This window comes from Amblyomma maculatum, chromosome 6 (genome assembly GCF_055883805.1).
Source record: "Amblyomma maculatum isolate TAMU_Amacu chromosome 6, ASM5588380v1, whole genome shotgun sequence".
NCBI classification, from domain to species: domain Eukaryota; kingdom Metazoa; phylum Arthropoda; class Arachnida; order Ixodida; family Ixodidae; genus Amblyomma; species Amblyomma maculatum.
The window spans coordinates 96049677-96186556 of NC_139349.1; the positions used below are offsets into that span (position 1 = coordinate 96049677).

The 136880-nt window shown below is 45.4% G+C and overlaps 4 protein-coding genes across 4 annotated transcripts in view; all 4 read right to left on the reverse strand.

Moving 5' to 3' along the window:
• Positions 1–5247: 5247 nt before the first annotated feature.
• On the reverse strand, positions 5248–10045 carry LOC146186348 (disintegrin and metalloproteinase domain-containing protein 10-like). Its single transcript, XM_084608034.1, has 4 exons — positions 9898–10045; positions 7470–7681; positions 7046–7207; positions 5248–5253 (listed from the first exon to the last, which is right to left on the reverse strand). Exons 1-4 carry the CDS (start codon positions 10043–10045, stop codon positions 5248–5250), a joined length of 528 nt encoding a protein of 175 aa, XP_084464160.1.
• A 25035-nt stretch (positions 10046–35080) lies between these two features.
• Positions 35081–40366, reverse strand: LOC146186349 (disintegrin and metalloproteinase domain-containing protein 10-like). Its single transcript, XM_084608035.1, has 4 exons — positions 40312–40366; positions 37958–38102; positions 36748–36869; positions 35081–35352 (listed from the first exon to the last, which is right to left on the reverse strand). Exons 1-4 carry the CDS (start codon positions 40364–40366, stop codon positions 35081–35083), a joined length of 594 nt encoding a protein of 197 aa, XP_084464161.1.
• Positions 40367–49318: 8952 nt separating this feature from the next.
• Positions 49319–118826, reverse strand: LOC146186350 (neprilysin-1-like). The gene is made up of 9 exons (XM_084608036.1): positions 118770–118826; positions 113707–113865; positions 108370–108507; positions 101914–101991; positions 100000–100135; positions 94719–95006; positions 90034–90213; positions 87133–87365; positions 49319–49663 (listed from the first exon to the last, which is right to left on the reverse strand). Exons 1-9 carry the CDS (start codon positions 118824–118826, stop codon positions 49319–49321), a joined length of 1614 nt encoding a protein of 537 aa, XP_084464162.1.
• A 6604-nt stretch (positions 118827–125430) lies between these two features.
• LOC146186351 (uncharacterized) overlaps positions 125431–136880 on the reverse strand; it is a 34762-nt gene continuing 23312 nt past the window's right edge. Inside the window, exons 7-15 of the mRNA XM_084608037.1 lie at positions 136182–136343; positions 134062–134159; positions 132853–132986; positions 131937–132022; positions 130280–130355; positions 127607–127735; positions 126182–126261; positions 125867–125961; positions 125431–125482 (exon numbers count right to left, since the gene is read on the reverse strand). Of these exons, the coding sequence (XP_084464163.1) occupies positions 125431–125482; positions 125867–125961; positions 126182–126261; positions 127607–127735; positions 130280–130355; positions 131937–132022; positions 132853–132986; positions 134062–134159; positions 136182–136343 (912 nt within the window). The remainder of the gene's footprint in view (positions 125483–125866; positions 125962–126181; positions 126262–127606; positions 127736–130279; positions 130356–131936; positions 132023–132852; positions 132987–134061; positions 134160–136181; positions 136344–136880) is intronic.

Below are 136880 nucleotides of genomic sequence, written 5' to 3' on the forward strand. Positions count from 1 at the left end.
GATTAGGTGGACGGCATAAATTAGAAGGTCTTCTGAGAAAAATTCAAGCAAATAATCAGTGTGTCAGCGAAGAAAATACAACAGTTCGAGGGCATGCGGTCACAACGATATCGCGCATGTCGTTGCGCAATGCGCCTAAAATCACTCATATAAAGTTACAGTTCTATTCTGCCTGAAATACATATTGTTTGAAATATATAAGAAAAACTTCCTTTGGTCTTACGCAGTCCTATATTGTTTGTCTCACTTTATTAACAGGGCGACTACTTGAAACATCTCGGCTTAAAAAATTCAGTGCCATCACAGAATGAGAGGAAAAAGTCTGGCTTTCGTTTTAGGATTGTGCCTTCTATTCTTATTTTTTTTTTCTTCTTTCGTCCCAAATAGCAGATAAAAGCTCACGATTAATGTCTATCTGGAGCAGCGTCCGTCATTTAGAATAGGGTAAGCCAGAAGGAGAACTTACGGAGCGAGGAATTATCCAAAACTGTCGTGAAGCGCTAGCACAATTTTAGAAAACGCAGGCGATCAATAAAGTTACTTAACAGTAACGTCAGACTTATGAGTACCGACCACGAATGTTTTGTATATAGTCTTTCCCCAGCGTCACAGTATACGCGCTTAGCGCTAGAGAAAGAATGGCTCATGCGAACGAGATTTGCGTACATATATTTCGTAAACCAACTAGGTTCGCTGCTTGCCTGCTTGTTCATCTTCTTTCCTTTTTTCCGTTCCTTTTGTTGTCTTCTCTACATTTGTTTTCTGTTCATTAAAATGTTTTTCTTCCTCCTCCTTGTTCTGCGCTCGCTTCGAAAATCACTGGTCTGAAAACTCGAAGAGCAGGAAGAGGCTCTAAATGCGTTCCATATACAGGAATTGGCACACTCCAACACAGGCAGAAGGCTATGGAGGAAAAATTGGCTTTGAGCCCAGCGCCGCACGCTGCGAGAATTGAGGCGTAATAATTCCTCCACGTTGCGTCTCATTACAGGGACCTGCGAGTCCACTTTAGGCGCGGAACGCAAGTGCACTGCGGGATAAAAGCAGCGATGACAAGCGGCTGCCGCAAAAGAAATAAATCAAAAATAAAAAAATTTGAACTCATTCTGCGACATAGGCTATTTCCGAATTTCGCTCCATTTTCCTTGACGAGCGGGAGTTAATCAAAAGCGCGCTTTTACGATGTAGGCACAAGGACAGAAAGGAAAAGGAAATGAATTCCGCAGCTTAGTTCTCGGTGCTCAGTGGTGTCGGGAGTGTCACGTATTATCGAATTTTCCAACCAAGGTGCCCGCGCGATAAAGCTGTGACGAACTGGCTGCCCAGGCAAACTTTATTTGGTCACAACTGCGATGCAGCCTTCGTCTTTTACCCCGCATTGCCTATCTCGCTGTTGTATCTGTCCTGTTCGCGCGCACATTTTGTTCTGCCGCACGTCTAAGCGCAAGGCCTGCGACTCGAGTTGGTGGCATGGTCCACGAAGCCCGCAAGACGAACAGCAAAGGACGAGTGTCCTGAACGGAGGAAATTCCTCGATCCCTGTCTGCGCATTCGATGTAGTTAGAGCACGTATATATTCAATACTACATACTTTCGCCATCGGTGGCAAAGAATATCTTAGTTTTCAAGCACGGGGACAGTGCCTCCCCGAAAATAGTTCGCACGTGTCTGATACAGGGAAGGCGAAGGAGTCTTACACTGTACGCAGGATGCATGTTAGATGCCCTATATCGGAACACCAGCACCCCGAGGAGACGTGCTTGGAGTGTCTCCTTTCTACATAAACGGTTACTCGTTATCCTCGACCCTAAGAACAGCGCTTCATACATAGTTTCACTGCAAGTGCCACGGTAACCTTTCTTAATTTTTTCGAGCGGACTGCAAGCGAGACTTGAGGTTGGTCGTTTATGTTGAAATACTTCGTGCAAGGTATTTGTGTAAGTGTCCTCAAATATGTACACTCAGAACCAGTAGATCTTTATTTCGTAGCAGCATATGACATTTTTGACTATACGAAGGACAGTCGCGGAGCCCTTACCGTCATGGTTAACCGTTTTTAACGTTTGGCACTTTCGCGAGTAAAAAAGAAATGCCGACCAGCCAAAAATATTTAATTTAAACTTAACGCATTGCGCAAAGCTAAGGGTATTACAAAAAAGCTAACTGAGCTATGAATAAATGTGCAGAGTGTTGTTGTAGCGTACAGAAGTCTTGTCGCCAAGAGTATTTTAGTTGACAAACTCCAGCTTAGTCTTGGTGTCGTGTTCAGCCGATTTCGATTACATACTGTAAGTGCAAGCGGCTACCCTCGGTTACAAACTAAAAGCAGTACCAATTCGGCCACGCGCATAGAACACCTGGAAGCTAGTCAAATCTACGCCAATCATGCAAAAGTGTACCAGTCAAAAGAAGCAAGTTGGGAAAAGAATTAATCACTAGTATTATGTGTGTGAGGAAACCTGAACGCGTAGCCATGTACAGCACAAAGTGTGGGGTCTCTTGTTTCTGGCCAATGGCTGACCACTCCACATGTGCAAGCAATATGTAATTAATCAAGTTCACGTCTACACTAGTAATCTCGGTTATAGTAAAACTAATGACTTAGTGCGCTTGTGACATTTATCAAGCGTGGCACTTTTAAGCACTATTTCCTTTCCTTTGCCAGTGAAAAACTGACAGCAATAGCCACTGATGTCATATCCTGCAAACAATCTCTCTCTCCGCCAGCAAAAAAAGCAACATAAAACACGGGCCCAACTGTGTGAGAGTGCAGCCTTAATTTATTCCTTGGGCTCCTCGGTGTCTGGCTGCGTACCCAAGTACCTTTTCTTGACTGCCTATTTCTAGCAGTGGCAAGTATTGCATTGCAACCACGGTGCAATTGCCGTATAGAAACCTGCGTTGTGGTCGTCATCAGCGTGGTGGCACTGCCAATAATCGGCAACTTGACTCCAATTTCTCATTGGCAGTTTCTCTACTGAGTTATTTAATCATTTAAATACTCTTGGTACAAGCTGTGGGGGCTAATTACCCTAATTTAATAAATCCTGCGTATGACCTTCTTAGCTACCAACGAACAAAATTGTCGGCTTCGAATTAGACACGTGTGCCAGACTGCGGCTATTCAGTAATATCGAAAAAAATATTGGTCCTGGCTATTTGCTGAAAGCAATAAACCTTGAGCATAACGGTAGCTGAACCTGCGTTTTAATTATAGCAGCCAGGTTTTTCAAGTAGGTGTGAAAGAGATTGCATGTCGGTGGCCATATTTGACATGTCAAGAAAATCTGGAAAAATCTGGACACACTCACCTACCCGCACCCACTCGCTTACCGGAAGCAAGGGCTTTTTTTTTTTTTTTTAGCCTACCTTGATTTAACTCTAATTGCTGGTTTTTACAAGATACTTACCTGATGCAAACTTTTCAGCTGCGCATGTGGCGCCATCTGGAAGCCGCCACGTCAAACGGCGAATAGTTAAACCGTGACTTCTGTGAACAGCTGCAGTTCAATGACGCGCCTAATCTCGAAGGCCACGGTTTTAACTCTACTTGTGGCGCCATCTGCGGGACGCCCTGTGAAATTGCGGATATTTACCCTTACACAAACCTCATTACAATAAGCGTAAATACCCTGCTGTGGATCGGTGGTTAAGGTGCTCGGTTGCAGAACCAGAGTACCCGGGTTCAAACCACACCTGTTGCAATCTGCTGCAATAGGTTTTATTTTAAGACGAAAACCTTTCTAGGCTCATGGAACGAAATCCCGTGCGCAAGAACTGTGCGCAAGATGTGCGCGGGATTTGTACCTCGGACCTGTGAGTTGATGTGTCACTTGTAAATAATCCTGATTGCTTTATCACCAGAAAAATAAAAATCCCGCCTCCACCGGACATTAAACATCAACCCATCGGATGCCCAGCCGAGCACTTTAACCAACTGCGCCTCGCCCGGGATCGCGTGAAACGTACATTATATTTTTCCTTGTCTACCGTAAGGATGGTAGCAGCGATGACAATGACGCTGTAATTAGTGATAATGACAATGATGACAGTAGCAATGATGATGACGGTGCATTTAGTTGATAATGATAATTAAAGCAAACGTGATGCTCCGCGGACAGCAGCAACTCTCCGGCTTTCGTGTTTCTGCAGTGTAGATTCCACAGCGCTCTCGGAATTTTTTAGTGTGAAAGAACTACAAGAGGTGATGGTTAGTCACTGTTCAGTAACAGGCTCCATCAAATTTAAAGATAAATTTATTGCCGTTGATGTAAAGGCCCCTCCGCTCCCTCAGGAAGACCCTAGGGGGCCTCCAAGGGAGAGGGAGCCCCGCAGAGGGACATCTTTCGCAAAGCACCTCGTGCTATACAGATTACTCGACCTTGCTGCTCCGGTGCCCGGCTCCGGAGGAGGGCATCCCAGGTTTCTTTCTCTCTGATTTCATCAATATGCCCGGGAGAATTTGGGCATTCCCAAAAGAGATGATCCTGATTGGCTATTATACCGCATTTGGTGCAGAACTTTGGAAGTTCCTCTCCCTCCCCGTATAGATAAGGTGGAAAGAATCGGTTTGTAATTTTCGTCAATCTCTCCACTCCTTAGGTATGAGAGACCGATCTGGAGGTGGGTGGTCCAGTCTTTCATTCCTGTGTGCAGCCGTGATTTCCGTGTACGTGGTAAGCGGATCCTTCGACCTGGGTAAGGGTGATTTCATGGCCGCCCGGGTTTAGATATCTTGGGCGACACTGTTAGCAGCCCCATTGCCTGGAAGCTCCTCGTGAGTCGGTGCCTACATGATGGAGATCTCTCTATCACTCTGTGCTGGCTGGCGAATTTGAAAAACCCCTAGGGAAAAACCGTACATTGGAGCCAGTATATGTGACTTAGTTTGAATAACCCGAAAGATCCCACGTGGCTATGACCTTATGAAACCGCTTAGCCAATCCCAGAGAAGGCGCTAACAAGATTGGACAAGTTTCTTGGCAGGCGGTGGTAAGCGTATGAGTGTTTTTGCGCTAAAAAGGCAGTAAACAGACGAGCGACACAATTATTCGCAGAATATAACGAAATTATTACTTTATAGCGCCCTAAAAGAACAGAAGAACAAGGCTACGCCCCTGTGGAATATTATCCTAATAACAATATATACAAAAACAAATATTTGCTGATCGAATAGCCAAGGAGCCTGCGCCGCGGTGAGCGTATTCCGCACGAGGCTCGTCTTCAGTCACGGCCCCTCCAATCTCATCAGTTCTGCGAATTGAAAGAAAAGGGGATATCTAATCACCTCTAATACTAAGCGTCAAATTAACGCATGGGCGATAAGATAACGGAGAAGGCTAACTGCGCAAGACTGCGTGTTTTCTTACATACAGGTGCTTTATGATTAGGTAACGCCTCTACACAACCTATAACCAATCAACATTAGTCCAGGAAGACTTCACATGAGGTTCAAATTGTTAGTGGGCCGCCAAGCCTCGCATTACTCTGACGAACAAGAATAATGCTCATGAAGTTTTGTTTCCGTTAGGGCAAACTGGCACGTGCTGCTGTCAACTTTACCCATGGATAAAAACCGGTCGCAGTACGCAGTACAATCGATACAACTTGCGCCTGCAGTAACTGACACAAACAAGTTTTCTGCGACAGAAAGTAGTTCATTGTTAGGGGTTTCCTGTTTACTCAAACAAAAAGCCAACCGTTAGAGCAAACTAAAATTGCAAGAATTTCGATGCCTCTGGCTTGATTTATGTCGTGAAATATTAAAAACTGGTTCTATGTACTGATCAACGGAGTAATACATACACCGCGTACCACTGCATATATTTAGCAGCTACTGTTTCTCTGTCTTTAAGATCTATTCTACTATAGCAGAGCTTTACGAAAACATTTTCGATCTCGAAACACTTGAGCTCGAAAATTCGCAAATCTGTACCGTTTTTAGAGGCGACGACTGTCATTGCCTACGCAATGGCTATCGTAGTATATGTCTACAAATTTGTTAGCATACTTTCTCGACGAATGCAGAAGAAAGACCAGCACAGGCTCGTCGGAAATTTAGCCTGCCTGCTCGTACCATTTTGCTGGACGCCGCATGCTGCTAACTTAGCGCGTTGATATCTGGCCCCTTCTGACTGCACGTACCTGCCACTATACTCAGATGCGCCCTAGTAACTCCACATGTAAAATATATTTCAACAGCACTTGTAGCAGCGGCTGAAATCCGGGAGCGAGGGTGCGCAAGCCAAAGAAGCGGTAGAAAACAAAAACAGGCTGGAGTTATTTTTGAAGACACACTCTGAAGGAAGATATATTTCTCCGCGGAAGCTTGTCGTATCCTAATTTTTTTAGTCATCTTTTGCTCGTGAGAAAAGACGTAAACTTCTTTTTCACCACAGCTTTAATTTCTAGCAACTGCGCTTATTTATTTTCGCATTTAAGTCGACGTACTATTGCCAACACGCTTGCAGGCTACCATGATCGAGATACATAAAAATTGGCGCGTCCACTGAATTTAGTCAACAAAAAACATCTACAGCGTTTACAACAAAACCGTTACATAATTGACCACTTTAAGGAACAGGGTTTTTTTAAGCCAAGAAAAAGCGCCTAAAATTATATTGTCGGTCCATTTGCGTACGACGCTTATTCGACAAACTTGCACCATGATCGTCGATATATCTATCTATAAGAATACAAGTAAGATATTTTTTGCAGCATATGCAAACAGCTGATGTGGGAAGCATGTTGAATGTATTCAAAAAACATCTTTAAAAATGCATCCTATGTTAAGAATACAGGATAGCTAAACGGCCTCCACCTCAGCGGCAGCGTTTCGATAGAGGCGGAACTCGAGGAGGAGCCGACTGTGTCAGGGGATGTTGAATGACCCACCAGAGACCGAATTTAACCACAGTCCTCCACTATACGGCGTCCCTGATTGTCTGAGTCGTTTCGGAACGTACTCAAAACCAAACCCCCTCCCCTCTCTCCCCCCCTGCACGCTACCGCTACGCGACACCACATGGTCGTCGCTTGCACTCACGGAGACGAGGGTGTTGATGGGATGGCGCAGAGTGTCTTTGAGCTTGAAGGGTGGCTTCTTGAGCGGGTTGTGGCTGGGCGTGTGCAGCGCGAAGCAGCGGAAAACCAGCACCATAAACCACGACGACCCCAAGACCACCAGACATGCTGCAATTGGGTGGTGCTGCAAGGGAGTGGCCGACAACGCATCGCGTAAAATTGGCGTCATTCAGCTTTTACTCCATAGGATGCACTTCTCGGGCTTCTGTTCTCAAATATAATATGTGTTACATCAGTAAACGGAGAAAGAATTGGAAGCCTACAGCGTTCATAAATGCTGAATCAGACATTCTTTCGCGGTCGACAAAATACTAATTTGACATGCACTATCTACCACGTGTGGAACATTTCCGATGGCCGCAGCGCGAAAGAAGGGACAGGCTCACCGCCACGAACTCGTAGAGGGTGTCCATCGACTCGCCACCGAAGAAGAACCCCTGCAGCCGTGTGAGGAATCCGCGAGGCTCTACAAGGCGACACTTGTGGAAGACGTCGCAATACCCGCGCATGGCATTACAGGGGGAGCCGGGTTGCAACCTGGCGCCACAGTGGCTTGCCATCTCCGGGAAGTCGCAGGCCACCTTGCATTCGGGCGAGCCTGCGGTGGATATACCCGAGTATGTGGCCACTGCATGAGACCGAGGGCTCGTGCGTCCAATGCTTTCAGCCACTCTCCAGAGCCTTTAGAGCCTTTACGCACACCACTTGAAAGGAGGCTGACCCAGTGTTGTCAGATTGGAAAGTGGCTGTGACACCAGCACATGACCTAAGATTTCCTAGATACAAGAACTGGAGCAAAATGTGTACAAACAATCAAGAATCATTTGACACCAAACCCACATTTTCAAAATAAAACCATGTCAATGACCCTCTGATCGTCACTTTGTGCATCGTAAATGTCTGAACGAAACCTGCGTAGCATATCGCCGGTGATAATAAATTTCAGGCTGCCCATCTCCCTGCAGGGCAATGTTATGCGAATTCTTGCAATGAGATCCAGATTTTTCAGTGGTATCTTATTTTTGTATTTCATCAGACACGCGACTTGAGTAAGGGTGCCCTCTCCAGCTTTGCATTTGACACTAGGCACGAAAAAGAGGACATTTTCACATTTGAAAACTCTGACCCAGAATGTTGCAAAAATATCTGGAAGTTTTCCGTCGAAGACGGCCTCAATCTTAAAGCATAACATTTATCCGGTTTTGCACTTAATAGCGTCCACGTGTTCTTTTCGTTCAAGTTAGTGGTGAAGTGCAAGTTGCAAAACCACCTTGCTGTTTTGAGACAATTGCTGCTTTTATGTTTTGAAGTCCCCTCATGCCTGGAAAAACCGCTTCTTTGGCAGGAATGCGCTTTTCTGCTTCGTTTAACAAGTCACTGAAAAGAAAAAAAAGCATCAGCAGCGTAGCTTCATCCATGACATGATAGCTTCAGTGAGGTTGGACAATTAGCATAAAGTGCTTGTCCAAGTTCCCTACCTTCGGTAGTAGGCGGAAGACACACACCAGCTAATGGGGCTATTCTTAAAGCGATGTTATTATTCCAACGAACGGTAGTTATCGCAACCCAAAAGAGTAACTGAAGTACCTTTGAAGACGTTAAATGAAAGAATGTCAGCACCGCCTTTACACATATGCAGTCTTAGTGAAAGAGAGAGGCATTTTAATGAGAGCAGGAGATGTCTGCCTGGTGGTGAGCCTGGCGTGCTACTCCTGAGGAGTATGAAAAAGAAGTCAAGAAAAAAAAAAGGACGCAAAAAATCAGTAACACACTCTGGTCACTGCAGATTGCATTGAGATGCTGAGTAGGGTATCTTTTTTTATTTCAGTGCCGCTTAGCATACGAAGAAATGACAAATGCGATTCTATCGCGACATTTTGCTAGATGCGCTGTGCTTCTGTTGTCATGTAGCTGACTTGCTTGCTGCACACGTGCTTACTGGCAATAGCTGCTATTCTTTCTTTTTTTTTTAATTTTAATGCTTAATGTTGCCTCAAAGAGAATGTTAATTCAGACTTCTAGAATTTTAATAGCCGGAACTATAGCAGATTCCTAAAATTGGAGAAGTTTTCATTCTGCTGAGGTGAAAGGGCTCGAAGCAGGATCATTCAGTCTGGTTTAAGGGATTACCTGCTACGCAATGGGACATCCCTGTCTCAATTTCAAAAAACGCCAACAGAAGCAGAGATGTGCCAGTGAGTAGCTGAATGCTGAAAAGCGATTTATTATGTACTTGTCATTGATGACATCGCCAAAGCTCACTTGCCAACGTCTGCGCCCGACGATGACTGAGTCATACTGAACACAACGATCTAAATTTTCTCTTCGACGTGCAAACCACAGACCATTCTATGCTCCCAGAACCCGGGCCAGGCTGTCCGGTCTTGAACCCCACACATATTTGTTTATATATTCGTATCCACGGACTGCCAATAACGTCCCTGAGGGCAATGCACAGAGGGCGTCCAGTAGGTTGCATTACTATACCACAAAAGTGCTGCCGAAGTTTGAAGTTTTTTATCTTAATTCAGCCATGACACCTGGTATAGTGATATCACACAGCCGAGAGAGGCACAGGCATTGCTGCAAGACGAGCCTAGAATGTTCACACATCAATCGGCATCGTGCAGATAACAGTGAAAGGCATACACGCTGTGCGATATCACTGAATATCAGGAAAACACAGACAGTCGTATTTTTTCCGGAGCTCGCTGTCATGCCTCTCTTTTCTCTCTCTGTATTGACTGTTCCCCTCCTCTTCTGCCTCACTGTACTCATAGTTGTGAGCGGATTTCACAAAGTGACGTCACTCACCGGGTGCCTGGCAAGTGAGGAGGCACTGTTCCTCAATGCTTAGGCCGCCAGCTTTGCGGAAGCACTCCATGAGGCCGTACTTCTTGCAGATGGAACCCAGACACTGTCCGGACAGACACACCTGCGTGTTCTTGTTGCAGGCGGTCATGTTGGGCTTGGCCGCCGCTTTGGGGCACTTGGCTCTCTTCGAGGTGAGGCACCGGCGATAGGCCAAAGTCAAGGAAAATATTTGGGGGTTTATTACGTGCCTCCAAAATTAGTTCGAAATATGGTAATGTCGCCGGGGAACGTCTAGATCGTCTAGACCTATAAACCGGCCCTCTACTTCACAGCGTAAAACATTTAGGCATGCGAAGCCCTTCAGAATAGCTCAAGGCGCCATTAATGACCATTAAACGAAGATAACCGCAAAATGTCAGAAGGAGGCTAGCAGAAGTTTGCCCATTTTTCGCCCAATCAATGCACGATACGCGGAAGGTGAGACATGTGTGCTAAGACAAGAGAAGTTTGCTTAAGGGGCCGCTGCCGACTTCAATGGCATCCTAAATCTAGCACAGAAAGCTTAGGACCGGATAGCCAGCATATAAGAGGCATTGCATTTTTTCAGCATTGTCATCAGTCACTGTAAGGAAAAAAAACTAAGCTTAGCGAGCGTTTGCCTTACCCATTCTCACTATCTCTCTCACTCAAAAAACCTGCTCCGTGCCACTTTCGTTACATTATCTCTAATAATAATAATAATAACAATAATAATAATAATAATAATAATAATAATAATAATAATAATAATAATAATAATAATAATAATAATAATAATAATAATAATAATAATAATAATAATAATAATAATAATAATATTAATAATAACAATAACAGTTTCACAGGAAGGGAAAGGCGCAGTATCTGTCACACTTGCTCTGTGGACACCTGAACCGCGAGGTAAGGAAAGGGAGGAAGGTGGGAGTGAATGTGAAAAGAGAGAAACGGGTGCCGTAGTGGGGGCTACGGAGTAATTTCGACCCCCAGCCGAGTGTCAATTAATAGAATAAGTGCTTAAAGATTTCGATAAACGCCGCTATTGAAAAAGGAATCCCGGTCCAGCCAAAGCCTAAGGCTGAAGGAGTGCTAGAAACAATATCAAAGTTTAGAGCATTTAGGATAAATGCATAGACGACATAAGCGAAATACTTGTGCTTACTCTTAGCGCATATCTTTACAAATATCCCATTGGTTTGAACCATTTCACATTCTTAGTAAATGGAAGAGCAGCATTAAAAAAAAAATGGTACTGCGAGCACTTAACGTCAATCACACACATCATTCATCATTTATCACGAATGCGCATTAAAGAAAATCTGTTTTTAAGTGTTGCACCTCGCGTACAAAGCTTCAATCCGTTCTCGTGCCGGCATCGCAACGTTTTTCTGACAGCTAAATCGAAGCCGCTTGTAATTCATTATAGTACGGCTGCCTACTGCGGGCAGTAATTGCAGTACTTCACGGCAACCGTTCTAAGGCACCTTGCTATTTTGTAGCTCCCGAATTGCCGCAACAAAGGAATGTTTATCACGTACTAAACCCAGACTCCAAGGAACTTATACGTATCTTGAGTTGTTAAAACAGCATTTTATTCTCCGGTTTCTCTTGGGAGTAGTACAAAAGTTTTATTGTGAAAGCATTCATCCAGCCACGCCTCTCCTCAAGGTCACCTTGTGTGTTAATGGCGATCAGTCAACGGGGCCGCTGCCATAGCAGTTGTGACGCCAGTCGTAACGAGTCTTCGAAGCGGCCGTTTCTCTTCTCTAGCGCCATTTTTCCGTACCGCATCACTAGCGGACCACCATTATGAGCCAGATTTTCACTCTTTCGTGTCACAATTGTGACGTAACGACGTATGTAGTACCTCCAATTTCACGCCGTGAAATAAAGACGTTTACAACTTTGCCAAACTTCTGTGCCAGTTTTTCAAAGCCGTGAAGCAGAGTCTGTCGACCTTGAAGGTGTGGTCACGCGAGAAAACGTGAGAAGCAGAAGGTAGCACAAGTTGCTATAACACCACAAAAACTAACTGCTAAAGTGTTTTAACCTCTTCGAGACAATTGTTTTTTTAATAGAAGAGTCCCAAAACAGTATCAGGTGATGAAAAAGCTCCTAAATTAGTTTTTGTCGCTGCATCCATCAAAGGGATAAACGCGCTTGTTCAGCTAGAACGTCGTACTACTTTTGCATCATTAGTTTAACCATGGTTAAATCTGCCTAACATTTTTTAGTGTAACTTGTATTGCAGCGCGAACCAGAAGAAAAGACGACGACAGACAGAGTGAAAAGTCTGTGAAAGAGTCTATCTGTCGTCGTCCCTTCTTGTAGTTCGCGCTGCAATACAAGTTAGGTATGAACCAACTAACCCGCCAAGCAACCGTTCTGGAATAGATTTTTTATTGCTTAATGGAAGGGTCAAGTATGACCGCTTCGATCTGCTAATGTCTGTCGGTTGGATGTCCTGTATCGTGTGCTTAGGAACCATTTCCCTGATACTATTTGAGTTGCTGTCGTAATACAAGTCTCGGCGAAAATGAACGTAATTTGCCTATATTTTTCGGCCGCTGTGGTTTCAAGACACCTCGAACGTTTTCTCTATTTGACTTTTCACTAATGAAGCAAGAGCGATGTTCCTTCGCAACATGACACGTCATGCAAAATACAGATGCGCAGGTGACACTAGCATTCACTGCAATCAATGAAGCCACCTCTGCATAATACTGCAGACTGCTCGGTCAGTTAGGGTACAGATGGCGCTTTTTTCTTGTGCGCATGCGCTAACGCTATCACTAAATGTGAATGCCATCAAAGGATATTCGCAGTACGACCTCTCGGTGCAGTCGGTCTTTTCGCTGCACAGTTTCCCTCTCGGCACGAATTCGCAGTCCGTGGTGCAGCAGGCGCCGGCCGTGGGGCTGTTCGAAAGAGAAACAAAAAAAAACGCAACATTATTAAGCTCTGTACGAGCTCCAATTGCTGATAGCCGATTAGGGTTCGCTGCTGTATTTTTTTTTTTTTTAGGGTTCGCTGCTGTTTATAGGGTTTGCTGCTGTTTGCTTATTAGGGTTTGCTGCTGTTTATAGACAATCCGTCTATAATCAACACATATGGTTCATTTAATCCTCCTAAACCTTCCTAGAAGCAGTAGATGTTGAGAGTCTAACGTCGCGCTGAGATAGTCCCGCAGTTTTGGCCAGCGGCTAACCTTGCTGTGGCATTATCAAGGCTCGCAGGCTAATAGAGGTGGTTCAGTGGTTTTCATTAGCCTGTGTATGATAGGTCCTTTCAAAGCGTGAATAGATTTTTTTTTTTTTTAAGAGTGCTGATTATAGCTGTGAGGGCCGCCCTAAACGCTATGTTTATGACTTGAAAAAAAAAACTAAAAATTGAACATTCGCTCTGTCTGACTGGCCTGGTATAACTGTGGCACTGCATCTGATCCCTTTACAACGAAGACCAAAAAGTTTCCTGGAAACCTTTTTTTCTTCCGTCGGCCTTATCGTTCCATGCGCAGCCGCCCTGTCGTCGTGCATACCTGACTCTCGGTTAATTCATTGATCAATAATCCCCAAAGACAAACTGATTTGACAAGGACAAGGCATGCGATATCTGTTCCGATCACTCTGCAGTTCGGCTTGGGCCGTGTGCTGTAAGTGTAAGTTACAGGCTGGCTGTAAGTTTTCATGTCATGGCCTGTAATAAATACGTAGCACGACTCCGGTTGCAATAGTTTTGTATTGTTTTTGAACTGTTCATTGTTGTGTAGTTGTCCGCACAAAAGCGCACCAAATGTTTCTGTCGACCTTTTAGATCTATAGTAAGCGTGCGTTTAATAGAATACGCCTTTATTTTTCGCTTTTTTTGTGTGTGTGGGCTCATGCGTATGCTACTACAAGTAGACTTTTTAAGGTGAAAAATAGCTTCTGCGACACGGTAATACAATTGCTGGCGAACACCAGAGGGCGGTAATTATACCAGAATGACTGAATATCTCTGTTAATTATAACGATCGCATTTGGAAGACTAGTTGCAAATATAAATTTGTAGCTATCCCACAGCAATACCCTTCTCGGTTTGTAGAGTTCCCAAAACAAATTTACAGAAGGCGTACTATCTCAAACAATTTCATCTCGAGTCAAAAAAAGACGCGCTTTTAAAAAGCCCGCGTGCAAAGCAATCACCCTTCGTTCAAATCCATTCACGGCTCAGGTGCCACGGGACATTTCCTTCTCACGAGAAGCGAGTAATGGAGAACCGCAGTGAAGGAGGGCACAGAGGTGACCACGTGAAAATGAGTGCCATGAGATGATGGCGTTGCTATGAGCGATCACTTTTCGAAATCTCGCTTCTTGTGGCACAAGATGCGAAATTTTTGATCAACAGCACAAACGTCAAATGACATTTTGAAATTCACAACATTTTCGGTTATCCCTGATGTCCGGCTATGAGTCTTTACTCTCAAAAAAGTGCCGAACTGTTAGACTGTGCAAATTATTTACCGTAAGTGTGAGTCGCCTCGAAACCAATAAAGTGTTTCTTGACATCCACCAAAACCAGTATTTCTATGTGCGAAGCCTGTCTTTCAACCTCAAAAATCCATTTAAGAAATTGGCGGGGAACTTGTTGGATACATCCGATATGTGCGAACGTTGTGTGCTAGCAAGCAGCTGTGCAAGAACCCTCGAGGCTCGCCTGCACTTGGCGGAGCCCTTTAGGCGGCAGCCGGGCTTGTTGTCGGACGTGTGCCGAGGATAGCAGCACTTGTCCGTACACTCGGCCTCGTTGGTGCCGCAGTCGCACTCCTCGTCGCCCTCAACGATCTGGTTGCCGCATACTGGCCCGCTGTGTCCTGCGACAGAAGTGGCGGCAATATAGGGATGATAGTGCGTATGCCAACCAAGTGTCATCCACCCGCAGGACGGGTATTAAATTTAGCGCTGGTGTTGACTGCTCTTGGAGAAGAGCACACACCTTATATGCGCTGTGACAGAACGCAAATCACAACCTAATCATGTTAACCATGAATCTGTCATAACTATTACAAAGACAATAGCTAAACTACATGTACATTCGGCTATCACATTTCGTATAGTGCATATAGCCCATATATAGCCCGTTATAGCTCATAGTTGCCGATGTCACTGGAGCAAGCGCCTGCGATTTAAGCCTACCTATGTTCGATACTTAAGTCTTAAATTGCGACCATACGAGATGGGCGAACAAGAGAAAACAAAATTGCCACTCAGAACGGTGCAATTAGAGATAGCGTATCATGAAGTCAGAAAAGCCGAACACGAAACAGCATTAAAGTGTGAAGAAAAATACCAAGGAAGATATAGTCAGCATTGATGCGTTGTATGAAGGTGAAAACGTCAACTATGTAGCCATATCGAATAATAAAAAACAAACTTTAACAATAGAATGAAAACCTGTACTGGTGTTTTGAATTGTTTGGATATTTAGACAAAAAAGCATTATCGACGCCACGACGTAAAAGCCTCATCAGATAAAAACCGGCGGCGTACGTAAGCCTCCGTCTCGGATATAAAATTTGCTTATTGGCCGAAGAGTGTGTGTCATCGTGAGACCACGTGACATGATAGAGTCGGCAGCTGCAGTGGTAGCTTGATACGGCTGATCCTGGTGGTGGGCTCGGAGTTAATTTCCATACAGGTGCGTACGGTTGGGCGCGGTCGTGCCAAGACAGCCCCGCGCAGCAGGTTGCAATGGAGCGTGATTGAACGCTGCAGTGTGTCTACCGCAGTGGAGCATCTCGGCAAGCGGAGAGGGCGACGAGTGAAGTGTGTCGTTGAAGATGGAGCATCGCCGTCCGCACCAGAGCTCTTTAATTATATCAGTTGTAAAACTTCCCATACGATCCATGTATCCAAAAACAGCGGTGTTAAATGGTCAAAATTCAGTTGTATACAAATTGTGGCGCCGCCCGCGGTCATTAAAATAAACTGTGTCTAGGCTGTAAATTTTCACGTTCTTGATAAATGCCCAACCACTTGAAAAATAAAATCAGCTGAAAAGGTTCCTTAATAGGAATTCTTGGGAGTAAGAGTCGTAGAGGTATATATGAGGGAAAAGAAAAAGTAAACGAAGCGATTTTTAGAAAGCAATGACTGCAACAGTAGGCAGCTTTTATTGGCCGCTTCTTGATGGCGCCACACTTCGTAAGCACCCGAAAAATGCAGGCCGAAGGTAGTCACTTTTCAAACCGAAGTTTCCCAGCTGGTATGATCAAAAAGTTCTGTTCCGCACCCTCTCAGCATTCGGTCAGGAGCAATGACCGAGGAGAAGGAGAAGCAGGCGAGCGGACTTCTGACAATAATGCTATCGCATTGTCCACACACAATACAATTTAAGGTTTAAAGGAGCTGACAGTCTACGTGTCCAAAGCAATTTTTGGGGATTTATATATATATATATATTAAATGAAAAGCGGAACGAAAAACAACGGTCACTTATAATTTAGATTTATTAATATGAATTCTGTGCGCAAAGAGTGTCGAGATAATGGTCCAAAAATAACAATGATTTCGAGATGATTTAATTCTCTGTTCACGAGGGGCTGAATAAGAGTACATGGACGTAGAATTATGACATGAGCATCCTGTTATAGCTTGGTTTGGTTTGGTTTTTGTGGTTTAATATCTCAAAGTGATTCAGGCAATAAGGGACGCCCTATTGGAGGGCTCCATTTGCATGCTTATGCGTCTGTGATCGTAACGCCAAAAAATACTTAGTTTAATGGATATATGTTAGTGTAATTGTTAATCTACTGCAATAAATATTTCAGTCGTGTTTATTTCGCTCTTGATTGCAGTGTCGCTAGAACGCAACAGATGCATGGTCATATAGTAGGGGAATCAGTACTCTTATGTGTTATGGATGAGACTAAGTGCTTCCCACTCCTACCTTCATAGTATTGGTCTCATGAGCGAGAAAACCGAACGGTATTCGCGTAGTCAAATATTGGCTTGACTAAAGTAGTATATTCGCCATAAACTTGGTTGACGTGTGAAGGAAACACAGATATCTCCAAAGAAAACATATGTGGACACTTAAGCTTCGCTTTTAAAAGTATGATGCAAAGCGCACATGGCTCTCATTGAACGTGTGAAAGAAACACAGATATCTCAAAAGAAAACTTATGTGGACACTTAAGGTTCGCCTTTAAAATATGATGCAAAGCGCACATGGCTCTCATTTCACTCGAGAGTCCAATTTCGCGTATACATGGGCTCTCCTACCCGCTTAAACAATGATCCCTTATTTTGTACCGCTACTATCTAACCCTTACTCATTATGCGGTTTAGAGATATCATATGTGAAAGGTTATCCGACAGATAGTAAGTCCGGCTCTTACCAAGCCGTGAGAACGTACTTGACAGTCGTGAGCAAAAGGGGTACACAACGCGTAGCCGGTGGCGGAGCTCGGGAAAACGCATATCACTCTACTGCCTGAAAAGAGCTGCCCTAGTTGGCATCACCCTGGCCATACCATGAGAATTCGCGGCATCACACAACCCGCTGACCAATCAATGCCATGCCATTTGCCAAGTATACATACCTACCAAAAATATGCTGTGGTGATTTCTCATCCAATGCTGACCATGCCCGATTTTCGGACAAACGGGCGTTTAGCGCTCTCACTACATGTATCACTTGCGGAAGGCTGAGGTTATCTTGACAATGAAGGCGCCCACTCTAAGATCAGATTTGTCTATGACGCCCGAATGTTTTTAGCGGTTGTCTTGGGCGAGTTGATTCGTAGTGATTTTGCAAGACGTTATAGTGTGTCTGTACGCGCGAGCGAGTAGTGTGTACATCCATCCATCCATCCATCCATCCATCCATCCGTGTGTGTGTGTGTGTGTGTGTGTGTGTGTGTGTGTGTGTGTGTGTGTGCGTGTGTGTGTGTGTGTGTGTGTGTGTGTGTGTGTGTGTGTGTGTGTGTGTGTGTGTGTGTGTGTGTGTGTGTGTGTGTGTGTGTGTGTGTGTGTGTGTGTGTGTGTGTGTGTGTGTGTGTGTGTGTGTGTGTGTGTGTGTGTGTGTGTGTGTGTGTGTGTGTGTGTGTGTGTGTTTTCTTACTTGCTTGCTCCATTTTCTTTTGCGCTACAACGTTTTTAAAAACATCGGCTAGTACTTGCGATGATGAAATTTCCTCTCTATTGTGCGATTAGTAAAGCACTTCAACCGTACCGCAGGTTATTGATTGTAATCATCATGGATACTAAGTGGCGATTATTCCTATTAAGCACGTTCGAGCATGTCCGTCAGCTTTTTTTCAGTGAATTCCGCTTCATTTTTCTGAATAGAATGCAATTATTGACGAAAAATCTAATGTTAGAAATTATATTGGTGGCGTCTTTAGTGAAATAAGATCTACCATCGTCAGCGTGGACCATTGAACGACGGCTGATGGACGAGAACTATTGCGTCAATTCCCTTTCCAGATGAGATATAATTTTGTAATTTTGCCATGACTGCAGTTAGTGATGGTATATGGTAGATTATGTCCAACTTCTGTAAGATGTACGGTGACTGACTCTCCTCGGAGGTATCCGTGCCGGTTTGGCAAAACCTAAGTGCAGAAAACGTTAGTGCGAAAAGTAAAACGCTCGCCCAATATGAACCTTAACTCTGCCAGCACAACAATGACATGGAGCATTCTCCTTAAGCTACAGCAGTGTAAGCTCATTCAAGGAGGCGTATATACTGGCTTCCTGATTCCTTAATAAGCAAGTGCGCTGTCGAGTGTATAACCTGCAGACAAGTCTATATTGAAATGCTACGGCGCATCATATTCTTTTGAGAAACAAAGGTATTCTGCTAAAGACTTCGTTTTTCCATGTCACAACTCACTACACGAGTTTCTGTACCGCTGCAGTTTCAACCTTTTTCAAACAATTTTCGCGCTCACTTAAAGAAGCACTCAGTTACAGAAAGGTTTTTCCCCGATATAAAATGGACAGCTGTGGCTGTGTCTCGCTTGCACAAAGGAGCGGGTACGGTTATGCTTCCTCCGTCCCTAGCGACCGCTGAGAGAAACAGGCGCGCAGAAATTCCAGCTCCCAACGTCGCGTACCACGCCCTGCGCCCGCATCAGGCGCCCATGAGGAAAGTAATTTGTGGCCCACACAGCAAACGGCGTTGCGGTGGGAGGAATTCGTATGGACCTCACATCGTGTTGTTGCAGGGTGGGGCTTTAGTGTGATACAGATCACTTCGTATTTCCTGCATGCTTTTTCAGGACGAACAGAACACGCGAGAACTTCAGTTTGTAATGGCTACCAATTTGGACAATGGAGGAGATTGATATCCGCATGCTCATTGCATTACGTGTCGAACTGCTTCATCTAGTAAATGAAATTAATTTCACGATTGTAGCTGCTTAACATCGAGCACAAAGTCACGAGGGAGGTCTCGCGTTCAAGGCCCCTGCCTCAGGGCAACAAAAGGAAAAATTTGTAGCTGGCTCTACTTATTTTGCACCAAGTCGTTCTTTAAGTAAATGGCATAATGGAATCTTTACTTGCTACGAATGAGTATTATTGCGTCTAAAGGAATGCAAACCCAGAACAAACGAGGTCTTCAAGCAAAACCGAACCCAGCTGCAAATAACCACAGGAACAAAATTGCAGAAGAGTGATCACAGTTTTACAGAATCAAGAGTGTTTAGCGTGCATCAATCATTACCATGAAACTATATGGACAAATATGACGCTGATGTTAACAAGGAACCGCCGATATTTTGTGTGTTTCTAAAGCACAGGACTTAGTCGCTGGCAGATGACGTCTGAAACCCTCTAATCACGCCTCGAAAACTAAGCATCGTCGTTTAATCTATGTCTAGGGCCCTAACGTAATTTTTTCTTTATCATAAAATTGGGCACAAGTAAGCTTGAGCACAAAGAGATCTTACAGCAAAAGTCAGATTTTTTGCTGTTCATATTTTACATCAGAATAGTTTAGTAGAAACGTTTTGGGGAGAAATCAGTAAATTAGAGTGGATTTGTAATAAAGCACTAATTATAAACCCCATTGTTACTTATAATATATTATTATTATTATTATTATTATTATTATTATTATTATTATTATTATTATTATAACATTACTATTTCTCGCCCTACCATTTTCTAGCTGTCTTTACGACTTAGAGATTTTCATGGACAGGACATGGTTCTGGTTTCGAACCCCGGTCCTGGGCAAATTCTTCTCAATCTACAAAGTCAAGATAAAGGCTTTATAGCTTTCCTCTGTATGGATGAGCATAGATAGAAGTTGATGAGTAATTACTCACTTAACAGAATGCAATCAGCTACATTTTTTTTAATCACATGCATCATAATAATGGTCATTATTTCATAAATATGACGGTCACAACCAATAAAAACTGTTTACCGAATCAGATATTTCATTTTTTTCTATTTCTTACCATTATTTCCCTGCGTAATTTTCTGTGTCCTGGGCGGCATTGGCATGTCTCCGTACAAAATTTGCCTTGCTTTTGTTTGTACAAGGGAAAAATATTTATGCTCTACGGCGATCATTTTAAGCGCATTTGCACGTAGGAGTGGGACACCTTTGGCGTGGGTAGGGGAGGATGCCAATAAGGCGTCATGGAATAAGCCATTATTGTCTGCATACTTTCACGGGATGTCTACACCTTCCCCCCCCCTCCCCCCCCCCCCCCCCAAAAAAAAAAAAAAAAACACGCTTGCTCTTCAAGACACTTTTCAGATAGAAATCTGGTTTATCCCAGCCTCGAGATAATCCGTTTGGCGGGGAAAATCACGAAAATTGGGTTTTATCTAAAACCGAAGGGCCTTAGCATATCAAAAAACATCTGCAGAGCCATTAGATAACGCAACGTTTCCTTAACTACATTGCGTGAATATTCTTGCCAGAAGCCCCGCCACGTTGCATCATATCTGAAATACGTTGGTTCAATCTCGTGCGTGCCGGTCGTGTTTCGGTGTTTCATATATAGCATAAACGCAACATGCCATATATGAGATGTCAGTACACTTTAAAGAACCCTAGGTGATTGAAATTACCATAGACTTCTAATACGGCATCCTTCATCGTCGATATCGCTTTGGGATACTCGTATAAACAAAACAATGTTTCAAAACATATTTTTGAAGTATCCGATTTCTGGTTCCACAAGCAGGGATTTCACTTCTAGAAGAATGAGAAGCGCATTACCCTTCGTTCTTCATAAATTGCGCCCTGTCATTACAGCTGCGTCCACTCCAAAAATTGTGGCTGTGAACAACTTTAAGCATTTTTTCACATTACAAATGTCGTGTGCAAAAAGAAGTCGCATAGGTAAATTCGTTTTGTCTTACACATAAATAGATTAGCATAGCTCCTTTTAAATTGCTGTATGCGAATTTTATTCGTTCCTTTGACTAAGGTCTTGAAAAAAGGGCGCAAGGCCGAAGTTCCGGCCCATACGCATGAATTGATAGCGAACTTCGAGGTTCAGTGCAGAAAAAAGAGCGCCGGTAGCCTTCTAATAAAATAATATACCATTTTGTAGCCACTAATGGTTGACAGGACTTACAGCGTAAGATCTTATTTAAGGGAAATACGATTTTAAAAACCTACGCTAAAATGTACGCATAGCATCCAGTATAGTATCCTACCTTTTAAGTGCCTCTAAATGTGCGTATGCTTAAATGACGCATTCTCTGGAGGAAATGTTCGTCCTTTTTCATTACAACACCTGTCAGTGTCCATTATGTCCATTTTTACAATGTCGCTCTTATTTTTTTCTTTTTGCGCCGCTCCGTGGTATATACATTCCTAATAATCTAATTTCGTATTGAACTGCACTGCAGAATGGTAGGCGGCTTCTTTCAGACGAGTGAGAGATTCAACGAGGAATCCATGTGACTGAACTCACTCTGGAAGCACATCTCGCGCGGAAGCTCTCCTTTGAAGAAAGCCGCCAGGATTCGGCTGATGTTTCCGATGCTGCAGGAGGAAAAACGGTCGTTGTTCGGCTTGTCCCCCTTAGTCGCCGACTCGTACATCAGGTACTTTCCTTCGGGACCTGAAGGGTCGCACAGGCTTCCGCTGTCGTGCTGTGTCACGGCAAGATATATCCTCTGTTAAGGTGACGTAACCATGCAGGTTGCAGCTTGTATCTTATTCACTACCACGCAGTTCTTGCGCAATCTCTCTCAGGAAAAGAAAGCCAGCTGTCATCTCTGAGCTAAAGGAATGTAAAGTAATGTAGCAGAATGATTGATCCTGGAATCGATCTGTGAAATCGTTTCAACGCCAGGCTTTACAAAAACAGCTAGTGCTGTACAGTTCATATGCACAACGCATGTTATATAACAAAAACTAAGTTGCGGGAGCAATGACACTGAACATAGGGCTTTAAGAAAACTCCATGCGTTTAGGAAACTCCAAAACAAAACTCTCAGTGCAGGCGCCAGTAATATTTTGTGACATCCGAAAACTGCAGAAATGAAAACGAACGTATTTCACCTGGAAAGAAGTTTCAGCTGTCGCGCTATTTTGTAATGTGTCACTGCGAGTTAACTACTAACTAACTACTTAGCCTAAATAACTACTCAGCCTGTGGTAGCACATTATTATTGTTCAGTAAAAGTGATTTGCTTCATGAGTAGACTGAAGCAGCATGAGCTAAGCAGCGTAAGTTCGAACATGAAACATTCGGCGCACCGGTATGCCGAATGGTTCAGGTCCAACGCGAGAAGTCTGTCGTAATGGCAACCTAAACCACACTACTCTAAATACAAATGAACAAGACCCAAATAGAACACCTCCTGAGTTAAACTGGTTACCTAGTTAGAACCTAAGGGTAGGCCCGTACACTTTTTCTATCTTCGTTCAGTCACAGCAAAGGATTATGCGGATTGAGTGGACTCAGGATCGAATCATTATAGTTACTGCTTACTTTCACTTACCTCGCGGTGCGGTCCTGGTTTCTACCCAAAAGTGAAAGCTACTGCTTCCTCTCTTTCTGCGCTTTGTCTTTGCCAGCCCTTGTGTCACCATTTTACACTGCACTCTCTTCGAATATAGAAGGTTGTTTCCTGTTTTTGCGCCGCTTCGTGGCATAGGATAGGAAAGGGCAGTACCTGTCTCTGTCTAAAAGCACGGACGCCTCAACCACTCCTCTGTAAAGGTTGGAGGGAGCGAAAAAAGAAAGAGGTACCTTAGTGAAGGGCTCGCAGATTTATTTTCGACCGCCAAGGGTTTAACACATGCACTGAAACCCATGAGGCATGGTTGCAAAGGGTGCAAAGGGTACAAAGGGTGACCAAAGCGGATAGCGTTCCTGCATAATAGAAATGTTTGTAACATTGACATCAGATGCTTAAATAGCGAAATCGAGTGACAGCTGGCATAAACGTCTTTTTTTATTATCTCACATTGTTCAGTTGTTAGTGCGCTCGACTACAGAGCCGAAGGACTCGAGTTCAATCGCAACCTCAGCGGCCACATTTCGAAAGATGCGAAACGGTAACGACTCTCAGCTAGTTGACTTTATAGCCTTCCACTAAAGTGGGACTCTAGGGTAGAGCTCTTCGGACATCGAAGACTAAAATCAAACCAAAGCCTTCCGCGGCCGTCCAGATGTTCTCATTCAGTTGATTTGCGGGCAGCTTCCAAGCACCTGCGTCTAGTGTTTAACCTGCCGCACTTGTGCTAGCTAATACCGCTGCCTGCGTCCAGTAGAGGTGTCCCGAAATGTTAGTGTCTTATTTCCAGTGTCAGCAACTCTTCCGCAGCATGTAGCGGTTATTGTCTAGACTTATCTGAACAGCAGTTTACATTAGGTAGCCAAGTAATGGAAGTAGTAGGTGATTATGTCTACTTAGGACAGGTAGTAACCGCAGATCCGGACCATGAAAAGGAAATAACAAGAAGAATAAGATTGGGATGGAGCGCATTTGGCAAGCACTCGCAGATTATGACTAGCAGCTTACCGGTATCGCTCAAGAGGAAATTATACAACAGTTGGACCTTACCTGTACTCACCTATGGGGCTGAAACGTGGAGGCTAACCAAGAGAGTTCTACTTAAGTTGAGGACAACCCAGAGGGCTATGGAACGAAAAATGGCAGGGGTAACAATAAGAGATAGGAAGCGTGCAGAGTGGGTCAGAGAAATAACTCAAGTTACCGACATTCTAGTGGAAATTAAGAAGAAGAAATGGGCATGGGCAGGACATGTAGTGCGAAGAGAGGATAACCGATGGTCGCTTAGGGTAACAAACTGGATTCCAAGAGAAGGAAAGCGTAGCAGGGGGCGGCAGAAAGTTAGGTGGGCGGATGAGATTAAGAAGTTCGCGGGGGTCAAGTGGATGCAGCTAGCACAGAACCGGGTTAAGTGGAGAAATATGGGAGAGGCCTTCGCCCTGCAGTGGGTATAGTCAGGCTGATGATGATGATGGTGATGATGATCTGAATTGCGCTGTCATCATTTAGGAGAGAACCTATGGAGTTTCGAGTTACATACTGATGGCCACACCAACTTTGTTCACCCAGGAGAAGCCCCTACTAGGCTACGGCCGTAAAACGCCCGTAAAGTATTTCGCGTCGTGCGAATGCTTCGATGTGTTCACCATAATAAAAATAATGTGAGGATCTCTTAATGTCTCTTAAGAAGAGAACGGCGAAAGCCTTCCCTTCCTCTCCTATCATTTGCCTCTCACCGCCAAGTATTTTTACTCCTTTCCAGTCAGTTTCGGTCATTTAAGTCATCTTTTGACATATTGGTCGTTTCATAGTGATGAGTCCTTCCTAGTCATTGCAGTCATTACCACTCATCGCTAAGCAGTGCTACTCATTTTCAATCAGTTGCAGTCATTACAAGTCGTAGTTTGACATATTGGTGATTACAAGTCATTTAAGTCATTGCTAATCGTCATTAATTCATCGTCATCATCATCATCAGCCTGACTATACCCACTGCAGGGCGAAGGCCTCTCCCATATTTCTCCACTTAACCCGGTTCTGTGCTAGCTGCATCCACTTGACCCCTGCGAACTTCTTAATCTCATCCGCCCACCTAATTTTCTGCCGCCCCCTGCTGCGCTTTCCTTCCCTTGGAATCCAGTTTGTTACCCTAAGCGACCATCGGTTATCCTCTCTTCGCACTATATGTCCTGCCCATGTCCATTTCTTCTTCTTAATATCCACTAGAATGTCGGTAACTTGAGTTATTTCTCTGACCCACTCTGCACGCTTCCTATCTCTTAATGTTACCCCTACCATTTTTCGTTCCATAGCCCTCTGGGTTGTCCTCAACTTAAGTAGAACTCTCTTGGTTAGCCTCCACGTTTCAGTGCCATAGGTGAGTACAGGTAAGATGCAACTGTTATATACTTTCCTCTTTAGCGATACCGGTAAGCTGCTAGACATAATCTGCGAGTGCCTGCCAAATGCGCTCCATCCCACTCTTATTCTTATTATTTCCTTTTCATGGTCCGGATCTGCGGTTACTACCTGTCCTAAGTAGACATATTCGCTTACTACTTCCAGTACTTCGCTACCTAATGTAAACTGCTGTTCCTTCCCTAGGCTGTTGAACATTACCTTAGTCTTCTGCATATTGATTTTCAAGCCTACCTTTCTACTTTTCCTGTCTAGGTCATCAATCATTATTTGTAGTTCATCTCCCGACTTGCTTAGCAAGGCAATGTCATCAGCAAATCGCAGATTACTGAGGTATTCTCCATCTACCCTAATCCCTAACTGCTCCCATCCCAAGTCTCTGAATACTTCCTCTAAGCAAGCTGTGAATAGTACTGGGGAGATTGTGTCTCCTTGCCTAACACCTTTCTTTATGGGAATTTTGTTACTTTCTTTATGCAGAACTATGGTTGCTGTGCAGCCACTCTATATATCTTCCAGCACTTTCACGTACGGCTCGTCTACCCCCTGATTTCGCAATGCCTGCATCACCGCCGAGATTTCAACTGAGTCAAATGCTTTTTCGTAATCAATGAATGCTATGTATAAGGGCTGGTTATATTCCGAGCATTTTTCTATCACCTGATTGATGGTATGGATATGATCGATAGTAGAGTACCGTTTCCGAAACCCTGCTTGATCCTTTGCTTGATTGAAGTCTAAGGTTGTCCTGATTCTATTAGCGATTGCTTTAGTAAATACCTTATACGTAAAAGACAGTAAGCTGATTGGTCTGTAATTTTTAAGGTCCTTAGAGTCCCCTTTCTTATGAATGAGGATAATGTTTGCATTCTTTCATGTTTCCGGTACCGTCGATGACACCAGGCACTGCGTATACAAGGTGGCCAGTTTTTCTAACACGATATCCCCCCCGTCCTTCAGCAAATCCGTAGTTATCTGATCCTTAGCATTAGTCAATAACTCTACCGATGCTATAGCTTTTCACCATCAATCATTTTCGTTCTTAATCTCCCTCCTCACGCGTCCGCTATTCGCGAGTGACACAGCGCGCAGATGAGACGTCCAGATCAAGCGCACAGATCAAGCGCAGAGCACCCGCGCACAGATGTTTTCGCTCCATGAGACTTTTAGAAAGGCTTTCGCCTTAACATTAGGAGGCTTCAAAATTAGAGGGTTCCAACTCTACTGAACCAAATGTGAAGCGAAAGCTTCGGCTGCAGGCGACCGAGCGTTGCATGGAACACAACCAGCGTTCCATAGAACGCATCGAATTTCATCGGTGTTCTATGCACAAACCACTTTAGTTCTCTGCGCGTGGGAGGGCTCGCATCATCCCTGATGGGGCTGAGATAGGTAGGTCACCGCCGCTTGCGGCGGGGGCTAGCCTGCCACCGAATTTTTATCTGTTGTAGGCCGTCATTGCACCCGCCACCGCTACGGTGGTGGACGACGACTGTTGTTGCGGCGCGCGTCTTTCTATCCCTCTTTCATTTCTTTCTTCTCTATTTTCTCTTCTGTCTGCACGAGGCAGCGGAGGTAGCTCAGCTACAGAGCCAGTAGCAGGCCCATGCATTTTCTTTTCCTTCTTCCTACAGCCACAACAACAACACAACTGCGCGTGGGATACAGGCAGACGCTTTCCCGTTTCACTGGTATTGGTGGATTAATTTCGTGAGTCGGTCTCGCTGTGTGCATTTTGTCTGTGTGGGGTCGAGCAAGTGTCGGAGGAAGAACCATGTCTTTTTGTTTCCAAGCTGCCCGTTCATATTATCACAGATTTGGCCCCATTGTTTTTCCTGCAGCTCTACAGTGTACGTTTCGATACGGCGCTCGAGTTGCGCTATACGCTTGCGTAGATTTCTATTGTGTAGATTTCTATTGGACGCCGACATAGCAGATGCCGAGGTCTGGTTTGCTCTCAGCCAGCTGCGTACCACCACCGCGGCGGGACCTGACGGGGTGTCAAACAAAACGCTCCGAAACCTAGACCACACGTCTGTCGCGGCCCTGACGGAACTAATGAACACCTACTGGAGGGAAGGCGAGATCCCTCAGGAATGGAGGCACGCGCGGGTCACCTTCATCCCAAAACCAGGCAATAAACTCTCGATCGAAAATTTGCGCCCCATCTCTCTCACGTCTTGCATCGGAAAGCTAATGGAACATGTCATCCTTAACCGACTGCAAAATTACGCGGAAGACCGCGACTTACTTCCTCCAACAATGATTGGCTTTAGGGCAAACTTGTCCACGCAGGACGTGATGCTACAGCTTAAGAAGGATGTGCTGGACCCTCCATGTGGAACTGGGACGAAGGCGGTACTCGGGCTAGACCTGAGCAGAGCCTTCGACAACGTCTCGCATGAGACAATCCTCACGAATCTCTCTCAATTGGACCCTGGTGAACGGATATTTAATTATGTCCGATCATTCCTATCAGAGCGGACAGTAGAGCTCACTCTAGGTAGCCTTAAATCAGATCCCATTCCTCTGGGAAGCCGGGGCACGCCACAAGGCTCGGTGCTCTCGCCTTTCCTATTTAATCTTGCACTCATTACACTTCCCCCCAAGCTCGCTGCCCTGCCGGGGCTGCAGCACACCTTCTACGCGGACGACATCACCCTGTGGGTAACCACGGGGAATGACGGCCAAATAGAGGATACGCTGCAGCAGGCAGTCGACATAATCGAAACCTACGCGTCGGGAGCGGGCCTTGAATGCTCGCACGCAAAATCAGAACTGCTGGTTTTCAGGGCCAAGCCGCGAGGAAGAAATGCAAACCAGGCCCCCCCGATCGCCCTGAACGTATGTTTGAGAGGCCAACCGGTCAGGGAGGTTCAAACCATGCGCATACTGGGCATGTACATACAAAACAATCGCAAAAACACCGAAACAATCAACAGACTCACTGCCACGGTGAATCAGACTGTACGACTTATCAGACGAATCGCCAACAAAAGAAAAGGAATGAAAGAAAAAGATCTCTGTCGATTAGTCCAGGCTTTCGTACTGAGCAAAATTGTCTACTCTCTCCCGTACCTGAAACTGCAATTCGCCGAAAGAATGAAGGTCGAGAGCCTAATCCGACAGGCCTACAAGGCTGCCCTTGGACTCCCGCACAGCACGTCTACGGAAAGGTTAGTGGCCCTTGGGGTTCACAACACACTTTCGGAGCTGTGCGAGGCACACCTTGTCTCCCAGCTCGGACGACTCACTCGCACGAACGCGGGAAGGTCCATCCTGTGCAGACTACACATGTGCGAACAACTTCCAGAGAAGGACGCGAAAACACACTTACCTACACACATTAGGACAGCTCTATTCATTAAACCCTTGCCCAAGAATATGCACCCCGCGCACCACGAAGGCCGACGCATGGCGAGGGCTCGCGCCCTACATGCCAAGTACGGCCGACACGTCAATGCAGCATACGTGGACGCGGCGGAATATCGGCACACCCAGATACAAGCGTTCGCACTGGCCGCTGTGAATGGGAACGGTTCTCCGTTGGCGGCCGCATCAATCGCATCCACCTCCTCCGAGACGGCGGAGGAAGCGGCCATAGCCTTAGCTATTGCAAACACGTCCGCCGATATTATATTCAGTGATTCTAAAACAGCCATTCGCAATTTCGCGAGGGGTCGCATCACGTCTACCTCCCTCCGCATCCTCCAAAGCACCCCTACTCCGGTTAGGGAAATTGAACTAATCTGGGTCCCGGCCCACTCGTCTAATCCGGGGAACGAGGCGGCTCACGCGCAAGCCCGAGGTTTCGTCGACCGGGCAGTGAGCGCGCCCTCCGACCCGAATTTCACGAAGGACGGGTTAATTTCTTTTCATGACATTACCCATCGCTTCAGGCTGGAAAGGCGCACATATCCGCCCCCCCCCTTCCCCACAAATCTTTAACAAAGGCACAGGAAGTTACCTGGCGCCGACTACAAACACGCTCTCTCCTAAATCCAGCGGTGCTTGCACTGATGTACCCAGGCCAGTACAATCCAACCTGCAGTAAATGCGGCGAAAGAGCTACATATGATCATATTCTCTGGAACTGCGCAAATGATCCACCTGCGGTGGAATTAATACAGCTCCCTTCTCCCGAGCAGTGGGAAGCCGTGCTGGTCAGCTCGGACCCGCAGATTCAACTACGGGCCATCGAGCGGGCTAATAAGGTCGCCGCCAGCCATGGACTAGCGGCCATCTAGTACGTCTCTCCATCGACCTGCTTGAGCGACGAAATAAATGTTTTCCAATCCAATTCCCGTTTCACTTGGTCTGCTCACAGCAGCGGCGCGCGCATGCGCAGTGCAGAAACTTCTCTGCCTCCTCTCCGCACCGGCACGCACATCTGCTCGGACTGCTGGCGTGGGCCTTGCTTGTCTAAGTGGTGTTGTCCCAGCAGATGCGCACGAGAAGGGTAGCTTCCGCACTGCGCATGTGCGCGCTGTTTGTCATAGGTGTTAGCTGGGAAGCCTGATTTTACCTTAAAATGACCTCTAACGAATGGTTTATAAGAAGGAAAAGTGCAGTATCTGTCACGTACCTTCTTCGTGCACACCTGATCCGCGCCGTAGAGGTCATTTCCAAGCATTTTGATTTTCCAACGTGTCCGTCCGTGCGTGGCGAGAAGTGTTCCACTACTTCGCGAGATTCCTCGGGATACCGTGGGATTCCACATGTCAATCATCTTGATAATGTCATCAGAGAAATAAAACTCCTGTCTCCACCCGGAAATCGAATTTCCATCCCTCGGATCCCCAGCCGAGCGCTTTAACCAAGTGCGCCACACCCGGGATGGTGAAACGAGCATCATAATTCTTCTTGCCTACCGTGAGGATGATAGCCGCATTCCGCGCCTTTTCATTCTTGTAAACCAATTAAATAACGCCGGTGAATTTTGATTCGTTCAACGGAACGCTGGCTATGTTCGATAAGGGGCGCGCAATGTACCGTGTGCAGCAGAACGCGCAGACCTCGGCATTTCTCCACTGCAGATTCTGCACTGCTTTTGGAATTTTTTGACCTTCAGCTATGCATGCGACAAGTGGAGCCTCTCCAGCTAGCATTCTTGTGCATGCCACTGTTTTTACCGTGCAACACATTGTGCTTGACTCACCGGCGCCCCAAAGCTGTGCCCGATCTCGTGAGCGAGCGTCAGCGCGGCCACCGGCAGCCCCACGTACTGCCTGTGGTTGATCAGTGTGGTGATGCCGGTGTTAAGGCTCATCTTGGCCTGCTTGTACAGTCCGGTGCCCGGATGAAGCTCCACTGCCATGCGGTAGCGCTCGCAGATGCCGCCCGACCCGGCTGCACACGTTCGAGACGACGACTAATGTTATGCATAAACCATAAAGGGGCGCAGTTCTCTCAATAGCATTCCAATATAAGTCACTTTTCTTCAAGCGTTCTCTCACTCTGCAATCACGACACATGTTCAGATAGATGAAATTATTTACGGCAACCCCTGGACAACTCAAAATAAAATAATGCTGTTCTACACGCCGCAAAAGTGACCGAGGCACCATAACGATTTTCTAAGAATTAATATTTTCTATATGTACACACCAAGTCGGAAAAAACTACAGAAAATTTTTTGACGTTACGACAGACCTTCTGTGCGGTTTTTGACGGGAAACCTGTTGTGACAACAGAACATTCTGTAACATCCGAAATTTCTGTAGTTACAACACAAATGTGCTACAGAACTACAGACAACAGAAGTATACTACAGAAAAACTACAGAACTACAGAAAAATCTGATGGTTACGACAAAACTACAGAATATTTTGTCGTATTTTTGACACAGTTGTGTAGTTTTTTTCGACTGGGCAGTTTTGGGGCATTTAACAACCCTTTCGCGCTTTCTCTGTTAGCGCTGTGTTTGCCGTGCTTCCCAGCTCTGAAGTTGTGCGGTTTAGTACTTCGGTGGTGCCGTTCCGTCCTATACCTTCGACGCTGGCGATCCAGGCGAGTCCCAGCGTGCCGTCTGCAAAATCGCGATAGTTGAACCTAAATGAGAGGCAGTAGTCGTCGTGGCGTGACAAAGACGCCAGGTACAGTGTGTACGGGGCATCCAGCGACGTGCTGCACAGCGGGTCGTGCTTAGCCTTGTATCCGACGCAGTCGCCTGGCTCGCCCATCTGCGAGCGAAATGGCAGAACCTTTCAGCTGTGTCAATGTGCCTGTCGAATTGCACAAAAAGTGACAATTTCTGTGGTACAGAAGGGAACCATAACAGATCATGATTATGGCGGTTAGACCGCATTGCGTGAAAAAAAAAGTGTGCGCCATGCGCCATGCCAACGAAAATATAATTGGAGGGCGTACAAGTTATAACCAAGGTTCATGTCTCGTAAGAAAGGTTTTCTCTTCGCACGTAAGAGTATGCACTGCAGCACTGTGGTAACTATCTTGGTCCTGCGTAATATTCACTGAGGTATTGCTTTTTTTTTTTTAACGTACAAGTGGGAATATCCTAGAATATCTTGCCTTCTTAGCAGCGTTATGTCACATATGCCAAGTGATTTTTTTTCTTTTTATAGTTTACAGGTTTTTATTTTTAAATCCACATGAGATACGTCCAAGCTTCTCTGTAGGTGGATTGTACAGTAAAGCGGGTAATATCTTCATGACAGAATAATTACTAAACAATTTTTTTAGTAAAATCTACTGATCAGCTTTGTTGCTTATGGTTTATTGAAGCGATGCTATCGCACAGCGAAATCGAAGGCCCTCAACGTCATTATTGGCAGCCGTTTTGAATTACGTTGTCGATAAAGTGGTTTGAGATATCGAACTCCAAAAATGGGCGCCTAAAGCTCGTTGGTAAGATTTCTCACATTGCATGTTCGCAAAATGGTCGCTGCGCGTAATATTGTCGTTAAAATCAGATTAACTACTTCTAAACCCTCAAATACAGAAACAACGTGTCATTTTGGTGCGTAACAATTAAGAGCTGAATATAGTGCCGCGAAACCTATCGACCCCTTCATTTGTGTCGTCGACCTCGTCACCACTACGTGACAATAGTATGCAGTATGGAAAGCTAATTGAACGCGCTTTCTAATATGTACATTTGGCGTTCTATATTTCGACCTACATGTTCTGAACTCTGGGTTCACCATGCCTTCAATTTCGGATCTTAAAATCAAAAGTAAATTTTTAATTAGCTCATTCTATTTGTTAAATCGAGAAATATCAAGGTCTTACTACTTATATGATGCCCTCTTTGCTGTACACCACCCACCTAACAAACCACAGAAACGTTCATATATTAAATGCATTAATATTCAAATCTGGCCACGTTGAAAGAAATGTTCACGTATACTCACAACGATGTGCTGGACGACGAAATTCACGTCCTCAATGCCGTCGAAGTCTGTCGAACCGTATATGCTGTTGACCTTGTCGACCGTCTGAGCGATGATGGAGGTGATCAGTTCTCGCGCCTTAGGGACGGAAGGAACATGCTGCAAGACGCTGTCGAAAAGCGTGTTATCCACGATTATCTCCAAGTTGCACACTCGGCGGGAGATGGACGCCGCACGCCGCCGGGTCTGCTTCTTCGGCACGTCGCTGTCATCGTCGGCTTCGTCCAGTTGAATGTCTTCTTCAGCCTCAGTTGTGCGGTCGTCATCTTCGCCGTCTATATTCTGCGCCTCCTCGTTGTACTGCTCGCCTTGTTGCGCCCTGGCACTGTCTTCAACCTCTTTGCCGTCGGCGACCCGTGTCACATGCGTAATCTCGTCGCTGCTGCCGACAGCGCTTCTAGAGGTCACTGCCTGCAGTCTTCGGCCAGCCCAGCCTCGCCTTATACGGCGATTCTGCAGAATGTATGTGAAACTGAGAATTTTTCAGGACTGATCAACACGTTAAGTATTTTTCTCTGCTCATGAGACGTACTATGATCCTTGCTACACCAAACGCGATACCATTATGACGAACAAGTATGCCACCTGCACCAATGTATTTTCATACAATGAGCTCATAAATCTACACGTGCCCCCCCCCCCCCCCCCCCTCCTGTACCGGAGAATAACAGCCAGGAGGCACCGCGCCTCTTGATTTTGATGTTATATTGCTGCAGTAAGTTAAAAACATTTTCGGGGATAAATGGACATGATGTCTCCGTTAAGCAGTGAGACAAGTCTACTAATCCCTACTCCCGAAGATAAATCCTCCCATACCCCTGGCCGTCCATTCTAGGGAGGTTTATGATTCCAAGCAGTACGACAAAATTTTTCAGGCAATACTTTCCATTATACGGCCTGCATAGCGCAGACAATATTTATTCGTCGACGAGACAATGGCCGACGCTTATTGAATGAACACCGTTATCGGCAAACAGACCCACTTCGTAAAGTAATGCTCAGTGAACAGGCACTTGAGCGTGTCTTATATGATTTTAGTTACGAGATGTCTGCGTCAAATTCAGCGGAATGAGACTGTAGCCATACCAAAACATCTTATAATTTCGGTATAACAAACATAATTAAGTGTCATTTAAGCTTGGTAGTTGCTGCTGGCTATATAAATGAGAAGCCAGATCATCGATTAATGAGGTCGGGACAATCGTATCACCTGCGAAATAAAATAAATTTTGTATTTTATTTTTCAAGTTTTAGATTTTGTGGATCTCAGCAAAAGGAACTCCTTATTTTAGCTTTGCATTACATCCATGCATGCTGTTTAATACGGGACTATAATTCGTTTGAATTTTCTTTTTAGCGGCAAACGAGGCGTTACAGGCATGATGACATGGAATCGCGTCAAATAAAGCTCCAAAAAGATGACAAAGGTGAAAACAAAACAGAGGTAGGAGTTGGTAATGACCAAAATACAGATGGAATCATTGAACTTTCCACACAGTGGTCTTCGCACCAACAAAATGATGACAAAGTTTCCTGATATTCAGATTCTTTGGCAAAACGGTTTCCAACTTCCTATTCCTGTTTCAATTTCCTTGTTGGCATTTCAGCTGTTGCTTAGGGTGTACACCGTACCAACAGATTACACGCACAATGTGGCTCCTGTGCTGGGCTAAACTGCCACAGAATAAAAAGGCTGTTCTCATAGCGGTCAGCGTTAGATGCGAGAACTGTTGTTTATGGCATTTCGGTAGCCAGTCCATAGACGTGAAAAATGGTTTACGTTTTCAGCTTTGCGCGAACTTCCCCCACTTCACTATTTTGGGTCAGATGTGTTTCTATTTCTAAGGCCCCGCAGCGATGGCTCGAATACCGAACCCGAAGACCCGGTATCCATCTCGGCTACGTTTGGCAGAGGCGAAATGCAAAGGGCCGCGTATTGTACGATGTCAGGGCTTGTTCAAAATATAAACACCCAGGTGTCAAGATTGTCCGGATTTCTTCATTACAAGTAAATCATTGCCTTTTTTTACTTTGGGGCGTTCAACCTGCACAACTCAACACCCTAACTAACATGTTTCGTCATAGCACAGCAGTATACATATGCACATATATGTATAAAGCTAAATCGGGCGCCCCGCGTTCGTTTCCTTTCTAGTGGTGCCCTTATCATTGATACCGTGTTGAAGAGAACATCTTCCGCATCTACGAGCTTATATTCCAGGAACGAAATTAAGGCAAAGGCATGTTACCTTCTTTTTGCGCTGTTAAATTTTCGTTAACTTGTATAAACAGTTGTCCAGCGCTTATCATCGACTCATAACAACTAACACTAAGTCACCGGTCCCTCACCGATGAGGGTGACTTCAGACGATACCGGCGCAGAATATCCATCATCCACTCCTCGGTGCGTCCATGCAGTCCACACCAGCGGCCCCCGGTGGGGAAGTCCAGGTCGGCGCTCGAGTAGAGCACCGAGTGGAAAGCCCTAGTGTCGTTGAAAAACTTCTCTGCCCGCTCCACATACAGGCTGTGGCCAGAACCGGTGTCGATGCTGCCCTCGAATATGCCTCCGTGCAGTGAGCCGAACACGCGGCTACGGGGATTGCCTGCATGCAGTTAGCGGTCGAAAACGCAGTCGGAGCTTTCATGTAACATTGTTTAAACACAAAGGAATTGACATCGGCGAAGTGAGGTCTCATTCTGTATAAATAGAAAGCATCCTGGTCAACTACCACCACTAATTTCAGCTACGTTATTTCAGCTCTATTCTAGAAGGTGAATTATTTTTCTCTTTTTTTTGCGTTCGTGAATATGAACCCATCATAAATTCTCACAAACGAGGTATAAGTTATTCCTTCGCCATGATTCAACACTCACCTCATCCTTTATTATCAGCGGTACCAACCGCAGGTTTCTTGATGTCGCTACTCCTTTTCAACCGGTTATCGATTCTGCCCAGCAGGTGTAAAAAGGTATCCTGTTGTAATCTTACGCGAGAGCGCATGAGTCTTATGTGGCAGAAAAACTGGCTTCATCGCCGCCGGCATCGGCGTAATTGGCATTGAGAGAATAATCCCGACAAGTCATCAGGGTGATGAAGTCAAAGCCACATATCCTCGTGGAGGAATTTTAAACGTCTCATAAATCTCACGTCTCAGAGATAAAGACTTTCTAGATTTCTAGAACAAATTACGATTGTTTGATACAAGATTAAATGCTTTTTCTGTGCATGATCCGGGCTAACGCGCTTAAATACGCTGAATGTTATTTTAATCACGGTTATGTGTAGTAACAGCACAGATAAAGCAATTTTCTATAGTCCTTGGAGGAATTAACAAGTAAAAGAGAAGTAAAACTCCTCAGTCTTCTTCTTCTGCTAAATTCTTATCGAAGGGAATGAGGCAAATATGTTACTAATTCGAAAGCCTATGGAACAAAATTTCGTGCGCTAGAGTTGTGCGCGAGATCTGTCATATTCCGCGAGATGTGTTCTTGTTAGCATTTCTGCCAGCTGCAATCCCACACTTGAACGCGCGCCAAGGAAGGCCACGCGACAGGAGCGCTGGTGTACCGTCCAAACTCAACACTTGCCGGAGAACGTGTAACAGATAGTGCGCCTTTCCTTTCCTGTAAACTAAATATAATTATATCTAGCGCTGCAACGAACGCCAGTAAGAGGCAATTGATAGGAGAGCAAGGGTAGGCTTTCGCCATTCTCCTCTTAAGAAACATCTAAGAGGCTCTCTATTTTTCTTCCCTAGCTCTTTTCGTGGCTCGATACTGCGGATGACTCAGTACTTTATGCGTACTATACTCTGACACTTTCCTTGTAAATAAAGTATCCCTTCCGCACAGAAAATAATTGCGAGATTCTTTGGAGTCTCATTGTCGAGGCTAGCATGCTCATCTCCGAAAATAAGCGCCAAAAATGTGCATACACACTATTTCGGACAAACCGAAAGGACTGGATGACATGAAATTTCACGACAAATCCCTCTCACCTACAATATATCCTTTGTAAATGTGGCTTGTGTCAACCTTCACGACTCCTTCTCGGGACGATTCCACAACCAGGTCCTTGTGGAACACGGAGGCGTCCGCGGACAGGCGGAGGTTGATTGACCTGTTTGAAGCAAACCAGACAAAGTTCATACCCAGTTGTTGTCCTCATATATAATATGTCATACTTCCGCTTGTCTTGTCGCCACCCTTTATGTCACTTTCTTCCTTACACGTATAGGAGTATGGCAGACTCCACGTGAGCAGTGCGGGTGTGTTTGAACGATTGCGCACATACTTTGTGACTGCCCACAGTTAGAGCGGGGTGCTGGTGGTGGTGACAAACATTTATTTATTTCTTTGTATAAGGAGATGTTTGGACCGAGGCCCTATAGGCCAAGGCCCTCACAAATCTATGTGAAGCTCCTATTCCGGAGCCCCAATGGCGTCTAACGCCGCTCGCGCCCTAGTGACCAAGGTCCGCTGGGACTCTAGGCCATGGCAGCTGAGCAGCGCCTCCTCCCAGGCCTCCCTAGAAGGGTGGGGATAACGGTGGGGATTGGATGGAAAGGCCGAGACCATGTGGAAAACGTCCGAGAAGGTCGCTCCACACAGGCTGCAGCCCCCATCAAAGTCTGCATTGAAATGCTTCAAGACTGCCGGGCAGAGCATTGTGTTTGTAAAATTTTTGAGAAGGAGCCTTTCGTCCGCTCTCCAGAGACCTTTACGAGGTTCCGGAAAGTGGCGGTGGCTGTCCTTATAGTATGTAGTAAGCGTGCCTTCTTGGCTTCTACACTCCGCCGCTTCGACTCTCGCCCTCTTATACAAGCTAAGATTCTGAGCTCTTGGACGATACCTTCATAAGAAAGAAAAGCATTGAAAGCGCTGCTCAAGTTTTTAAAGGACTCGAGGTTGATTTTAGACTTTAAGTGTACGCTCTCTACCTCCTTTTACTACAGATCTCAAGACATGTGAAAGATTCATTTCCTTGGCACTCTTTCCTTTTTCCTCCTTTTTCCCCCTCCCCACGTGTAGGATAGCCTACTGGACATCGCCTAGTTAACCTCCCTGCCTTTCTATTCCACTTCTCTCTAGAAATGACTTTCATCTACTAGACGAAACATTGATATCATATTGGCTCTACATGCGCATATATGCCAGTGCAAGTGATATTTCATTAAAAGACTATTTTCTGCGAGATCAGTCGCATACCTCTTGGTGCTACGCAGCTGAAAGTGGACGGGGCTGTTTCCACCGTCCTCGGTGGAACGTTTTGCCCGCCTGTGGCTTCGGTGAACGGGTTCCGGATCGTAGTAAAGGGGCTCGTAGCGGCGCACGAACATGTTCAGCCGCTCATCTGCGAATGTCCAAATGGCCAAAATAGTTGAGACATGCTCTAGTAAAGAGTGAGTAGTCGGAAACCGAATGAACATTATATGCATTTTTAGTGCACATATACAGAACGAATAATAATAATAAGAATATATATTACTGTACTAAGGTGAGACAAGCTCTCAAAGCACGCTTTTACTTATTTTGCTGTTTATGTAGAAGCCTCAGAATCGGAAGGCACAGACAAATAAAGACTCCATTTGTGCCATTCTCAGCCATTCATGTCATGTTATGTGTTTTTAATGCTTCTTAGGATTGTTCAATCTAGTCTCTGCACATAATATATCGTTTGTACTACTGCATTGCTGCTTCTGTACCTTGCGCGATCAGGACCTAGTCAGGTGACTTTTTTCTCTCTTTTAGTCCTGCTTCGCAGACAATATATATTTATCGCCAAATAAACAAAAAATACAAAAGTATGATTGGACCCGAAAACAATAAGCCTATCTGCCAACCCATGAGCGTTTCCCTAAATGTGCGAATTTGAACTGCCATATTATTTGGTGGACCTTGCTTCAGATTTTGTGAGAATAGTTTTATATGCTAAACGAATGGGGATTTCCAATAATTCCAAGCATTTCTGGCGGCGGTTTGTACTGCCTGCATAGTCTAATATGTACTATCCATGAGACCACCATCAGCACCTTTAACATTGTATTGACTGCTATCACCTATCGTAAAGGTCATGAATCTATACATCCAGAACTCGGTGACGGCGTAGGCGAACCTGCCGCAGTAATGGGGCTACCTTTTGGTTGTCGCTACGCTTCTTTCCTTAGCAAAATCTTTGTTGACGATTTTCGCCTTTTAGTTGCCCTCGCTTTCCATATTTTCTGACCACCTTCACTTCCGACGCAGTATGGCTTCGGTGTTTAAGAGCAGTAGCGGCTTCACAGCGTGGTGGCGTGCTCGTAGCCTCCACACGTCTTTATGAAGTGTTTTTGAAATCTACACGCCATAATTTGCATGTTTCGTGCTGTCGAAGAAAGTGGATATGCACGGCTTTTGCATTATTAATTTACTTTCAACTCTCGCTCTCGAAAGCGTGACATCTCTGCTGACAACCTTCTGTCGACAAGGATGAGACATTATGGCTTTCGCCTTAAAAAGAAATCACATGACCTTTTCCGCGGACATCCCTTTATTCCCGAAGTTGGGAAGGTATCAAATTTTGAAATCTTAACGGTTGGCAGGTATGCATGAGGAACCTCTATTAAGTATGGCTGCAGTATAATTAAGACGAATAGACTTTGTTTTTTTTTATGTATAAATTCAGCCATTTTAGTTTGAAATTGTGCTCCGATGGGCAGGTTATACCCCTGAATACTTTTGATCATGAGGTAAGATATATATAGGCGATCTTAAGGAATCAAAAGTAACTTGCGAAAGAAAGGGAAACAGTCGTTTCAACTGAAGTTTGAGGTGAGTCGATGCCTGCGGCTCATTACTGCAACTATTAGTTATTTGACTGACTAAATGTCTAGCAAATGGGACGCGTATGTGTTCCATCTCCATTAAAAATTTCGGCTGCGGCAACAGAAACCGACCGCACGAAAAGCATGTTTGATGTCACGCCGCCATCAGCACGGAGTTACGAAGGCAGGTGCTCTAACTGCATAAAACCTGGTAAACTCTAACACTTTGCTCACGATCACATCGTCGTCTTTCGTTAACCTCAAAGGGTTCTAGTTCTGCTCTACAAGTGCGTGTGCGCCCCGCCGCTGTGGCTCAGGGGTTGCGCATTAGGCTACTGAGGTAAGGGATCTGGATTCGACCCAGCTCCGACGGCGCAGTATCAACGGAGTAATACACAAGGCACCCGTACATACTGCGCGACGTCAGTGAGCATTAAGGAACCTTAGGTGGCTGAAATTACGCACAACCCTCCACGGCCAGCGCTATCCGTAACAGTGTGACTTTGAGACGCAAAGACCCATAAAATTAAAATAGATGCGTGTGCCGTGCTGCAGGTGCTGTGATGCCACGTTTCTACATGTCGCCGCGTCAGAAATGGAGCCAGCATTCATCGCTATGGCTGCCGCTAAGCCTAATCCTATCTGGGACAGCGCACTCTGGCGTAAATGAGCACGCAAGGTTTATGATAGGCATGGCGGCGTCACATCGTTCAACTGAAGAGGTCATTTCGTGTGTCCCGTAAGTTATCAAAAGCTTACCTCCGTCCTCTGCCACGACTGAAGCCACAAGAAGCGTGACGGCAAGCAGCAGCATGTTGCGAGCGATGACCTTCTTCTACTGCACCCTCGCTCGCGAAATTCACGTGCGAGGCAAATCACGAGGCGAGATTCACTTCCTTTTCTGATTTTCCTGGCGATCTAATGTGTCCTTTTTCTATCGTAGCGTTACAGGCTTTGCTATGCGAGCGTCACAAGACAATACGGGTTATGTAGGCAAGACCTCTGCTACCGTAAGCTCTGGTCGGAAGCTGGAACTGGAAATATACTCTTTCAACAATGTGAACAAATCACGTGGACAAAAATCTTTTACCTTAACTATATGTGTCCTCTACATTTTGCTTCTTTAATTCTTACTCATTAGAAAAATAAGCTGTAAATAAATTATTGATTCGTTTCATTTTGCATTACAAGTTTTATTTTTGCCTCAAGATAGTCTTTTTGAATGCTACAGCGTCAACTGCCCCGTTCACCAGAAAATTCGACGTCGGCGTTGTCGGCGTTGGCGTTGGAAGCAAAAAATCACGAGCGTGGCGCTGGTAGGTGGTAACTGGCAGTTGACATGACCGCGCATTGGATTGGATTGGTACTGAGCCTTCCAGGGTTGCCAGACGTTACGCTTGGCAGGAGCTTCCATCTCACGCCTCCCTTTTCCTGGGGGAAGATATCAGAATCAACTTGCCAGGACGCTTGCATTTTGAGTAAGACACTTTATTCCTATGCCACGCAGGTACGTTGATACGGATTGGTTAAAACTAGGATTTTATGTGTGCTGGTAGTCTATATTCGCTACCGCGTCATGCCCTTAAAGGCTAAGTGCCCCCATTACGTTCTATTTTCACTTTGATGCAAATAAATGAGGTTACTTCTCTTAACTTCTGTGTCTTTCCTTCTTTATCATAGCGTCTATCATTTTCTTGCTGTTTCTCATTTAGGTGGAACAAATTTCTACACACATTTATGACCCATAGGTGAAAGCCAGTAAGGTGCAGCTTTTCGTGTTTTTCTCGTGAGTCATACCGCGAATAGGCATTAAATGTTTAACAGTATCTGAAAAATGATCTCCACCCGATTTTTGCTCTTCTGGATACGCAATGGAATGACTCACGTCACTAGACTTATGGCACAAACAGTCACTTGAACAATAGCTTCCAGCAGAGGTACGTCCTTCAAGACAAACAATGCCCACAGGACATGAAGCAGATATACGCAATGCTTGAGGGAACATTCAGAAATAATAGTGGCATTTTTTACATTTGTGCATAAAGTGTACACCCATTAAACATTTCTGTGCATAATACAGGGTAACAAATTATTCATAAGCAAAAGGACATACTACAAGCCTGTGCAAGTATACTGCATATGTTTGCGGCTCGCACACATGCCCTTGCTGCACCTTTTATATGACCGTAATTTCATGCTAGATGGCGCATTCATATGAGGGACGCTGTACACGGTAGCGCAGTTAAAGCGCAGCGGCATCGCTCGCAATACGAGCGTCTTGCGTTTCGAAACGCGGCGACCGAATTGAGCTCATGTGTGCGGAGTCAGCAAGGGACCGCCCTAACCACTGACCCGCCGAGGCGATGCGCAGTGGAGTTTTACTTCACTGTAATACATTTAGTCTCATTATTAGCAGAGAAGGCTAGCTTTTATGACACCTGCAGCCTGAAAATGAGTATACGCAATAAGGAAGCGTGTAAGAGTGTCACGTAAGGCTTTCTGCTAGTGTCACAGAGTCTAATGAAATCATATTTATTTTACTGTTACTCGTATACCGTTAGCAGCAAAGTACTACGGTCAGTCGTGTGCCACGTCTTCCCCCCTTACAAACTTAAGCCGCGTTCAGACTACGTGCGCATCCGTCGTAAGTATCGTATTTATCGCAGTGCGCATAGTGGCTGGAACTCCCGTTTACGTAGCTTGCGACCGCGCATGTTCACACTGGGCCGTTCGGTAAGATGCGTTCTTTACGACCGGCCAATCAGCGCTCTCAACATGGCGCCGGTTAGCAAGCAGCTGATAGCAGAGGTCTGGGCTCTTCAAGCTCAAAATGAGATGTGAAAGAAAAGACTGGACACACAAATAAAATACGAAAAAGAACAATGGGTATATTAACAATTGACAATTCGATTATAAATACACTTCGTTTCACACACGCACGTTCGCACACAGTTTTCAAACGTCCGCTCACCGTGCTGACGCACCGCTCACTCCTTCGCACATTTCTTCATGCGCCCGTTCTCATTGTCGACGTATCGCGCACTCCTGCTCGGTGTCCTGTGATCGCACTCTCTCGCACCAAACCAGGCGTACGGTCCGCCTGCATCCCTGCTTGCGATTTTACCAGTGCCCCGGAGCGATCTTGGAGACGGGCCGGGGCGGTGACTCAAAGGCCGTACTACTGACTCCAAACAATGAGCCGGGGCGCGCGGCAGACTCGGAAACGTCAGCGGAACCTCGTCCCCCCTCAGAAAATGCTGTTTTCTTTTTTTTCTTTTACGGTGAGCTTCTTTCAAACTTCGACGAGTCCGCACCAGCTCCGTTCTGCGGCCCGACCGCAACGTCTCCCCGCACCGGCCTTTCGCTGCAGGCCAACTGTTTCCTCACTTGTCAACGGAGCCGATGGGCTGCGAGAATGCACGGGGATGAAGCGGGCATATCCCCCGCCTCCATAACCTCACTTTTCTAAACTAGAGGAAACATTTGCTTGTTGAGAGCTTGTTCGCGCATGAAAAAACGGATTGATAAACCACTTACTACTTTGACTCAGCGCACTGGCAATTTGCAGCCAGGCATCGTTTTGCACTTCTCTCTGTGCGATTTCAGCTACTCGTAGTAGAGACAGTAGAGAGCCAGCCTCTGCCGAACTTTTTTTATGAGAGGCTGATAATTCCACAGCGAAGATTCCGCACTGCACATGATCAAGCTGCGGACAGACACAATCACCGACACAGACACAATCACCGACAAAACACCAATAACACCGGCGAGCTGAGACACTGCAGCAGAGTAGGAGCGTTGGATGATGCCGCCTCCTAGTGGTTTGCGCGCGAAATCTGAAAGGACCGGAAGCCCCGTGACCGGAAAGGGAAAACCGAAACGGCTGTGCGCATTGGTCGCGCGTAACAGACGTATCTGTAATAGTCGTAAAAGTCGCGGGTCCTCCGACATTTACGCCCACGCTTGCTGCGTACGTTGCGCATTTTACGCTCAATACGACAGCAGTCTGAACAGACACGTTACGTTTTTTGCGCTTACGCTTACGATCCTTACGAACGATACGTGCGTTGCGCACGTAGTCTGAACGCGGCTTTAGTTATCAGTTTGAATTGCTAGTGGCCATGCATGAATCCTCGTACACGAAGTATGTTTAATGCGAGAGATAGGAGGCCTAGCACATGGGTGCCGAAAATTAACCAATGGTGACCAGAAACATACGTTTCGCTTGAACAACTTCACTCAGCAGCTCTCCGATTCGGCTGCTTAATATTACTACGCCATCGATCCAAGTCGATACATGCACACTCTCAAAGCCATCAGCACATGAAAAGAGAGAGGTGCTATCACGCCTGAAAGTCGGCGTACAAACCTGCTTATAAATGCTGACTTCCACTTTTAAGACTCCCATTAAATACCGCGCCAACGAGAAAAAAAAATGCGTGTATAATAACTGTAGCACATGTTCAGATTCGGGCAAGAATCTGCCAACAAAATGACCAGAAGAAGGAAGACGAGGATTGGAAGCGGGAGTGCGCGGAAGAGACTGGCCGCCATGTTGGCACATCGATAGGCAGGGTCAGTCGGGTACTAAAGGTAGTCGGAGGCGGCCTTGCTGTCTGCCCTCCTTCTTCTATAGCACCCTCTGTTACTAAGAAAATGCGATTTATGATGCACAGCACACACCAGCGTATATAACTGTAGAGCGTATTAACGACAATACTGGAAAACACTTCCACAGAAATAAGCGTTCTACGCGTGGCGCCCGTTCGGCCCGCAGTCCAAAGAGTCACGTGCGCTGACAGATGTCACCTGTCACCTGGTGTCGAGATTACGAGCGCGCCAACAGCCCGCGTTCGAAGGTAAATGGATCTGCTTTAGAAACATACACGCGCAAGCATGCACGCACGCGCACACACACACACACACACACACACACACACACACACACACACACACACACACACGCACGCACGCACGCACGCACGCACGCACGCACGCACGCACGCACGCACGCACACACACACACACACACACACACACACACACACACACACACACACACACACACACACACACACACACACACACACACACACACACACACACACACACACACACACACACACACACACACACACACACACACACACACACACACACACACACACACACACACACACACACACACACACACACACACACACACACACACACACACACACACACACACACACACACACACACACACACACACACACACACACACACACACACACACACACACACACACACACACACACACACACACACACACACACACACACACACACACACACACACACACACACACACACACACACACACACACACACACACACACACACACACACACACACACACACACACACACACACACACACACACACACACACACACACACACACACACACACACACACACACACACACACACACACACACACACACACACACACACACACACACACACACACACACACACACACACACACACACACACACACACACACACACACACACACACACACACACACACACAGAGACACACACACACACAATGAATAAGATTAACAAATTATGGTTCGAAAAGGTGATGTAATAATAACTATGAAAATTGATATGGCGAACTATGCAGCAATATATTAACAAAGAAAAATGGAGCGCGGCAGAATGAACTATTGTAAGCAAAAGTGGAAAAAGATAGATGAAGAAACACAGTGAAAAAGGTAATGATGCAGCAGTTCAAGAAATCCAGATTGCTGAGAGAGGAGCGTAAGGAAAACTATTTCAGATTCAAACAGTCAGTTGGTAGCTGCCTAAATTTTGAGAGATTAGGCTCTGTAACAAGGGTTTTGGGATGATTGCAGCATTCTGCTATGGCCATTGGGAGGAGGAGTTTGTTAAAAGCGTTCGAAGAATTATGCAAAACACTGAAGGTTAAGGGAGTTAATTTCCGACCTGAGCGAAAAGGAGCACGTGAGTTTTCACGCAGTGCAAGAACGTTAATTATCATTTATGCAAAAGACAAGACATTCTAAGTTTCTAACGGAGCGGTAAGGGTTCAAGGCCTAGAGATGATTTCATGATGGCGACGCCGTACCGAGCTGTATAAGTGGAGGATTTTAAGCGCGCCGAGTAGTTTTAGATGACTCCGAGCGAATTAAGTAGTCCTGGTGAGGGTTGCATATTGACAAGAAATATTCTATTTTAACGCCGATATATGTTTCGTAAGCAAGTTGTCTAATTAATGGAGGGGAACATAGTCAGTGATATTCGGATGAAGCTAAGCGTTCTGTCAGTGCGAGCAGAACGTTTCGTGATATTGTCTACGCAAGGTAATTAAGTCTTCGTTATTTCGACAGCGATAAATCTGTATACGTTTGCTTGGGACAGCGTCCTGCATTTGAAGAAATAAGAGAGTTGAATAACGGAGCGTTGATGTGAAATTTGTACACGGGTGCATTTAGAAACAAATGACTGCATGAGCAAGTCGGAGCACCAATCCTGGATTCTGCTGAGGTCGACTTGTAATTATTCCCGGTTGGCATTATTGAAAATGCGGCGATAAATGAAGCATACGTCCCCAAAGAAATTGATGGATGGCGAGATCCCAGATGGCTGGTCTTTGATAAAATTAGATTGAGAAGCTGATTAAGAACAGACCTCTGGAGGTACTCCAGATAGAACTTCGCTAGTTTCAGATTCAGGACTGGCACAGACAGTGAACTGTGAGCATTTGGAAAAGGTTCAAGGTAAGAGCCAGTTCTAGGAAACCTTTAGACGATGCGGTCACAGCTTTTCGCGAAGTTGAGATGAAAAGTATAAGACCGTATAAGAGGTTCGTAATAGAAAAATGAACCGTGTCATGTGCCCGATAATATGCAATCAGTACAGTGGCACAGAAGGGAAGACAAATTTTAAGACAAACTTTTTCGAGTTTGCTATTTATTTCTACTAGAGCAGATGAAGAGCAGTTGACATGAGCCAGAGTGCCACCTCTTCGGCGAATCTCGCTTACAGAAATGGAAAAAAAAAAAAAAAAAAACTGGTTGTCATGCAGCAATTATTATTCTTGAATATCGAGTGTCAGTCATGATTCAGCAGGTAATGCGACATTAGTGCTGTGGTCTTCAAAGACAGTTTCAGCTATTTCTTCTTTCGGCCGGTACTCTGATATATTTGTGAGGAAAAAATTTCTGATTGGTTGTTGCTCGCCGAGGGCGTTTTGACGGCTGAACCTGCGGCAAAGACGGAACACACAGCGCCTCCGCTAATCATCATATATTTAGTTCTACAATGGAGTCCGTTTCGATGTTTCAAAGGAATGCCTTTTTGCCGATGACTAACTTGTCAAAGCGAATCTTAAATAAGGCGTTTTTCTGTTAGCAATAAAATAGAAGCCTTTTCCTTGCTGTTTGAATTTTAGCTGAACACTGCTGACCGACTGCGAACGCAATTGAGAACGCGGTTTCTTTAAGTTTTATGTCCTGCAACAAAATATGTTGAATTTGCTTTTTGCCACGTGCAGTGCATATTTATACAGCTGCTCTGTTATGCACTTCTTTCACAATTTTATCAAGGAACAGGAAGAAAAGCCTGCCACGCCGTGCGTCGGATATATTGGGAGCAGCATCAAAGAAGCTGAAGAGCATTTCCCCTTCATTCAGCAGCGGAAGCTTCTTTGAGTCATCGACTCTACTTAGGGTATTGTTCCAATAATGGGTCTATTTTGGCTGTTCAATCTGACATATGACAAGGGGTCCGACAATTTGTGCTGCTTTATAGAGCACCTCTTTTTGGGCGTCTGCGTGTCGAAGCCAAGATGCGCTGCACGACGCTTTATTTCATCGCTTAAGGCCGAATTTTATGCAGGCGCACGCGTTGACACTGACACTGACAAAGCATAGTATTAATATTTTGTACTGCGATTATTGTTGCATACGACTAAAAGTTTTGTTGTTGTTTTTTAAGAAATGTCACCATGCAGTTGTGTTCATTGTTCGGTTCTGTTTTTGAAAAAAATGTATACTTTGTTGTCTGCATTTGTTGGAACTGTTTTGCTTCTTTCATTTTTTTAGGTATTTACGTACATACCATGTATGTTTTTGCCCGTCTGCTAGGCTCTCGGTGGAGAGTGGCAGTATTGTTAAATAAATGAGGTTCCATAGCGCGCATCAATGAAGAAACAGAACACAAGTGCCCTCCTGCCCTCCCCCCCCCCCCCCTCCAACAGCACCCGAGCACCCACTAGCTCGAACCCTGACCCTTCTATGCCGAATAAAAGACTTCCAGTTTCCTTCTGTGTGACATTTTTTGTAACATGCTCTGTGAATTTGAAAAAAACAATCATACTGGCATGGGCCATTCGAGATGTCAAAATAATGGCATGCAGCATCTCTTTACATGCTCATTTGGCATTACAGGTGGTTAAAAGGAATACCATTAAGCTTGATTGCAAATGTGCACATAGGAAAAGCATTAAGGAACGTGTAGTGGCAAAAGTAATTCCCGATTAGGGAATGCAATATATGGACGTAATCCGCACTGATTTTTATCAAGGGGTGTAAGGGTGTAATGTCACTGCTTTCACCCTGCAATAGGGTGTAAAGGTGATGAAAACACCCCAGTGCATTGGCCCCATAGAAGGGTGTTATGACCAACCGAAGCACCATCTTTGAGGGTGTACTGGCACTCTGAAGCCACGTTTTTTCAAGGGTGCATGGGTGTTAGTTATAGACATGCGAAAACACCTAATAAGGTGTTTTTGTTTTTACAGTGTATAGGTTTCGCTAAGTTGATCCTGGAGTCAGAGAAACAAGAAGGTTTAGCGGTTCAGGTTCAGCGTCATCGCACCTGTTCGTCAGTGCTTTAACGTCTGAAGAGAGCTCGGCCGAGTCGATATTGATACTGGATGCAGTTTCCGTTGCTTATTTAGATTTTTTTTGTTTTTTTTGCAGTATTTCGACGCGCAGTAAAAGACGGTACGCTGAGTCCTCAATATTTGTTTGGGCGGACATGGTTTTGCCGTGCCGTAAAGCTCCATTCCGAACATCATGGGGCATATTCCAGTAATGTAGCAAGAGATTTGGTGTGGAGGAAGCCAAGAAATGCTAATGAAAATGGATATGGGGTGAACACGTGCATTGCACGCCACGCCCTATTTTTTAATCCGGCTCTGCATATGCGGCCTAATTTTCGCCGAAGACTGGCCGCATAATGGTTACTTATCACCCGACGTGCTTTTATTGCGCCGTGTACAGAATATACCTTGGTCTAGCCAAATATAAAATTTTTATAATGAGTCTGATTACAAAAAAGTTCATTGTTGTGAACTGTACAGCACGTACCTTTTATATAATGCACGATACATGTTCTGGAGTTTGCAACATACACATGTCAGCGCATTGTTTCTCTATAGCAATAATACTACGGTAAAGGCGGGAAGTTCGCACTGAGTCCGAGCACGTATAATAAAAATAAATAACATCAATTGGTGTTAGGCTGGCAATAAATCCGAAATTAAGTAAGATTACGTAAGGTGTAATGGTGCCGAACGGTGCCGACGCGTGACTTTAACGGTCACCTGGCCTCGCGGAACGTACGTCACTTTTAAACACGTAAGCAAAAGGCCTGCGAATTCTATCACTTGCTTTCGTGGAAACGAACCAAGCTGAGTGCAAAATAATATATCCGGCCACAAAAAAGGACATGTGGCCACTGTCCGGTCGCTACCAGAAATCACACTTCTTCGGGGGATTCATGGACGATTCCCGGCTGCAGGAGTACGCGTTCGCGAACTGTGGCATGTTGCGCAGCGGTACGACGCAGCGGGAGCGGCTGTTCCAGTAGCGGAGGGTGCGCTTCACCGTGGCGTACACGTCGCACCACTTGAGGCAGTGTGCGACGAAGAAGGTCTGCTCGGCGCTCATTCCGACGCCCGGAAGCACGGCGTACCGCTCCTGGGGCGAGACGCTCCGGTAGGCAGCGTACGCCAGCAGGAGACCCGCGTAGTCGGCGAAGCCCTCCGAGTCGACCATGTCGTCCACAAGGGCCAGGTTGCGCTCCTTTGCCGCCTGTGCAAAAAAAAGGAAGGGGACGGAATGGTATAAAGACATAAAAAAAAAAACCGGAAGAGGTTAAACATGGCTATTTTCCCTGAAGCTGTAGTCCCAGAACGCATAGAGGTAAGACGATACAAGTTAAATTAAATTACAAAGTTAATAAGAAAGCAAAAGCCCAGTGCTTCGATCCGGTTTCGCAGATAGTATCTGTTGAATACTGCAGAGATCCGCGAACAAGAAACCAGCAAAATACAAATCAAATCGTTCTCATTCCCCTTTTTGGAAAGCCAACCTCCTCGTTTTCTACGCTGGCTCGTCCGTAACATATCAGCCTGGACGGCATCCATAGGTCTGTCTCTCTGACTGGTTGGTAAATGGGGAGGGCCGACCACTAATCGTGTCAGCCGCTCGCTGCGCACTTTCCGTCACACCTTTTGATTTCTCACGAGCATACAACCACACAGAAAGAAGAATTTTAGTTTCTTTTTCTAGTACATGCACGCTTCCGAGTGTTGTGTTGCTATGCCGCTCATACACTCGCTTAACTGCGAACACTGATGTATACAAACGCGCAGAGACGCGCATGCGTGCACCGGCCTGCTAGAAACGCCGGGGAGAGCACCTCGTCTTCGCTTCGGACGATCAAAGGAGTGCGTGCGTCGTCTGTGCGTGTGTGTGCGTATGTGCGCGTGCGTGCGTGCGTGTGTGTGTGTGTGTGTGTGTGTGTGTGTGCTTGTGCGTGTGCGTGTGTGTGTGTGTGTGTGTGTGTGTGTGTGTGTGTGTGTGTGTGTGTGTGTGTGTGTGTGTGTGTGTGTGTGTGTGTGTGTGTGTGTGTGTGTGTGTGTGTGTGTGTGTGTGTGTGTGTGTGTGTGTGTGTCAGAGGTGGGCAACCTCATGAGGTTTCGACCTCATGAGGTCGACCTCAACCTCAAAATGACCTCAACCTCACGGAGTGAGGTGAGGTTGAGGTGAGGTCGGTGACAGCTCGAAAATTTTTGAGTGAGGTCACGAAATTGGACCTCAACCTCACGCGTGAGTTTGAGGTTGAGTGAGGTCGTCATTGTGTGAGGTCGAAATTGTGAGGTCCAGGCTTTTTGCTGTTGCCGCGGCTTTCTTCGAAGAGCGCCCCTTTTGACGCGGAGCTTGAGCGTACTGCCGCGGTGTGCCCGCCGGCTCTCGGTGTTTGGTTACCCCCCGTTCGGATGACCGGGTGCCGCAGCCCCTGCCCAGCTTTCGGCATTCCACCGTAATGTCCGCAGCCCGAGGACGCTTCCCTCTGGTCTTCTTGGAAGGAGATATTTTTTTTGTTTACTTCACGAACTCCTCATGCCCCCCGCCCGCCACCCCCGTTTCCTCTGACATGTTTTTGCCGATGCTTGCCGCCGGCTAAAACACCCAGGAGCGCGTAAAGCACATAACTCACGTTGACCCGCGGTGCTTTTGTCGGATGCCGCAAAGAAACAAGCAAACTAAACAGTGAAGCAAACTGTCTTTGCGCAGACGGCGCGGAGCAGAACTGTTTGTCGTGTGCATGCCCGTTTCCAGGCGCTAACGTCACGGCTGCTGCCTTACATTCTATAAAGGACCCTGCTGTACATTACACGGAAACTTAACAGAAAATGGTGCAGCGAAATTGTTAGAGGACGTGATACTGACCGATAAAAAAAAAAAGGAAAACATGAACAAACCAGGAAAACCGGCACAATACCGTAATCTGAGCATTTTATCGAAGTCGTCCCTTTCGAATTGTACGTCATCGTTCTATATTCCGGTCCTGTAAATTTATATTCTTGTATTCTCCAAAACAACCTCTCTTTGGTCTTTGTGCTGCTTGTTCCTTCTAACAGATTCACAGGTGGCCCCGAACAACTGCAATGGGATGAAGGTGCTAGCGTTCCGTATATAACCAATATAGCGGTAAAACATGCAAGAGGATGAAACGAACGGCACAGCTTATAAGACGGAGTGGTATACAGGAAAGAAGCCTGCACATGTTAACTATTTGCCGAGATAGAAGAGACAAAATATATATATATATATATATATATATATATATATATATATATATATATATATATATATATATATATATATATATATATATATATATATATATGTGTATATGTATATATATATATGGGGCTTGCATACAGTGAAGCCCATTGAAAAAAAAAATGATTTCACTCCGCTAAGGCCCCTTGTTTCTCTCTCAAATTGTAGTGAAATCAAGCAATGCAGGAGAAAGGAGGAGAGTAAGGGATTCTTAACTTCATAATATCAGGTTTCTCTTAAAATCTCTTATTCAGGCGCAGAAAAAGAAAAAGAGAAAAGCGTTCTCCTACATGTTTTTATGAGCTAGAAAGTATTGAGATGGTTTCCGGCTCGACATTTTGGTGTCTAGACGGACGAATTGGTGTAGCGAACTGAGCGTGTCTCTTTTGTGCTCCCGTCTGCTCCAGACGGACAAATCAATCGGATGAAAATTTTTGTGGCCAGATGTCGGAATAATTTTTTCAGACATTTGTCTTTTTCTTTAAAAATCAATTTAGATATACGTGAATGAAGCCAATTGCATGCTAGTTTTTCTCTTTTTGCAAGTATTGAAAAGTGCGATGCAGCCTCTGGAAGCGAAGCTGACACACATACCCCACTGCCTTTGGTGTGTATTGGTGACAGTTCGGCATTCACTGCATGAGCAAAACCAGATGCCATGGAGACTGACGGCGAAGGGAGGAGCGCGTGCACAGCAGGGGGCGCGGTCTCTCCGGGCTGCTTGCTCGCCTCCTTTCTGTTGTTCTTGTCTTTATTTTACGTTTATGTGCTGTAACTATACGACACTAACGGGGAAACGGTTTCTCTAGATTCACGTACGGTGCCTGCGGCGAAGCAGCTTCGGAGACACCACCGTGTAATTTATTAGTTTAGTCTTCAAAAGAAAACAGGTGAATACTAGAAAGAAGCTCGTCTCAGAATTGTTGGCGAAATGGCATCCAGTATTCAGTTCAGACGTACAAGTATTTATATCGTGTGTGTGTGTGTGTGTGTGTGTGTGTGTGTGTGTGTGTGTGTGTGTGTGTGTGTGTGTGTGTGTGTGTGTGTGTGTGTGTGTGTGTGTGTGTGTGTGTGTGTGTGTGTGTGTGTGTGTGTGTGTGTGTGTGTGTGTGTGTGTGTGTGTGTGTGTGTGTGTGTGTGTGTGTGTGTGTGTGTGTGTGTGTGTGTGTGTGTGTGTGTGTGTGTGTGTGTGTGTGTGTGTGTGTGTGTGTGTGTGTGTGTGTGTGTGTGTGTGTGTGTGTGTGTGTGTGTGTGTGTTTTAGGCGGGTGGGAGTTGGACATTTTGATCCGGCGAAATTCGACGGGCGAGCCGATGTTCGCGACAGCAGAGTGGTTCACGTTTAACCCTTTTTCCTAGCAGTTGCGACCCTTGTAATTTTTTAATGTAAGCGTGGTGTTCGAAGAAGCAATTCCGCCAATTCTTGCAATACGCCACGGGATCACAGAATTATAAACAAACGTCCAGGAGTGGCCGGTTGGGACCTCATAAGATAAACAGCATTCCTCTTGGAAAATTTCTGAAGGTTTATTCGGCGTTGGCCGAGTTTTATGATTAATTGGTGTTTTGCTGTCTTTTCCTCTTTTGTTTGTTTTGTTGGCGATTTAGTCTTCACAAGTCGTTTCATTAGTGGCTATTATGGAAAATTTGTGCCCCGTTAATATGACATCCGTTAATATGGAGGACCCGAATTATGAACAGTTTTATGGGGCGAAGATTTTTCAATGTATTTATGCCTCGTTAATATAGAAACTTGGTCTCTGAACATTGGACAGGGGATGAATGCACACAGCCTATTCGGCCCATGTATTTTTGTCTCGTTAATATGGACATCGTTTGAAAAACCAGGGGAGCCCAAACGCAAGTTAAAGAAGGGTGCGCAGGCCGGGAACCTATGCGACAGCCGATACGGTCGGATGCCTGAACGAGGCCTGTGTAGTTGGAAAGAACCAAAGCGGCCGTGTCGTCGTTTTAGGAGGGGAGGGGGGGGGGGGGGGGCGCAAGAGCGAAAAGCAAGGGAGGAGGAGGAGGAGAAAAGGAGGGTGGATGGCAGGGATCGTACACAGCAAACCGAGGGTCAGCTAACTAAGAAAGACCCCAAAAGGAGGGAACCGGGAGATTTCTGGGTGCAGCGGCAGCGCCGCAACTAAAGGCCGCAGTCGGGAAAATAGCAACATGTGGTCGCAATAAATTCTGCTGAACGTGAACAGAAGAGAGGCCGGTGAAAGCGTAAGGAATAATAAGAAGAAAGACAAGCGCCAAAATTGGGGGTGGGAACTGAAGTTTTTCTACCCCAGAACACAAAGTGTGTGTGTGTTTGTGGGGGGGTGGGAGAGGGGGGGGGGTGTTCCATGAAGCCGTTAACGCTTTTCGGTCAGGGTTAAGACTAAAAGACACACTCACGAAGTAGAGCGACAAAAGAAAGGCGACGAGCACGCAACCAGGACCGGGCGTCTGGAGGCCCTTCCTTCTCATGCTCCTGGTTTTCGTCACTGTTGCGCTGCCGAACTACAACATTTTGCAACACAGCGATCCGCATGTCGGCTTCGCCTTGAGTCAACGATGCGGCCTTGACAAGGTCTGAGCTCTTCGTAGTCGGCTAGCCGTCGTTCTAAAATGTACTTCAGCTTGCATGTTTATTTCATAGGAACACATACAAACGGCACTGGAAAGGGCTGTTTGATAGCCCTCTGTTAGTAGCCTGCCAACTTGACTCCCTCGCTTCCTTACAGAAACGGTACAAGGAAAGAAAGAGAATCAGAAGAACGGAAAGTCAGGGAGGTTAACTAGGGAAAAAGAGTGCAAAGAAGCAGGAGCCTGTAACCCTCAACTTTAGTCTGACTTTTGGCATGGCGAGAATTAAACGCAAAAGAATGGAGCTGAACTTAGGCGCGAAGCGGGAAATCTGTGAATACAAGCGGCAAAAGCCATCTCAGTCAATCCAAGCCATGGAAGACTGGACCCAAGTTCAACTAGGCCTCAGCCTCGCCAGGTCGACGGTATACCATCTATATATACTACAAGACTCCGATAAATGACTCAACGTCGGCATCGCAGCGAAAGCCACAGTCCGACAGCGCCAAGCACAGTTCGAAGAAATGGAGTCAGCCTTGTTAATGTGGTTCGGGAATGTGTACGCGAATGGTGCTGTTGTGAGCGACGAAATGCTTCAAAAGAAGGCTCGCTGCCTCGGCAACATTATGAGTGCTTCTTCTCCTCCGTCTTGATAGGTTTTACCTGTGAAGACTTGCGGAATTTTTGTTCAGTAAAACAGGGGGATGTTTACTGAGAAATATTATTCTACACTCTGTCTAGGCGTTACTGACTTCAGCTACTCAAGAGGATGGCTGACAAGGTTTAAGAACAAACATGACGTTTCGGGTCGACGGATCTACGGAGAAGGGGGTAGCATCGACATCTCGGCCGTGTTTATATACCCAAATTAATTAAAACAGCAGCCATTAATTATAATTTTTTTCTCAATTATATTCTCTTCGTTTTTATTCATGACTCGTTAATATCGATGACTCGCTTTATGGACAGCTTTGGTCGGAAACCAAAGCGTCCGTACTAACGAGGCACGAATGTATTCCTATTTTTTCCTAATTTAATGTATTCTGTCGAAAAACAATGCACAGTCTATTAAAAAAAAGCTCGGCAATCATAACTTTTTTTTTTTTCGAATTAAGAAAAAGAGCAAGGATGGAAGCTTGGGCGAGTTGGTGTCGGTTTTCTTGCCCTCGCTGTGTCCCTGCCTGTTTAGCGCTATGTGACAAGAAAAGAAAAAGAGCATATCTTCATTGTTGTCGTCGTCACTAGGGTCAACAGCATTTGGCTTTTCAGTTTATAGCAAGAACTGGCTTGTTTTATTTCTAATACGAATCTTATTCACGTGGGTCAGATGGGATAAACTCTTTGCATTGCATTATGGGCCTATGCGTAGTAACGTTGTACCCATATAGGCCTTAGATTAAAACCGACAACAAAAGGGTAGGCGAGGAGGGGGAGAGGATTGCCACTTTAGTGCAGAGTTGGACATGTAGTGTCCGGAGTTTTTCTACTTTTATCCGGGATATTAATTGTTGTATAAAATTAGGAGTAAAATACAGCCTTCATACGACAAAATTCTGGCTAGCCTATATACCCTAGGATTACCGAGAAATGTATATTAGCTTTAAGTTGCGGTTTAATTTAATGATTCTTTTTTTTTTTTTTTTTGAGGTCGAGCGCCCGACCTCAACCTCACATTTTGAGTTTGAGGTGAGGTTGAGTGAGGTCGCCAATGGTAACCTGAAAAGTGAGGTGAGGTCGCCTGGGGGACCTCAACCTCAATTGATGAGGTTGAGGTTGAGTGAGGTCGCCAAATATTTTTTGAGTTTGAGGTGAGGTCGAAGTTTTTGAGGTCAAATGCCCACCTCTGGTGTGTGTGTGTGTGTGTGTGTGTGTGAGTGTGTGTGTGTGTGTGTGTGTGTGTGTGTGTTTGTGTGTGTGTGTGCGTGTGAAGGGGAAGACAGGAGGGCGGAACTACCTTCTCGACTTCTGTCCCGCAATCAAGAAACGCTCAGATAGCAAAAAAAAAAAAAAAAGAAAACGGCTAAGGCGAAGTTGCGCTGCACGCCTGGCGCTAAAATAGGAGTAGAAGGACGAATTTAGCTTTCTGAGGCTACTCGACCAGACAGATATGAGAGAAATCCTTCGGAGACGGTAGGGAAGGAGAGCAGTAAGCGCGCTGTAGATTGATTCTGCTGGTTGCATCTCCGTTATTAATGAGTATTTCAAAAAAATGCTTGCTACATCTCGTTCAGCCGGGAGAAAAAAATGGGAGGAATAGGAAAAAGGTTTTTTGTACTTTTATGTCATCAGTGGCTCTTTCAGCAAGAGGAATGCGAGAAATTCACGTTTCTCACAAAACATATATTCATTATTAACGCACAGTGAACTCATCAAACGGTCAACGGAAGAGAGAGAAAGATTTGTTCATTGCTGTCTAAGCTTTAGCAGTTAATGAGATTTTTGCTGGAATTGGTTTATTCACATGCTCGACGCGGCGCTTGACGCGCTTTATGACACGTGAGGTATGGGTAAGGCGACAGGAAGCGGGGTCGAATCCCGGCCTCGGCGGCGGCGTTTCGTTGGAGGCGAAACGGAGTGGCGTTCGTGTGCTGTGCGATGTCAGTGCATGTTAAGAACCCCAGGTGGTCGAAATTTCTGGAGGCCTCCACTACGGCGTCTCTCATAGCCTGAGTTGCTTTTGGACGTTAAACCCCAGAAACCAACCAAAACCTCCATACAATAAAAATACCGTGCATTTAGCCTTCTTCCGGTATGATCAAGCGGGTGTTGGAAATTTACAATTCAAATTTAGCTATATCCACTATTTGTAGACATTTCATCCAGTTGTACCGTTCTCCAAAAGGAATGTCGGGGCGAACTTTTACACTTTGTAGATCACGTTGGACATTGATTGATTGAATGTCCTTTATTGAATGGGAAGGCTCATGGCCATGGTTGGGGATAAAGGGGAGTAGACATAATCTTCATCAGAGGTGGGCAACCTCATGAGGTTTCGACCTCATGAGGTCAACCTCAACCTCAAAGTGACCTCAACCTCACGGAGTGAGGTGAGGTTGAGGTGAGGTCGGCAACACCTGAAATATTTTTGAGTGAGCTCAGCAAATGAGACCTCAACCTCATGCGTGAGTTTGAGGTTGAGTGAGGTCGTAACTTAGTGAGGTCGGCTTGTGAGGTCGAAATTATTGTTTCCCACAGCGATAAAATAGCCGGAAAAATACCTTTGATAATGCCTGTCGTGTACACTCTTTTGGCTACCAACGCGCACGTAACGAACAGTTTGCGTTCGACACGAAAAAAAAAGGATGGGGGGGGGGGGGGGGGGGCGGGGCGTAAAGCGCAGCGCGGCAAACGAGTGGGGTTGGACGATGGCTGCAGACTCGAAAGAAGGTGAAACAAGATCCCGCCACCATTCCGAGCGAGTTTGGGAAGTGAAGAAAGTCTGCACAAACTCGAAGGATTTCCAGACCTACGTGGGTATGTCCACTTCTCGGAAAAAAAGAAACCTAGAATAGTAGAAAAGAGGGAAGCGCAAGATCCAGCAAACAAGGAATTGCTTGGGGAGGATGGCACGAGAGAGGAGGTTTCAGAGAGGCATATGGAAAGAACAAGGATGCAGAAGAGACGAGAGATAAATGGCTTGACGAGAAGTCACCCCACGAAGACTGTATTTCAGTAAATAAAATCTGCTTTTGCTATTGTATATGGTACGAGTTAAAACGAAAGAAAGCAATAGGACGGTAGATCGTAGTTGTATCAGTGCAATCCACTGTTTTTTTTTTATTATTATTATTATTATTATTATTATTATTATTATTACTATTACTATTATTAGACATTAAATTAACCCTTACATAAAAATATAAATTTAATGTGCCCTTCTCGAAGAATCATTGAAGAACAGACAGGTGACTGACGCCTGCTTGCAGTCATTCTCATATCCTACGTGAGCTTGCGCCTTTTTCATTTACATGTTTGTTTATCGAGGGCCTCCCCTCCGTTTTACAGCTTGCAGCCAAAGTGGCGGGCGCGCCTTTTGTTCGTAAGCTGGCCTCTGCTCTTTCGGCTCCGCAGCCGGTGTCCGATCTCAACTAGCGGACAAAGCGCGGACCCGGGAATCGCTCGGCATTTCTTGGAAAGTAAGCCACTGCACATACGCGCGCCTCTGGGAGTTTGTGAGTTTTAGGTATTTTTGAGTGCGTTTCTGTCAACGGGGCCGAGAGTTACAAGGATAGTAGCAGTGTGGGCGAGAGAGCGAGTTGTGTGCGCGGTGCTCGAGCGTGTGAATGCGCGAGTGAAGATCTGCGAAGACCACCCCTATTTTTCCTCGCTTCTTGTTTTCGTTTTGTGTGCTCACTTACCAGTGCCCCCTCTCGCGTTTGTGCACCCGCGTTTACTCACAACCGGCCGTTTTTCTGCGGTACGGCCAGTCGTCACCCTTCCCCCCCCCACCCTCCTCCTAAGAAAAAAAACAACAAAAAAATCAGAAAAGACAATTCTCAGATTCTTCCTCTCGCAACATTATTTTCTTTTTTTTTACTTCTTTAGCTTTTGGTTGTGCGCTATACCTCCGACTGGCGTATTCCTGTTGGTCTAAAGAAATAGGCCCTTCTCGCTTCTCGGAACGCCGCGGCTGCTGCGCGGACTTCTGTCGCTTGTCGACCATGCAGGCATCTCATCGTTTCGCAAGAGGGAAACGCTAGTCAGTGTTCAAACTCTGCTCTTCCTCCCTGTAGACGCGTTGCCACCCTGCTCACTACCCGCTAGTCTTCCTCTCTTAACGAATATTGTGCAGTCGAAGAAAAACGAAACAACTCCCGTAGCATGGGTTAAGTGTTCGAGCTTCCTTCTCCCAGTGGGCGTGGTTCTCTCGTCGCGACTAGAAGCTGGTGTCTTAGCCCCAGGTTCTCATCGACACCAATCGTTCCTGGAACGTCTGCTTGGAAGTCGCCCCCAAACGGCGTCGGTGAGCCGCCCGAAAACGGCAAAAAAAAAAAAAAAAAAAGGCAGCATCTAAACGACATGCTGTGTTCTTCGCCATTTACCGTGGCCGTCTTTTTCAAGCGAAGACGCGCAGCCATGCCGTGGTCGGCGACTTACTGTAATTTATGACGGAAGTTTCCGCCCTTTCCAGCTGAGGTCTGCCCTTCTTCTTCGAGGTCTATCGCATTGTTGCGTTCGGCGTCGAGGGTGCATGACATGGTTGCGGTTATGGCAGGTGTGGTTATGGCAGATATAGCGAAAAAATCTAAATATACCGACGATGATGTGTGCGCGCGCAGTTGTTGAATTGACGAAGACATCGAAGGCCATTTCCGTTACAATAGCCACACAAAAGAAACGAAAAGCACTGTAAACTTGGAATGCATTCACTGCGACAAGAAACTGCGCGGACAAGGAAACCAGCTTTTGAGCTTCTCTCGGCACCTCAAGGTAATGTGCGAATTATCCCTAATCCAACGTAATATTTCTTTAACTTAAATCAATGATAAAAGGAATGTTTTGGGGCTGCAAATTCACCGTTAGTTTTTATGAGTAGAAGGGAGGGTATTCTTTCCAATAATTTGTCACGGCGTTTGTTCTATACAGCCCAACCCACTCGTCAGGATTATCGAAAGTAGCGCAATGTCAAAAGTCAAGCACGCTTTACCCTTTCGTAACTAAGCGTCTCTGCATATGGCAACATTTTATTCTGTCTGCCTCTTGTGATAAGTCCCACGTCAGAAGTCAGTTTGATAAAAGAATGTTATGGTACTACAACTTCCATATATACGCAAGTGGTCGATCTACTTTTTTTTTGTAACAGAGACGTTACACAGAAGAAACATTAGATTGTTTGTGATTTTGTCATCCGATTCGATTTCAAATCGCAGGAAAATGTCTTCACCAAGAAATTATGACTTAATTGTCATGAGGAAACACTATTTGACGGTCACAGATATGTGCGACGTTTCACTGCAGACCTTCGGGAGTTCGCATCCAGCAGCACCAAGGACACATAACCATTACAGCGGGAATTAGGTCAAAAGTCACCATATCAAAACAAATAAAACTAAAATTTGAAGAGTTGGAACTGACCAATTATACTGCCGTTATTAGGTCAGCCTGCTATGAATCAGTAGGCCCGCTGGCAAATGTTCATTTAATTTTTTTTTACTTTACAAGTAAGCCTCATCATATTCAATGTTATTTAAAATGTATGTCGTCATTCTGGCTTGTCACCGCACAGGACTTGTGCCATAACGTTTTATAGTTAGTGTTCTCAAGTGAAAAACCTTTTATTTTATTTTTATTTTTTTGAGGTCGAGCGGCCGACCTCAAACTCAAAGTTTGAGTTTGAGGTGAGGTTGAGTGAGGTCGGTGATGGCATCAGAAAAACTGAGGTGAGGTCACCTGGTTAAACCTCAACCTCAAAACGTGAGGTTGAGGTTGAGTGAGGTCAGAAAATTTTTATTGAGGTTGAGGTGAGGTTGCACTTTTTGAGGTCAAATGCCCACCTCTGATCTTCATTGTTTAGGTCGTCACTCGAATCACATTGTTCTAACCAGGCCACTAAGCGAGCCATACTTGGCAAATATCATCTGTGTGTTAGCATCAGTTTCTAGAAGGGAACGGTAGTTCAGGCGGTAGGGTTCGATCTCGGGGCGTCCAGTAGAAAACGCAGGGCAATCCCAAAGTAAATGAGATATGCCGCCGCAGGTTAGAGTCGTACAGTGGGGGCACGTAATCATTTTCTCCGTATACTGACGCCAGCGGGCCATAATACGTGGCGTGTAAGCCGCATGGGCGATGAGCTTATTCAAAAATACCTCTTGACTTCGGGTGAGGTGGGTTCTTCTCGTAAAAGGTGGGTCTGGTGTGGCCACCTGCATGCGATGCTGACTGAGGCTACGAAGACTGGTCCCAGTATAGTGCATAAGGGCAAGAGAAGGGGCGAGTTGCCCGCCCAAGGTTGAATAAGGATGAAGCAAGGGGGGTGGGGAAGTAAATGTGGACATCCCACCTGCCAAGGCAGCCGCGGCGTGTGCCGCCGCATTGCCTCCTGATTCCTCCGAGTGACCTGGGGTCCAGTGAATAGCGACAGTTCTGGTCGCGAGTTGGTGGCGTTTAAGGAGACGCTGTATAGCCGTAGCTGTTGCATCTTGTGAACCCGGAGTAGCGATCTCCTTGTAAGCTTCAAAGAAATCAGTAAGAATACGTATTGACCCAGTTCCGGTGCAAGGCACTCCTGACAAGGCTCCCCAAATCGCGAGGAGTTCAGCGTGAAGAGGGGTACCTTGAGGTAGGTGGCAGGCATAAGCGCCTGAAAGGGAAGGGTTGTCATCGCATACCCAGGCCATAGATGCGAATTCGCTTGTAATCGATGCGTCGGTGTATATGTCAGTCGTATCAGGGATTCGCTCTTGTCGGTGATGGGCCGCTAGGAGCTCCCGGGGAATGACAAAATCGCGGTTTATAGGTCGGCGATGGACGCGTGTGACTACTGGCATCTGCCAAGGGGGAAGTGATGCATATAGGGCTGGTGTTTTGTCGTTACGCTGTTCATCCCAGGCCAGCAGGCGACGCCCCTGGACAGTGTTCTCTAGACGTATTTCATGACGCGTCTGTGACTCGGTAACGATGGTAGTGAGCGGTGGAAGAGCGGCCAAACGCTCAAGTTCGGCTTTAGGAGTGTATTTATCCACTAATTTTACGTGCTTTACGCTCGCTTCGCCATAAGGAAGTCAATACCTTCTCGACTTCTGCCACGCATCCAAGAAAGGCTCGGGTAGCAAAAAAAGAAAACACCGACAAGGCGGAGCCATGACTGCGTGCCTGCCGCTAAAATCGGAGGGGGCGGCCAAGTTTAGCTAGCGGAGGCTACTTCAGTACAAATTCCGTATATAACACTGAAAATAAATAAAATGCGAAGGAATTTGTCGACACAGTCGCTCGTGTGAGGCATAGTTAAAGAAACGCAACGGCGATGTTTCTAGCTTGTGTGATGACAAAGTACCGTCCCATTTAAAGCGAAGCACCACTTGGCACATGCCGAGATAAATAGAATAAACCTCCGATGCCTCAGTGCATCTTGTGAAATGCACCTATGGGTTTTTGGGGTTCAAATGTTGCAAGATTTCCTTAGACAAGTGGGCAAGTTATGACTTCCGTGTAGGGTTTCATTTCAGAACGGGTCTAAAGCAACGTTAACTGCGTGTAGCATCCATCGTAATAATCCCTCTGGTTACGGTAATGCGGTACGGTATACGTCGCGACAAGCTGCCTGTATCCACCTGAAGCATGTCATGCAAACTAAGCGTAAGATGACAGTTTTTGGTGTGGCCGTCCTATTGATTTGCGGCACTTTGAGTAAGCGGGTGAGGCTCCGACAAGTGCTTTTATGCGCTGTTTTTCTTTCACGGGGAATTTAAAATGATTGAAGTGTCTTCCTTTTGCTTTAATGACAATTTCTTATTACAGGAATGAGTGTAACTGATAACCTGAAAACAATGCCAATACAAGATGTGGACGTACGGGGACTCGACAGAGATTGTAGAATGGGGTGTACAACCTTCCGAAGCGGCACTACACTGTCAGCAATAAGGAACGTCACAGTGGAGGGACTCGGATCAATTTACACCACCTGAGGTATAGCTTAACGTACGCTGGCGTTGCACAGCACATGTACGATCGAATTTTGTTTTTCTTCTCTATTGAAACGCGAACCCGGCGTCCCTGGGTTGCGAACCACATACGCTACATACCGAAGCAAGCCACACTTGGACAGCTTGGGAATAAGCTCGAATTTAGGCCCAGGCAGCCCAATCCATCGACCCAATATTGGGGTGTGTTGACAGTGCACCGGCCCAATGTATAGGACAGGTCCTTGTCAAAACAGTACCAATCATTCGCCCATGGTTTAAGCTCTTTGGGTGTGTGTGCCTCGTGTGGTATTTCACGTGAAATAGTACTACTACTGTATGTTACTCAATATATGTGCAGAGAGGACTACAGGCCGCTATTGGGTCACGTTCTTATGGATTTAGCTTAATCGTTCCCCTACTATTTTGTAGAATGTGAAACAAATTGCAAAGCAAAACCTCAGTGCCTAACTGGATAAATATATATATTTTTTTTTACCAGCTTCTGGTGTATATTTAACCCCATTGTTTGGTTTCGTTTATAAGGTTTAAAGTACTAAAGTGATTCAGGATGTGAAGTAAGCAGCCTCCATGCACATGACTAGGATCCGGTCCGCATCTTTGGGTTCAGCAGCCAGCGCCGTAACCACAGAGCCACCGCGGCGGGCACATAAACGCATCGCGAAGTGCTGGAATGCACCTGCGACCGCATTCGGAGACAGCGCTGTTTTCAGAGGTCCCAGGTTTACTGGCCGATATGAGGAAGCATAACATGGAGAAAATTGAGCATGCTGTAGAGAACGGGGAAGCCTTAAAGCGGACAAGAAAAAATTTGACCTATGCAAAAATCGGATGTATCCGCTAAACAACAAGGCGGACAACGTCATCACGAATATGGACAAGATAGTCAAAGTAGCCGAGGAGTTCTATACTGATCTCTACAGTAGCCAAAGTATTCAGGACAATAATGAGCTTGACAGTAGAAAAAAGCAGTCAGACGTTCCGCCAGTGACGAAGGACGAGGTTAAGAAAGCGTTAGAAACTATGAAAAGGGGCAACAGCAGCTGGTAGGGTCTGGTAATGGTGAATTTGTTGAAAGACGGGGAAGGGCGGAGGGGATATTGTGCTAGGAAAACTGGCCACCCTGTATACGCAGTGCCTGGTGTCATCGACGGTACCGGAACCATGGAAGAACGCAAACATTATCTTAATTCATTTGACAGGGGACGCTAAGGCCCTGAAAAATTATACCAATCAGCTTACTGTCTTACTGTCTGTTACATATAAAGTATTTACTAAGGTAATCGCTAATACAGTCAGGACAACCTTAGACTGCAATCAAGCAAAAAATCAAGCAGGTTTTCGGAGAGGGTACTCTACTACCGATTATATCCATACCATCAACCAGGCGACAGAAAAATTCTGAGAATGTAACCAGCCCTTATACATAGCCTTCATTGATTACGAAAAAATCATTTCACTCAGTAGAAACCATGGCGGCCATGCAGGCATTGCGAAATCAGGGTCTAAACGAGCCGTAAACGAGACATATATAGTGGCTGCACAGCAACCATAGTTCTGCATAAAGAAAGTAACGAAATTCCTATTTCGTTACCACACTACAGTTTCCCCCCGGGCAGAGAAGGAGCCATCCTGGCGACTCATGGAGCCGAAAGGACAGACGGATCGTAGTAGGGCTTGATTCGGTCCACGTGATCTATTTCGCGTCCACGGCGACGCAAGTCCGCAGATGGCGTAACGGGCTCAACTACGTAGTTCACAGGAGATTTTTTTTTGAAGGACTCGATATGGACCGTGATACCGAGCAAGAAGCTTCTTTGACAGGCCGGCGGTTGTGGCAGGAACCCAGAGCCACACCAGGGAGTTGGGCGCATATGAAGGCGCCTCGCCAGTGTCACGATGGTGTTTTTGTTGCCACTGATTTTCTTTTGTAAGCGAACGAGCGAGCTGACGGCATTCTTCTGCGTACTGGGCGGCGTCCGAGAGTGGCGTCGATTCAGAAACATCAGGGCGGTAGGGAAAAAGCGCGTCCATTGTGCAGGTTGGCTCGCGCCCGTAAAGAAGAAAGAAGGGAGAGAATCCAGTGGTGGTCTGTATCGCAGTGTTGTACGCGCGTAGGTTACGAAGGGAAGAACGTGGTCCCAGTTGGAATGAGCGTCGTTGACGTACATGGCCAGCATGTCACTCAGAGTACGGTTGAAGCGTTCTGTCAGGCCATTCGTCTGAGGGTGGTAAGAAGTAGCGGTGCGATGAATGATGCGACATTCTTTCAGTAGGGCCTCGAGAGCGTCGCACAAGAAAACGCGTCCGCGGTCACTGAGCAGTTCCTTCGGAGTCCCGTGGCGAAGAATCAAGCTGTTGAGAATGAACAAAGCAACGTCTCTTGCGGAGGCAGAGGGTAACGGTGATGTTTCAGTGTAGCAAGTAAGATGGTCTACTGCCACAATAATCCACCGGTTTCTAGCAGGAGTAGTAGGAAGAGGGCCATAGAGATCTATGCCAGCACGGTCAAACGGACGAGCAGGGCAGGGTAACGGTTGCAACGAAACAGGGGACTTCAGAGGAGTTTTTCGGCGTTGACACGATTCGCAAGAGCGCACGAAATGTCGTACGAAGCGGTACATTCCACGCCAGTAAAATCGCAGACGTAGGCGCGTGTAGGTTTTCAATACGCCACCGTGAGCACATTGTGGGTCACCATGGTACGCAGCACAAATGTCGGCACGGAGATGGCGCGGGATGACTAGAAGCCACTTCCGTCCATCAAGCAAATAATTGCGGCAATAGAGAAGACCGCCACGAATGGAGAAGTGGTGGGCTTGGCGGACGAGCGCTTTGGATGAGTGACCGGGAGTAGGACTTGAGAGAAAATCCAAAAGTGCATTGATCCAGGGGTCATTCCGCTGCTCGGTAGCCATGTCGATAGTGGTAAGAGTCGACAAATCGTAGGCACAGACGTGGTCAGACGAAGTATCTCTAGGCAATGGCGAACGGGAAAGAGCATCCGCGTCCGTATGCTTCAGGCCTGATCGATAAATGACATGAATGTCAAACTCCTGGAGACGAAGAGCCCAGCGAGCAAGGCGACCGGATGGGTCTTTCAGAGAGGCAAGCCAACACAAAGCGTGGTGATCGGTCACAACGTAAAACGGTCGACCATACACAAAAGGACGAAATTTTCCGGTGGCCCAAATAACGGCCAAACATTCCCTTTCCGTGACTAAATAATTAGATTCTGCCTTCGTCAATGTTCGGCTGGCGTATGCCACAACATACTCGCTGTAACCAGGCTTACGTTGGGTAAGGACGGCACCAAGCCCAATACCGCTGGCATCAGTGTGGATCTCCGTAAACGCAGCCGGATCAAAGTGGCGTAGAATGGGAGGCGAAACCAAAAGGCGGCGTAAAGTGTCGAAGGCTTTATCGCAGGCTGGAGTCCTGGCGGAAAGGTCGGAGCTGCCGGCAAGGAGCTGGGTCAGAGGAGCGATGATAGAGGCGAATATCAAGATGAAACTTCTAAAGTAGGAGCAGAGGCCGATAAAGCTCCGAAGCTGCTTCAGGGAGGTTGGCTTCGGGAACTCTGCAACTGCGCAAAGTTTGGTGGGGTCGGGAAGAATGCCTTCCTCAGAGACTACGTGGAATTGTGAGTTTTCGAGCGGCAAAGTGGCACTTCTTCAAATTCAACTGAAGCTCAGCGTCGGCGAGACACGTGAGGACATGCTTTAGGCGGAGAAGGTGAGAAGAAAAGTCGGTAGAAAAAACTACGATGTCATCCAGGTAACAAAGACAGGTCTGCCACTTGAGTCCACGAAGAACAGTGTCCATCAGGCGCTCGAAAGCAGCTGGGGCATCGCAGAGGCCAAAGGGCATAACGTTGAACTCGTATAATCCATCCGGTGTTATAAAGGCAGTTTTCGAGCGGTCATCATCAGCCATCGGTACCTGCCAGTAGCCAGAGCGCAAATACAAAGACGAGAAATACTCGGCTCCCTGTAAACAGTCCAAGGCGTCGTCGATTCGCGGCAGAGGATAGACATCTTTGCGCGTGATTTTGTTCAGCCTACAGTAATCGGCGCAAAACCGGATGGAACCATCTTTCTTGGTGACCAAAACAACCGGACAAGCTCATGGACTGTTAGATGGCTGTATGACGCCCCGGCGAAGCATGTCGTCCACGTTGTCAGCAATTACTTGACGCTCAGAGGCCGACACGCGATAAGTACGCTGTCGTAGAGGTGCGTTTGTACCAGTGTCGATTGTGTGCGCAACGACAGACGTGCGACCCAGAGCAGTGTTAGGAAGGTCGAAGGCAGAAGTGAAGTTCTGTAGAAGAGCAGCTAGTTGATCGCGTTGTGCGGGTGGGAGACCTGCGTCAATAGCTTGTTGAAGAACATCGGGTGGTGTCGAAGCGGTCGCTATATCGCAAGAGCTGAGCACATTAATGTCTAATGAAGTAGGCGTTGCAGGAAGAGTATTTACAAGCGCGGGATCAAGTTCTTCAATACGACCGAGACACTCGCTGCGTAGCAGGACGGACGGGCACGAAAATGGATTTGAGACGTACATTGCACTAAGGCCATCTTCGAACTGGAGGACAGCAAATGGAAGCAGGAGGCAGGGATGGCGTGAAGCGGCGTCGGAAGGTGTGAAGAAGACAGTCGAACTAATAACTCTTTCACAGGAGAGTGGAACGAGGGCAGCAGAAAATGGAGGAATGTCTGTGTCATTGGCGACGAGGAGTTTTGCAGGCCGGGTAGGGACGTCACACAAGACGGTATCACAAAGTGGTAAAAAGGAAACTTCCGCGCGGGCGCAGTCAATAACGGCATAATGAGTGGAAAGGAAATCGTAGCCCAGGATGATGTCGTGTGAGCAGCGAGACAGTACAATAAACTAGATGGTGTATAAGACGTCTTCGACGAGAACACGGGCCATGCACGCCGCTGAGGGATGAATGCGCTGTGATGAGGCGGTGAGAAGCTAAAAGTCGGAAAGTGCGGTGGTCACCTTACGAAGACGACGGCAAAGAGCTTCACTGATGGCGGATACGGCAGCGCCCGTGTCGACAAGAGCGAGTACTGCGACGCCGTCTACAAACACTTGAATTACATTAGTGGGAGAACACCGAGGACTTGAAGAGTTCGAACCAAGCGCAGTTCTTGCGCCGGAAACTGCGGCTGTTAGTTTCCCTCAACAGTGCCGGTAGAACGTCGAAGTGGGGACGGGGAACGGCGACGAGGGGAAGGTGATCGGCAAGTTGTGTACGTTTGATTGTCACGAGATAAAAAGTCGGAACTGGGCGGATTTCTCGGCGAGGGCTGGTCTGTATTGTAGGAGTAGTTCCATAGTTCAGGTCGAGAAGGTGGAAGGTGTTGGCGGCAAAGGCGTGCGACATGGCCCGGCAGCCCGCAAGAGTAGCAGATTGGCCGGTTGTCCGCGGTACGCCAAGGGTTCGTAGGGCGTTGGCGTACCCTTGGAATAGGGACATGGAATGCAGACCCAGGCAAAGGCGAAGGAAGGTTGGAAGGAGCGACCTGGTAGGAAAGAGATGCTGATGGCATGAGCGGCCTGGCCGCAACTTGGGCGTAAGTCAGTGGTGTCGTTACTTGCGCCGGCACGGGGCTGGGCGGCAGCACAGGGCTGTGCGGGAGCATGGAGCTGGGCGGAAGGACATCAGCGATGTGATCTTGAACGGCACGCCGTATGGTAGGGGCCAAAGACGGAGCCATGTCAGGAGCAAGGCGGCCAGTATCCTGTAACTGAGGGACCAGCGATAGCTGGCGGGCGACCTCTTCTCGAACGAAGGCTTTGATTTGCTGAAGTAAAGGGCTGTCCTCTGATGGGGTAGAACCGCCCAGCGCTAGTGTAGAGATGGCGTCGTCTCTAACATCGGACCGCCGGGTAGAAGCGCGCTGGCAAAGCTTGATCACGTCACTCACCGTGGCAGGATTTTTTACCCAGAGCATTTGGCACGCGTCGTCAGAGATGCCTTTCATGATGTTTTCGATCTTATCCGCTTCGGTAATTAGCGGATCGACACGCTTGCATAGGTCCACGATGTCTTCTATATAACTAGTGAACGACTCTTCGACTTGCTGAGTGCGCTCACGCAAGCGTTGTTCTGCCCGGAGCTTGCGAACTGCAGGGCGGCCGAACACTTCCGCAAAACTCTTTTTAAATGCAGACCAAGATGGCAGGTCTGCCTCATGGTTGCAAAACCAGAGGTTCGCCACGTCAGTCAGATAAAAGATTACATTGCTTAGCTTGATAGCGTCGTCCCATCTGTTGTAGCTACTGACGCGCTCATATGCCGACAACCAATCGTCGACGTCCTGGTCGGCTGTGCCACTGAAGAGGCACGGATCACGCTGCCGTAGAGCTCCAGAACACAGCACGGTGGTTGGGAGGGGCAACGATGTCGAGGCAGTGTCGTCCGGCATGCTGGAAGCAGAGGGTAATGTGCGGCTTCTTAGTTCCAGGGTGGGCGGGGACGCACCCAGCACCTCCACCAATTGTAGGGGTGTGTTTATTCGGTAAACCCAGATGGACCCAGCCGCTCAGGAGGGACTCGCAGCGGAGCGTCAGGCGTGGCGAAAAGAGCAAGGCAGCGAACAACTTCTTCGTCCTTGAGAGCGGTAGCACGCGACGCATGTCAGTGGTTATATCGATGAAGATTACCACACTACAAAAGAAAGGTGTTAGGCATGGAGGCACGACCTCCCCAGTATTATCCACAGCTTGCTTACAGGAAGTATTCAGAGACTTCGAATGGGAGCAATTAGGGATAGGAGTAGATGGAGGATACATCAGTAATCCGTGATTTTCTGATATTACCTTGCTAAGCAAGTCTGGGGATGAACTATAAAGAATGATTAATGACCTATAAAGGAAAAGGTGAAAGGTAGACTTGAAAATCAATATGCAGAAGTCTAAGGTAATGTTCAACAGCCTCAGGGAGGAACAGCAGTTTACGTTAAGCAGCGAAGCACTGGATGGTGCTGGCGAATATGTTTTCTTAGAACTGGTACTCACTGCAGGTCCGGACCATGAAAGGGAAATAACAAGGAGAATAAGATTGGGATGGAGCCCATTCGGCAAGCACTCGCAGATAATGACTAGCAGCTTACCGGTATCGCTCAAGAGGAACGTATACAACAGTTCATCTTACCTGTACTCCCCTATGGGGCTGAAACGTGGAGACTAACAAAGTTTTCCTTAAGTTGAGGACATGTCCAGAGGGATATGGAACGAAAAATGGGACTAACGTTAAGAGGTAGGAAGCGTGCAGAGTGGGTCAGAGACATAACTGAAGTTACTGACATTCTAGTGGAAATCAAGAAGAAATGGGCATGCGCAGGGTATGTATTTCTCAAAGAGAGGGGTAATAAAATGGATTCCAAGAGAACGAAAGCGTAGCGGGAGGCGGCAAAAAGTTAGGTAGGCGGATGAGGTTAAGACGTTCGCAGGGGTCAAGTGAATGCAGCTAGCACAGGACCGGGTAAATTGGATGAATATGGGAGAGGCCTTCACCCTGCAGTGGGTATAGTCCGGCTGATAAGGATGATGAGTTTTACCGGTCTTGGCTCCCTGATGTGAAAACAAGCCGTTATGTACACAATAAATTCCATCTCTCCATCTCTAAGTAGAAGAAATGACATGGGTACAAATCGGAGCATAACAGAATGCCGAAAAATATGTAGTGTCCGTATCAAAAAACAATAACCCCCATGCTTGAACTCAGACCGTTTCTTTCGGCCGATGAAAAAGGGCTTCAAGTTTGTCAGTTCCACCATTCGTGGCCGATTATACATAACAGCAGTAACCGAAAGGCCATAATGTTGTTTTGTGCCACATGAAAGCGATAGGACTCTTTTTGCAAATGAATATTTAGCAAATAACTACAAGTGTGCCGAGGGGCAGCTGCGAATATATTGACATTTAGGTTGAAGTTACAGTACGTGAAACAAAAAAAAAGTAAAAAGTCTTTCTCAGAATTTGTCCTACATTTATGTGCACGAACGAATATTGCAAAAGCAAGGCGTCGCAGTGGTTTCCCCACCTTCTCGTAGGACTCACGTAGGCAGAGTACCATGGCGGCGTATTTGTCCAACGTTTTCGATCTTTTGACAGTCCACGTTTGTCCCTTGTAATCCCGTACGATACCGTCCACGTCGTAACCGTGCATGATCTCGTGGCCCATGATCTGCGCAGCCGTCGGCATCGCAGTTAGTTTGCTATACGGACTAAAGCTTCACACAACCTCAAATTTTCTAAAGCTTCACACAACCTGAAGGATATGCGGTCCCACCGGGGTGGCGCAGTGGTTACGGCGTTCGACTACTGTTCCCAAGGACGCGAGATCGAATCCCGACCTCGGCGGCCGCTTTTCGGTGGAGGCGAAAAGTAAGGCACCTGTGTGCTGTGCGATGTCAGTGCACGTTAAAGAACCCCAGGGGGTCGAAATTTCTAGAGTCCTCCACTACGGCGTCTCTCATAGCCTGAGTCACTTTGGGACGTTAAACCCTACAAACCAAACCAAGGATATGCGCATCAAACCACACTTAAAAAAGCGCCTACAATAAAACGAAAGTCAGGCTACGAGCGTGTCATGTGCCACAGCTGAACTTGCCTAAGTCGTGGAAAGTATTTCGGCAAATAAAGCAAATCGTATATACTACTGCAATTCGGTTTGCATTTTTTCTCATGATTTCCTCCAATACACATATATATTATTGCAAAGATTCACGACTTCAGTGTTCACTGCGACGTAGTGGCAAAATTTTATCTCTGAAGTTGTTTTATCTCCTGGAGAAAGCAACCCTTCCAACGGTTGGTTGGTTCACAGGAAGGGAAAGGTGCAGTATCTGTCACACTTGCTCTGTGGACACCTGAACCGCGCCGTAAGGGAAGGGAGGAAGGTGGGAGTGAAAGTGGAAAGAGAGAAAGGGGAGCCGTAGTAGAGGGCTACGGAGTAATTTCGACCACCTCGGGATCTTTAACGTGCCCTGACATCGCACAGCACACCGACGCCACTTCGTTTCGTCCGTGTGCTGTGCGATGTCAGCGCGCGTTAAAGATCCCCAGGTGGTCGAAATTACAACGGCATTCCCGCAAAATTTGGATCGATAGTCTCTGCAGCACCTCGCTAAACCATATAATAACAGGTTGCAGAGATATGCTAAAAGGCCCATGAGAGCAAAAAAAAATAAGGGTCTCTTATGGCGCATTCGGTTGGGGGGACGACAGCAGAGGCGCCGAGAAATACAGAGCAGTGCAATACAGGAGCACGCCGAGCAAAGGTGCAACTGCACTCCCACGGGAACGTTCTCTGCGTGTAGAAAGCAGAGCGCCACGACCATGTGACCGCACTTCTCTCCCCGGCATTCTCCGCCTGCCCGCAGTGGCGGCCATTGCAACCCGAGAGGCCAACGTCCGTATAGAACCGCTTGTTTTGTATGCCTTTGTTCTCACAGCGCGGCGATCAGCCTCCTTTGACCCTTTCGGAGCAAGCAGCGACTCTCAAACATGCATACAGCACCTGAGCAATGCTTTTCTCTCGCCGACGATTTCCAGCCGCCATTTGAGCGTCGCCGACTCGAGAAGATAGATAGATAGACTAAACTTTAATGTCCAACAGATAAGGTGATCTACCCACCCCCCGACACGCAGGTCAAGGGGCGGGTGCCGCCGCCTCAAAGGCAGGCCGGGAGGTCTTGGGTCCCAACAGCCTCTTCAGCCAGTTGGACGAGTAGGAGCTGGAGCTCAGGGTCCGAGCTGCGCAGCAGGGTCTCCCAGGTGTCTCTACAGCCTATATTGTTCGTCCTCCTGGGAGAATACGGGCATTCCCATATTATGTGGTCGAGGGTCCCTCTCGCCCCACAAAGATTGCACTTGTCACTCCTAGCCTCAGGGAACATGTGGTTCGCCATAACCGGGTGCGGATATGTATAAGTTTGCAGTCGCCTCCACGCCACTGCTTGTCTGCTGTTTAATTTCGGATCTGGTGGGGGTACCAGTCTACGATCCAATCTGTAGTGCTGCGTGATCTCCCCATATTTTAGCAAGCGCTCTCCGCTTCCTCGGTCATCAAGTGACCCTGTAGCGGCTCGGCGGTAGAGGTCTCGAGCCAGCTTGTGGGCCGCCTCGTTGCCGGGGACGGCTTCGTGCGCAGGAGTCCAAATTATTTGAATTTTCCTATCCAACTTTTTCTGGCCTAGGATTCTGGCTGCTAAGGGCGAGATCCTGCCCTTGCTAAAATTTTGTATGGCAGTTTTGCTGTCACTGATGACAAACTTCGCTTCCGTTCCGACGCAAGCTAACGCGATCGCAGTTTCCTCGGCTATTTCTATGTTCCGCCCGCGCAAAGTGGCAGCTGTCACGGGATTGCTCCGGCCGCTGACGACCGTTGCTACCGTGAAACTGCCACCACCTCCCGCCACGTCTACATAGGCCACTTCATGTTCCGACATTTCGCCGAATCTAATTTCTAATGCTTCGGCTCGTTTTTTCCTCCTGTCTTTGTTATATTCTGGGTGCATGTTTTTTGGCAGCGGGGGAATCACCAAATTTTGTCCGACTTCTCTAGCTACCTCCACCTTGACCGTGGGACCTCTATCCGGATTTATTCCAACTTTCGTCAAAATGACTCTTCCTGTCTTCGTGGTGTTAAGTCTCTCAATTTGAGAGGTTCGCACCGCTTCCGCAAGTTCTGCCCATGTGTTGTGTACCCCTAGAGCCATCAATCTCTCTGTGGATGTGCATATGGGCAGTCCCAGCGCTCTTTTTACGCATTTTCTAATGAGAGACTCAATTTTTTCTTTTTCCAGCGCTTTCAAGTCTAGATACGGCGTTGCGTAGCTCACTCGGCTGAAGATGTAGGCCTGTATCAGTTTCATCAAATTTTTTTCCTTTAACCCTCGGCCTCTGTTGGCAACCCGCCTAATTAGGCTCAGGGTCTGCATCGCGTGATTCTCCAGCCTCTTGATGGTCTCGCCATTAAGTCCGTGTGACTGGAGAATCAAGCCCAAGATTCTGATTTGGTCGACTACTGGTACCTCGTTACCCGCCACTTTAATTTTGACCTCCGACGGTGCCTTGCACCTTAAGTGCTTCGGATTGTATATAAACAATTCTGATTTCTGCGGCGAGCACGCTAGGCCTCTCTCTGCCGCGTAATCGACTATAATGTCGGTGGCGGCTTGGAGCAGGTTTTCGACGCACGAATCACTTCCCCGGTTGACCCAAAGCGTGATATCATCCGCATATATACTAAATTTTAATCCTTCGAGCTTTGCCAATTGCTCGGGGAGTTCTCTCATAGCCACGTTAAAGAGTAGGGGGGACAGCACTGATCCCTGGGGCGTACCCTTACTCCCTAGCTCTATTGCGGGGGATTCCAGCGTCTGGAACTTCATGCAGGCCGTTCTACCTGTCAGAAAGTCCCTGATGTACCGATATGTCCTGGTACCTACATTAATCTTGTTCAGCCCTTCCAGGACCGCCTCATGTTTTACGTTGTCGAAAGCCTTCGTGAGGTCGAGCCCCGAAATTGCTTTCGCATCTTTAGACTTTGAGTCTATTATGTCATGTTTGATTTGGAGCATGACGTCCTGCGTACACAAGTGAGGACGGAACCCGACCATCTCATGTGGCCACAGATCGCCCTGCTCCATGAAACTCATCAGTCTGGTCTGGACGACGTGCTCCATCAATTTCCCCACGCATGAGGTTAAGAAAATTGGTCGTAAATTTGCTAGTTGAGGAGGCTTCCCTGGTTTCGGTATTAAAATAATGCTTGCCGTCTTCCACTGTTGTGGGAGCTCGCCTTTTTCCCAACATTCCTGCATATACTCCGTTAGATACCTAATGGAGCCATCATCTAGGTTCCTGAGCATTTTGTTCGTTACTCCGTCAGGGCCTGGAGCCGACTTCGTTTTAAGTCTTACAATCTCCGCCCTCACTTCCGCTTCTGTGATGGGGGCGTCCAGCGCCTCGTTAGGCGCTCCACCATAGTCAGGAAGTGGAGTTCGTGAAGTTTCTCTCACATACGTCTCAATTAATTTGTTCATGAAATCATCATCGTTCCCTTCGAAAGCGTGCCTCACTTTTGCCAATCTTATACCAGATTGCGTCTTCGAGTTGTCTGGGTCCAACAAGTGCCGGAGGAAGCTACACGTCTTGGAGAGGTTCATGCTCCCCTCCATTTCGTCACACTTGTTGTCCCAATTTTGTTCGCATAATTTGAAAGTATAGTCTTCGATTTCCTTATTATGTCGCGCAATCCTTCTTCTGAGGTTGCGGTTCCATTTCTGCTTTTTGAGACGACGCTCCATGCTCTGCTTAGCTTCCCACATATGCAGAAGACGGCTGTCCGCAATCTCCGGGGCGTTATCACCTTCGAGCAATTTTGTTGCCTCTCTAACGTCTGATTTGAGCGCCGTCGCCCATTCCTCGATGCTTCTGATGGGCTCTAGTTCCTGAGCCCTCCTGATATCTCTAAATTCATCCCACTCAACGACGGCCGGCGCGCGAGCCCGGCGTGTTTTAACGCCTTTCCTCAGTGTGGAGACAATTATGTAGTGGTCGCTGCCAAAATTTTGATCCGAATTATGCCATTCTAGACCTTTTACGTTTTTCGAGAATGTTAGGTCTGGGGATGTATCCTTACTGACGCTATTGCCACCCTCGTTGGGCTGTCGGGGTCCGTGCGCAAAGTGAGCCATAGGTCATGCGTATCCTCCCACAGCTGTCTACCTTTTGGGCACTGGTGCGGGTACCCCCATTCCTGGTGATGTGCATCAAAGTCCCCCACTATCAACAGTGGCTGGTTGTTTGAAATTTTGAGGGCCTTGCGAAGCAGAGCTCTGAACCTCACCTTCCTTTGCCTGGGTGAGCTGTATAAATTTAGAATGAATAGACTAGGGTCTTTCTGTTTTCCGGTTAAAACTTCTACAAACACGTTCTCGATCTCTCTCGACTCTAGATCGTGTTCAATGGCTGCAATGTTTCTTTTCACGAGTGTTGTGACCGAGGATTTCTCTCCCCTGCCACTATGAAATGCCTGATATCCCGACAATTTTGCGGGCCCCCGGTTTCTTGGAGAGCAATTGCCAATGGAGTCTCATCTAATAGCAAAAGGTACTGTTGCAGAATCGGCCGCTTGCGCCGGAAGCCGCGACAGTTCCACTGCCAGATTTGATTTTCATTTGCGCGCCTGGCCATTTTGCAGTTGCGAGACGACCTGTTCTATATTTTGTTGCCACCCGTTTATGGCGGCCATCTCATTCCTTAACCTTTGGCATTCCTCGGCCTGTTTCTGAACTGCCCCGAGGACAGCTTGAATTTGGATGTTGATATGATTCATAAATTCACTCATCTTGGCATCTAACCTTTCCAAATTTTCCATCCTTTTCTCCATAGCCTGAATAGGGTCGGTGTCTTGAATTTTGCGTTTCACCGGTGGTGGGAGGGACGCCTCTGTGACCATCTTATCCTGTCCCTGCGGCTGTTGACGTACCGCTTGGGAGGTCGTTTGTCTAATGGGTTGTTGCGGAGGTGTTGCCTGCCTCTGTGATTTCTTTAAGTTTTGGATCTCGGAACGCTGCGATTCGACTATCCCCGTTAAGTTTTCGATCATTTGCTTTAATTTCTCAATTTCCTCGTCTCGTTTACCCCTGTGATTATTTTCCTGGGAGACCTTGCCCGCAAAACTCACACCCGTACGTTCCTTGCTCCTACCTCGTCTCCATGCGTTGGCAGTATCCCTTGAGCTTGAGCGTCCCCTGGACTGGCTCCTGGCACAAGAATCGGAGTGGTCTCTGGGCGGCGGCGGTGGTCTGCCTTGTTTCGTTTCCAGAATCGGGAAAGAGTCCTCGCGGAATTCGAAGTCTTCTTTTACTTTCGGTTCGCTTTTTCGACTCTGATGTCCCCCACCAGTCGTCGCTGCATGTTCCATCTTCTCCCAATGTCGCTTCTTCACTTCGTAGGGAGTGCGGAAAAGTTCTCGACACTTGGGGTCTCCTAGGGCATGGCCTTTGCCGCAGAGCTGGCATGTTGGTTCACATTTGTCTTCTCTTGACGGGTTCTCGAGGCCGCAGCCACGGCACTTGACGTTCGTCGGATCCGGGCACACGTCCTCGCGATGACCGAGTCGGCCACAGGCGACGCATACTTCGTATTTTTTGCGGTACAGCTGGCACCTGTGCGGCGTCCCGTTGAGATAAATCCATCTTGGCACTTCTTTCTCCTTGAAGAGAATGAAGATCGACTTGGAATCTTTGCCCAGCCTGCGGACGCCTCGAATCTCGGGGTTGTCCTTGCGATCTAGGCGGTATAGAATTTCTTCAACAGAATATCCGAGCGGAACTCCGTGGATGACTCCCTTGCCGCAGTGCTCGGGGGTGGCCACGTAGGTAGAAGTGTCCACTTTTTCACCGTCGAACATGAGGTGTTTCACGCTCACGTAGTTCAGCTTCCTCTCCGCACTTGTAGTGATGACCAGAACGGAGGGCTGCTTCATATTTGGAATTATTATATCTTCCTTCTCTTCGCGTGGATTGATCCCCGCCGACATTTTGATGATGTCAGTGAGATGTGCTGTTCCATATTTGGTAAGCCTAAGTAGGCCTCCACGAGGTCGGAGAACAACTTTCTCGGCGCCATCTGGAATGCGCGTCTGCTGACGCTCGATCGACTTGGCCGCCATTTTCCTGCGTGCTTGCTTTTCCTTGGCTCGCTGTTTCGCAGTTTTCTGCCCGCTCTTCTCTAGCGGCACGTACCTTCCTCCTTCGCTCGTGAACCATTGTCTTGGTTCCGAAAATTCCTCCAGTGTAATCGTGGTTCCTTCCACAATATCCATGATTCACAGCTTTCGCACGACCCCGAGCGGCAAACGATCCCCCGGTAGGGACGCCGTGGGCCCGGTCGGCCGTTTTAGGCTTAGCGCCGTTAAGCTCAACTCAGCTACGTGCTGCGTCGAGAAGAAAAAAAATGGCGCGGGTATGACACTCTATGCCATGTGACTTCCTCTACTCTCGCTTTGGATGAAGGAGCAGCCGGGAGTGCACTCGAGTGCTCTCAGCAAAGGAAAAGCCCTTCTCCTCTACCATTGGAAGCCAGTGATTATACTCCTGCCCTCCCACTGGAAGGCGCCCGCTTGTCTGAGAGCACTTTCGAAGGGCTCTCGAGTGCGCCTGCTCTCCCACTCGAATTCGTCATTAGATGTCTCTTAAGAGGAGAATGACGAAAGCCTACCCTTCCTCTCCTATCATTTGTTCCTCATTGTTTCCCTCTTATCGGCGTTCGTTGCAGTGCTACATATAATTATAATTGGTTTACAAGAAAAGGGAGGTGCAGTATCTGTCAGACTTTCCCCGGCAAGTGTGTGTTTGGACGGTACACCATCGATCCTGTCGCTTAGCATTCCTCGTAATTGGGACGTAGACTGGTACCCCCGCCAGATGTTAGCCTAAATAATAGAGAGGAGGAGGAGGTAAACTTTATTTAAAGAAGAGGTCGTAGGCGCGGGGTGGGTTGACGTTCCTGTCCCCGCGGTGGGCTCCTCTTCTAGGCCGGACGCCAGGTGGCAGACCGACGATGTCATTCGGCGACCTCTTCAGCCCGCTCCGTGACTCGGAGTTGAACCTCCGGGTCGGAGCTGAGCAGCGCGGCCTCCCACTGAGATTGGGTAGGGAGCTGCAAACTCTGTGATGGCTTGTCTTGATTACATGAGTATAGGATGTGTGGTGTGTCTGCCTTTTGATGACCACAGAGAGAACAGACAGGGCTTAACTGCTCTGGGAACCATATGGAGTACATGTACGGATTAAAGAAAGTGTCTGTTTGAAACTGCCGCCAGGTGACTTGTTGTGTTTTACTTAGAGATCAATGTGGTTCTGGGAAGATTTGTCTTTCTTTCTTGAAGTGGGTAGTAATTTCTTTGTAGGTTGTCATCCGCTCCCTGGCCGACCTGAGCTCAGGGCAGCGCACCTACCGGTTAACTACGAATCCTCGGGCAAATTGGTGTGCTGCCTCGTTCCCAGGATGGTCCGAATAGGCAGGGACCCAGATAAATGTGATAAGGCGGGTATGGGAAATTTTTTGTAGGATTTTGATGGCTGCGGAGTGGGCCCTTCTTTTTGCAAAATTTCGAATTGCGGTTTTAGAGTCGCTAATGATGTATTTGGCAGTGGTGGAGGTAATGACTAAAGCTATGGCAGCCTCTTCGGCCTCCTCCGGAAATTTTGTTTTATTGATTGTCGCCGATGCGAGGGGAGAACCTCGATGATCGACAACTGCCAGGGAAAAGGCATCTCTGTAGGCATGTTCTGCCACGTCCACGTGCGCCGTGTCTTTCTGTACTGAAAATCTTTCTTGTAATTTTTGTGCCCTAGCCCTTCTGTCCGTATCGTATTCTGGATGCATGTTTTTAGGCAGAGGACGGACTATTAATTGCTCGCGCACATGTCTTGGAATCGGCAAAGTGTGGGCCCGGGTCCCTTCATATTGTATTCCTGCTTTTTTTAGGATGAAACGTCCCGTTTCAGTGCTTGATAATCGTTCGTATTGTGCGGTGAGGTGTGCTTCCATCATTTCCGCTAAGGTGTTATGAATTCCTAACTTTAGTAGTGTTTCATTTGGGGTATGACGAGGGAGGTTAAGCGCAATTTTATAGGACTGCCTAATTAGTGAATCCAGGTCGTCTCTTTCTCTAACTGTGAGGGTGACGTATGGTGTAGAGTAGATAACTCTGCTAAGAACGAAGACTTCTACTAGTTTCCTGGTCTCAGCTTCTTTAACTCCTCCACGCCTATTCGCGATTCGTCTGAGGAGGAGGGAAATTTTGTTGACGGTGTTTTTCAGTTTCTTAATTAGTGTGTCGTTTTTTTGGTTTGACTGTATGAGCATTCCCAAGATTCTTAGTGTTTCCACTTCTTGGATGGCTGCACCTTCAGCGTAGATTTTGATCGCAGGCGCTTTATTCTTTCTTTGACGCTTTGGGTGTAGAATGAGTAATTCAGATTTCTGGGGGGAACACGCGAGTCCCGCGGCTTGCGCCTCCTCTGCGACTACGCCTACCGCTTGTTGTAGCGTATCTTGTATCGTGCCAATACTCCCCTTGGTGGTCCAAAGGGTGATATCGTCCGCGTACAAAGAGTGTTCTAGGTCTGGGATTCTTGCGAGTTCGTGTGCCATTTTGATTAGGGTTATATTGAATAAAAAGGGGGAGAGGACCGATCCTTGCGGAGTTCCTCTATCTCCTAAAGTGAAGGTGTCGGATTTGATAGGGCCAATTTGAATTCTAGCCGTCCTATCGGAGAGGAAGTCCTTGATGTAGTTAAACGTTCTTGCGCCTACATTCAGCAGTGAAAGAGATTCTAGGATTGCTTTGTGTTTAACATTATCAAAGGCTTTGGTTAAATCTAGGGTTAGGATTGCCCTGGTACTCCTTTCTTGCTCATGAGATAGGACTTCGTTTGCTAGTCTTAGCACCGTATCTTGTGTTGATAAATGTGGTCTAAAGCCGACCATAGTGTTTGGATATAAATTCTCTTTTTGCATGTGGGACTGGAGTCTGTCTAGTATGACGTGCTCTATCAGTTTTCCTATGCAAGAAGTGAGCGAAATAGGTCTGAGGTTTTTGAGCTCTAGCTTTTTGCCAGGTTTTGGGATGAATTTAATGATGGCATGTTTCCAAGACGCTGGGAGATTTCCCTCCCTCCAACACTCGTTCGCAAAGTCCGCGAGGGCTGTGATAGAAGCGTTGTCTAGATTTCTGAGTGTCTTATTGTTAATGCCGTCCTCTCCTGGGGCGGATGTTGTACGTACCTTAAAGAGGGCTGCTCTTATTTCTGCCATTGTTATGTCAGCATCCAGGATGGAGTTTGGCTCTCCTTTATAATCGGGCAGGGACTTCGTCTCACGGGTTGTGCAGAAGTATTTCTGCTGTAGCATGTCTACAATATCTTGATCCGTGCCTGGGTCTATGTTTAAAATTTTGGTGATTTCCTTTTGAGTGGTAGCTTTGTTGGATTCCGGATCAAGGAGATGCCGCAGAAGATTCCACGTCTTCCTCGTGCCTAGATTGCCATTCACATTTTCACAGATATGGTTCCACTGCTGTCTCGCTAGTTCTGCGGTGTGGTGTTGAATTTCTTTCGTGAGTGTGACGATCCTGTTTCTAAACTTTTTGTTATAGTTTTGCTTAAGCCATCTTTTTTTTAGGCTCTGTCTTGCCTCCCACATGTGCGTAAGTCGGCTGTCAACCGTATTTACGCCTAAGTCATGTACTAGTTCCTTAGTGGCCTTTTCCACATCCGATAGGAGGGTCTGTGTCCAGTGTTCTAAGTCTATGATTGGTTCGTTATTTGGTCGCGGATAGTCCTAAGTTTGTCCCAGTCGGTGATGTTGTTTTTTCTGGGTTGGAGTTTGAGATTGGCAATGGTGATTTTAGACATTATGATATAATGGTCACTTCCCAGATTTTGTCTGGTGTTGCTCCAGCTTAAGTCTGGGAGATTTTTGCCCATCGTAAGGTCCGGGCACGTGTCCCTGGTCACGCTGTTGCCTATCCTAGTAGGTTGCATGGGGTGCGTGTATTGGGTGAGCCCTCTTTGCTGGATAAAATCCATTAGGGCCGTTCCTTTCCTGGATATGGTTGCGTGTCCCTATTGCGCGTGTTGAGCGTTGAAGTCGCCCACAATTAGGTTTGGGTTTCGGCCTGCGATTTGGAGGGTTTTGAGTATAGCGGCTTCCGCTGGTCCAGCCGGTGCCCTGTGGGGGCTGTATGCGTTTAGTACGAACAAAGAAGAGGAGTTTCTTCTGCTAGGCAGAATTTCAATAATTATACAATCGAGCTCTACGTTTTCAATCTCGTGGTTAACCACGGTAAGATTTCTGTGTACCAACGTAGTGGTTAAAGGCTGTTCTTTGATGTGACATGGCAGAACCGCCCGGTACACTGGCAGTTTTAGTCGAGACATTCTGGATTCTTGAATCGCTATAACGTCAGGTTTTTCGGATTGCGATTAAACGTGCAACTGCAGATTTGTTTTTTTTTTTTTTTTTTTGCGCATAGACCTGCAGTTCCACTGCCAAATTGTTACGGTTTTAGGATTGGCCATTTTGCTGGGATAGATCGATTGGCGCCCCTTGAGCTGAAGGGGGAAGCCGGTGTAAAATTTCCTGTAAAACGGTGTCAATTACTCCGAACTTGTGATTTACATCCTGTATGTGTTGTTCGAGTCTTTGTGTTAAATTATCGACTCTTTGGGTTAGACTATCGAGTTTCTGGCTGTGCTCCTCCACTTTTTGTTCGAGTTTTGGGACTATCCTCCACTGAGGTATTTCTTACGTCAGCTTACTGCTCGTTGTTTCCGAGGTGTTTCTTCCTTGCTAACTACGCTTACTGGGGTTTCGACTGAGGCGGTCACAGTATTTTCCATTTCTGTGACTTCCGGCAATGGGAGTGGTTTCAGAGGTGGGTCCTTAGATATGGCGGGTGCTTTTAGTTTACTATTTTCCTCCTCCAAGTGTTTGATTCGATCCGTCAGAATTTGAATGTGGTGGAGTGCCTGATCTAGTTTAGACTGTAATGTCTGCAGCTCCATCCCCTTCCCATGAGAGGCCACTCCTGCCCAGCTCACCTGTTTCGGCCAGGGGCTCTGAGTCCGGCTGCTAGTGCTGGCGCCTCCTCCATTGCTGCTGCTTCCGTTGCGTCCGCCGCCGCTGCTCCGTCCGCTACGGCTGCTGCTGCGTCCGCTGTCCAAGGACGGGAAGGTGCTCGAGCGGTCCTTCCTTTCGGTAGATGTTGGGTCGTCACATGTCCGTGACTTGGGTCTTGATTGGTGCTCCGACTTTTTCGTTTGGTGTCGTTGAAATCGCTTCTTGCAGCTGTTATCGCCTGTGATGTGCCCTCCTCCGCAGATAATGCAGACCGGGTCGCAGACTTCTTCTTTCAGGTGTTGGTTGCCGCAGTACGGGCACCGTTGTTGCGGTGGCTCCGGACATACGTCTCTTCTGTGGCCGACTCTTCTGCAGTTTGTGCACGCCTCTACTTTAGGAATGAAGGGGTAAACTGGGTACAGGACTCCGAAGTAGACGATGCTATCTGGGAGTTCGTCCGCGTCGAAGTGAAGCAGGAGGGACTTTGATGTTCTTCCCATGGTGCGTGCTTGAACGATGTCAGGGTTTCTTTTTCGGAATTCGGTCATCATTTCTTGGTGCGTTTCGCCATCGTAAGTCCTATAGATAATGCCCTGCAGGGCCCTGTCCGGAGGGGCGATATACGGCGTCATAACAATGTATTTGCCTTCTATTTTGATTTGCTCGACTATAGTGCGTTTGCCTGCACCGGCGTCGATATGGTGATCACATTTTTTGCAGAGTTGGTTCTAGATTGGTCGTTTTCGGCCGCGGACGCGGTGACGCCACTCGCTGTTGCGATCGCTTGTCTGATAGATTTTTCGGTGTAGCGCGTGATGTCTACGCCACCCGTTGGTCTGTAGATGATTTTATAGTCCTTCTCCGGGAGTCGGGGTAGCGGTTTCTTGGGATGTAGCGGAGGGAGAGGTTTCGCCTTCGGTTTCTCGGATTGCTCATTTTTCTTCTGAGGTGTTAATGACTCAGCTTTGGGGTTCTTGGTACGGTAAGAAGCAATTGTCTTCCAATCTGGTGTTTCGAATTCGGCTGGGGAAGCGTTCGTCCCAACTACGGCGTACTTCATGACTGCCGCCGCGGCGCTCGCGCCGCACTAAGCCTGGCGTTCGGGTAAGCAAGGGGGCTTCGTTCCGGTTGGCGTAACTTAACCTGTTGCCAGACTATGCTACCAGTGTTTCCACCAAATTTGACGGCCAAACACTCCCAAGATTAGGTTAGGGTTACGTTACGTTAGGTTAGGTTAGGTTACGTCAGATTAGGTTAGGTTAGGTTACGTTAGGTTAGGTTACGTTAGGATAGGTTAGGTTAGGTTAGGTTAGGTTAGGTTAGGTTAGGTTACGTTAGAGTAGGTTAGGTTAGTTTAGGTTACGTTAGGTTAGGTTAGGTTTGGTTAGGTAAGGTTAGGTTAGGCTAGGTTTCACAGCACGCGTAGTCGAAATTCGCAGACGCCAACGGTCATAGCGAGCGCGCGTGAGCGAGCGCGGCGATTATTTTGCAGCGGCAAGCGCGGTATTGTAAGCGTGGGATTGCGAGGAGGAAAGTTCCGAGGAAGTGAGTGAGGGAGCGGTGGACGGAGTGGAAACAGCCACACTGTGCCCGTCAAAATTGTGGGAGTGTTTGGCCGTCAAATTTGGTGGAAACACTGGTAGCATAGTCTGGCAACAGGTTAAGTTACGCCAACCGGAACGGATTTAGACAGTCGGAGCTCGGTCTCCCGAGCTCTGATTTGCGTAAATAAGGTCTTGAAAGGTGCCTTGTACACTCACGGTTCTTGTCCGTGTGTCGCAGTCGACGTATCCGGGTGTTTTCCCTTGTAGCAGGTGCTCGAAACGCGGAGCCCACACCAATAATAGAGAAGCTGTCGCATGGAGGTGGCTACAAACTAATACGTTCATGAACCCGGTCTGGGCGTTTCACGCGCTGCCAGACCTTAGGGATAATGATCTGTGCGAACAGTGGAGGGCGAGAGGAACCCTCGACCGCAAAATTTGGGAGTGCCCGCAATCTCCAGGGATAGGACAAAAATACAAGTAGAGTAGCCTGGGATACCTTGCTGCGAAGCGCGGACCCTGCGATCCAGCACCGCACCGTCCATCTGGCGGAAGAGGCCGCAACAAGCCAAGGGCTACTTGCCAGGCGCTAATCCGCGGGCGCACGACTCCCCGCCTTCCCCGGCACACGTGCCGAAGGTGGGGAAGAGGGCGCCCATTTCCGATGGAATGAATGAACGAAAAACTTTATTTACACAAAGGGAATTCTCCCGGCGTTGGTGGGGCCCTCAGTCCAGGGCCCCAGTGGCCTTTGCCGTCTTGCGCGCTCTGTCAATCAGCTTGAGCTGGTCGTCAGGCGTCGAGCAGGACAGCCCAGCCTCCCACTGCTCCGGTGTTGGTGTGGTGTTTATTGGTGCTACCTGTGTTTTTTGACAGGCCCATGTAGCATGGTAGAGTGTAGGGGGTTCTCCGCATAGTGGGCATTTATTTTCATAAGTAGTGGGGTGGATTTTACTGAGTAGACTCCGATGGAAATAAAAGTTGTGCAACCAACCAACCAACTTGGCATTCCTTGGTGCGCTTTCAAGTGTATAGTGCAGAGGCTGGGACGCTAGACAAGAGCACATCTCGCGGATTATGAAAGATCTCGCGCACAGATCTCGCGCACAACTCTCGCGCACGGAATTTCGTTCCAGGAGCCTGGAAATAATTAGCTAAGTTGATGCGCGCGAACAGCCTTCCCAGGGGAGGTGGTGAAGCGTGGCTGATCCTGGCCCTGATGGGGCTAGGACAGATAGGTCACCGCCGCTTGCGATGGAGGCTAGCCTGTCACCGGTTTTTATCTGTTGTAGGCCGTCATTGCACCCGCCACTGCTTCGGTGGTGGACGACGGCTGTTGTGGCGCGTGTCTTTCTCTCCCTCTTCGTTTTCTTTCCTTATTTTCTCTTCTGTCCGCACGAGGCAGCGGAGGTGGTTCAGCTACAGAGCCAGTAGCAGGCCCGTTCATTTTATTTCTTCCTACAGCCACAACAACAGCCTTCCCGGTCTATACGTTCATGCTAAGCGCTTGACCCATGCACATACTCTCTCAGTGCAAAAGCACCTCTTGCCTAGCACAATGGATTACGCCCATTCACAGATTCCGATTTCTGTCTGCCTAACGCAGTGCTGCTATGACAATAACCAAACATAGCCTTGCTATACGTGGTTATAATATGACTTTACAATTGTTTGGTTTGGTTTGGTTTTGGGGTTTAACGTCCCAAAGCGACTCAGGCTATTAGAGACGCGATAGTGGAGGGCTCCAGGAATTTTGACCACCTGGGGTTCTTTAACGTGCACTGGCATCGCACAGCCCACGAGCGCCTAGCTTTTCAATTCCACTCTTCTTGCTAAAAGTGATCATAACTACCAAGGGTGTAAAACCAATGCCCCGGTCAAAGCTATTTAGGCCAAACTTGTATGAAGCACAGGTTAGGAAATAGAGTCTGAATGCACATTAGAGGGAGGTGGGGCCGTCTTTCTAAACCTAACTAATCGTGTTAGTCTTAGTTAAGGTTAATTACAAAAGCACTTCTACTTTCAGAGGCTAAAACGCGCTTAGCTATAAATAAAGCAATCATGATTTTTTTTTTCTGAGTACCGAAAGGCGCCACTGATCGCTGCACTGTGTCCACCAACATTACTAGTCTAGTAATGTTGGGGTCTGTCCCAGTCAGCTTATTGCTCAAATGAAGTTAGTAGTTTTGTTCAAAAATCATAGAGCCATGTCCTCTTATGAACGCATGAAGGTTGAAGATGAACTGAAGACTGCACTGCAAACGCTTGAAAGAGAATACTTCGAGAAGTACGGCATTTAATCGTGTGGTCCGCATGTCTTACATTTTATTTCTCGCGGTACGTTTAACAAGTTCTGGAAACGATCCGTTCCGTTTGTCGAAATATGGACAAATTAAGTGCTTACACTAATTATAAATGACCATTTTGTGAGCTTACCTCTTTGATGTTTCAATTCTTCAAATATAGGAGAGCCCGTTCGCATGCAGTATAGGCACTCTCTGCCTTTTTACGCGGGACGCCCTTGTGTAGTGGTCATGTTCGTAAGGATTAAGACAGAAAACTATTCCTCGATTTTCGAACAGAACCCCGCCTACGAATGCGCGGCATTTTTCACGGGGACACTCAAGTTCTCATAGTCTGCAGTCGAAGATTTCATCTTCACCACCACAAACCCGGTCACATCCGCGGCAGGTCAATGAACTCCCTCCCTCCCCATTGATTACCCGTCTTTCCTTTACAGTACTCGGTGCGGCTACTCCATTCCCGCATGCTTACCTACCTCGGCTCCCTACCTAAATCTGCTGCTCCCTGCTTCGCTTGCCTTCCTGTGACGTGCATACTAGTGCTCTCGTGACCATCAGTGTTCTATTTTGTGGGTTACACTAACACCAACGCCATTTCTCCAGTTCAGTTGCCCAAGTTCCCGTCAGGTCAATTCTCTGCCCAGTATGCCCAATCCTCTCCCTCTCCTGTATTACCCCAGTCACGTATAACCTGCGTGAAACATCTCACCTGACCAAGACCTCCGTAATTAAGCGCTGCGGTTCCGTCGCCAAAGAATATCGGCGGTTGCATGATGCCGGCCGGTATTGTCAACATGTTCTGGAGCGGTTGGTACCAGGCGTTGGCCATGCCAATCGTGATGTTCTCTATCTCGCTGTTCTTGAAGAGACGCTGTGTCAGCAAGCGGTGGGCCGAGAGCCAAGTAGAGAAGAACGAGTCTGTGCGAGCGTCCGGAAAGTCGGCTGCGTCGGTCGGTGGAGACGGAACACACTTTTCATTTGGTTGTTAATAAGGCGAAACCCCTTCGTAATTAAGTGGCGAAAGCAGAGCACGTAGGCCGAGCTCTTTTACGACAGCAGAACGACCCCCCTTTTCTAGTTGAACGATGTTGCTGTCCTGATTGATATATTAGCTAGGTGATGTTCCGCCTGGTGACACGAGGCGGCTTCTCTACCTTTGCTTGGTGGAGCACCTCCTTGGTTCACAGTATGAGGTCCACATAAGGGCTTCTGTCGCACGATGCGGACTCATGGTTGTCCGGTGGCGGAACGAATCACTGACCCATCGGTGCAACTTTAAATTGAGAAATTTGATTCCTTGACCCCTAAAATTTGACTTCGACTAATTTCGACCATTACAAACGGCAACTAAGTAGCGGTATGGAGCAATGAAACAGAAATCATAAAGAAGCTGGGCAAGCAACTCGCAACCTTTTCGTATTTCTGCGCCTAAGAAGACTTTAGTGCACAACCATAGTTTTTTTACTATCTTCGTAGACGAGTGATGAAACATTCGTTTGATTCAATGAAAATCATTTATGCTTATATTTGACTTTTACGTTCATTGATCCTTTTGGGACAAAATACTCTTGAGAGGGCGTTATTTTTGGCCTGAAATGGTGTATGTGAACTCCTGAGCATGATGCAAGTTATACAATGCAAATTATGATGATAATGATGAAAACATTTATTGACAGCCGCAACGACTTTGGTTAAGGGAAGGCTGATTAGGTCCATAGTCCGGGATACCGTTAGTAAAGCCGCTGCCCTTGCTCTATCCGTCAGGGCTCTTTGTACCTCGTGTTCTTCAAGTTCCCAGCTGGACAGCGCCTCCTCCCAGCACTCCCACATTGACTGATTTATTTTTCCATCACTGGTATTTTGACGACAAGCTTATATCATATAGTATTAAGTATGCCTTCTGGCCAAAAACTTGAATTGCGCCGAAAAGGAGTCGGGCTCAATGCCGTGAAGCCCAGCTGGATTATTAAATAACACAGTTTGCAGCCTTCGAATCCGACACTCTTATGCTTCAATGACTTAGCTGGCCTCGGGAGTGTTGTAGTATCTGAATATGTTGTTAACGGAGAGGATCGAGCAGCCTGAATCAGCAAGGGACGGCACAGAAGGGTTACGGGGAAGAAAACGTCAGGCCGAAACATGTGCACACTCGTTTCCTTGAACTCCCTGGCGACTTGGTGCCCATATAAGCTCCTCCAACACAGCTGAAGTCCTACATAACTCAAAAGTTTGCAGGCTAGTGGCGTAATTCTGCCAGGAATATGGTTTCTGTAATTCACCTGGTAATCTGTAACAACGTATTTTGACGCGGAGTCAGTTGCGGCTATCACTATCGCGGATAGATTTATTACTGCTTCCTCTATAGCATTTGTTTCCCCATTAGAAACTGAAAGCGACCTGCATTTGGGGTACCACTGAGAGAGTTGATATCCGTTCTAAAATCCCCACAGCATCCGCGAAGGTTCTTTCTCCTCTTGAATAGCACTCGTTCATTTTCTTATGCGTCGCCACTCTTTTATCGTGGCGATGCTCCTGATGCACGTTTTTGGGAAGCAGGAACACAAGGAATAAGCTCTTCCACTCTTGAGGTATATCGTGTCTGCCAACCACTTGTTTCGGAAAGTAAACCATTAAATCTTCCAAGATCTAGTGGTGAGATTGTATCAGAATTTCGCGAAGTTATTGCCTAATTCTGAACTTGGTTCTGTATAGGGCTTGTGGAGAGCAATCGCAAGATGTCTCCACAGTTTTGAACCTCCCTAAAATAGCAAACATGCGTGCTGGATCGTTCTCTACGTGCAGTTCAAACTATAACGCAAACAGCCAAGTTGTATGCAGCTAATTTATTTCTGCGCAACTGAAAAATTAATGCAGGGTGGTTACATTTGAAAGTACACGCTTTTTTGCGGCCCTGTAGACAACGTATAACCCATCATTGAGATCATCGTGATCATTGCCAATGATCATCATCTTTGTCACGATCATCACCATTAAGGCGGACGGATCACGTAAACTAAGCGAGTTCTGCAGCGGACGTTCCGTTCAATTCACTGCGATTTTTTTTTTCAAAGACTTCTATTGCGAATGATAGCCGATGATGATGCATCCACGCTGAACACGACATAATGTCCGTGGACACGCAACAATATTTCACTTCAATAGACAGATATTCTTCTCATGTTCGGCTAGTTGAACGAAAAACTTAAGCATATTTTAGAAACTGCATTGGGACAGGGCAAAAGTATTAGCGTTGGCGTCACGTTGGTGGCTCCTAGTCGACGCCTTTCTACATCTACTTACCTACATAGCATGACTCCGCACTTTTTCGTCTCATGACTCACATGCATCGTGACTCTTGTCTCATGAATTACATCACTCAACACTTTGTCTCATGAATTACATCACTCAACACTTTCATGTCATACGACAAATGACTTGTTGATCATAAAGCACTCCTTGTGCCATGGCTCACTAATGATGTCACTTGTCCCGGTGCCAAATTTTGCAGACACGTCTGATACCACGTAACTAATTATTGCTTCCGCATTAATAAATTAGTGACCGAACCAGCCGATCAAATGACCCAGTAGAGAAGTTGTCGGCAGCTTACCGAAGAAGACTTCCATCTGAGCGGTGTTGGCGACGTTCGACGGGTAGGCGATCACGAAACGCATGTAAGAGGCTTTCTCCAGGCTGATACGCTTCACAAAGCCTTCGATCCAGTCTGTGCTCTCTATCTTATCAGTGAGGGCACTCCTCACGCGATGTGCCATTTCAGACGCTTTATGGACTGCAGTTTGGGGTACCGCTGGAGCGAACCAAAGAAAAAGTGGTGTCTTCTAGGAGATCAAACGTTGACACACAGGGAAAGAAATTTTTTATCGAAAGCAACTGCTTAGTCATTTGATTGAAACTGGCTTCATTTTAAATCAGGGAAGGTGCCTAATAAGTGATATTCAACTTGATTTCACTTAGACCTCAACGGTTTCAAAGTTCCTGATTATATATATATATATATATATATATATATATATATATATATATATATATATATATATATATATATATATATATATATATATATATAGTGCCGGACGTTCTCATCGACACAGTGCCGGGGTGCTATGAGGCAACTAAGTACAAACCTGGAGTGCTAAAGGACTAGCTTCAGGGCTATAGCCCAACCAGTATTTGGGTTATTCATATTTTTGCTAGGCGCATAGTGGGACAAGTCTAAGCAAGTACTGGCTTCGTGAACAATCCGCGAATGTCTCTTTCTTCCTGAGCGGCGTGAAGTGTTTGATGTTTACTTTTTTTCAGATTAGTTGACTTGTCTTGGCATGGCCTCCCAGTGTCGAGAGGTGGCTTTAATCTAACTGTACAAGCATATGTGTCTCGCACCGAAGTGGTACCATTCTCCCACAGTGCCTTCTTGTGGCAAACTGAGGAACACACTTTCTTTTCCACTGCGTTTCTGAAAGCGGCCATTACTCATCGTCAAATAAAGGTTTGATTCTATGATTCACACACTCCCACCCTCACGTTTGTTTATCTCATGACTGTGCATCGCATCGGAAGGGTATACATCAACTCAGCAGCAAAGTTCATTTGGCGCATGAGGAGGAGTTCATGAAACTGCGTAGGCTGACCAGAAATGGAAGAAAAGACTGGCTAGTCACGACACAGAAGCGAACTGTTCCTGGTAGCTGCATCACGTGGCCACTTTTGATGGCATGGATCGAAGCAGCGATTCTTGTGGTCGGTTCTGGCGCCGACACATATGTAAAATACAATGACTTCAGCTTCACTGATGTTGAGAGCAAATATATAATAACGGGACGACGGTAACGCTTTATGGCGACTGTTTTCTCGTAAAAGGAAACGATTTTTATGATAGGTTGGTTTGTTTAGGGTGTTTTAACGCCATAAAGCGACTCCGGCTATAAAAAACGTCGGAGGGAAGGCTCAGGAAATTTCCACCATCTGGTGTTCTTTAACCTGCACAGACATCGCACAGCACCCGGGCGCCCTTACTTTTCGCCTGCATCAAAAAGTGGCCGCCACGGCCAGGATTAGATCCCGCATCCCTGGGTACCGCAGTTGAGGTTTGTACAAGGTCCTTATTCTATAAACGAATGCAAGAATAGGGCGGGACTGTTTGAACTGTTTGCAAACCGCCACAGGGCAAAAGTTAAACTCTATAATTCGTCTAACTTTAAAAATTCATGCTGATAGGTCCAGTTGTCTTGGACATTTAATATTCCCCCAAGTGAAAAGGTACCATACGGCAGCAAGCGAAGAAAACACGCAGGCACACAGGAGAAAAAGAAATAGTGAACACTGCTCTATAGGAATGGGAACTTCAGAAGGCGGGACTGTCGGGGGAGTTGGTTCACGCAAAAGACAGCGAAAGGGTCCGCTGAACATTCCGCCATTCTTAAATATATTTTTCATTAGGAGTGAACTATGTTATTTCCTTCTGTTATTGTGCGTGTGTGTGGACCTTCATGTGCGGTCGTACTGGCACCCTTTCAACCGAGAACGTTTTAGCAACTAGGCCAACAGAAAGCCCTGCCGGAGCCACTAGGACGTTCATTGGAAAGTACGGTGCTCCCTAACCGTTACGCTGCAGAAATCTTCAGATTAACAAAAGCCACGAATAAATCGATGGAAATGGAAACACTGAAGTTTCGAAGCTCAGCATATGCACTGTTTGCTAATAACCAGGGCAAAGATTGTTAGTGCGGCAACAACTAGTGGAGATGCCAGGCAAGTTTAAATGTTGGCACGGTAGAGCGTGCCTGCTTCTGTATAACTAAACCTCTTCCGCTATGCCTAGCTGTTGCGGAAAGGTAAGGAAGTCGCGATCGTCTAAAACAGCGTTAATTGTTGTAAGAGACACCGACGGACAGCTAGGCATATGTCTGAATATGTCGGCTGAATATGTCTGCAACCAAGCATCCCGAAATTTTCTTATTTTCAAGGCAGGGCGGAAAATATCAGTTTTGTTAAAAAAAAAAAGATGTATCAGGACTGCTCTTGTGAAATCGTAAAGACAATCAGTTGAAATCATCTATTCCCATTCCCTATATTCGAATGATTCCATCCCATGCAAGTTAATCTACAGCAAGAGCCAATTCTTAACCCAGCGACCAAACGCGTCGTGTTGCTACTTAAAATAAACGGCAAATATTTAGCTTGAAGTTCGTCTTGTGCGAAGACGTGCTATACACCGGAGGCGTGCGCTGTTCATCTGGAACCTTACTGTGCCCGCAACAAGAAGGCGGACAAGTTCACGGCTAGAATCTATCTGATTAGACTGAATACTATGCGTTTTCTTATTTATTATTGGTCGGCAGTAGTAGCGGTCCCACTCTGCATATAGGAAAAAAAAGCTACAGAAAATTTTCAGTTGTTGCAAAACAAGTTCTGTGTTGTTTTTGACAGTAAACATGATGTTACAAGATAACTTTTTGCTGGATCATCCAAATATTGTGTTTTTAAACAGAACACTTGCTGCAGAACAACGCACTAAAGAAAAGCACTACACAAAAATGTACAAACCTCCAGAAAGGTACTACAGAACACAGAAAAAGACTCACGTTGGGATAGAACTACAGAATATTTTATCGTATTTTGACATGACCCTGCCACTGTTTTTTTTTTTTTACCTGGGTGTACATATACTATCTTTCTGCAGGAACATACAATAGAAAAGGGGAGCAAAGGGGGGAGGCAATCATTAGTATGGGGCCCATTTTGTGCCATGGTCAGAACCGTGGGCTGGGCGAACGAAGATTTCTACACCTGGGAAATCGTACACAGATTCATATATCACTCTTTAAATATAATATTCGCATGTCAGATTTAAGTATTTCGGTGAGGTTGCTATACTGTACAAACAAAATGCAGTGGTATAATACATTTGAGAGGCAAAAACTGCCGTAAATTATTCTGCGGGCACTGCGCTGGTTTGTCGGCCCAAGGAAGCCAGATGACACTTCACGAAGACTTAGCCTGCCACAAGAGAGCACGGTATTCTGCTAATTTGCAATGGTGAACGAGAGAGAAGGAGAGCAGAGAGGTCAAATAGGGCTCGACGACCTATTTCTAACTTTCTGTAATCTATCTCATCACTTCCTTGCAGCAGTGTGGAAGCTACGAGCCCTGTTCAGCCAATCACGAGGGTTCGTTGAGCGTGTTTGTAAGCGCCGTGTCGTCTGCAGATGTGGTTCTAAAGGAGTGTAAATAGATCCTGTCGACGCATTAAACCTTGGAAAAACTTTCGTAAGTCTTATTCACGTTACGTTGTTCGTCAGCGTAATCCACGCTTTTAGTTCACCGTACGCAAATGAAGCCGCGATGGAAACCTCTAAAGCCCCATTGACTCGAAAATAGATGGGCTTTAGCAACATCGGCATTTTGACGCCATGTGATTTTCTGCACTTCAAGCATTTTTACCACCGAAGAGACTTTCTTCTTTATGCCTGGGAGAGGAAAATCATCGCCTAAAACAAAAATAAATGCAATCTGACACTCATAATTGCTGCTGTACATTATGTGAGGCCAAATTAATGCTGGATGCACCATTTACGACCAATGAACATGTCAAACGTTCCAGTAACAACTATGAGTTGACTGCTAAGCGAGACCCCTTGCTAGATTGCACTCTAATCCTGCTTCGAAGCGAGCCGCCATGTTGAAAACGTGATTTCAGCATGCGCAAGAGGCTCCAGCGCTAAACTCGGGAAATAGATCATGTAGAGCGAGTTTGCATTAAGGTTCGATTGAAATAGATTTTCGCGAATGCTCTGTTCAGAGCCTGTAATCCCATATGCCTTATACAACCACTTTATACTGGCAGTAGACTCCGCAGCGTCAGACAGTCGCCTCTGCATTCCATCGTGATTGAGATAGAGTGTAATGTATCTCGCAGTGAGTTACATTCTTGTCAACTAGTTAGTTGGTACCAGCATTCAGGATAGTTTGTTGGCAGTGCTCAAACCGTGGCTGTACGGCACGGGCTGTAGATAGCAATGCTAAGCGCACTTCATATAAGTAAAAATTGCAAACTCGTAAGAAACAGCGCTTAAAGTACGCAGATGCTACTGACCTGTTGGAAAGCTTGCAATGGTGTCTTATCAATATTTCATGATACTAAAGTACGCGAAGGTTTTCGAGCAGGAAATGAAAATTCAGAAAAACAGCGTTACAATGAACGCAAAGATATTATTATTTAGGGTACTGTCGGTTGTCTAAGAAAGGTATTGCATAACGAAGTGCTTTTTTTCTTACAGTAACGCAGGTAAGTGTTCATGAGTGCCATCTCCATGACTCCGTACACGGTCTCGAAGCACTTCTTCTGAAAGGGCTCGTGAGTCCGAATCATGATGCGACTGCTGGCGAGCGGTAGGAGCTGGTGCACTAGTCTCCAGGACAGGAGTAGACGCGCGTCGTTACGGCCCAAGGTACCGTTTCCCGCGAGCAGTATCATCAGTTCCGTCGTGTTTTGCAGCACGATGATAGCGTCTGAGGGGCCGTACGTTTTGTCCGTGTAATTTCCGATAAGCCTTGCCCATCCGCCTGCAAAAAGCAGTCATATTGAAATAGAACTATAACACACGTTCCCAGCAACCGTACGGTAGTGACCAGCAGCGGCTACAGAACCTGTTAATAGTACTAATGCCACGTTGCCAGATCATGCTCCATCATGACACACACTGCGGGCTTAAGAGTTCATTAAACATCATGGGTGGAGAGGCAGTGAGGGCGCAGAAGTGAAAAATTATCATCGCGTGCATGTGGGCCGCATTTCGAATCCCAGTTCAGTTCAGTTCAGTTCAGTCGTTCAGTCGTGTCCGACTCTTCGTGACCCTATTGACCATGTCACGCCACGCTTTCCGGTCTCTCACTATCTTCCTAACATCACATAACTTCATCTGCAGTGCCTCGAGGATGCCATCTAACCATCGCGTTCGCTGCCTACCCCTTCTCCGGCGACCCTCAACCTTTCCCAACATCAAATCCCAGTGCCGCTCAATTCATCCCCGGATTAGGAAAAAATTGCACGTACGTGCCTATGGTACTTCATGAAGAGGTTTGAAGTACAACCTGATACTTCACCTCAAAGCGTGGTGTTGACGTTTGTTCATCTCTGAACGCATCCATGTACATATCTATGAGTTTGTGAGAAACAGCAAACACTTTATTTTAATGGCGGCCCATTTTCAGGTTACTGGTTCTATTAAGTAAGATAAGGCTGTACGTGGTCATGTCCCAAGATATAAGTGATGGAAAAATGGCCGTAGTTATGGAAAGTGTGCACTGCTGAATATATTCAACACATGGGTAACGCACCCTTTGCGATAGAATGTTGGGTGGAATTATCAAGTTCTCCGAGAGTTGTCACTGCTACGGAATCTTCACCATGACGCGGTAGCAGCTTGTCGATGAAATCCCGCACTAAGGAGAACAAAAAGAAATTCAAAAGATGGTTACGAATGTGTAACTTAAATGTTTTTGCGCTAGCTGCTGTTTGACACCAAATAATTATTTAGGGGCATCTTCTGCTCCTTTCTCGCCAAACTAGACTGCTTTATTTGAATCCGGTATTTATACTACAACAGGGATACTCGGAAATAAACACTTTTTAAAGGATCGCTCACAACAGCGACAGTAAACGTGAGCAGGTGTCCGCAAAAGTTTTATGAGCAGCAAATTCACGAAAAACGTGAATTTCCTCGCCGCTTAGAGGCAAATTCAGATATTGCATAGTATGTTGTGTACCGGCCGCACCGAGTATCAGTAGAATACGCATCCTTCAATTTGTGGCAGTATGTTTAAACGCCCATCAGTTTGGCATTGTCTTGATTTTCCTGTACCGAAAACTTTTGCGAGAACCTGACCGGCTGTATAGGGACGTTGGTTAGCATGTGGGCCCCATAACTTCGCTCTTGCCGTAATGTACTGCTGCACCAGTAGCAACGCTGCGGGCTGTTGTCGTTGCGAACTACCTACATTCGGGCATAGTGCCTAGCGCACAAGGAATACGCGCACAGAAGGTAGAGGGACTATACGCACCTGCCTTCTGCGTGAGTCTTCCTTGTGCGCTAACCACTATCTTATTTTAGCAAACAACTACCCCAATCATGAGCCTTGGCGCATTCCAACACTGTCGCCGTAACGTCCCAAGCGTCTAGGCAGGCCATATCCTCCCACCCTCTAACCGTCTACCCTCTTCCCCATTCGCTGTCCCTGCCCTGCCCTAATTGTAGAGAGTATGATCATGGAAGACAGTTGGGCTAGTTGGTGTGTATTCGTTAATGACTGCGACATTGCAACTAGCGTGGAAAAACACAAAGGACAGTGTTTTTCCACGCTAGTTGCAATGTCGCAGTCATTAACGAATTGTAGAGAGGAAACGTTATTATTTCGCTACACGGCAACAGTGACAAGTTCGCTGCGAGCTCTGATGACAGCGACGCCAAACTAAGGAGCAAACTGGTAGAAACTAACGGCCTAATAATAAACAATTATGCGATACGAGAGTCAAAAAATTATCTTTACCGCAAGCCTATAGCAGATTAGTATGCTCCACAAGATGCTCCGCCGCGGTATCCCAGTAATTAGGGTATTCGACTGATGATTACTAAGACGCAGGGTCGATCTCGGCTGCTGCAGCCGCGTTTCTGTGGCGGAGAAGCACAATTAGCGCCCATGTGCTGTGCGATGTCAGTGCCCGTTAAAGAATCCTACGTAATCAAAATTTTTCGGAGCCCTCCGCTACGGCATCCCTCATAAATGGTGTCAGATGGGCAAGTTAAACCACGTATATACTATACGATACCACCTATCTACAAGGTATAGAATCCCCATGTCCCGACGATTTCATTTCAACGCCACGGTGCACTTCCCGTCGCATTGACCAGCGTCAAAAGGCTGGCGGCACGAAATGTAAAAGGCATTTTTTCCTCCTACATTTCCCTGAGATCCACCTAACGGAATTATGTTTGCCCCAATATTGCAGCCACTGAATTTGAGCAACATTTTCACGTTGCACGCCTAACTTTCTAAAGTTGAATTTGCGTTGTAGCAACGTTCACTGTAATCAGTTCTTTGGTTTTATTCTATGAATGTATACCCCACTATCGTGATAATGTCATAGACCGTGATGACAAAATAATGGAATAAACTCTGAATGTCTTATCAGGTCAACGCCTAAAAGGGGTGCAGTGCCACCAATGTCAACGTTCCCGTTCGCATAGATGCCTGATTGCAGACCTCCGCTGGATGCTATCTATATTTCTATTCGCTATAAAGCCAGATTGAAGTGCTGAAGATTTCAGAGCGTCAACTGCTCTGGATTTTTCGCGCTTGCGTGCAGATATAAAGCAGCAACGCAGTGCCAAATGATCACGTCTTCTACGTCTCAAAAAAGAAAACAGCGCAGGCTTACCTAAGCAAGAGAAATCATTATCCCAATATTGAAGTGTGTTGGCAATGAAGGGCCGCGCATTGCCAACACAATATCAATATTCGGCTCATGGCTTGGAGTTGCGTGCACGAGCACGCTTCAGCTTGGTAGCCATGGCGATTGTCGCAGGCGAATATGCTAGTGATGAAGTGAGTTGCCTTACAGAAGAGCTAGTCGAGTCACCGCAGGTTCAAGCATCCGACGAAAGTGCTATGTCGAATATGAGTCCCTTTTTAAAGTGTACGATGTGTGGATTTTTTTTTTTTTTTTTGAAGTCTAGAGGAAGCTCAAAATGTGAAGGGCGATACACAAAACTAGTCAAAATCAGTACACTCTAGGCTCGCCTCTGCGGACATCCTCGTGCGGACACTGTACTACGGACACAGCTATTTTCTGTCGAGTTCAAGTTCTCAGTGTTGTGTTCTTAATGTTGTGCCGGCGTGCAATTATTTTGCAAAGAAAAAAAACTATTTACTAGTACGCGTAACTAAAAAACATTGTTGAACTCCCAATAACATTACTGCAAAATATAATGCAAGAAAGAAGTGATCACTCATTGGCATCTACCTAACTTTCTCTGCAACTTCGTAGCTAGATAAAAGTGCTAGTCCAGGATTTGAATTCGGGACCACCGTCTACCTGGGTACGTAGAAAGGAAAGTTTGTAGCCGCATTTTTACAAATAAGGCTTTTTTGCCCGCACGGCAGCGCATAGGTGAATGCCAATGTGTAATAACTAATTCCTTACTACAAACCTCTTCTCCTTTGGAAGATCCTCCTAAACTTTGGACTAAAATGTAATGTACGCATTAAAAATTGTGGAGGCACTTAAGCTCCACCTTTAAGGGTATGAAGCAACAGCGTTAATGGTTTCAGCCTGCGGCTCCCTTGCAGCCTCTCTTTTGCATACACATAGTCTTAGAGGTGGCACGTCCGATTTGGGTGAAAGGAAGAAAAATAGATCCAATGTAGCCAGTTTATAAAGACGGTTGTACCAATATTGGGAAAATAACGATATAAACAGGTCCAATATTTCCAACGGTTTAGAACGGGAGCACCAACATCGTTGGAACACATGAACCTTGGTCCACCGTTGGATCTGTTGTGGACTTGCTGAACCGATGTTGGGCAAACAGTGGCAAAGTTGGGCCTCTGTATGACCACCATTTGCCAGTGCGTTACCAATATTAGATTGCCGGCTTGTGCTGCCTGGGCGCTTACTTATCAATCCCTTCAACTGTACCTCTAATATATCTACAGATTCTTATAAGCACAAATTCTTAGACTCTTAAGATTAAGGTTAAGATTCTTATAACCCGGGTGGCACACACACACACACACACACACACACACACACACACACACACACACACACACACACACACACACACACACACACACACACACACACACACACACACACACACACACACACACACACACACACACACACACACACACACACACACACACACACACACACACACACACACACACACACACACACACACACACACCACTGGTCCGATATTGGTATTATGTTGGCAATGCACTGGTCGTTGAGCCGGACATTGTCAACACGGTAACATTAGACCAATGGTTTGTGCCGTCTGGGACCAGTCATAGGCGACTACCCGACATAGATGTACTGCGCCAATTCAACCATGCCCTGCCAACTTGCCTGCTGTGAACTATGGGGGTAGCGTGCCTGACTAAACATCCAAGAACACTGGAAGGTTGATGCCTACCGCACTGTCCTATCTCAAATATGCAACCTGACTCAGCTCCTTCCAACATTGTGATATGGTGTAGTAAAGTCGTCACACAGTTCATCAAAGCGTCAGTGCTGGGACTCACACCTGCCAACGTACTTCTTCTTGCAAGAGCCATGCCCATGATGCTCTGCTCACAACGTCAAAAAAAAAGCCGTTTTTTTTTTTTTTGTGCAGAACAGTCTGCAACGCTGTAGCGTTAAAGTTCGAAGATTACGTACTTTGTTTCAATAATCAACTGTAACGATCGACACACAGAAGTCTCATTTCAACTGGACTTGACGTCCGGAATTGGCAGGCCACGACAGATGCTGAACAGCTTTAATAGGTACCAGTGTTCTCAGCTCTAAAGATGATTCCCACTAGGGCAGCGTCCAGGTCTGAATCGTATTCTTCTAGGTAGTCTTTGTACAGTTTCATGGTTGAATTGATCCCCAGCCATTCCGTGTAGTTGCTGTCGATGCCCATCTGCAGCGAAAAAGAAAAGCAGCCGGTGCAGCCTCTCGGTGTTTAGACTAGAAGAGAATCTTCGGGATTCCACGTTGTAACGCCGACATACACTGTGTTCCTTCAGGCGATTTTTGTGTTTCCCTTATGAAAGTGTCGTTATCGGTCCAAAATCACAAGCACAGTGCTGGAGAGCGAACGAGAATAAAAGCTGGAACTCTATTACTAATTTCGAATAAAAATCGCGAGGATATGCGTGCCTGTACTTTAATTATAAGCCGTCTAATTATATGTACGCACGCGATGCCGCAACGTTCGGCAAGAAGCTCCTCCCTGGTGTGTCGCAGTCGCTGCGTGTGGAACTTCGGCTGACAAGAATTAACGCTTCGTTCTGGGCCAGATCATCATTCACCCGAAAAACAACCTTAGCCCTAATCTGCCTACTCTGATTCTTCGCTATCGTGGGCCGATTAGGAAAGGTTGGTTGTCAGCGCCTCGTGTCCTTCCCCGTTCTTTTCACGCCAAACGCTATAGACGCATTCAGTTGACGTCACGGGTGCAATTTTGTGGTGCAGAACATTGCTTCAGCAGTGCACGTGACGATAAGGTGATTAGATATGCCCGCAGCCTTGAGCCGTTCTACGCGCACCACAAAATGAGGGCCACTGTGACGCAGGTGCATACTTCCTACACGCAACAGCTTCGTCATATGCAGGGAGGGGCTCTATGCCGAATGCGTAGTTAGACGGTTTGGGGCTAAAAGTTCGGACGTGCCCATCTCAGGACACAGTTGTGCCAATAAAGCTGTACAAAAATGAACCGCCTTTAAATGCCGCCGCATGCAAATTTTTATTATAAAAAAGCGCGCTGACCGCAGTCACTAAAAGCTTAATTACTGAATTTTAGACAGTTATTGGGGTTATGACGAACGTTTTGTTTTCAGCATTTTTGTCTGCCTGGCTGCATAACTGACTCACACAAACGCTTTTTGTACGTTGCTCTTCTAACTTTTCATAGAAATACTGAAAGTAAAATTTTGAACGCCCTCTATATTTAATTTTAAAGGGTGTTTGTACCTAAAATTTTAACGCCGCCAAATCAAAGGAGACGCCAGTTTTTCAATGTATATATTAGTTAATCTGGTTTGAAATGTCTGACGCCAAAAAAAGAACGCATTCAGAATCGCCTTCAATTGGTTTTCCCGCGTTGCGTGTTTCAGAAATGGCGGCTCTGTGGGCAGTATCGCAACCAAACTCTAGTTAACTGCTTCTAAAATTCTAAAACAAAGAACACAGCTGATATCAATATTTGCTGCCTAAAAAATGCGAGTGAGATTATTTTACAAATGTTCGAAGCGAGAAAATCAATGCAACGAGCTTTCTAACGAGTACATTTGACGTCATGTATTTTGAACCACATTGCCGAATAATGAAACCTAAAAGGCAAGACAGCCCTGTGACATGCAGGCAGGAAATTAACCTTGTTTTATGCAGAGCAGGTATTTTAAGTCAGTGGTCGTGAGTATAGCTGCAAATACCAGCAATAAGTAAATGTATTCTCCTCCCCTGCTTTTGGGAACAAACTGCTGTGCATGAAATGTTATTGCGCGATTGATTTTCACTTTGCTCGTGTTCTGCGAAGCCAGTCACACCAGGCCTTATAGGCTGAAGTCAGCAGTACACTGCTGCCGCGTCTCATACCGTCAAGATTTTCTTTTTGTACAAGGCTAGACGAACCGCGCTGAATCGAACAATGGCTGGCAGGCCGTATTCGAAGGATAGCCGTACGATGCACTCTACGGTGTTGAAGTCTGGACTGGGCGGAATGTTCGAGATGTCGAGGCCCACAAGAACGAGGAAGTCTTTCAGAGAAGATACCTGCACGATGCAAAGGTTGCCAACTGTTTTGATAATTGACTGCTCCTATTGTCATTGCATAGAAACGCCGCACTTTGCTGAACGTCAATCAGCCGAGGCTGAATGAAACCACATTCGTGCAACATGAGGCAAACTTCACTGTGCAGCTTTGGTTGGTGCTAGCATGCATGGTAGCGGTTACAGCTGCAGTCGCGATGCAAGGTATTTATTTAGATGTCTGGCTGATTTATTTACAATTAGCATATCGATTTTACATGTATGATTTGATTCTAGGATTGTGGGCAAGACAGACTACGCGGCTTATTTGCTTGCAACAAATAATGAATGTAAACAATGCAATTTATTATAGGGCTGAGAGCAGGACAGACAACGCAATTAAATTACTTGCAATAAATGCCGAATTAAACTTAATATCAGCAAATGACGCATGCATTATTTCAGGTATATATAACTGACATTTTTTTTTTTATATTTTCATTCAATTAGCTCTACGATAATGATGTGACAACTGACTTTCGTTATTTAAACTGCTTATAAAGGGGAGAAAGACCCAAGACTGAAGGCTATTAATCAAGTGGCGCATACAAAAACATGACAGAAAACTTGCTTGACCACTTCATACTGAGCTATTAGGTGAAAAATAAAGAGTGGAAAATAAAAGTCAATGTGCCGTTAAACGTGCCATAAGTAAGTTTTATTCCTCCCTCAGACGGTGTAGCTTACTATGTTCATTTTTTTTTTCGAGTCCCGGCCTCGGCGGCAGCTTTTCGATGGAGGCGAGAAGCAAGGCGCCCGTGTACTGTGCGATGCCAGTGCACGTTAAAGAACCTTAGGTGGTCTAAATTTCCGGAGTCCTGCACTACGGCGTCTCTCATAGCCTGAGTTGCTTTGTGATGTTAAACCCCACAAACCAAACCAAACCAACCAATCATTTTTTTTCTTTTAGTTGCTTTTATGTGGACCAAGCTTCGATATATATGTAAGCACGTTACTTTGCCGAAAGCGTAAAAACCAACCATCCTTTCCGGCCTATTGTAACACATGCAGAAAACTGTGTACACCTATATTCAAGAACAGAAAAGTTCTCTGTGATCACTTCGGTCAAATTGCAAAGGAAGGCTTCAGAAGCTTGCCACGTCACAAAGTATGCAACACATAGCATTAGTCAAAGCTTTTCCAGCTAATAACCAGAAAGAAAGAAATCCTCTTCCTGCAGATAACCGAATTTTTGGCATAATAAGTTGTTCGCGACAAGAGTGCCGGCGTACATCCCTCACCTGTTTTCTGTTGTGTTTTAATAGCCCAGTTAACTTTGTTTTTCGTGCACTAAACTTAACATGCAACTAAATTCTTGCAAGTACGAGCTTTACATTCGTCCTTCATTTTCTCTACTGTTAGCCTCAGTAGAATACTCGCCATCATCATCGGCCCGACTGCACCCACTGCGGGCAAAGGCCTCTCTCATGTCCCCTAATTAAGCCAGTCCTACGTCAGCTTCAGTCACATAATCCCTGCGAACTCCTTAATCTCATCCACTCACCTCACTTTCTGCTTTTTCCTGCTACGCTTTTTTTCCATTGGAATCCAATTTGTTAACCTTAGTGACCATTGGCTATCTTCCCTCCGCATTACATTATCTGCTGATATCCATTTTTTTTTCTTCATTTCGACTGGAATGTAACCCTCGCTTGCTCTCTAGCCTACAATGCACGCTTCCTGTCCTTTAGCATTACACCTATCATTTTATGTTCCATAGCTTTCCGCGTGGTTTTCAAATTAAGCTGGACCCTTTTCGTTGGCCTCCACATTTCTGACGCATAGGTGAGAGCCTGAAAGATGCAGCTTTTATACACTTTCGTGGTGCTTTGCCTCCCTACGACATTAACTACCCTTCGCAATTCGTCCCCTGAGTTACTCAGCAAGGTAATCTCATCAGATAATCGCAAATCAGTGAAGTATTATCTATTAGCCCTTATCCGTAACTGCCCCACATCTTCCTCTACGCAGTGACTAGCACTGGAGAGATATTGTTTCCTTTCCTAACACCATTTTTTCAGGGAATTTTATTACCTTCTTTACAGGATACTTGCCCAGAGTTCCTGTGCAGCAATATAGATATATTCCAGTGATTTAACGTCTGGTAAAGGCAGTGGTCCCGGGTTAAATCCCCGGCTCAAAACAAATTTTTTTCTCACTACAAAGTTCCTGAAAAAGCTTTATGACTGTTCTTTGCAGCCAGATGGCTGCGTTTAGATAGATGCCATTCAGTAATTACTCCCTTATTCATATCTACCCCAGCTTAGGGGTTCCCCTTAATATTCGACGAGCGGTCAGCGGCGCCCCATAATATTTATTTATTTATTTATTCAGGTTACCCCTAAAGGCCCTCCAAAGGAGGGTATTACATAGGGGGGGGGGGGGGATACAATTGTAAAAAAACACGATGCAATTAGCAACAAATACAATAAGAACCGTTATATAACATCAAAAGAGGAAAGAAAAACAACACCAAAAATTCTACACATTTCCGTCACTGCGAAGTAGCTCTTGGAATTTATTTATGTTAGTTTCTGTAGCGATGTGCGATGGCAAGTTATTCCATTCAATGATAGTGCGAGGTATGAATGAATTGGCATAAGATGATAAATGACACTTGGCGCGTTTAACTTTGAAAGCATGATCAAGTCGTGGAAAAATGACATCAGGTGACTGAAACAAATCACTGCGCAATAGTGGATGGTGATAAAGCTTATGGAAAAGTGTTAACCGAGCGTGTTTACGACGACATGATAAGTCTTCCAGTTCAGCACGTTGTTTTAATGCTGTGACGCTAGTGAAAGGTGAGTAGTCTGAAAAAATAAAACGCACAGCACGGTTCTGCAAGGATTCGATGTTGGTGATAACATAGGCTTGATCAGGGTCCCAAATAGCCGCAGCATATTCAATTTTAGGGCGTATTAGAGTGATATAAGCAAGTTTTTTAACATGGATAGGAGCGTTTTTGAGAGTACGTTTAAGAAGACCAAGTGAACGGTTAGCAGCAGCTAGGGTGAGGTCGATATGGTGATGCCATGTTAGATCAAACTGAAAGTGCACGCCAAGGTATTTGTAAGTGTTTGTTAGTTCAACAGCATTGTCATTGAGCATGTAAGTGGTTGAAATGCGAGCGGTACGACGGGTGAAAGATATAAGTTTAGTTTTAGAAACTTAGAAGGTTGAGCACCATGAGCTTACTGCGTTCAAGTCCGATTGTAGGAATTCGCGGTCACTGTCATTAATAATGTTACGGTAAATTACGCAGTCATCTGCGAAAAGACGAACTCTAGATGTTACACAGGCAGGTAAATCATTAATATAGATTAGAAAAAGCAAAAGACCAAGCACGCTTCCTTGGGGTACACCAGATGTCACATAAGTCGTAGAAGAGTTAGAATTATTAACTGAGGTATACTGAGATCTGGAAGAAAGAAAGACCTTAATCCAGGCGAGCACATTAGGGTGGATGTTAAGCTGTGCTAGTTTTAGTAAAAGTCTGTGATGAGGGACTCGATCGAATGCTTTTGAAAAATCCAGAAAAACTGCGTCGACCTGAAAGCCTGCGTTAAGTGATGATTGTAAGTCATTAACAAAGCCAGCTAGTTGAGTGTCACATGAAAAACCCTTGCGAAAACCGTGCTGATATTTGAAAATAATGTTATGATCTTCGAGATAGTTAATGACTTGGCTATGAATGATATGCTCTAGAAGTTTGCAAAAGTTGCTGGTTAACGAGATGGGTCGATAGTTAAGTGGGGAGGAACGATCACCTGATTTGAATATAGGTATTACCTTTGCTACACGCCAGTCATTAGGAATCAGTCCGCTCGATAACGACTGCGAGAATAAACAGGACAAGATAGCGGAGATGCTTCTGGACGTATTTTTTAGAATCTTATTGTTAAAGCCAAGGTGATCTGAGCTACTTGTAATTTAGAGATTGTTTAATAAGACTGAAATACCTGCTTCATTAATAACTATGTCAGGCATGCAGATGTCATGAAATGTAATTAAGATAGGAGATGAGCTAATGTCTTCATTGGTAAAAACTGATGAGAAGGTTACGTTAAGAACCTGAGCACAATCGGATTTATTGATTATGACGCCGTTACTGTCGGAAAGCAAAATGTCAGGGTGAAAGCTAGGATTTATGATGCGCCAAAATTTACGAGGGTTGTTGGTTAACAGAGAGGATAAGTCATGATTGAAAAACTGACGTCGAGTGGATTTTAATAATAACTGGTATTCTCTGTCGCATTTCTTATACCTTTCCCACGTCCCTAAACTACCATCTTTTTTGGCCTGCCGATATAGTCGCTTTTTTTTTTTTTTGGTATTCATACGCCGCAGCTTCTGATTAAACCATGGTGTATTGCTGCTACATCTAATGGACGTAAGAGGCACAAAGTTGTCGATAAGGTTAGTAAGGGTAGTTTTGAATAAATCCCAATTTTGCTCAACAGTGCGTAATAAATATTGATTTTTGAACTGGACAGCGAAATAATCTAATTCAGTGTTAATTATTTCATAATTAGCTCTGTTGTAACATCTGATTTGTTTAACAGTAGTTTTCTTTTCGTTAAAAGAACCGGTAATGCGTCCTGTTGTTAAGTCGTGATCAGAAATGCCGTCTAAATGAATTATGTTTGAACAAATATCAGGATTATTTGTTAGTAATAAATCAAGAATGTTAGCGGTGCTCGATGTGGGACGTGTGGGATTGGTGATAAGTTGCGACAGCGAAAAATCAAGACATGATTGAAGAAACATATGAGCTTCGGTTTCACTCGCTGTGACGGATTGTGTAAACCAGTTTATGCTAGGGAAGTTGAAGTCTCCAAATATGAGCAGTGTAGAGTTAGGGAAACGCGTACAAATTTCACACAGGATTCGATTAAATTCAGCAGAAAAGCAAACAGTCATATTAGGAGGACGGTAGATAACACCAATGATTACATCAATTGAAAAGCACTTTAAAGAAACCCATACACATTCAAGAAAAGAACTAACCATAACAGGTACAGCCAACAAATCGTCTTTTACCGCCAAGAGTACACCACCTCCTCTACGATTTTGTCTGTCATTTCGAAAAATACTAAAACGTGTTTCGGTGACAAAAATGGTGTTATCAGGAACTAAGTCAGTGAGCCATGTTTCAGTTAGTGCTATTACTGATGCGGAGCATGAGTCGATCAGCGAAGATATTTCAACAATCCTTGATACAACACTTCTGATGTTAGTGTAAAGAAAAGCAATGGTTTTATTGGTATTACATGATGATCTTTCTGAAGAAGGGGAAGCTGGTGCTTTATCTGGGATAAAAGAAAAACGTCACTCTTCTGTGGGATGGCGAAAAACGCAGACTACGCGGGCAGCCTGAGTGTCCCACACATAGACATCATTATTAATATGCAGCTTATTAAAAGCGAGACGAATGCGGTCACCTTCCTTTTTTACAGATTTCGCGTACTGCCAGAGATTACGGCGCTTTTGTCGGACTGCCTCAGAGTAATCACGAGAGATGCTGTAGTCTGTGTCCTTCAGCTTGGAACCGTTGCTCAGCACCAAATCTACGTCTTTATCATTATAGAAGTTAGCAATGATAGGTCTCGTCTTTTGTGTCGAAAAACGACCCAAACGATGTGCTCTCACGATCGAAGTTGGCACCACACCAAGCTTAACCGAACAAAATTCACTTATAATTTGCTCCGACGTAGCCCACGTTTCATCGTCTGTATCTTTGATTCCGTAAAAAAGAACATTTGACCACCTAGATCAATTTTCCAAGTCATCAATTTTGTGCATCAATATATGCATGAGCTTGCAGTCATGTGATGATTTTTTGTCGAAGCTGCTAGATTTTAATGAATTATATTAAGGGCAGTTAATAACATTGCAACTTCTTCCTCCCTCCATAGTGGTACTGAGCTGACGACCCTATATGTTGAACCAAATTACAAATTTTTATGCCAAAAATTACACCTAGCATCTTCGTTAGGAAGCAGTGGGGGACACCTGACTACTGCTGCTCAGTGGCGCGCTCCGAGATCCCACTAGTTTTCATAAGGAATATTATGTATGCCGGTCAAGTGGTCGGCCTAATTTCTTCGGCGAAATGTTTTTATAATGAGCAGCACCTGGTTCCCGATGAAGTTTTTTGTGCTCTGAGCGAGCTGTTTTAAGCGCATCAAAATATAAACACGCAAACATCCTAGCGCTTAGCCTTCATAGAACTTGAACCGCTGCTCCAAAGTTTTCACCCATCGAACTCCTCCCCAGAAATGAACCGCTATTGTTCTATAACCATTGCATAGATGATATGCCAGAGTTCATCGAACGCACCTCTGACCTGTCGTTGAGGACCATACTGATGCATGCGCGGTACAGGCCAGTCGCTTTCTGCAGGGCATTCTGACCCGAAGGCGGAACGTCAATGGTGTACAGCATAGCCTCGGTCAAGTTGTGCATATAGGCGGTTACCTGTGCGCAGACATTCAAAGTGTACGTGTGTAAATATTCCACACACCGCTAAATGCAGATGAAAGGAGGGATAATGCATTTAATTATCAATGATTAACGTCATCATTCATTAATTTGCCGAAATGTTGAGAAATATTATTCAAGAACCACATAGAAACGTTGTGTATGCCTACGGTCTGTGTAGGCGGCACAGAATAACTAAACGAATTTGTTGCTATGTATGGTATGTAAGATTTAAAGTCTAGAAGCGATTCAGGCTATAAGAAGCTCCGTACTGGAGGTTTCTGGGCCATCTACGACCCAAAAAAACTTTAACCTCGGCGAAGCAGTGTAGGCCTACAACCCCTACCAGCTTTGATATATATCACAGGTGTGCTAGTGTAAAAGTTTTCGCATGCGAACGGAATACAAAAATTGGGGAAATTCTTTACATATTGTCAAGAATATCAAATTTCATCAGCATGAAAAATAATTCTGAACAAAATGTGTAGGGCAGAATTGTCGCCGCTTCTTTAGCACAATAGCGTTAAAGAGCCGTTCACCAGACAATCCGGCGTCTGTAGCGAGCGAAAAAAAACACGAGCATGGCGCCGGCAGGTGGTAGCTCTGACATCGCAGCGCACTGATTGGACGTAGGGTTGCCAGACGCCACATTTGACAGTCCGAGCTGCTAACTCGGGCCTCTCCTTTCATATGCGAGGATGATATCAAGATCAGCAGGAACATTCATACGGCTTGGTTCGGGTGGTAGCCTGCGCTATCGCGCCATACCCTTAAAGGCGCAACTTAGGTGTCCCTCATGTTTTTCTTCTTTTTAAATATGTGAGTCTTTTCAAGCAATAATAAACAAAAAGTTAATCGGCATATACGAAATTTGGGTGAAACTGAGGCTCCGCCTAAATTTGAGTTAGTTATATGGAGTTTTATTACGCATAAGCGACTGTGGCTATAATGCGCTAAACACAAGGTTAGATTATTTTTTTATGTTAAGTGCCTAGGGTTGTGATATTCGTACTTGATTTAAAACAGTGGCTTTCTTCAGAAATGTACAAACAAGAAAAAAATCGACGACGGGTTCTTGTTCCCTTAAAACCAATGCTGGATGAAATTGGATGTATTATTTGTAAAATACAGTAAAATATTTTTTCGAAGTTGTTCAAAAAGGGAGCATGAGATTAAAATGTCGTTAACTGTGAGCTCATCACCACATATTTCACACATAGATTTGTCTTTTTTTGTTGTTGTTGTTAAACTATAGGTGATGTGTGTGTCCTACATGTGTAAACAGCATAAAATTACTTCGATAAAACGTTCTTGATGGCGGCATGATTTTCATTCTCCTAAAATGAATTTTTACGGAATGAAGCTTGTTATTTGCTTCTTTTCCCCAAGCAGCCTATCGTTTGCTCCTCAATTGGCCGTGAACAACCTTAATGCAATCTCTGTGTGGCATGTTTACATGTTTTATTTCCATCGTTCTGGATCGTGCGCAAGCACATGCATCTGCCCTCTCATTACCGTTGATCCCAATATGACTGGGGACCCAGCAGAATTTTATAGCATGCTGTTGTGTTGTGACCTTTGCTATAATGTGTATAATGCTTCCTATTAGGAAGTTGACAGCATTTTTAGAATTTAACACGGAGAGTACACTAAGGAAGTTTGTGTAAATGACGGTTGTCTTATTTTCCCATTTGCTATTTTTTTTTTTTTCACAGAAACATAGATGGCACAACACTCAGGGGTTAAAACTTGCACGCTGAGGCAGTCGTATTGCCTTTCAGTTTTGCCTTGTAATATTGCACTTCTCACATGGGCTTCAGTTTTTTTACCCATCAGTATAAAATACCACGTAATTTCTGTATTATTCTCTCAAGGTGATGTATTATTATAGTATATGCTCATGTGGTGTACAGGTTTTTCAAAAACGTTTAATGTGACGTCACAGACTGTGGAGAGAATGTACTACGATGATAGAGGTTCATGTCTTAAGGCGATACTTTGCACATCGTTCATTATACTTAACTCTTGGCATTTTTGTTCGAACCGTAAAAGCAGTGGCTTAATGATCTGAGGCTTCTTGTTGAAGAGTACTCGAGATACATATTTCGTCCAAATAGAATAACCGAAATGCTTAGGATGCGAACAGATTTTGAGGACGTATGTACGAGTCAGTGCAGTTCTTCGATCTTCTATGGCAGATTCGTTGGTCTCTACACAAAGCGTGGCTATTGGGGATGTTCTATAAGCACCGGATGATAACAGTAAACCAAAATTGTGGACTGGATCTAATTGTTTCAAGTATGATGGATTCGTTTAACCGTATACTATGCAACCGTAGCCTAACGTAGAGCCTACCAGAGAACGATAAATAGGTAAAAGGCATGCCCTATCGGACCACCAGCGTTTTCTTGAGTAGTTTACGTACATTGAGAGCCTAGGATGTTGTTTTATTTAAGTTGTTTATGTGCAATAGAAAAGTTAGCTTGTTATCAAGCGTTACACCTAAAAATTTATGTTCTTGTTTAACAGGTAGTGGAGTCTGGTTCAGGTGAAGTTTGAAATTATTTTGCAAGCCTCGTCTGAGCGACTACAGAACAGCTACTGTTTTTTTTTTTTTTTGTGGAGAGAACTTCCGTTCTTCCGTTCCTCTATTCCTTTCTGCCCAAGCCGACATATTGTTCATAGTCATCTGCATTTGTCTCTCGCAGGTTGACAAGATCGAGGAAGTGCATGCTATTTGGACATCATTCACATAAAGTGAACAAATGATAGATCTTGGGATCAATTTTGCTATCGAATTTACCTTAACTACGAAAAATGTGGTGCTTAAGACACAGCCTTGAGGAACGCCATTTTTCTGCAAGAAATTCATTGAAAAAGTTGAGCCTAAACAAGCTTTGATTGTACGGTTGGTTAGGAAGTCACTCAAGCAGCCCAGCATCCTGCCGCGGATGCTTAGCTCTGCCAGGTCACACAAGATCCCAAACCTCCACGTTGTATCGTAGGCCTTCTCCTGGTCGAAGAAGACCTTGATACAATGTTGCTTGTAGACGAATGCTTGCCGTACAGTGTTTTCTATGTGGAGAGGCAATGGATTATCAAACATATCTTTCTTTATTCCACTTTGATGAAAGCACAAGAGTTGTGCTTCCAGTAAAAAGATCAGCCTGATATTTACAACTTTTTCAAATGTTTTTGCTAGACAGCTGGTAAGTGCTATTGGCCGGTAATTGCTAGGACTTTTTGGTGACATGTCGGGTTTAAGGAGGGGTACTATAAATGCCGGTATCCATACTTCGGATATCTTTCTAGTTATCGATATCTTATTAAAGAATGTTAGCAGTGCCTCAACGACCGATTCAAACTTGGGCTAACAAACATATCATAATGAATGTTATCTGGACCTAGTACTGCCTTTTTTCCCAATGATAATTTTGTATTCATTTCCTGGTGTAATAATTGGTTATAGTCCTCATACATGCCTATTTTAAGGGGGTGCTTGTGTTTTTCTTCTATTGTTTTATATTTATATAATGTGTATGTGTATGTAATTAGATGAGCTAGATACGTTGGCAAAGTGCATGCCCAGTATGTTAGCCTGTTCTTCGAGTATTGTTTATGTACCAGGGGATGTTAACATCGGAAGTGCGAAAATGGTATTATCCTTCATGAATATACAAGCCTCTTCCCACATCTTCGATGTTACTGAACTATTTATGGATGAAACATATTTCTGCCATGATGCTTCTTCGGCATTTCGTCGAACGTACCGTGCCCTTTCCCTAGCCTTTTCAAAACGCGAGCAAATGTTCTGAAGTGGACTGCCTACCATGCTTTATTTTGCTGTTTTTTGACTGTTTGCATTCACTTGTCCACCATACTTTTGTTTGCTTTGTGCAAGTCCTAACCTTTGTGGAATAGATAGTGCCGCTGCTGATAAAAGGCATCCAGGAAATTTCTTATTTATTTTATCTATCTGAAGTGGTTCTTGATATTAGTCTTCTAACGCGGCATTTATTTATATAGGGAGAAATCAGTGAAGTGTAATTTCCATTGCGGTGGTATTGTAGGGGTGACTGGCGTGGAGGATGAAAGTGTTAAAACTGTGGATAGGTGACCTCCTTGAAGGTCATCAAAAACGTCCTAATTAAAATTGTTAAAAAGAGATGGCTATGTAAAAGCTAAATCTATGCAGCTCATTTTCCTTGTTCTAGGGCAGCAGTGAGTAGGCTTTCCGGTATTCATCAGGCATATATAATTTGTCCCCTGGCATCTGTGCGTTCGCTTTCGCAAAAAGATGAATGCACGCTAAAATCCCAAACTACCACATATGACCCCGGTAATTGTTCAGTAAGATTTGCTGAATTGTGGATGGTAACTGCGAGGTGTGGTGACATGTATACAGGGCAGACTGTTATTGTTTTGTAGCTTATGATGTGTGCAGATACTGCTTCGAAGTTTGTTTATAATTGTAGCTCTGTGATAGGGACGTCACGTTGTATTATTGCGACGCCTCCTGACAGTCTGCCAGCTTGGACTCAACCTTTTCGGGACGTGATGTATTTTTTAAAGATATTTGTGCATTGTGGCCCAAAGTTGATTATTTCTCAATTTCTGTATTCTCAATCCCTCAAATTCCCAATTTGACGCGATTGCGTTTAGGCGCCTGTCTGCTGCTCCCCTAGCGGATCCTTATTCCCATATGTGCAGTTTGTAACTTGTTTATTCTATACTCCCTTAACGTGTGTGTGTGTGTGTGTGTGTGTGTGTGTGTGTGTGTGTGTGTGTGTGTGTGTGGTGTGGTGTGGTGTGGTGTGTGTGTGTGTGTGTGTGTGTGTGTGTGTGTGTGTGTGTGTGTGTGTGTGTGTGTGTGTGTGTGTGTGTGTGTGTGTGTGTGTGTGTGTGTGTGTGTGTGTGTGTGTGTGTGTGTGTGTGTGTGTGTGTGTGTGTGTGTGTGTGTGTGTGTGTGTGTGTGTGTGTGTGTGTGTGTGTGTGTGTGTGTGTGTGTGTGTGTGTGTGTGTGTGTGTGTGTGTGTGTGTGTGTGTGTGTGTGTGTGTGTGTGTGTGTGTGTGTGTGTGTGTGTGTGTGTGTGTGTGTGTGTGTGTGTGTGTGTGTGTGTGTGTGTGTGTGTGTGTGTGTGTGTGTGTGTGTGTGTGTGTGCGTGTGTGCGTGCGTGCGTGAGAAAAACCACTTACAGATCCGAGGACGACTTGCTCGTCGCTTTTAAAGTTAGTGCACACGTAGTTGTAGAAGTCGTCGCACGGATTGGCGCTCCAGTTTAGCCCCGTCCTGAGCATTTCGGCTGCCAGCCGACAGTCGCTGGACGTGCACTCTTCTACAGCGACATCTGCGGCCTGCGGTTAGTGCGGCAACGTGTAAATGACGTACTCTGAGGGCCTGCCCCTACTTCAGTTTCCTACGCTGTGCTAAGCCTTGACTATTGTGGCCCCTAGAGCTTCTCTATTTCATCCGCCCACGTGACTCTTTGCCTTCTCTTGTGGAGTCTTCGACTGTTCGCTATCGTTCGCTCTAGAGCGCTCTGAAGAGAGACATCTGAAAAGAGACCTTACACTCGGCTGGTCAACACGGAATGCTCTTAGATTGAGCAGGCTCTTGCAGGTTGCGTGCGTACAGCTCTGAGTACACGCTTTACCTGCGTGGCTGCGCCGATTTCAAGGCGGAGACACTGCTGCCTCGGGTGTATATCGGGTGTGTGTGTATATATATATATATATATATATATATATATATATATATATATATATATATATATATATATATATATATATATATATATACGGTGGCATCGGATGGCGTCCAGTACTGTGGCTGACCATTCATAAGAGAAACATCCTGTCACTGCATGAAACCACGCCCATTCGCTTAAAAATGCAGGATAGTACCACAGAACGCTGACGTCGTAAACTAAACTTAGTTGCGCAAAGAAGTAATGTAATGTTTCTCGGTACATCTTCGAAGAAACTTGGTGTCTTGTGACCAGTCGTTGCCTACGGGAAACGAATGCAATTTACTTCTTTATGTTCTTAGTAAATCCCGATACTCACAGTTCGAATGTTTCGAACAGTTCTGATGACTGGGTTACTACAAGCTGCAGCGCAGCCGCGCCTTTTAGTCCCATACCGCCTCCTACCAGTAAAAAAAAAAAATATATCGAGAGATACTTATACCTTAGTCACACGGGCGGCTTAACTGCGCTTATTCTTCTTAGCTGTGGTTATCGCGACTTGTGGTTCGCCGTTGTCACACCGGCTGCCATCATTCTCGATTACGGCAACAATATCCCCATGGTTTCAATAAACGAACTAGCGCCAACATAGAAAGAGCAAGCTGCACCGCAAATATGCCGGCTATTTGCAGCTCAGCGTATAGAAAGCCACCGAAAGGAATCCAGGCACCATCCAACGGCACTATTGCCTCCGCGATAATACTTTAGCAAGCTCTGGCGTCAGAAAAACGTATTTTATGTACACGTTTATATGGTGTCAAGTTTGAAAGGCAGTACTCGCGCGGAGTGCCCACGGCAGCATGACTACGGAAAGCTTGCGCGAATCGCGCCTATGTATTCCTGCTCAGGATGGGGACGTGGGTTTCAAGACTTTCTTCTTTGCGTGCGCGCCTACTGGCGTGGACCCTTTGTTTCGCTATCTCAGTAGACGCCCCAAATGAGGACTGGCGGTGAAGTGGTTGGCACACATTCAATTCATCTGCCGGATTTTGCGCGGAGCGCATCACTTTTCTTTTCCTTAGGTAGCCATCAGGTAAGGAGTTTTGTTTGTGTCTATTTCCCTGTTCTTTGCTACTTGCTTGTTCTTTGTTACAGCGCGTGGTTGAATTTTTAAACGTTATTTTGAAAGGTACGGAGCCGTAATGATTCTAAGTATGATCACATTTAATCTATTGCAGCTGTGCAACTGTGCATAATTTTCCGCATACATACAATGGGCTGAAAATAACGCACCAGGCTGAATCAAGATAGTAATTAAAGTGCCGGTTACCACAGTCCATAGAAAGTAGGTTATCACCCCGCCTGTCAGGAGTCCTGGCAGCAGACCCCATATCCATGCCGTGGTGCACACACTGATCAGCACGGGGTCGTTCACTGGCGCCTCAGGTATTGCATTCTGGGTTTGACCACCGCCAACGTCACCAGTTTCAACGCCACCAGATCCGGCCTGCATTTGGTTATCCGTTGGTATTTTCTTATAAAATGTTGGTTAGATATATTTAATGCAACGTTGAGCTGGCCAAATGAAGCTGCTTTCCGCTAAATCACGTTAGCGATAAGTGCTGAACAACTCCATACTATGAGAAGAAGGCCTGTGAAAAGCCAGAAAATGGCCTGGCGGAAATAAACCATGACTCAGTCGTTAAAAGGCCAGCCTTGAGCATTTTAAATTAACAAACATTTACAGTCGTCTCTGTTCGATACTAAAATCGTGCGCCCTGAAAGGCAGCAAAAATGGAGTTCAAAACAATTACTTCAACAGTCTCCCCTTCCTCGTGATCCATGGCCCGGCTGTGACGGTGCTACAAATAAAATATACATTTTTCTTTTGTTCTCAACCACACGTATACGATAGATGACGTATTTTTCCACTTTTATTGCGCAAGCATTACTTTTCTCATTACAAGAAAAAGCGACGGCGCCCCGCCGGGGTGGTGCAGTGGTAAGACGCCCGACTACTGTGCCGGAGTTCCCGGGTTCGAACCCGACCGCGGCGGCTGCGTTTCGATGGAGGCGAAACGAAGAGGCGTCGTGTGCTGTGCGATGTCAGCGCACGTTAAAGATCCCCAGGTGGTCGAAATTACTCCGTAGCCCTTCACTACGGCTCCTCTTTCTCTCTTTCCACTTTCATTCCCACCTTCCTCCCTTCCCTTACGGCGCGGTTCGGGTGTCCACAGAGCAAGTGTGACAGTTACTGCGCCTTTCCCTTCCTGTGAACCAATTATTTATTTATTGTTATTAGAAAAAGCGACGGCGTCGTTTGTGCTGACGAAGTGGTTATAAAGGGTAAAGGTCCCAGCGAAGGCAACGAAAATTCCGGGGCCCACTTTTACCCCTTACGTAAGCAATGCAAAACTATCTCTCTTCTGTTGCTGGTCTGGTTTTGCGCCTGCGTCCACACTTCTAATGCGTTGTGTTGGGCGCGGAGTTCCGCCAACGCCTAGTGCGTTGAAACACGTCTGGGCATGCAGAGGCGTCATATACACTGAGCTGTTATGTCTTTAGACAACCTTCGGCAGATGGCGATCAGAATCTAGCTTACTTTTTTTTTTCTTTCTGCGTTCGCTAGCGCGTGTACGTACGCCGCCTCGAGGAAACGTGGCAAATACCATGCGAGCTTCCATCAAACTGCATCTGAGCGACAGGTTTTCAGAGTTTTCTATGACCGCAGCTTATATTATATCACGACAATGAAGCTTGACATGCAAGTAGGTAATACTTGGTCCCTTTTTATTTCAGTTGCAGGTATACCACTCCTAGTCGTAACGTAGCGCTGTGTAGTCTAATCTAAGCTCAAGCGATATACGCCATTAAGAATAATAAACCAGCCAAAGGACGAGGACGAAGAAGAAAGCTGCGCATGCCTTGCTAGTGTTCTAGGAAAATGTGCTTTTTCTAATAAGGCACAGTTGTTAGTCCAGCTGCCGTGTGTGCCTCGTCTTTCTTCGTCCTCGTCCATTGACTGGATAAACCAGTCAACGTACCAGGTGACCCAGGTTTCCGTTCTCCTGACATACACCACTTTACCACTTTTGCTGCTCGCTTTATACATGCGACCACAAAGGCCACACCATCACGCGCCACAGAGATCAAGTATTTTTAGGCCTCCTTTCGCAAAGCGGTGCTTCTTAAATTACGTGCTTTGTCCAAAAATGCCATTTCATTGTGCCCGCTAATTATGTAATTGTGTAATGCGCTCTCTTCGCAAGTCTTCTATTTGCAACGAAGGCGATAATTTGCACGACTTGTATGACCTCAGGACACTGCCACCGTCGCTCAATCAAAGCTCACTAGCTTCACTGAGCAGCGACACTGATCTTGTTTCTGCTATACAGCTTATCCCCTCCATTATGGCATTTTGGAAGAAAAACAAATTGCGTCCCTTCTTCCAAATCAAGTCCTCTTCTTACCGAAGGTTTCGCTCCGTCCTCTTCAGAGAAATCCTGAGCCTCTGGGCTTGCGGCCTGCGGCGTCGAATTCAGTGGCAGAAAGAGAAGATCAGTAGTGCGGTGGATGCAAACATTCTCAAAGCAGTTATTGTTCTGTGCTTTTAACTATTATGCACAAACCCAGATTTACCAAAACGTTTAGGATGCGAAATTACTTTGACCGCTCATACTCGTTTTTAAAGTGCGCGTCAAAAAAATAAAACTCGAATGGTTATGTCTACAGTATGTTTTTGAGATTTGAAGTCATATTTCATTAGGTATACGGAAGATAATGAAGTCTTGGAGTGCGAAGCTCCCCCGCCGCGTTTTTTTTCCTTAGCTTGAACCGCCGTAACTGCGTTATTTGCTTTCTTTGTTTAGTTTCGCATTTAGCCTCTTTCGAGCGGTGTATTCAGAGGCGTCGGAACACATCATCTTCTCCAAGGTTACGAGCTGCTCTGTACAAAGAGCAGCGTAATAACCGTTCACCAACATCTCATCATGTGGTTTACCTAATGTGAGTAGACGCAAAAGCTCAAAACCACTGCGGATAATTATCAAACAATTAGAACTAATTTTCAGTAGGCCTATTTTTTCTTCAAACAATTCACACAGACTCGTGCTTCTCACTGGAGGTAATAAGTACTCAATGGCTTTGCTTACGCTTCATCACCTGCACTTCCATGCAGGACTCAAGTTACACGTTAATGTCACAGTCCAACTTTATTGATGAGCGGTTTGTTTAAAATAAGTGAGTGAATGCATCCACGAGTGCTTCGTGCTGGCTGAGGCCTACGGCAGCAACAGTGCACAAAGAGGTGCTATAATCTATTTGCGTTATGCTCGAATGAAGCCTCAGATCGAACCCGACATGCTTTGCTGGCGGATTCTGACTAGTTTGCCCGTCATCTCGTCGCATAGAACAGCGAGTCTTAAAGCTGTCTAATCGCAGAATCGTGACTGGCGCACGCAATGAAGAAAGCGAATACGAGCAGACAAATGCACTGATTCCAAAGTAAAAAACCAGCGCATTGATCTGGTTTAACGTGTGCGTGATTACGAGTGATGCAAGCACAAGGCTTACCCCTCCAGCTGACTCCTCCGCTGACAGCGGCGCCGGAGAACCAGCTTTGTCAGCCATCGTTGGCTGGTGCGAATGACTCTTCTCCGGCTGCTTTTTTTCTGCAGCCACCGATGGACTTAAAGCGGGCATTTTCTCCCCAATGATCAGAAACGAAGATGGAGGCCTGTCTTGGGAGCAACGTATTCTTCTTCTTCTTCTTCTTCTTCTTCTTCTTGGCCTTTTGAAACGTATAGCACAGGGGGGTATCGGCCAAGGTTTAGTAGCATATGTAGTTGTTATTGTTTACCAAATAAGATATTGCGTATACCCACGCAAGGAGATTGGCCAAGAATTTGTCAGCAGAGGAAGATTTTTGTGTATACTTGCGTCCCAAAAAAGAAAGTGATTGGAGATGTAGAGGAAAAGAAACGAAAAGGTGAAGTAAATGAAACAAAAATGAAAAGTTGTAACGCACACGGGAAACTGACACTGAGACTTGTACAGCAACTGATATTAGAAAAATTTAGCAAGACAAATGATTTTATTCGAGTAAAAAATTTTGCATGTCGGTAAAAACAGACCTGTGACTGTGGCCAAGGAAGGTGGCGCCCATAGTATCGGGATACTTAAACCGAGTCCAAGCTGTTGCAATGGCTTTTCCAACAACAGTCTGGTGGTGGTAAAACATTTATTGTGGGAACCAGGGTACATTACAAGGGTTGAGGGGGTTTCTCAACGTGGTGAAGCGGCAACAAAACAATAAAAAATTATCTAATGATTCCTGTTCACCGCAAAATGCGCAGGCTGGAGAAAGTTCCAAATTTTGACCTATATATGAAGACAGAACTTTAGTGGTGAAATACGGCAGCGCAGCCTTATTATAGAGATTTCAAAATGCTGTGAAGGGCATAATTTCCTTCTCCAGGAATATTTAAGATGCAGGTAATTATCACATCGTAAAAGATGTCCAGTTTGCATGTTTAATAAATTGCGTCTCCGATACCTCGCTGCTATGGTGTACGCTGTCGCCGGGAGGACAGGTAACGCAGGGTAATTGCGGGTTTCTTTTTCCAAGATGTCATCAAATTCAGCTCGAGTCACATTGTTGTGGCCAGGTACCCATACCATGTGAATAAGTCTGAAATGTCTAGGGATCAGTGAGAAGAAGGTTTTTACGATTGCAGACTCCACTGAAGACGACAGAGACGCGCACAAGAATAGAGATTCGCTAATTACAGCCACTGGTTTTCGTAGAACACGTAACAGCGCCCGAAACTCCGCTTGAAAAATTGGGATGAAGTCTGGAAGACGCACAGAAAAAGATCAGTCTAGATACCAGCAACATATACCCACACCAGCCTTTTGATTACACTAAGATGCGTCGGTTGCTATTGTTAAATTAGTAAGAAGGCTCCTTAAATGATCTAATGATCCGTTTAGAATAAGGAATTATAAATATTTAGCATTATTAGCGAAAATTTCGTCAGAGGCAATTTCAACAGAAAACCCGTTGGTTTGCATGGGAAATATCTAAAAGAACCAAACAGATTTTGTACCATAACTACCTGCAGGGTGTGAAGTTTAGGCCAATGGACACCGAAAAAGAGGTCGGCTGGCAGCAGAAAAACAGACATAGATAGGGGAAAATATGATTCATATATCATTACGTACGTGTGAACAGGTATAAATTGCAATCTACATAACAAAGGTCGAATACGGGCTCCAAGGTAAATCAAATTTTGGAATCCCAAGACACAAACGAAGCGCTTCCCGCTCCATGAAACCAAGCGGGAGAAATTTATTAGCTGGCAAACTAGAAAACAAAATTGACCCCAACTCTAAAATTAGACGGGCATACATTACATAAACCATTAAGAGCGCATCTCTCCGCATTCCTGACCGGGGATGACTTATTCGGAGCAACATGCTGACATCCCGTGCCCCTTTCGCAGCAATATGGTTAATGTGGGGCTGCCATGTAAAATTATAGTCATAAGTTACACCTAGATATTTTAAAGACATAACTTGAGGAAATATTTGTTACTGATGCATTATATATAGGCTCACAGAAACTTTTATATTGAAAACAATGTCAGCGCTTTTGTTCACATTAAACTTGATTCGCAAGCCCCACAACCAATTTTCAATAGAGTTTAGGCACGTTTGCAAGCGGACGTAAAGGGATTCGATATTTGATGCAGCCACAAAAAAAAAAAAAAAAGAAAAACGCGATATCATCGGCATATAGGTAACCGCGAACTCCATGATTACTTGGAATTGATCCGAGTAGTACGTTGAAAAGCACGGGTGAGAGGACTGCCCTTTGAGGAACTCCCCTGGCTTGCTTGTATCTGTCAGAATGGACACATTTTAATGCACAGAAAAACTCTCGGTTTTGAAGGAATGCAGATATCCACGCTACTAAAAAAATGTGGAAGCTGATGAGTAGGCAATTTTTGCAAAACAAAAAATAAAATGATGTGCTCTAAACTATCGTAAGCTTTGGCTACATCTAATGTTGACAAAGCAACCTGCATTTTTGGCCCGTCCAAGGAGAACTCGACTCTTGAGGCCGGCATGCGCATTTCAGATGAAACACTGTGGACGAAAGCCCATTTAGCAAGGGCTAATGGTATTTTTTTTCTTCACGAAGTCCGAAATATATATAAGTATGAGCCTTTCAATTAATTTTAGATTGTTTTATGCTAATGAAATTGATATAATATTACTCATATAATAAGCACCGTCATTGCTCTTAAGTAATGAAATTCCTTTGGCAAGTTTTCATTGTGGAGATATTCAAGCATGTTTGAGGGAATAATTTACTGGCTCTAATAACGAGCCGGGAGACCCCTCAAAGAGGATTCTTCGCGTTTTCGAAGTTCGCAATCTCATCACTATAGAAGAAAGCACAGAAAGAGTAATTTTAAGGTCATATTTAACTGAATCCATTGCTACTACAAACATTGAGCGTGAAGGAAGTGCAGACGAGAAATTCTTCTAAAGTCCTTTGGCGATTGTTTCAATTGTGTCTATTGCTTCGTGAGGAGTCAAAAGAGTAGAAGGTAGATTTTGTGAAGCCGGAATTTTTTTTTTTTTCGGAAGAGCACTTCATTTGCCAATTTAGAAAAGAAATCGAAGTTTTTAGCGTCATACTTGTATTTCTCTTTTGCATTGCACATTGAACAGTAGCTGCGATGAACTTATGATCATACCAGTTTTTTCGACACTGGTTGTGCAGGATCTTCTTCCATGCAGCCTTTCTGCATCTGTAATGCCGGGAACAATCAGCATTCCACCAAAGAGATGTAGTATTCCCTTTTTGAACAGCGCACCAAGAACTCACACTTCTTACGCCAATCCTCAATCACCGAGCATAAGCGTTTGCTTTTTGGTCTTCATCATTGTTAATCAGTGACTCGAGTAGAGCGTAAAGTTAACTGAAAATTTTTATAGTTAATGAATGACTTTCCTGAAAAGTCGCAGGAGTTAAGGGGCAAGTAAGATTAAAAACGATTGGTATGTGGTCACTATAGGTGCCATAGTCAAGTGTCGACCAATTATTGACAGAAAGGCTGGAAGTGGTAAAAGTTCAATCTACACAGATTGAGTGCGGGTTCATATACATGGAAATTTCCACAGGCGATTATGGTTCTTCTTTTTCTTCTTTAACCGTTTTCTCTATTCACGTGACTATCCCGGATGAGGAGCATTGGCCTTCATTTGAAGTAAGGCGTCTTCCTAAATGTGCGGCTAAGAAGGAGTAACAGTACGAAAGGTGAGCTTCCTTAGGCCGGCTCACAGGAATGAGTAATAAGGAATTTGTGGTGTGCGTAGAAGCAGGCTATTTTATCTTGATAAGGCTTATATGAGGTTCATGTTATACCATGTTTTTGCTCTTGTTTATGGATTGGCTATGTACTTGTGTGTAGGTGTACTTGTCTATTGGCTACCTTGTGTCCCGTAAGTGTCTTGTGTGCTCGCTCAGCCCTCTTTTTTTGTCACGGTCACGCTGAAGTGACTCACGGCACCCTTCGTCACGGCCACCTCGGCCGATAAAATAAATTATACTGAAATTTGGCTGCACTCCGCCTGTCATTTTACAAACTTCAATCTATATTATTATTAAAAATGCGTGCCTCGGACTACCAAAAGCAGTTTACAACTTTTTGCTGGAATTGAGACCCCGTGTACCCGACCTAAACCTTCATTTTCAGTTTATTGCGGTGAACATCTTTGCCCCGAAGTGGCTTCACTCATTTTTTTTTTTTTAGAGCCGAACCTTTTTATCAGTAATCAATGGCCAGTTGCGGCTTTCTGACGATATGTATATTCAGAACCTGTCATTAAAATTGAAGTAGATTGCAGCTCTTTACAGCAGGTTGGTTACGCAAACGCTCATTTGGATCAATGCGAGGCACTTACCCGCAAATATAACAAGGCTCTTCTCTCTGCACACTGGCAATTTTTCCACTCGCACTGTGGTCTCTACAAATCTCTCTGTGAACAGCTATTGACTATCTGCAATTATTTGCAGACATTGTCTCAGAGCTATTGCGAGCTATTCTGCTCGTGCCCTTCGTTACATGCTAACAATATTTGCCGAATTTATTACGATATCCTTAAAGCTCAATTGAAAAAGATCGTGTCGCGTGTCATAAAATACGGTGTATGTCTGGGGGGAAGTACGTCACCTGGCCAGAAGTTTTCCCAATGGCTGGAAGGAAATGACGTGACCACACCGGATGTGACACCTTCATGAAAGCTTATAACCACTATTGGTTCGGGTTGATAGGGTACTGCAAACATAACTATGAAAGGATGACACAAATCTGATTCCAAGGCATCAACATCTTATAACGCCCTCGAATTGTATGTAATTTTGTGTTTTGTAAATTTCCGAAACCTGTATCATAACAAAATGTCTCGCAATGTGTATCCGGCTATTGTTCTCGGAGATCGCCACTCTGTTTTATTATCTTCTAGGAACGCCCTTTTGAGTCGTCGCCTCATGTTCTTTATTCACTACAATGTAAAAGATGTGCGTTTTGTCCTGGGCCTTGGGGCATTGTGGTATTTTATCAAAAGAGGGACTGACTTCTTGGATAAATTGGCCTCAATTGCTCTATACTGAATAAGCTATTCGTATTCTCTATTTTTGGCAGCGTCGCATTGTCAGCGCTACCAAGATATCCCCCGGACATTCCGTGACTCCTTGCTTTTTACTACCGCCTATGTTCCCTTAGAATATGCACTTATGTACCTAAATATAGAAAAAAAAGTCCTCTGTCTAGCCATTTTCTTGTTCATACTTAAATTTCACACAGAGGTGGAAGTTAGCGGTACATCTCGAGTTATTATGTTTGGGGAGGGTATTTAGCTTATTTAAATACTCGTCATCCGCAGCGACGGTGAACCAAAACTACAAACTTTCGCAGCAGTGGTATCGGTAGCAATCCAAGGTAATCTTCATTCCCAAAGCTGGCAAATATCTTGTGCGTTTAAAATCTTACACCTGCCTAATTTTCTGCCTAAGTAAGATCCTAGAGCATGCAATTCTCAGCAGAGTCAAAGCCTGTACCTAAACGACACTTCCTTAGTAATCAAATCGGCTTTAGGCCCGCCTCCTTGACTCAGGATATACTCAAACGTTCAAAATGATGCCTTTCTTCACACGACAAGGGAGAAGCGACTGTATGTCGTCCGAACCTTAGACCTGAGCAAGGCTTTTAACAACATATCCCATGCATCGATTCTTAAGGGTCCCTCCGAGATGAACGCATAGGTACGAAGACGTGCAATTACATCAGAAACTCCCTTAGTAATAGAACAGTCCCATTTTAATTTGGGAAGCTACAAAGACTACTGCTCATAACCAGGGATATACCTCTCCTTTTTTCTCTTTGTCACAGCCATGAGATCCCTATCCATGCTCCTGCTCAAAACCTCACACCTCAAACGTGCGATGTGTGCCGATGATATTACTATCTAGACCAATACAAGTATCATGCAGAAAGTAGATGCACTGGTGCGGACAAAAATAAACGGAGCACGCTTTTTCCTCCTAGCATTTTTCACGCGTTGCATAACTGAAACTGGCAGTCGTGGTATGTGCGAACCCGTAGTAGACGCCAGTGCCCTTTAACTTGGACAAGTATTGTTTTCTTAGGTCCACTGCAAAAGGCTTCATTTTAATTTTAACGAGGTAACCACAGAGTGCAAAAGAGTCAATGCATGTCAGCTCTTCAACTGCGCGAGAACACCGCAGTTGGAGCTGCGAGGGCCAGTACCACGCTTACAAGTGTTCCCGCTAAATGCAATCCGCCCTGTACGTGCCTCTTCCGAGGTTTTCAGAAAAACGCCACTTATACCCTTCAATAAATATATTTGTTTTATTGCGCATGCACGTGCACGCGCTATTTCGTATTTAACATACAACATCGATAAAATAGCTTGGCTGAGATATCGGGGGATAGGACAAAAAATGTGCGCGCCATGTTAAGAACGCGCTCCGTCGCCCTGTATAGTTTTACGGACTAACGGGACGAGATTTGCGGTGTGGCTTTGCGGGATAATGATTGTGCATTGCAGAGCGTGGTAAGGTACGGTTACGCGGAGGCAAGAAGTTCATTTGGAGTGTCGGTTTGGCTGCTTCGGCTGTTCTGTGGAAGTGAGCCCGCCGTCAAGGTGACTGGTACCCTCTGGGCGCATTCCGCGGCGTAATGCCTTTTGTCCTGGAACGAAGCAAACAAAGAGCGATGTGTTGTCATGAATACTATCATATGCCAATTTATTTGGTTATATTCATTGTAGACTGCGTACTCCTCCGATATTGAACTTTTTAAAAATTAACCGGGCATAAGCTTATCCTAATATGCATAATTTTCATGAATACTGGTCGTAAAATTTTACTTGCGCAAATGCAATGTAAATTTAGGTTAAGATTGTAAAGTGAAATATCATTGAGAATCTGCCTTTTGTCGTGGATTTGGTTGGTAATTTTCGAGACAGTCATAGCACATCCATGAGCCTAATACTGATTTTCGATTCACAGAAACACACCGAGCCATGTGACCAAAAAAAAAAAAAAAATGAAGTTGGCGCTTTAAATTACTTACCTGCTGAAACTGTCCCAGTCGATCCTGTGGAAGAAAGGATGCTTCATTATTTCGAAGAAGCCTGTTGAACGGCAGCCTAGCCGAAGCCGAGGCCTCTGAAAAACAGTGATCGAGTTCTGAAGCGAATTGCTAGACTAATGGCTTCAATGCGACTAAATGAGTAGAGCAACGATACGTCCCCTTCTTTATAAAATTTTAAATGTGGTTTTAGAGTCATCTTTTTAAAGAATGCGCCCTTTAATTGTCAACGAAGTACAGGCGTACACTACTGACCATAACCTTCATCGCCATCAATATATAGTCTAAGTCTGTTACCTCCACCAGAAGTCCAGATATCAGGCTCTTTGCGTGCTGCGGCATGTGCTTGGGTAGAACGATCGGGACCACCTCGGCATCTGCAAGACAATGAAAAGAAAACCCAGAGAAGAGAATGTTAAAAGCTGGCGCTGGAAAAACTGCATAAACGTGTCAAATGTGCAATAAAATATTTTGTGGTTCTGTCGTATCAATAGACGTTTCTGCAGTTCTATAATACATTTTGTAGTAGTGCAGTTTGTTTTCTGTAACACTTTTTGTATCCTGTACATTTGTAGTATTTTTCTGTTGTCATTACGCAAAATTTTGTACACCAGAAATTTCTGTTATCACAACAGGATTGCTGTAAAAAACGACACAGCGATTCCGCTATAAGAACAAAAAGAATGTGTAGTTTTTTTTTTATTTTATTTTTTACTAGGCTCTTCCAGTATGGTAGACATGGCACTATGGACTTGAAACTTGCCATCGCGGTTAGGGGCGCTTAGGTGTTCTCATTGTGAGATGGGACAATTACTGCTTGGAGACTATATTGCTTAGAGCACTTGGATCGATAAATTTAGGCCCCTTTTAAGGCGAAAGCCTTTCTTAACTTGTGGTAAAGATCTCGCGTTCGCAAGATGTGTTCGTGAGACGTCGCAATAGGTTGTGACGTCGACATAATTTTCCCTTTCGGGTGGTTAGAACTTCATTCTCGCATATCGAGGACAGGAGTCCGCCGATATGGCCGACGACGAAACCAAAGAAAGAAAGAAAGAAAGAAAGAAAGAAAGAAAGAAAGAAAGAAAGAAAGAAAGAAAGAAAGAAAGAAAGAAAGAAAGAAAGAAAGAAAGAAAGAAAGAAAGAAAGAAAGAAAGAAAGAAAGAAAGAAAGAAAGAAAGAAAGAAAGAAAGAAAGAAAGAAAGAAAGAAAGAAAGAAAGAAAGAAAGAAAGAAAGAAAGAAAGAAAAAAAGAACTAAAAAAGAAATTAAATTATAACAACTACACAAACACGCAAAATAGATATGGACGGGGAAAGGTAGAGGGAATAGGTAGAAGAGATGGAGGAAAAAAAGTGTTTTCGCCATTAAGCTCTTAAGTGGAGCTAATTGAATCCTCTATTTTTTTTTTTTTTTCAATACCATTTCGCCTTTCTCTCCCTGCCACAAAACCCAAAAATTGATCTTTACACCATTCCATTCTTAAGAATGAAAATTAAGTGGTCTTGTGCCATGCCCCATGGAAGTATTCATTCAATTGTACAAGGAGTGCTGCTATAATTTTGAGCTCATTAATTGCATTTTAATGTTGAAGTCACTATATTTAAATCGGAACGCTCGCATTTGGCATTTAAGCCGGTTAGAGTTTCATCTGTATGCCGAAATTAAGGTGAAAACACATATAGGCGAGACGTCCATCGCTCAGCGGGACGTGGCTTAAGCTCACACTGGTACATGTAGTCCCTGTCGACCCAGTGATCGAGGTTGGTCTTTGCCGAGTAGATGGACATGGGCGTGTGGCGGACGTACAGCACGTACACCAGGATACCCAGCGACCAGTAGTCGGAGGTGCGATCTAAAAATATAAACAAAGAAAAGTCGCTGGTAAAAGGTTATATTTTTCTAACGCTCAATGATGCAAATAAATGTTCAACGCAAAAAAAAAAAAAAAATTAGTAGTGGTTTAGCTCTGGGTAACCCTAGTTGAATTGCGAAAGAAACGGCGGAAGCTTCTTTTGCCTGCTACATTATTCTCTTATCACACCCTATCAGTGTAAGGTGCTACATTATTGGGGACCCTTAAGCTCATCTTTTAAGGGTATGACGCGAGAGCGTAAGCTACCAGCCCACATATGAAGTCATTCTTCAATCAAGCCGCATGGACGTGTCTGCGTGTCGTAGGGGTAACGAGAATGCAAACGGTTCTGGCAGGCTGATTCTGATATCACCCTTCCATACGAAAAGAGCGACCCGAGTTGGCAGCTACTGCCCGTGGAATAGAGGTAACGTGAATTCAAATGTAATGGCAGGCTGATTTTGTTTATGAGGAGACCGTAGCTACGCCTCTTCATGGCGTAGCTACGCCTCTTCACGGCGTAGGTGCGGCAACTCGAGGTCTCGCTTTGGCTGTTGTAGTACTGCTTTCGCAATAAGTATAGAGTACTGTTACGGCAGCTAGAAAAGAAAACAAAGGCTACCTGAAAGATGCCAGCTATTTAGTAACAAGGAATGGTTACTATACAGGAACGCAACTACCCCATTATTACCCACTTCATGTCCCAAAGCAAATGAGGCTGTGAGGGACGCCGTAGTAGATGGCTCCAGAATATCAACCACTTGGGGTTCTTTAACGTGCAATGACGTCGCATAGTGCACTGGCGCCGCCATAGATGGTATCGAACCCGGTTCTCTTGCCTCAGTTGTCAAGCGCCCTAACCAGTGAGCCACTGCATTGTCCCGAATACGAAGAAAGCAAAGAAGGAATCAAGATCGCTACATAACGCACTTAAACGTGGCCGCGTTACAAAGCCAGTGTCAGAATTTTGCAAGCGACTCTGATAATCCAAATATCAATTCGCGACATGGCTTTTTGGTCCATATAGCACAACTACTGTGCTCAAAACTAACTCGAAGGAATTTTTCTTGGTTACGAATAACGCACAAACAGATTATCTTTTTGATATGAGGGTGCGCATCGAAATTGTGACAACTAGAATTCATTTGCACATAGCTGATATATAGCAATAAAGTCGTTCTCTCTCTCTCTCTCTCTCTCTCTCTCTCTCTCTCTCTCTCTATATATATATATATATATATATATATATATATATATATATATATAGAAAGAGAGAGAGGGGGAGCTTCTTTGTTACTATACATATTTTGGGTCATAGTTAAATTTTTATCTACCGTATGTTTTGGCGTACATTGCTTAACTTGCAAGCGATAACTTGTTACAAACAATTCTAAACTAAAAATTATTGACTCGCTTAGCAGGCCTGTACCGATTAAAAATGTCTATGCTAACTACCAAAGCCGGAAATACCACCTCAATCTTAAGTAGTGCTGAACTCAAACACCAGTTCCATGTTCAAATATTACGCATAACATTGCTTCATTTATTCCCGGCGACCACATTTCGAATGCATATATATATATATATATATATATATATATATATATATATATATATATATATATATATATATATATATATATATATATATATATATATATATATATCTCAAGGGGCCCCTCTTCTATCCTTGTCCGCTCCACTGCTACTGCACTGCTACTGTTACTTTTGCGCTGTCGTTTTTCATAATTTGACAGGTACAAACTCATCCCCTTTAGACTTTATTTCGCTCTATTGCGTATGCTCAGCGAACACAATCTAAAAATTGTTTTTAGATGCAATGTCAATCAATCACATGACGTGGGCTGTGCCTTCATACTGAGTCTACGTCTGCTGGATTTGGCCTTTTATTTGAGTAAAAAGAACTATGTACTAACCATTTTCTTATACACCAACATAATCGCTCTCAGTTTATTTGTTAAGCACAGTGTACAGCTTAGCGCTATCGACTTGGCTTTTCTGTTCTCTGTGCATACTTGCCGAGAGTCTTTTCGGAGCTGGTAGTCGAAAAAAAAAAGAAAACTACCCTGTTTACGCGAAAGAACTTTTATTGGGAAGCGAGTTAGCAAAACCACAAGTTGGGGTTTGGAAAAAAAATTCAACGTTGCAAGTAGCCTCCTACTGCGGAGAATGCATAGACATGCCAAGTTTGGGGGTAACCCACCTAAATTGACCAACCCAATGGCCAAATACAGCGGCCAAATTCAGAAAATTCAGTTCAGTGGCCAAATTCGGATGCAGTTAAATTTTGAGAGTCTGGTGGGCCAAATTTTTGGGGTCGCCAACCTAAATTCGGCAGACACCACTGTAGGCCATAGTCAAATTAGGTTGGACACCAATTTTGGTAAAACTTGAACAAGTTCAAATTTCAGAGGTCCAGGAGGCCAAATCCTTTGCGAACGGACAGATACTTGTTATACAAGCTTTACTGCGGCAGGAGTCTATTAATACTTGCTCTAAGAGGAGAATGTTTTAATGGCTTACCGTATACTTCCATCCTTAGAACCTCTGGTGCCATATAGGGTATCGAGCCGATTCGGCTGCTGGACGTTTTTCCAACCTGTGTAAAACAGCAAAACCCCACGCTGTTCCTAATTATATTGCTTTCCAAACTCCTTCGTAATGGCACATTATCTGCTTCTAGTAATAAGTGTTTTTAGGCTAGTTGGCCCATCTCAGAGTTCATTTAGAGCAATAAGACTCCAAAAAGACTCCAAAGTACTCCGAGGGGTAAGTCTCCTGCTTTGTGGAAAGTGTAATATATTTATCATCCAGTTTTTTTTCTTTCAGTTAACACCGTTAACCCGATGTAGAAAAAGGGACGCTGTCTTTTTTTCTTTATACCGAGGGAACAGGTTAATCATCGTACCGTTGCTAAGCAGATAGCGCCTCTGGGTTGTAGACTAAACTATAGTTCACTATTCCAAACTGCGCGTCTACGTCGATTTCTTAATTCGGAAGCCTCCCTATAGGGACCACAAGCCGCTATCATTAGCGGCTTGTGGTCCTTAGCACTTTAGCAGGAGCTTAACTGTACCCTTAAATTTTTCCCAGGCATGTACGTAATTTTGTACGAAGTGTAACAGTGGTTGTAAACTGTCATATCGAAATGATAGAATCTCTCGAACAAACACCTTGGATGGATCTTGGAATCTGTGTTTCGAAAATGCAAATGCCACTAAAACTTCAGAGAAAAATTCATCAAAGTTATATTTTTAGGGTATGCGAGTTTTAGCGAATTTGCCACGAACTATTGTATTCTGTATTTGTTGCTGCTGGCAACCACCGGTGTGCGGCCTTATTATTTTTCATGTACTGCACAGAAATATCCCGTGATTCTATTTACGCTCAGTGTTGCCGAGACGCGGCTGTTATCATTTTTTTTTTTGTCACGCTGGTTGCATCGAGGTGTATCGCGGATGGTTTAAGCCACACTCGTCTCTTTGCACAATGTTATGCTAGTCACCTTTTGCGTCGTTATCTAGATGTTTCAGCGTCGCCTTCAAATTGAGCGCTGACAGAGGTCAACCCATTACAGTATTTAGTACAGTGAAGCCCAAATCTCTTCGAGGCTGCCTATAGCCTTGTCACTACCACGTGACAATATCTAAATGTGCTGGTGTCTGCTATCAGTATATGAGTGCATAGTTACTCGGGGTGCGGTTGTAAGGGTGCGGGATGTGCGCGATTTTTATGTCGCTGCACTCACAACTGGCCACAGGTAAGCTTAAGATATTCATTTTATTTTATTTTTTTTTTTGCCAAGAGTGTCGGGGTAGCCGGATACAGTAAGCACTATAATGAGTTGTAGGGATTTGATGTGTGCTCACGGGTGCTGGGCAGGAAGTTCTGACACATATTTTGCGCCTTTAGTCAGTTTCGAAAAGGTGCTTTTTCAGGCGATCTCACCCCAGGATCAATTCCACTCGAAAGGATAACACGGGGCAGCGCCTTTGTTACTCTCGTTATCTCACTGCTTGTTTTTATCATCCCATGAGCAACTGGTAGCTTTTGGCATCATGCCGTCGTTTCTGGTTACCTCGACGATGAATATGCATCGCGTCTCTTTCACTAAGGGAGACAAATACGAAAATGTTGTAGGGGAGAAGACGCTATGAACGCGTAAGGCCTCCAAACTCACGGAGCTGAAGGCGAAGTCGAACAAACGCGCGATGCCGTTCATGTCTATGAGGATCGTCGTCGGCGAGATGTTGCGGTACATCATGTCTGCAAAGCAAGAGAACGTGGCAAGCTTCAACGCGCTAGTAGTTCCTGTCCTTGCGAAAAAATTACAAAATTCAAACTATTAGCTGGCAAATATTCAGTGAAGCCTACGCTTGTTCTTATCTCCACACCCGAATCCCATGACGCCGCTACTGGAGGGAGAGTGAAGGTCTAGACACAAATATTATTGTACGTGCGATTAGAGGTCTATCTGCATATTTGCACCCAACCAGACTGCAGATCATCCCGCCGCATGTCGCCCTGAAGGTGGCGACATGGACGCAATGAATGCATATCGAAAAGTATAGTTGTCATTTCAAGTGTGGTGGCTTCACTACCCTTCAACCAATGAGAACACTCACTGCTTAGGTGTATCACCTCCCGCCAACCAGTAGCCAAATTTTATGCGTTGCGTTTTTTTCGCCGATAGGGGCCTTAATGCTGGCGCATTAACTTTGTTCCAGAAATCTTTAAGCGTCTATAGGGCAGCAACGGGATGCGACCCAAGGAAAAGAACGCGAGTGTGCTTTCAGATGTGAATAGCCAGGTTTGTACTGCATGCGCCTCTAGCAGCCTTCGCCCAATAATTGTAGATGTGAACTGTCGTTTCTCATCCAACGCATACAAAAGCTGCAAGCAGAACCAGGGCAGAGTAAAGGAAGCATGATGTCCAATAAAGAGTGTCACGTCCGTCAAAAATCGATTCTAACCCGCACACTTAGTTTTGATCATTCCATATTGATCTCAAATAACAAATGAATGCGACCTGGCTTTTCGCCACTTCCATTATATTGTGAAAGCAGAATGCATGTCTAAAGAATCGAATGCCGCACCTCTGTCGTGGATGTACTTGAGTGCGTATGTGACTTGGGAGACGATATTTACAATGACGTCATCCCGCAGCGCACCTTCTTCGAGAAGAGATTGGAGCGTGCATCCCTCGTAGTACTCCGCCACGAAACAGTAACTGCAAAGCAAGAAGTGACAGGCATATGTGAACAGGATGTGAACAACTTCCCGGCTTAACATGTACAGGGCAGAAGGAGACAGTGACATGCATACCACACCGTGAGTACATGTGTCCCGATGTGACACAGCTGCATTCCCCATGAACTTATAGCGTTGGTGTAGTCCAACAGAATTTCATCATGACTGGATGCGTCATGATGTATTGCAGTTGCACTCGCCTATATAGTGCACGCCCCCTGAAGGAATGCATCTGCATGCACTCAGGGAACATGCATTCTGGCGTACTACAGCTGCGTTTACCAGGAGTGCACTCTCTTTTGTATAGCACTACATATCCACATACACTAGGAGAACATGCGTCATCACAGCTTCATTTTTCATGAGCGCATTCTTTCTAATTCATTTTATCTGGTTAGAGTGTATAGCTGTATTTACCCTGAGCGCACGCCATTCGATATAGTGTATTCGCATGTACCACGGATGCTTAAGTCGTAGCGCACAGCTATATTCACAAATTACAATGAGCGTATTGATCTTTGTCTAGGACATGGGTACTGGTGTGACGCAGATGCTTTTAAAGTGAGTTAGTGTTCCAACTCAACATGTGCTACATGAACTAGAGCATCTCTCTATGAAAACATTCTCTTCGTAGTTCCGGCGGAAATCGTTAGCGTTGTCCTTGAAGAGCAGGCGAATGCAAAAGTATTCGCCTGCGATACACCGCAGCGCTGATTACGGAGCATTAACTCCCTTATGTAGTCGTCTTCGTAAAAATGTTCGTATTTAGCACAGGTGGTCATAGCATTTTTCACGTTGGGACCTAACCTTGTACGTTCTTTGAAAGAGTATGAAAGTGTACTGTGAGCGTGAATCCGGAACTGAGTGCTCAGGAAGGAGGTTGGACAAGAAGGAGCTATTCAGAAAAGCTGGCGCCTTCACTTCAATCAAGGAAAGCAAGAGGGCTCTTTAGCCGAGCAGATGCATCCTGAGATTGTTTTTAGTTTTGCTTTCAAATAATGTTTATTCTCTGTCTCTCCAGGTTGAATTAATGCGAAACGCACCGTGGATCTTACCATAGAGAGGTGACGAAAAACGACTTGAGGCCCACGATGAACTGGCACTCGGACACCGCCTCCCAGACCTTTCGTTCCTTGGCAATTTCTCGTTTTTTCTGCTCATCAAGAGGCAGACAGGACAATGATTCGAAACAGTCACTAAGCGTTAGATAGCATCAACTAAGTGTGCATGGGGAGCGCCGTCAAACCGACCTGAAAATCTGGAAACTACACAGTGTACAAGGCGTGTACAAGGCATATGATAAGTACTAAACCAGCGCACTTCCACTTTAACCAAATGTCATAAAATAAGCAAAATTAGGTTACCATGAATATATAGGCCTTTTATAAATCGTTAACAATTTGTTTACGTGAGGAACGAAGCAAGTATCACAAGATTTTAAAGAAATTGGCATTTTTTTTTCGCCTGCGAGCAAAAGGAATAAGCGTTGCTTTCAGCTATGGTTCTGAAGCTTGAGTGCACTTTTTTTTTTTTTGCTTTGCAGCAAGGGTTGTAATAAAACGAAACGCTGTGTCTGTCAATAAACATAGCTTGAGTCAACGGCCGTGTTGTCGTGTGTATTTATGCTCGTTCATTAAAAATTAGGGCTGAATTTATTTTCGTAAATACCATAATGGTCCAACATGACCTGCAATGTGCATTGTCGTTCTATTAATCATTCTCTGTTCGACTACAAATAAAACCAAATGTTTGCATGGAATGTTCATATATTAAGGATGGCAGCGAGGCTCAATTTATAGTTGCTTATCATCATTTTCCCCTTGAAATGTGCAGAATATGGTGGGATCGTGCATTCAAATGCATTTAATAAGTGAAGTTAACGTCATCAGACTGCTGCTGGTGATTTAAGTGAAAACCTAGAAGCTATGACAACCTATCACGAAAGTCGTAGGTTATGAATGTGTCACTGGAGTTTCTTGACAGATGCTATTTAATGCGTTAGAAGCATGACAATCAATCCTGTTTCGAAAACTCGTTTCTCAACTTTTTTTTATATCAGTAATGATTACTCTGCAAGTTTTCATTTACAGTTTCAAACTCAGTAATTACTCTACTTATTTTTTCGCAACCAACCAGGCTAAAAACTATGGCGTTATTGCTTCTCAAGCCTGTTCCAGACAGGTTCGTTATAAGAAAAGGAATTAATATGTACGCAGATATTTCACTATGTCGCAAGTAACATTAATGAAATCATGAACGAGTAACGGAAGGAAATAGTGCGCGGGATGGTATGAAACTGTTCTTAAGGGCAATGTAGGTAAGAGATCAGAAGGCTTCGAATTATTGTAGCTTTATATAAGGCCGCCGCACTCTGTCATAACCCCCAAAACAGTGATGAGAGCCGTAATTTCTGTACTGCTTTTGATGCACTCAGTACTTCACAATACGGAAGAAACTGGACGAAGACAAAACCTAAAGAAATCAGCGTGTCGAGAACAGCATGTATAGTAACTTTGATGTTTTCTCGACAGAGCTTGCTCCCAGAAAGCCTGCCAAGCATCATCCAACTTCTGAGGAGGCTCTGCATTGACTACGGCAAGCGGCTTTTCGCTCACTTCTTTTTTTTTTTATGTTTTATTGCGAAACTGAGTGCTACTCATGGGAATAGAATGAATAGGTGGAAGTAAAAATAAGCAAAAATGGCGACCATCGGCTGTATGACAACGCGTGGGGCTGCAGTAGACGAAAACCTCGATAATGAGGGTGCCAGGCTGTTCCGACTTTGTAATACAAAATGAGAAAGTTACAGGCTGGCTGTTTTCTTCTGACATTTACCGACAGTCGAGCCGAGACTATAGGCAGTGCGAGCAGTCATGACCAGATTTCGGCTATATGTGAGACCGGTACATAATTGTATGGTTGCTCCTTGTCCCCCCCCCCCCCCCCCCCCCCTTTCTTGTAGACAACTGGAGAACGGCCAAAGGCCAAAGCAGTGGATTCGTAAACGGAAGCTCCGCGTGGAATGATTCCGCCACCCTGATAGTCACTCGTATCAATCTTTTTTCACAAACACCGAAACAGCAAAGCGGACCCACCACATTTTCTGCTGCTAACTTGAAACGCTTACTGCTTGCAAATCTAGCGTAGAGAGGTCGTGTGCTGCAAGTAACGTTACCGATCTAAAGCGCCTCTTCCAGACGATCTTGAGGATGGCCCATTCTCCGGAAAAGGTGTGTCGGGCGCTGCAAACGAGGTCCTGCTTACGCGCGCGCAGAATGTCGATGACAACGATTCTCGAAAAGGACCATTCCCTCAAGCTCTCCAACCGGGGCTTCTCCTGGACACGCGCGAAAGAATTCAAGAAGCGCTCGCCAAGCTGGCAGAAACGTGGCACATCGCATGGAGGCACTCAAGCAGCAGGTAACACAAGAGGACCTCTGCTCCAGAACAAAGGTGTCTCCTTTGTTAAAATGCCCAGACGATCAGTACACATGACAGCTTGTTCGCCCGGTCATGTTGATTACTTCACGCCGCATATGCCACATATATGTCATGCTTAAAAGCAAATATATCCCACTGGGGCTACGACTGCGTGCCATTTGTTTATTTATTTATTTACAATACTGCGAATCTTCTTACAAGACCATAGCAGAAGATTTTAGTACAGGTCGAGCAGAGAACATATATACATATATTTCATGGGCAGCACAACACGACATAAAAGCACGCGTATGAAAAAAGGGGAAAGAATTACGTGTGCTGAAATGACGTACAAAGCAAACAGATCGGCAATAAGAAACAACTTCGCAATGCAGTGCATATCGCGTAAATTACCAAAATTGCACACATGACCGTTTTCCTATCAACAGGTAGC

Coding starts and splice junctions, on each gene's coding strand:
- LOC146186348 (XM_084608034.1), bottom strand. CDS start 10,045: ATGACCGCCTGCAACAAGAACACGCAGGTGTGTCTGTCCGGACAGTGT. Junction 7,682..9,897: donor CCTCACTTGCCAGGCACCCG/GTGAGTGACGTC, acceptor TATCCACCGCAG/GCTCGCCCGAATGCAAGGTG. Junction 7,208..7,469: donor CCCTCTACGAGTTCGTGGCG/GTGAGCCTGTCC, acceptor ACTCCCTTGCAG/CACCACCCAATTGCAGCATG.
- LOC146186349 (XM_084608035.1), bottom strand. CDS start 40,366: ATGCTGCTGCTTGCCGTCACGCTTCTTGTGGCTTCAGTCGTGGCAGAG. Junction 36,870..37,957: donor CAGCTGCGTAGCACCAAGAG/GTATGCGACTGA, acceptor TGCTTCAAACAG/GTCAATCAACCTCCGCCTGT. Junction 35,353..36,747: donor TTACAAAGGATATATTGTAG/GTGAGAGGGATT, acceptor AACTGCATGCAG/GCAATCCCCGTAGCCGCGTG.
- LOC146186350 (XM_084608036.1), bottom strand. CDS start 118,826: ATGGCTGACAAAGCTGGTTCTCCGGCGCCGCTGTCAGCGGAGGAGTCA. Junction 100,136..101,913: donor CCAGTCCAGACTTCAACACC/GTAGAGTGCATC, acceptor TTTTCGCTGCAG/ATGGGCATCGACAGCAACTA. Junction 49,664..87,132: donor ATTACGGAGGTCTTGGTCAG/GTGAGATGTTTC, acceptor TTTTTTGCACAG/GCGGCAAAGGAGCGCAACCT.